Here is a 144179-nt window from a genome sequence, read left to right on the forward strand (position 1 = left end):
TTAGATCTTTGAATGGAAGGGGATAATGATCATTCCTGATTTTTGTGCTTTGCTTCCCTAAATCAACATGAACTCTCCCACCCCTTTGAATACACCTAGGTACCTGCACCAAACAAGGTAACAACTTATTATTCGAAATGGGAATTGAAAGTGGAGAAGATGGCTTACCCATGTACGACAAAGAAGTGGCAGCACAATGAACAGATGCACAAGGGGTGCTTTCGGCCATATTTGGTGATTTCAAGGTTGGGGCCGTGCACCCCTTGTTGTTCACTCCAATTCCTTCCTCGATGGTGGTTCGAGGTACATTTTTCTTGATTAGTGTTGAACATTCCTGCCCTATATTTTCAATTACATTAATGGCACAACAAGAACGAACAACATTAGGAGTCTCAATAAATTCAGAAACTTTAAAACTAATCATGTCACCACCAAATGCCATAGTGACTTCTCCTTTGGCCACATCAATCTTGGTTTGAGCCGTTTTCATGAAAGGTCGTCCAAGTAAGAGTGGTGATGGTAGATAGTGGCCTGAATCCTCCATATCGAGCACGTAGAAATCTACAGGGAAAATTAAGTGGTCTACCTGCACCAAAACATCTTCCAAAACTCCCTTTGGATAGGCATTAGATCGATCGGCTAATTGAATAATCACACCATCATTTTTCAACTCGCCCAAGTTTATAGATGCATAAATGGAATAAGGCATGACATTTATAGATGCACCTAAGTCTAACATGGCAGAATCAAAACGAGTATTACCAATTACACAAGGAATAGTGAAACTACCGGGATCCTTGCATTTAGGTGGCAGCTTTTTTTGCAACATGGCAGAGACATTCTCGCTTACATGTACCACTTCTTTCTCCCAAAAATGTTTCTTTGTTGTACAAAGCTTCTTAAAAAACTTGGCATACTTCGGGATTTGCTTTATAGCATCAAGGAGAGGGATATTGACATGCACCTTTCTAAACGTCTCCAGAACATCTTTTTCCTCCTCTTCGTTCTTGGCTTGCAAAAATCTGCTAGGAAACGGTACATTTGGAGGAATAACATTAGAACTAATTGGAATTGGACCTTTCTTACTTGATTTGGACGGATTGGGGTGTGGAGATGGTGTAGGGGGTTGCGGCAATCCTTGCCATGGCCTTGGCATGATCCTCCTCTTCAATTTGCAACTTCTTATCCTCGTTGGGGACAGATTTAGATGGTTGTGGGTCAGTTCCTACTTCTTTCCCACTCCTTAGCATGATGGCCTTGGCAGTTTCAAATCCTCCCCTTGGATTGAAAACGGTTGAACTTGGCAACTTGCCTTGCTCTTGGAATTGGCCCACAAACTCCGCAATCTGCCCTACTTGCTTCTCTAACTCGTTCACCCTCTTGTCCTTAATTTGCATACTCTGTGCCATAGAAGTTAGTAATTGAAAAATCTGATCATTATCAATAGAAGAACCTGATTTGTTTTGGGTAGGTTGTGCTTGGGGTTGAGTTGGTGCAAACGGCCTTTGATAGAAACCCGGGGGTTGTTGCCTAAATGTGCTTTGTTGTTGGCCTTGTTGGGGTTCTCGCCATTTGAAATTTGGATGATCACGCCAATCGGGATTGTAAGTATTAGAAAAGGGGTCATTCCTCAGTTGGTATTGGTTGCCAAATCCCACGGCATTGAGGGTCTCCCAACCTCTATTCTCTATCAATTGTGGGCACTTGTTCGTAAGGTGTCCTTGCATGGAGCATACGCCACAAGCTGCCACATTTTGCACTTTTGGACCTTCCACCACCTGAGAAAGCAAAGTAGTAAGGTTAGCCATTTGATTTTGAAGTTCGGTTATGACACTTACCTCATTCATTTGGTGTTGCCGTGGGTTGCTCCTTTGTCCAAGACCTTCGTATTGTTGGGCATTCAACGCTCGATTGGAGATTAATGTCTTAGCTGCCGTGGGGGTTTTGTCCACCAAGGCTCCTCCCGCCGAGGCATCTAGCATTTGACGTTCGATTGGTAGTAGCCCCTCGTAGAAGTATTGTAGAAGAAGTTCCTCCTTTATCTGATGCTGTGGACATGAAGCAACAAGATATTTAAAACGTTCATAGTAAGTAGGAAAAGATTCACCTTCATCTTGTTGAATTCCACTTATCCTTTTTCGTAGGAGGATGACTCGAGAAGTTAGGAAAAACTTCTCCAAGAAAGCCCGTTTCATGCTCTCCCAAGATGTGAGTGTTTCGGGAGCTAATTCATACAACCAATCTTTCGCCTTTTCCATGAGAGAAAAGGGAAAAGCCTTCATCTTCAATATGCTCCCGTCAATATTGATTGGAGTCATGCTTGAACACACCACCTCGAACTCTTTCAAGTGCTTGTTAGGATCCTCCATGGACAACCCATGGTACTTCGGAATGTGGTGTAGCAAACTTGACTTCAACTCGAATTCCTCGGTCTTTCCTTGGGCAGCCACGAGATATTGAATACATAGAGGTGCGGCATTGTCTAATCCCGAAGCTGAAAGCTCTTTGATTGTACGATTGTCTTGTGCCATGGCTTCCTCTACTTCACCCACTCTTGCCGTGGGTTCCTCTTCTTCAAACTCAACTTCGGCTTCTGAATTTGAATTTGGTTCACTAGGTTTTGGATTCTTCCTTTTTCGTCTCAATTCTCGCTCAAAATCGTTGTCAAAGTCCAAGATGTGTTCACGAATCGGATGAGAACTCCGAGTCATAAACTAGTACCTAAAAACAAGAAAACAAAACAAAGTCAGAATCTGGAATTCATTAAAACAAACTGAAATAAAACAATCCAAGGGATTAGCAATGTTGCTAATCCCCGGCAACGGCACCAAAAATTTGATGCGAAATATATAAGCACAAAAATTAAACCCTCTTTTTATCAATTGTAGCAAAGTATGTAAGTAGGGATCGTTCTAGGCCGGGGATTAGGAGGGATTGCCAAATCACTTGAAACTGACTCAAAACGTAAAAACAAAGTTTAAAACACTAAACTAGACTCAAAGAATGCAAAACTAAACTATAAAACACCAAAACAAACCAAAAGACTCAAAACAGCAAATAAACACTCAAAACTGCCTTAAAAACACTTTCTGAGCAGTTTTGAACACCTAACACTAAATTGGACGAAATTGGGTTATGACTTGACTCCAGACACTTAAAAACACAAACTAAATTGATTTCTAACTAATCTAACACTTCAAAATAAATGGGGATTGAGTTTTGACGAAAATTGAAAACAAAAACAAAACTTGTAAATTGAACAGATTCTAAAACGAATTTGAGAAAAGTGAATGGATGGAAAGCTAGCTAAGGGGTTCTTCTCCACACATGTCACACTTGCATACAAAATGATTTCCAATTGCTTTTCGATAAACCATGAATTCCCAACACCCCAGATTAACCGTGAATTGCACTAATTAACCCTTAGATTTTCCTTAAGTTATTGAATTGGATGAATTGCATACGACAACCCAAAGCATTCCCCACAAGTTCCCTACATGAATTGCATAATAGAGATACAAGCAAGAATCATTAAGTTCTATGAAAATCATAAGCATTGGCGAAGCACTCGTTACTATGAATTGCATGAAACTCATGCCAAGAATTCACTTAACACGATTGTGATCAACAACCTTTACTACTTGTGAATATAAGTTCATAACGATTAGGTGAAACTCCCTTATATCCTAGCATCAAACTTATGCATGAAAATTAAGCGTGCACTCTCAACCAACATACACAAATCAGTTTTAATTCATGTAGATAAGTAAATTGAATTCACAACTTATGAAACGCAATTAGAAGTAATCAAATCATATAGCAAGCATAAACATGGTTTCGAATTCCCCCCTAGCCAAGGGGGGTATAGTTCCTCATACTCACAAAGCAAAGATACATAAATTTAGACATTAAAATCCAAAGAAAGAAAACACCTAGATGATCTAACTTGGACAACAGGTGCATCCACAAGTCTTCTTTCCTCCTTACTGCGGCACTTGGTCTAAAGTCAGGTTCTAGGGTGGTATTTGTATGGGAGAATGGGTAGGGAATGGTATGGAAGGGTTTAAGATTGATGGGGGGTACGGCTAGGGTAAAAAGAATCAGAAAAATATGGAAGAATGGTGAAAGAAGGCTGCGGCAAAGAGAGGGAATGATTTCTGGCGAAAATTCTGAATATGGAGGGGTGGTTGATGTGTTTTTGATGTAGTGTAATCTGTAGTGTTCTTCCCTTCACTCCCTATTTATAGAAGCTCCAAAGCAAAGAATCACTCAAGTGGCTTCAATAAACAATACAAACAAAGACCAAAATGATGCAAAAACAGCTAGTTTACATGCTCTTTTATCATTGTGTCTTGCCTTTAACAAAAGGCAATCATTCCTCTTTTGCTAATTCAACTCCTTTGTAGCTGTCCATGTGCCTTCATTCTTCAATTTCTGCTGCATTTGCCTTGTATTCCATCCCTTTTCCACATGTACTAGCTGTTAGACAACTTTCACACACATGTTTTGCATCATTTCATCTTGCAAACATAAACTTTCGGCCACTTTACACCTCTACACACATGCTATGCATCATTTCAACTTGCAATTATGTTTGTAGTTGCTGAAAATGTTAATGCATCTTGTAAAGCAATCCAACAAATGACATCTTTCACTTCTTTTCCTTTCAAATTGTTCCTTAAGTGTATGTATCTGCACACTTCCACACTTCAACTTCATTTTTCAGATTTTTGCATGTGTTGAAACCCTTTTTAAAACACCAAAAATGTCCATCCCACTTGCTCCATATGCATGCAATCCATTTTGGCCCAAAATTGCTCCAAATTGCACCAAAATGCACTTTCTTTCCAACTTTGTTATTAGGACCTACAAACACACGAAAATAGCTTGAAACACTCTTATAAGCAATAACTAACTAAGTAAATGCAAGAAAACATGTTAACTAAGTCGCATAAATATGCTCCTGTCATACGATACCTTCATGGGACAACAAATATGGGTCTCTTCTACTCAAACAAGCTCACAAATGATCAGATCTTTGTTGGATATGCAGATGCTAGTTTTCTCTCCGATCCACATAAAGCCCGCTCACAAAATGGATATGTGTTCACTTATGGAGATATTGCAATTTCATGGCCATCAACGAAGCAAACGCTACTTGCTACATCTTCCAATCACTCGGAAATAATTGCTTTACATGAAGCAAGTCGTGAATGTTCTTGGTTAAGATCAATGATTTATCGCATCCGGAATTCATGTGGTCTACCTTCAAAGACAGACACTCCAACTGTCATCCATGAAGATAATCAAGCATGTGTCGCCTAGATGAAGGAAGGATTCATCAAAGGTGATAAGACTAAACACATATCTCCAATATTTTTTAGTGCACATGAGCTTCAGAAGGGTAAAGTTATTGAAGTCAGAAAAATTCGTTCCAATGAAAATTTAGCAGACTTGTTCATCAAATCTCTACCAAAGTGCACATTTCAGAAGTTGGTGCAGGGAATCAGATTACGTCAGCTTACAAATTTGAAGAATGCGGAATCAGAGGGAGATACAATTCAGGGGGAGCATCCATGATACATGTATGTTGTACTCTTTTTCCTTCGATTAGGATTTTTCCCACTGGGTTCTTCCTATCAAGGTTTTAATGAGGCAATATAAGCATGTTCAACACCATCCAGGTAAAGTTGTACTCTTTTTCCTTCGCTATGGTTTTTTTTTCCACTGGGTTTTTCCAAGCAAGGTTTTAATGAGGCAATTGATACTGATATGTGGGCATCCAAGAGGGAGTGTTGTAAATAGTGGGTATGTTTGCCAACATGTGTATAGTAAAGTATCACATGTGTATAGTGTTGATGCACAAAATCAGTAAGGACTTTGGTACAACAGAAAGTGTTAAGTTTGTGACCTTCGCTAGATTGCTCCGGTCACTAGTGTGGATAAATATGCAAATGGATAGAGACAGGGAAGCAAACACAAGATGTACGTGGTTCACCCAGATTAGCTACGTCCACGGAGTAGAGGAGTTCTCATTAATTGTGAAGGGTTTACACAAGTACATTGGTTCAAGCTATCTTTTAGTGAGTACTAGTGAATGATTTAGTACAAATGACATTTGGAAATATTATGAGAGAATGATCTCTATTTATAGAAGAGAGTTTCTAGTTTCATTCTGACATTGACACCTGTCGTGTTGTGATTGGCTTCTGATGTTGACACATGTCGCGCTATGATTGGCCTCCTGGTTGGAGGGAAACTCTTCTGGGTCTTTGACGATATAACGTTGACCGGTGCTCAGTAGTTTTGAGATTAGTCAAGTATGGTACAAACAGTGCTCCCCTAAGTTCCCGAGTAAGGGAAGCTCCTCGGTTAGGGACTTGCAAGATCCAAGCCATTGAGTAATCACGAAACTTCTAAGGGCTGGTTTGGTATTGCTGTGCTTTGAAAAAAAACTGTTGTGAGAATAAGCGGCTGTGCTGTGAGAATAAGCGGCTGTGAACTTATATTCCGTCTACACACAACACACACATCATTCAAAATGAGAGAATGAGAAATTTTTATACCAATCAAGGTTCTTTTCCTTACATTCCGTCTACACACAACACACACATCATTCAAAATGTTGTAAATATGAGCATTTGTTGTCTTCGAACACCAAATGCTCATATTTACAACATTTTGAATGATATGTGTGTTGTGTGTAGACGGAATGTAAGGAAAAGAACCTTGATTGGTATAAAAAGTGACTAGGCTTAACTTGTTCAAAGTCAGGACACCAATTGACTTCGAACACCAATTGAAAGAATAAACACATAGCTGAATAAAAATGTAACCCTAAGCCCTGTTCACTGAATTGAAGAAACAAACATACAGAAATAGAGAGAAGGAAACGTTAAAAATGAATAATTAGGAAACCCTAAATAAGGAATTGAAGAGTAGAGAGAGTACTTACAGAAATTAGAGAGAAACCCTAAAGGGCGATGGGAGACCTCCGCCGCCTGCAGGAGTTTGCCATATTTGAATCACTCCCTTTGTCAAAAGAAGTGTGTGAACTCTGGATTCTGGAAAGACTAGGAGAGTACAGCGGGGAAGAGGGAAGAGGAAGGGTAACCGGAGAGAATGAGAGATTTTTATACCAATCAAGGTTCTTTTCCTTACATTCCGTCTACACACAACACATACATCATTCAAAATTCAATTTTTACAATGGGCCGGCTTAAGGGAAGTTTTTTTCTTAGGCTACTGACGAACGAGTCTAATTTAAGAAGAAATTTTTTAGGGTAAATTACATTTCACCTCGTTAGATTTGAGGTGGATTTTAATTTCTTACAACATTTTTAAAACATTTAAATTTCATATATTGACTTATCATTTTATTTAAATTTCATATATCCATTAGAAAATCTGTTAACCGTTAAGTGATGACATGGCAAATATGGGATCCACATTTGTGCTGACATTGCTGCCAAATTTGTGCCACGTGGCAAAAATAATATTTTTTTTTCATTTCAAATATATTTATCTTATTAAAAAAAAAAATCAAACCCAGAAAACCCATCCCCGACCCATTCCATCTCTTCTAATCTCTTCAGCTCCTCTCCCATCCATCCCACCCCACCCCACCCAAAAAATACCCCTCATCCTCCTCACCATCGTCGTCCTCCTCATTGCCACCTTCACTGAGTTATCCGAATCCAACCCGGTCCCCGAACACCTCTCCCTCCAATCCCGATCCAATTCTAGGGTGATCTACCTCAACGATCGTTTCCTCAAATTCCTCACCACCGTCAAAACCCCGCGACCCTACTGGGTCCTTGTCTTCTTCGATGCTACGAAGCTCCACAACAAGTCGAAGCTTCACCTCAAGGACAACCAGGACCCGTCGTCCCCTTCCCACGCCAAGCTCTTCTTCTGCGACATCGAGTTCCAAGAGTCGCAGTACAACTTCGCCCAATTCAGAGTCAACTCGATGCCACACATCCGCTTGATCGGCCCCACCCACGGCTTGATCGGCTGCACATCCGCACATCCGTTTGCGAGGGAGGTGGGTATGGGATGGGGTGGGATGGATGGGAGGGGAGGTGAAGAGATTGGAGGAGATGGAGTGGGTCGGGGATGGGTTTTCTGGGTTTGATTGTGTTTTTATTTTTTTTATTTTAATAAGATAAATATTATTATATTTGAAATGAAAAAAAAAAATTACCACATGGCACAAATTTGATAGCCACGTCAGCACAAATGTGGATCCTATACTTGCCACATCATCACTTAACGGTTTACTTAACAGATTTTCTAATGGATGAATGAAATTGAAATAAAATGATAAGTCAATGTATAAAATTGAAATGTTTTAAAGATGTTGTAAGAAATTGAAATCGACCCCAAACCTGAGGGAGTGAAGTGTAATTTACCCAATTTTTTAGGATGCGTTAACAAAAAAGGCTTAGACTAACTTTAATTTAACCAAAAACTACGATAAATTTTTATGGTTTGTTATACTAACATTTCATATATTGTTAAATGCACCTCACATACTTAATACACCCCATATTTACTTTTTAATTAAAATGTATCTTAATACACCCCATTTGTTTTCCCACAATACCCTCACACCCCAACTCTCAACATACACCTTAAATTCCCTACATACACCCTACATTTTCTACATACACCCCACACTCTTCACATCTTAGGTGCAAAAAATAAGCATATATATTTGAGAATCCACCATTAACGGAAAAAAAAATATTTTACAATCCATCACTTTGTAACAAAAAGGGATCTAGAAATGCATAGCATCATGGTCCTGCATTAACTTCATGAATTCTGTTTTTGGATTGCTTCATACTTTTCCAGAAGCTAGCCTACTCTTTGATAATGAAAAAAATCATGAAAATTTACGGCAAAAAGCTACAAAAAAACTACTATAATATTCTGCATGAGATTGCCTTAACCTTTTAAAATTTGGTACTTCCCTCCATTGCTTTACAAAATTCTAACCACATCAGAAGAAATAAAACATTAATATTAGTTTCCTCCCTTACCATTAGAACTTAGTTACTATAAAACCATGTTTACCCAAATTCTTTTTTATTAAAACCACTAATAAAATAAAGCATATATAATAAATTGTTGTTGTATGAAACATTCCGAGGTATTTAAAAGGTCTAACAGAAAGTAAGCCCAAACTAATCTTAAAAATCTGCAAATTGACAATTGTATACTTTTTGTACAAGTCTAATAAGAACGATTTTTTTCCTTTTGATTCTTGTTACAAAGCTACAGGTTTCTAGCGAATGAGCTAGCATTTCTCTTTGCCATACTTGAGATAGCAATTTAACACGGTAAATTGTTACATCTAACGGAGGAAGGTAAGCGTGGTTTTGAGAGTTGAAGAAGATAATTAATCTTAGGATATATATGTTAAAAGTGATTTGGGGTGTATTTAGAGTTTTTTTTTAATTTTATTTTTAAAACTTTATAAGGTCGAAATTGTCATTCACATTAAGGTATATAACTCATTAAATATTAAATTTTAAAATGGGATGTATTCAACATAATGTGGAGTGCTAATAAAAAAACCCAATTATTATTTAATAAAAAGGGCTTAAGTTTTAATCATAAGGACATAAACCAAGCCTTTAAAAAACCAAAAATGCGGGCTCAAATAAATGTCCAACCCGCATAACAATTAGTATTTCAAAAATGACCCTAAGAAACTTTAACTCAGGCCCATTACAAACATACGGTTACCACATTCAATCCACCACTCCACTGACATTAATTGCACCAACCACCCCTACAAACCAGCAAAAAGAAACCAATTCGAATTCCTTTCGGCAAAACCCAAGTCCAACTTCAAATTCCAAATTACAAACCAAAATCTACACAACAATGGCAGAAGAACAACAAATTCCGACCGAACAACAAATTCACGATGAGCAACAAGTTGCCTTTAAACAAAAGATACTAAATTGAAATCCTTGTTTGCATGTTCGTGATTCCATATAATCTATCAATTTTTAATTAGAAACTGAAATTGAAATTCTGTGTGTTTACTATTATTCTTCAATTTCATGTTTAACTAATCAATTAGTTTTACTTTTACTGCATTTTGATAACTAATCAATTTTTTTCGAAACTGAAATTTTGTGTGTTTACTACTATTCTTCAATTTCATGTTTAACCTTAGGATAGTTCAAGCAATATTGTTTGTTATTTATACCTCAAATCCATAGTTAGTTTGGGTTATATTGTTTTAGATCAATAAACAGTGTATATTTTGTTGCATCTCATAAAATTTGGGGTTACTTTTCATCAATTTCACAAAATAGTTACGTTATTGATCCATTTCCGGTTTTGTTGCATCACACTTAAATTCTAGAAATAATTTTCGGTTTTGATCCATTTCCATATAAACAATGTGGTTATATTGTTTTATATCCATAAACATTTCTTAATTGTTATATCTCATAAATATTGGCGGCTATTTTGGACTAATATTCAATTTGCTCCCTTTCATAAATAATGTGGATTGATTTGGTTTTGTTTTGATCACTTTCATAAACAATGTGGGTTGTTTTGATTTGATTTTTTGTTGTTTTCTTTTTGTTTTTATCCCTTTCATAGAAAATGTCGGTTGGTTTGATTTGGTTTTGAACCCTTTCCATATAAATAGTGTAGGATATTTCATAAACAGTGTAGTTATATAGTTCTAGATCCATAAACAGTTTTTAATAGTTATATGTCATAAATATTGAGGATTGTTTTGGTTTTGTTTTATCCGTTTCATAAACAATGTAGGTTGATTTTGTTTTGTTTTGCTCCCTTTCCTTTTAAATAGTGTGGGATAGTTCATAAAAAGTTTGACATATTTCATAAATACTGTGAGTTATGTCATTTTTTTTTGGTTAGTTTTTGCCATTGGTGTGTAGTTTTTTTTTTTTTTTTTCCGAATGGGGTTTATTTTGGTACAATACATAAAATAGAGTGAGTCTATTTAGTGTAGTTTTATAAATAACATGCATTTTTTTTGTTATAGTTCAATAAATAGTATCATATCAATTTTCATTGTTGCAGATGAAAATAACAAAAAAACCTGCAAAGAAGGGTAAAACTAAGAAAAAAGAAGCTAAACAGAAGAAGGAATACCTCCAGTATAGATGCAACATGACCGAGTTTGCAGATGCAATGAAAATCTACAACCTTATGTTACAAGGATGTCAAGACGTCTGTGATGAACTAGCAAAACACTATTTTGGAGTCTACTGAAGATGTACTTGGATAGGACTTTGATTACGTCAAAAAGGATGAGGAAGTTCAACATGAACTTGATCAAAATCATTAACTGCTACAACCAAACAAACCAAAAGTTCAAATTTGGGCGTCATAAATCACAAGGGATTTCCAGCGATGATGTTGTCCAATTGAAAACTAAAGAATCGATTTGTCGAATACTGACAAATCAACCAAATTCGGCGACGATGACCGCCTCATAAAAAAGTACTTCGCAGATGTCAAGATTCTCAAGAAGAAGATGCGAGAAAGCACTCAAAGATGAAACACTGAGGGCGCACAAGATATTGCTTCACTCATATGTGCACACCTCGTTCAATTACTGCTGTTTACAAACTCCAGAACCTACATCACCTGGAATTTCTTGAAAATTTGTACAAACTTGTAGCAGATAAACAAGTACAATTGGGCCAAATGAGTAAGGGACTATTTGTTCAAGATGCTTGACAAAGAAAATAAAAAAAAGAGGGAGGAAAGAGAAGAACCGACCACAAGTGGAATCCACCGTCCTTGTTTTGGTAAGTAACCAAAATAGTTAATAAAAATAACATGAATTGTTTCTTACAAAATTTTGCACAAACTAACATCACTTCCTTAATTCATATAGTATTGGATATGTCTTCACACAAATCTAGTGGAGACAATAGGATGATCCATAAGATGGGACACAAGCATGATCCACAAGGCAATCAAGGATATCCCAGTGGAAAAAATCAAGGTAATCACCAATAATCAATATATTTCACTTTGAAAATGATGTTTTCCAACACAAAAATAATGATTTATCATATAAAATGATACCTATCTAATGTGACTATTTGTAGATGAAGGATGTCATTCCTTCTGAACTGAACAACCGCATGGAGAACCTACAAAGAAACAATGACAAAAAAAGAAGGCGAATAAAAGAAAGTAACTTGATACTCAAGAGGATGAATCAAACAAGGAAGACATACCACAAGAGGTACAAAATAATCTCCAAACAAAAAACTATCATATATGACCAAATAACATCTATAAACAATTAATTGATTCTACAAAAAAATAGTTCATTCAATGTGCCTTTTGTACTATTCCATAAAAACAATGGCTTATTATATCTTTGTTCATAAATAGTTTGAGTAATTATGTTGTAGTTCCATAAATAGAGTGTCTATTTCATAAATAGTGTGTATATTTCATAAACAGTGTGCTCAATTTTCATAAAAAAAAAGAAAAATGTTTGGATATTTTGTGAAAATTAACAAAATATGTGATGTTATTATGTGCAGGTTGGTTCTGAAATTCCTTCTGCTCAACCAGAAGAACAATCTTTTAAGGCAAAAAAACATAAAAAGAAAGCAAAGAAATGCAAGACAACTCATGCTGAAATTGCTGAGGTTCATAACAAAACATGGAAAACATAATTGGCCTTGATCAAAATGTCATCAATAACGACGAAGGAAATGATCAGAATGTGAACAAGAACATGGAGCAAACTGATGAATCAGAGAATATCAACATCAATGAAACCCAAACAGAATTCGACAAACTATTTGGTAAGGAAATGATCAAGCTCGATGCCACTGTCCAAAAACACATCATTGGCATGGATACAATTATAAGTGAAGCGTTATTCGATGAGTTCAAGAAAGCTAGAAGCATTGTTGAGAAAAGGTATATAACATTCAGGGAAATTATGGCACATGCAATGGATGCATCAAATAGAATATGCTTGATTCTCAGCCAAACGAACAAAAGTTGAACAGTGAAGTTGAAAAGCTTCTTCGAAAAGTAGAGGTTCATTAGAAGAATAACAATGCACATAACGCCAAAATGTTAAAGATGCAGACAAAGACCAGTGCAAATACTTTGAAGATCAATGATTATCTGAAACAAATCGGGAGCTTTAAAAAGAAGTTAGAAGAAGCTCAATCAAAGGCGGCTGAAATGGAACCCTAACAAATTCCATATTTGGGTGCTTCTCCACAAGGACTTCCAAACACCTTGAAAGATAAGAAAGAACTATCACCAGTACCACATGCGACTGAAATACAAGTTTAGATGAAGACACCAACAATGGAACCAATGTCAAATGTGGCTGAAATGGAAGTTGAAAAAACACCGATAGCGGAACCAATAATACCAATAGCAGAGGATGTTCAAAAGGATGTCAATGAAGGAAAACAATTTATCACTGAGGGAAAGGAACATACGAGAACATTGATCCATAATATACATTCTAGGGATGATCACAAATAGAATCTTGATCCAGGATTCGACTATGGTTTCAAACAAACAAAAAAAAAAAAAAACAAAGGAAGATTAAATACAGGTTTGTAGTCAGTGATAGTGACAGTCCATTAGTCATGCAATCACAAGAACAAACTTTGGACTCTGTTAATGAAAAAGAGAAGGAGGAGGAGAACCCTAGAGGTGAATCGCCTTTGAAGACAAAAGTTGAAGCAACACAAGTTGAAGATGAAAAAGTTAAAGAAACAAAAGGTTAATTACCTCCCAAGACTTGTGTGAAATCCGATTTGAAGACTATCATTGAAGAACTAGAGAAGAAACCTAAAAAGAAGGCAACTAAGAAGATAACAAAAAGGAAGACAAAAGTAAATGCCCTTCAAGTACAAGAGCATACAAGCTGCTGGACCAAGAGACAAAAGAAAAAAATCAAGGAGTACTACAGACAATGTCAACTGTAAGTTTACATTATTGACAATTTTTTTTGTATATAACATTTAAAATTATGTACTGCATAAATATGTATATATAATGTTTTTTTTTTGTTTTTTTTTCTTACACATAGACTATTTTTGGTTGATGTCGAACACAAGGAGCATGGCCACTGAGCTTATTGTGCTGAGAAGTGATTTGACGTCATTGTTTGTTGATGGACCAATTGACACGAAATTAATTAATGGTTTTTTCTACATCATGTCAGAAAATTAATTGAAAGAGGGCAAGGAACAAAATCTCTACTTTCTTCCTACATCTTTGTAAGTACCAAAAATACTTTTTCTACAAATATGTGGTTCTACAATTTCATAAATATAGTATAATAGTCGGTTCATTTTAATATACAATGTATTTTTCTTGTTTTAAGTTTTTAATTAGTGACTAGTTCTTAATGCATTTTAATAAATAGTGTCCAGTTGTTTGTCCAGTTTCATAAATAGTTCAACTTCTTAGTCAACGTTTATAAAAACTGCCCCTGTTTTTAGTCCAATTTCATAAACAGTGCCCCAATTACTTGACCACTATCATAAATAGTCCTAGTTTTTCCTGCAAATTCATAAATAGTGTACCTATTTTGGTTTCTGTTTTCATAAATAGTGCTTAGACAACTATTGTCCATTTGTTTAGCATAATATTTCTTCGTATTCAAACAAAATCACTTGGAGATAGAAAGACCAAAGAGTGATGATGAATACCTTGACCAACGTTTGAAGACAATATTGGAAGAAAATGAGGACAAGGTTGGCAAAATATTCATCCCGATGAAGCACTACTTCCACTTCACCTTGATAGTTTGGGAGATTAAAAAACAAACAATGACTCATTACAATTCCAAACTACCAAGGATTGAAGGAGGTAGAGACCAATATTTTGATCATGCTTTGTAAGTGGTAAGAACAAAACCTTAACTAATCCATTTTATGTACTAAATTTCAAATGAAAACAAATTGTTCCATACAAAACGTTCTATTTTTTTCTTTTTTGCAACGAGACAAGATCCAAACAATATACAAGGACTTCAAGAGTGACAACACCTTAACAATAAATATTGAAGGCTACAAGATTCGTGCACAACAACGAGAAGACTCGTAAGTACAAATCTTATAATATGTAGAGTTACTCTAACTTCGAATATAAATGACATCATTATCTTTCATCTAATGCTATTGAGTGATATATTCATCTATCATACTTTTTAAACTAAAAAATGCAGGTTAGATTGTGGGATCTTTGTCATTCACTATGCACAAGTACAAGAGGGCAAATTGATAGAACCCACGTTCAACAAGGAAGAAGTATTCCAAAAAACAGGATGAAATTATAATTGCATTGGTGAATCATGCAAACAACTATTTAAATGGACTGCAATGGGTGCTTAAAGAAAGAATGAAATCAAGGACAAAAGAAACAATACCAGATGGTTATAATGAAGAAGTTCTTGTCAGCCTGTGAATTAATTAATGAATTTAATTTCATATTGCATTATATGATTGGATATAAAACAATGGTGCAATTTATAATAGTTCTAACTTCATATTATGTTATGAATTTCAAATTATATAATATACACCATCTGCGGCGTTTCTATATGAAGTTCTTGTCAAATTTCAAGTTATTGTTGAATTTGATAGCAACCACTTCTCCTTAATAGGTTTGACTTGTGACATTTATAATAGTTTTGCCTTAATTTATTACATCTATTGCAAAAAAACAGACATATAAATGAAAAGTGGCAATGAACATTGTTTATGAATAAGTTTGTATTATTTCTAAAACTAATATAGGCATGTGAGATTATGAGGGTAGAGATCAAGCAAGGTGATTCAAGCTGCCATATTTTTACATTGTTATATCTTATTGATATAAAAATTGTACTAAATCTTTCGTGAACTAGTTTCTCATGCTCCCCTCCCCATAGTTTCTAAAGCCTCTACCCATCACCTCATTTGTTGCACCTTGAACACCTTGCTAGTCCTCCAATCAGGAACAACATGATTCCTTCCATCACTAGTCACACCCAATAAATTAATTATGCAAACAATTTATGATAATAAAATTGAAGGAACTTAATTAAGTTGATGGGGAATGACTAATTAGCATGTTCTTCGCATTCCTCTCAAGCTTAGAGTATCCATATCCTTTTTTCATAGATTTGATAATACCCTGCTCTCAATTTCCTTTTCCTAATTTATTGGCTTCTCTCTTTTAGTTAAATAAAGTGATGATTTAACCTTAAAATACAGAAGAATTTTTTGTTGCATAAATACAAGGAACGAAACATAGTAGATTTTGATGCATGTCACGTATACATGGTAAGTGTAGCATAATTTTGACTTGAATTTGAAGAAACATGGTCCGACGTTCAAGTCACAATTGGAAGAAGGAAATATATGAGGTTCAATCTTCTACTCAAGTTGACAAGCAAGTAATGACAAGAAACGAACTATTTGATGTGGTTGTGAACTCAAATGAAGAGTTGCAGATAACACATAGTTTGAATTGTGATGATGAGTTTGGGGATTTTGGGATTGGATAACAAGGGCATAAGGGTGAAGCTGCAACCTATAATAGTGGTGGGAATGAAAACTAAAGCAATGCAGATGGTGTGAATGAAGATGGTGATGATGAGAAGGAAGAAGAATATACTGACAATGAGCTTATTGACAGTGATTATGAGCAAGAGGAAGAAGATGATATACTAGTAGCGCAATTTGAAGAACAACTTTATGAAAAAAATGATAACATGTTTGTAGAAAATGTTGACAACCCCATTGAAAAAGAGCCTGAAGAGATGGGGTTGATAGGGGAGATTTCTGATGATGAAACTTTGTTAGATGACCTTGATAGCATTGTTGATAGTGAAGAAGATGAAGAAGGTGTTGAAGTTATCAATAAGAGGAGGAGACATAGGGCAATTCAGATGCCCAAGTTTAAGCAATGGAAAATGGCAACTGATTTACAAGATCCAAAATTTGAGATGGGAATGTTATTTCCCAATAAGGAGCAATTGAAGGAAGTAATAGTGCATTATAGTTGCAAGAATGGAAGGAGGATTTGGTTTAAGAAGAATGATGATGTAAGAATTAGGGTAAACTATGAGAATGGATGTCCTTTTCTGCTATATGGAGGTAGGCTACATAACTCTCATACATTTAAAAAAAAAAACCCTTGTGATGAAACATGAATGTTTAAGGTATGAAAAGGTTTATTGGTTGAATTCAAGGTTTCTAGCTTCTAAGTATTCTGAACAATTAATGATAGATCCAGACTGGGCAATTGAGGCATTCAAAGCTGCAGTAAAGAGGGACTACGGACAAGAAGTCTTAATTCAACAAATATACAGAGCAAGGCAAAGGGCTGAGAAGGCTAACAAAGGAAGTTGGGTAAAGCAATACAATAAGCTAGGCCAATATGTGGAAGTATTAAAGGAAACTAATCTGGGTAGTGCTGTTGTTCTCAAGATTCAAATGAGAGGGAATGTATGTAAGTTTCAGAGAATCTACATTTGTTTTGATGCATGCAAGAAAAGGTTTAAAGAGGGATGCAGACCAGTGATTGGATTAGATGGATGCTTTGTTAAAGGCCAACATCTTGGACAAATATTAGCAGCAGTTAGGATTGATGAAAATAATGAGATGTTTCCTGTAGCATATGCAATTGTAGAGATAGAAAACCAGAGCACTTAGGAGTGGTTTATTGAAATCTCGAAGAAAGATTTAGGAATGGAAAACTCACATGTATATGCCTTTATTACAGATAAGCAAAAGGGTATTGGCAATGCTATTCAATCTCTAATGCCAAATGCAAAGTATAGGCACTGTGTTAGACATTTGTACAATAATTTTAAGAAGAAACACAGTGGCTTAGCATTGAAACAGACCTTATAGGATGCAGCAAGATCAACATCAGTCCTTTGGTGGCAAGCAATAATGGAGAAGCTTAAAAATGAAGATTTCGAGGCATATAAATGGTTGAATACCAAACCTGCTAACAATTGGAGTAGGTCACACTTTAAAGAGGAAATTAAGTGTGACATTCTACTAAATAATTTGTGTGAGGCTTTCAATGGAGCTATTGCCAAGGCTAGGGACAAGCCTATATTGACTATGCTTAGAATGATAATGAAATATTTGATGGTTAGGATGGCAAACAGAAGAGTGGCAGCATTGAAGTGGAAAGGACAAGTTGGTCCAAGAATTCAGAAGATTATTGACAAGTTAAAACAGGATGGTAGGTATTGCATTGCAACTCTTGCTGGTAATATGAAGTACCAAGTTGGAACCATGAGCGGAAGGGAGTTTGATGTGGACTTAGTTACCATGAGACGGGATTTGTGTGGAATCCTATGTGCACATGCAATGACTTGTATTCTTAGAAACAACAAGACACACATATGTATGTGGATGATTGCTACAAGCAAGCAGCATATCTAAGGGCTTACTCCCCAATCATAACCCCAATGCCTACCCCAGATCAATGGCCCAATCATGTAATCCAACCCATTCTAATTAATCCTCCAGTGTACAAGAAGCAAACTGGAAGGCCCAAGAAAAAAAGGGTCAAGGAGCCTAGTGAAGTCTCTCCCCTAGTGGCAAGTAATGAAGGGACAAAGCTTAGTAGATGGGTCTACACCAAACCATTTACTTGTACCAAATGTGGAAAAGAGGGTCATACTAAGGATTTGTGGAAATGAGCCAAAAGAAGGATTAACTAGTCAACCAAAAACGAAGAAGGTATGATTGTATTGTCCTTTGTTTTATATCCTTAACATTTGTTCACATGTGAAAGTTTTTGTAAGCAATTAGGTTATATCAAGTTTTTGATATGTTGTTTAATGTGTAGCCCAAAAGGAAAGAGCAAGCAACAAGTACTTCACAATCCCAAGTTCAATCAATCACTACTTGTCCGCATAACTCACAAACAATTGAAAAGGTTTGTCAACATCCTTACTTATAATTTCTTTAAGGGTAAAATAAGTGTACTATTTGAATCTAAGATGGTGTGGTTGACTTAAAATAGGAAGTTAGATCAACAAGCAATCCACCAGGAGGCAAGAAGAGGTTTAAGTCACCTCCCAAGAGAGGAATGCCATGGAGGTTTTGAAAGTCTACAAGTATGTGAGGAGCATATTGGGAAACTTTATTGTCATATGGTTTAATTTTGAATTTCAAATGGATGTTTTGCAAATTTGAGTTATGTTTAGCATGTGTACTTTTTGCTGGTGGATTAGATGTATTTTATAAGTGCCCAATGTGTATCTTGGATTAGTATTTTGTTGTTAAACTGACTTTGTTTCACCAGTATTTTTTAGATTAAGTGTGTTGCTTTTTTGCACAGCTTTACATTATTACAGGTTCATTGTATCTGATAGCTTTGCTTAAAATGAAGGCATCGCTCCCAAGTTCTCCATTGTATTTGATAACTCTATGGACACAACAATTGTTACACTCTCATTTATTACTTTCAGTTTTTCACACAGAAAAAACAAGAAAATGAATAATTTGGCAGGTGATGGTACCCAATTTCTTTGACAAGATAAATGATCAAAGATGGACTTTAGCAGTAGCTTTTGGAGATAACCCAATTTCTTTGAAAAAAAAAAGGAATGGAGCTAACCCAGTTAGAATTCTTTTTACTTGATATTAAAAAAAATGAAATTTCTCAATTTTTTTTGTTTTTATTTTAGTTTTAGCACCAAATCCATGAAAAAATGGAGAGAAAAGTGAAGATGGAGAAAGGAAAAGAGAGGTAGTAAGTAAAATTATAAGTAACATGGTTATTTTGGTCATTTTACCATGAAAAATTGGTTGTTTAACCATTTTTAAAGTTAATTTGGACGGAACACTAACAGAAGGATGACATTGATTCGCGGGGTTAAAATTCAAGGACTACATTGATCAATTTTCAATTTCAGGGACCATTTGTGATAAAACCCCTTTTCAAAAATAGTATGATTCACTTTCATAAATAGTCTCCACAAAATATCTTCAGTTTATAAATAATCTCCTAAATATCTTCACATATATTACAAATTCTACAAATTTAGTTTTAATGTGGTTTCACATGAACTACTTATTGTTCAAGTCTAGAGTTAATGTGGTTTTACATACATTTCATAATCTAAAGTTTCATACAGTTTGCTTTGAATAAATGTATGCTGAACAACAAAATAACCAAAATTATATAGCAAACTAACATTAATAAGATGTTAAAGCCATAAACATTGGTTTTTCTAAAAATAAGTATCACTATTTCTGCATCCATAGGCAACTATTTCTGAAGTTATCAACATTATTTCGTAAAAAAAAATAACAATTGTTTATTAGTGATAAAGTTTGTTATCCAAAAGCCATAAACATGTCACGTAACTTACAAATTAACATGATGATAAGAAATATCAATAGATCAATATGGAAAATAATTATCAATTGTTCGATAAGATGCCAATATGCATATTGATCTCTTTTTTTTTTCTTTTTTTTTTTGTACTAAGCTATTCATTTTATCAATGATTAAGTTTGTAGTATAGTGCTATACATTCAAAAACGACATGCCAATTAAAAAATTTCATTAAAAAATGTTCCATAACAATATATCTCGACGTGTTCCATTCAAAAACGACATGCTAATTAAAACATTCCATGACTAAATCTTAAAATTGTTTTTCAACGGTTCCATCAAATACAAAAGTATTCTTTATAGATGTACCATTTCAAAAATAAACAAGTCATAATCATTAGTTAACATCATGCTTGGATCATCAGCTAGTTAATTAGTTTAAAAATATCAAGTTAAGGTGGACTTTTGAAAAAGGGAGAGGGGTTGTGACTAAGTCTTAATGTTATTGTTCAAGTTTAATGTTAATGTGGTTTCACATACATTTAATAATCTAAAGTTTCATCTAGTTTGCTTTGTATAAATGTATGCTGGACAACAAAATGGCCAAATTACACACCAAATTAATAAGATGTTGAAACATCAAAAGCCATAATTACAACAAAATGGCCAAATTACACACCAAATTATATAAAGTTAAAGCCATTGCACATAACTATTAACTAATTTTAAATCTAAACAAAATAGTAAACAGATATTGAAACCACAAAGCCATGAACTTGGCTATGTATTAACTGTTTATCAAACTCAACATACTATTTCGTAAAAACCGGAAATACTCAAAACATTGCATTCATATATAATACCCGAATAAAGTTCTAAAACCAGAATTACTTTCTCCAAAACATCAATTCAAAACAAAAATAAACAATTTCCAAAATTACATATCACTAATAAACTCTCATATCTCAAAAGATCAACCATCTTGTATAATAACTTTACATGAAACCTTGTTATGTCCCAAACATCCACACCTGCTACAAGTGAAGGTCTTCTTAGTCCCATTGATTTCACCAATAAATTTAATCCTACTTTTCTTTAGTCTTCTAGACGAAATCTTCATAGTTGGAGGCCTCACACCATTTATGATAGTATTAACATTCGGCTTATCCAAATCTGAAAATGGATGCATGACAAACTGATATGTTTCCTGATAAAAGCTTGTTTTCCAATAATCATCAACATACTCAAATACATCACGATTATCATGTTGCAACACCTGCAATGCATAAGAACATGGAAAACAATAATGTTGTCATTGCACACAAGAGCATGTCCTATCATCCAAACAAACAATAAACTAATTTCATTCAGGAAACTTCAAAAGCATCCACATCAGAACGACTAATCTTTTAATGCATGCCTTTCTTCAACAGCAACTTCATCTCATTTTCTTTCTTTGGATGCAAAATTGTATGAATAGACTAATGATGAGTCCATATTATACCATATATTTTACCCTAATCTTAGTTATAGTTTATTGGTTATTTTGGTAGAATTTTGATAATTTGATATATATTTTCAATGTAAGACATTTGACTTCCTCTGGAGCTAAAAGTTACCAAACGGATGAATTTTGGAGTAATTCTAATTGGAGAATGTTCGTGAGTCTTTCAAGATGATTGTATCAAATTTTCAGAATTTTCTACTTAGCCGCTTGACTGTGGCGATGAAATAAAGGCCCAGTGCGCAGCTTTCTCATATTGACGTTTCTGGACGTTTTGGGTATTTTGGAGGTCAAAAGGGCATATTTGAGGAAGATTCATTCTGAGTATTTGTAGTGGATGTCTTCAGCTTTAAAAAAAAGATCTTTTGGGACCAAATCGGAGTTGATTTGGTCGGTCAAAAGTTTGATTTTCTGAGAAGTCCGAATTTTAGTTCAAATAGGAAACCTTTTTATTTTCTGTTTTATTATTTAATTATGTTTCCTAATTTTACTCTAAGACTTATTAGGGTTTTATTTTGTATTAGTATAAATAAGATATTTAGCCATTAGGGGAAAAAGGGAGAAAACACACGCACACTTTAGAGAGCTTTTGGATCCAAGTTTATTTTCAAGGTGTTTTCTATCCTTGTTTTTAATAATATTTCGTTGTATGATTGCTAGTAACTAAATTCCATTTGGTAGGGCGAGGCCACGAGCCTTAGCAAGAATATGTAGTTTCTTTTCAATTTGCTTATGATATTATGCATGCAAGTTTGAATTATTAATCACCGGTTTATACTGTCTAATTGTCTTAATGCTTAGCTACCATTAGGATCTTTAGAAAAGTAATTTGATGTAATTTTGGTCGAAGGTTGGTCCCTGAAATTGACGAAGACTTCTTGTGGTTAATATGTGCAAGTTCACTTAGGATGAATACCACGTCTTAAGGGTTGTATGGTATTTCAAAAGGTTTCACAAAGCTTAATGAGTATGCATGTTTAGATTTGATTTGAATACCATAGACGAATTGTATGTTTGATATACGCTCTATGTTGGGGGCCCAAGTAGGCATATTTTAGGAAAACCTAACTTTCAAAATATGCATGTGTAATTCATAAGTAATTGGAAGAACTACATAGAATTGTTAAGGTGACGGCGGAACCCTAGGATTTTACATTTTAATTTTAAAAAATTATTTTCTTTTAGTTTATTTTATTTTATCACTTTATTTAATTATTTTCTATTAAATTCACTTTTATTATTTTAGGTCATTAAATCAACCTCTTCTAAACTTTGTTTTAAATAATTAATTAAGATTTGATTTAACATAAATTATTCATTCAATCTCTGTGGAGAACGACCTTGCTAGAGACATCTATACTACAATTATCTTGTACTCTTGCAAGTATTTAAAGTGTTTTTATCCATACTTTTGCAGGTGGTAAAAATACCTATCAACTGATCAAATATCCTCTTCCCAGCCATACTAACCATCAGCCGAACTCTAATGTCTTCAAGAAGATCCATAACTGGCATACAACAACTATTCGACACCATGGCATTAAAAGATTCTGAAAGTGCATTGCTCATCGATCCCCATCTTTTACTAGGAAAATGGACAATAGTATAGTTCTTTTTTGACAAATCAGACAAAATTCTTCACATGCCCATGACCGTTATCCTTGAATTCCGCCATGCAATCATCAAAATTAGATAGAGTTCATGCATACATACAATTTGCTAAAAGATTCATCATTTTCTTCTTTAGTCCCCCACCAGCCGCCTTTGGAAATAAAGTACTGACATTCCGTTTCAAATGAACAATACAAAATGAATGTGGAGTGTCACAGCCCGTCCCGATATTTCTTAATAAGGACATGAAATGACGAATGTGCCCTTGGCGGTCACTAAGGTACGTGTGTGTGATATGTTTGAACATTTCATGGTTCCTAAGTTTTTGGAAAATTAATTAAATTGGATTAAAGGTTGATTTAAAATTTGGTATGTAGGATTGTGTGGTTAGGGTTGAAGAATGACTTAGTGGGATTATTGGACCACACACACACACACGTGCAGAACCCTTTCCCTTTCTCTTCCCGTGTCTGCTCTCTCTCTCTCTCTCCGTCGCAGTTTCTCTCTCTCTCTCTCGAACGTACGACCAAGACCAAAACCCTTCAAAACGTTGCGGATTGACGCCAAAAAGGTAAGATTCTTTAGCCTTGAAACCCCTGAGTTGAATGGTACACTTTATGTAGCTTAGAACCTTCGATATCGTCGTGAAACCGTAACCCCCGAAAGTGTGCACTGTTCATACACACGTAAAATTGTGTGTTTCAGGGAATTTCAAGCCCATAGCGAGCTTAAGGAGGTCCTCACGAGGCTAGGGGTGCTTTGTTGGTAGGAATTGGACGTCAGAGGACCGAGAACGGAACTTCTCAATTTAGGCCGGAACTATCGAGGCTTTTTCCAGCGAATCCCCGGCGAGTTAGGGGTCGAGATAGGTATGGATGTGTTCGTCTCGTCAAGATCTTCATTTTGATATAAAATGTGTAGAAAATGGTTGAGAAACGAAGGAGAACGAAACGTTTGAAAAATGCCCAGAATCCGGCCGCTGGAAAAACCAGTCCGGCAAGCCAAGGTTGGGGGTGATGTGCGTGGGGGTGCGTGCCACATCAGAAATTTTTTATAAAAATTCCTCGACGTCCGTGACGTCAAGTAGGTCACTGTGGTATATTCATATACCCAAATTGAGCACCGTATGAGAAGTTATTGAGAATTGTTGATTATATGCTTTAAATAACGTTTATATGGTATTCACCGCGGCGGCCCGTGTGGCGGCGCGTGGCCAATGGCCTTCCATTGTCATTCTTAGCATGTGTTTAAGGTTCTAGGTTCAGTTTTGATAATTGATGGACGTAAATTGAGTAATTGAATCTAAATTGGTTACGATTCGTGGTTAGGTGAAAATGTGAATTTACGATCCAACCGCTGGATCGTCACCAAACTTTAGTACGTTGTAATACGTAATATTTGAGGATTATAGGAACTTACGGATTGGGAATCCGAGTTACGGATCTTCCGGAATTGGAGTTGTAAGTTCATAAAATAGAATGTTAACCGTCACTTAGTTTTGGAAATTGACGAAGATCCGACCGTTGGATGGTAATGAAATTTTAGGAAGTTGTCCTAGAGGTATTTTGTGGACCTCTGGAAGTTATGGATTTGAAATCTGATATGCAGATCTTCCGGATCGAACTGCGTAGTGACGTGTTTTATATAAGTTATATATTCTATCGATATGATTTCTGAGATTGGATTTGATTATTGTTTTAGGCGCCGATCGTCATGACGCCTTGACGTATTGTGCTAGGGAGTTGTAGGGCGAACTCCAGGTGAGTGGGTAGTTTTGTTTTCGTATTACCTATATACTATTGTTTTTCCCAGAAAAATGCAATTATATGAAAATATGTTTTAAAATGCCATGCATGCAATCGATGAGATATTTGAATTGATAATCGATGCATATATATGTGAATTGACGCTGTTGACGCACAGGTGAGTTTTTACATTATTCATACGATTTATTTTATGTGAATTGCATTGGAAGCTCATAACCTGCACCCTAGGTGTTAGTGCTTATATTATTCACCACACCGCACGCTCGCCTTGGATCCAAGTAGGTGGATGTCGTACAGACCACTAGAGGTGGTTCTGACATGCCAGTCGTACAGACCATTAGAGGGGTTCCGACTGGTAGGTGACCTTAGATTATGTGCACAGATGATTTATGAGAGAAGCAGTAGAGCGTATTATTTCACCATCTTAGTCGTACAGACTACTATAGGTAGTTCCGACTTATGTGCAGTGTAGTGTCGTACAGGTCACAGTTGGTGACTCCGGCAGGGCCGTACAGGTCACAGTTGGTGATTCCGGCTGGATGGGATATTGAGCTATAGAATCAGCCGTACAGGACCACTGTAGGGTCTCCGGTTGATTTATTATTTCACCTGATTTATATCGATGCATTCATATTATATTTTGGCATGGCATGGCATATTCTTTCTGAAATGTTATGTTGATAGATGGTGAGCGGAGTTTTGATGATTTATATATTTATGTTTTTATAATAAATTTCTGGGAAAGTATACAGGTTTTACTGCGAGGGGTTAGAAATGTTTTAAATGAAAGATTTTCGAAAAACTTTGTTTTACTGACCCACTCAATTTTGTTTTGCGCCCCTCCAGGTTCTAGATAGCAGAGCTTTGATGGCCATGAGGAATCCAACGATGTTCTGACAGAATTCACAAAAGTAGGACTGACCCTCGGGTGTTTCATCTTAGTAATTGTATTTTTAAAGCTTCCGAACTGTGTAAATGGTTACGTCACTCTCACGTGACGGCCAGCATGCCCTCATTCGGGACGGGGTGTGTCATGGAGACTCGGGAAAGAATTCTGCAATGCTCTTCAAAATATCATCATGTCTATCTGACATAAACGTGATCACCCTTGCTTGAGGCCTCAATATACCAGATAATATTGATAAGAACCATCTCCAATTTGCTATCATTTATGAATCAACATCATAAGCAACCTCAAAAATCTCTGCGCAATAAAAAGGAAAATGTACTATCAAAATATAAATTACTTCTGAAACTCTGATTAGATTATTTCTTAAATTGTGTTTGAAGCATATCTGCAACTTTTTTCCTTTATTTAATAATAAAATCAAATATATATGCACAACAAAAAGAAATAAATAAAGTCAATTGTCAACTACTTATCAAACTGTGATAGAACTACTAGTATAAATGTCATGGCACTATTTCGTAAAACTATGCTTCGACTATTTATGAAAAGTTTTTGCACAACAATATACAAAAAAAAAACACAAAAATAGATAATATTGAATGTAAAGTCAGAAAGTATTAACTCAACGTGGTTCCTATATTTTGCACATCACGATAGAAGTGTGCGCTTGTATTTGATCTTAATAAAAGTACCATCAATGAATAACATCGGGGCGACAAAACATGAAACCTTTAGTCCATGCATCATAAGCAATAAATAAACGAAGAAATCTATTGGTCTTCGGTACAACTTCAAGCTCAAACGAGGGTGATAAGCATCAACATCATCACCATTTAGTTCAAAAATTGTCATCTCTTTGCCAAAGTATGCAATAGCATAATCAATATCTAATCCATAAAACTGTTTTAAGTTTGAAATAATCTCCTTCGGTTTAATAAGAGGATTTGATTGAACCTTATCCTTGATGAGAGAAGCAACAAACTGCTATCCAACAACTTTGTTTTTCTTCTTTCTAATCATACATTTACATGTATGCACATTATGCAACTTCCGAATAATGAAAAAGTCATTAATATCACAGTTGGATGCATACATATGCCAAAGACAACCATCAGATTCCGTCCTAGAGCACTCATCACTAATGCGATTCTTATCATTCTTCAAATACTTCAAATCAAAACCACATTCAACAGAAAAATTCTTCAACCTATCTCGAAAATCAACATAACCTCCCCTAAAAACTTGCCCCTCAGATTCTATATAACTATCACATTCACATGACATATACTTATGGATACCATGAGAACCATATTTCCCTAAATGATCATTTTCATTAACAACAATCATAGAGTTTGATGTACGGCAAGATGAAGATATGTTTTCCGTAGGTAATTGACTATAGAACCATCACATTTATCCATAACCAATATTCCTACAATAGATTTTCCAACGACATTAAGAACCTTCAACATATTCATAACATTGGTATCACAATTTAGGAGACAAGTAGGATCTTCATTCAAAGCATATCGCAACTCAAAACAACCAAGTCTCAAACCCTTAAACCTAGAACAAATATCAATACAAATCTGATCGAATGTAGAAGTTGATGAAATATAACTAACAACAGATAAACTACCATATGTAAACTGAGCTAGTTTACCATTCTCCATAACTAATGAACAAAAAAGCAAACACTTACAAATCAGTACACAAATATTATATGCAGATAACAAAAAAAAAAAAAAACAATGACAAAATGTAACACACAACCCAAACTGTTTAGTAATTTGTTGCAAAACTAAATCCAATATTTGTAAAACAAAACAATAACTGTTTCAGAAATCATATTCATATAAAATGAACCAAAAACTAAATAGTTCTAAAACAAAACATCACAAACAAAATTAAAAAGCTAAAAAGTACTATAATAACAAATGTTTCATAAACTATTATAGTACTACATCCACTATTTATGAAAATTAAACACACAATGACAAAATGTAGCACACAACCAAAACTGTTTAGTAATCTGTTGCAAAACTAAACCCAATATTTGTAAAACAAAACAATAACTGTTTCATAAATCATATTACATAAAATGAACCAAAAACTAATAATATTTCTAAAACAAAACATCACAAACAAAATTAAAAAGCTAAAAAGTACTATAATAACAACTGTTTTAGAAACTATTATAATACTACATCCACTATTTATGAAAAATTAAACAAAGAAAGCATGATGAACAAATCAAGACTTACCTGCAAATTCTTCAAGACAAAAAGATCCAAATTGAAAATTTCAAAAAAAAGAAAAAAGGAATCAACTACCTGATATCTTGTAATTCAAACACAAATTAACATAAAATATATCAGTCAATGCAAAAACTTGAAAAATTATGAAACTAGAATCTTGGAACCTATAATGCAATGCCAATTACCTCCAAACAACAAAACTATGAAGAACATCGATCAATTACGGAACTCCAGTGAAACAATGAACAACGAAAATCACAAATTCAAAATAAAATCATAGAACCTTCAGTTTCGAAAAATAAAATAAAATCTCAGAACCTTCAATTGAAGACTAATACTTACTTCGAAAGACCTAAACGAACAACACGAAGATCAAGATTTCAAAAAAATCGACTCTCAAAACCTTTCCCTAGTTCACAAAACAAATTAAAATTTGCAGATTGAAGAACTCTGCAACGTTTTAGCAAAAAAGAGCTCTTCCAGTCGGTTGTGCTAATTTCAAAGTAACTAAACTAACAGATTAATTAACGTAGCTTAACCTAAAACTGTTAGGGGCAAATTTGACAAATCAGCTCGTTATTTAGGTTGGGCCATTTTAGTTGGGCTCATTTAAAAGTGGGCTTTATACTAACCATTAAATAAACTTACAGCATGGTTTTTGGTTAAAATTCAAAGTTTTGAAGCCCTTTAGATTAGTTTTTCTAATTTTTTAATGTGCCCAGAACATACTTTGATACATTAAGTATAATAATATAATTAGTTGTAAATTTGAAAAACAAAAAATTCCAACCAATTATTTTAGACACATGGTACGGGGCCATGTACGCGACCCACTAAAAGATTTCTTCTATCTATGGAGCCCAACAAAATAAAACGGCCCACATATTCAAAGATTGGATGAGGGGGTTGAAAAATTATAGGTCGTTTGGAAGTTCTTTTAAGATGATTGAAAAACGCTTTTGGATAAAGTTTTTTAGGTTCTAAAAGCACTTGAAAGTCATTTTGGAAGAGCATCAGTAATGTGTTTCTTGCAGGAAGCACTTCAAGTGTTTTTTTAAGATTCATTAGCATCTGACTAAGGATTTGTTCTAAAAACACTTTCAACAATAAACGATTTTAAGCATGTTAAAGTCACTTCCATACGCATTCATAATTACTATGCGGAAAGTTGGATGGTTTGTAAAAGGCATGAAAGAAAGAAGGAAAAAATCATATTCGATCTTGTCGTAGGATGAAGAGAGTCATTGTAAAGGTATAGGTCCCGTTTGAATATGATTTGTATATTTTAAGAACGTAAAACACTATTTTCAAAGAAAAAGTAGTGGATGAAAAATTATTTGACGATCCCATATGCCAAGAAAGATGGAGGAAGACGTTGAAGAAAAAGAAGTTGATCCTATCAGAGTTGAAGAAGATATCCTCGAGAAACTCCACAAGTGTTGGGGAATGAGAGACAAAAAGAAGATGAGCAACATACTACCAAAGTAGAGGCATCTCAAATACAAGAGAACTAGAGGTCGAGTTCTTCTCAAGTGGAGAAGAATATAAGAAAAGAGAACAAGATCGAAGAATTAAATATCATGCACGTTAAAATCCCACAAGAATATCTCTATGAAAATCAAAATATTGTCGTATCTGAAAATATTATGATTGACATGGTTGTAGATAATGTTGATTTGGTAGCTAATTTGGTAAAGGCTTAACAGGTGAATATGGAATTAAGTTGTAAGTCATAGGAAACAATTGAATTTGGATGCAAGAAGATTCAGCCAAGAAGAGGTTAGATTATCAAGTTGCACATTCTAATCTTTTGTATGGTATTAGTTCCTTTGTAATTATAACTAAACACCAAGAATATTCATGTCAACCCTAAATCTTTTCAAAATGAACTCGACAGTGAATTATTTACAAGTGGGAGAGACTAATGTAGGACAATAATCTCATTATTTCACGTGCAATTAAAGTAAAAGGAGGAAACAACATTTAATGAAAAAAATGATTGGAGAATTGACAATTCAAAGGTTAATAAATAATTTTCTGCAACCATACCCCGTAAATAGATATCTTGGACTTTTCAAGTTGTGCGGACTAATTGGCATGCCAAATTTGAGTCCATAATATATGTATTTAAAGAAAAACGAAAAGACCTACTAGAGTTCGGCTGAATTATGTTGTTTACTATCGCAAAATGGGAATTTAAGATTTTGCGACACTTTTGATATTTTGTTATTATTAATTGGAAAATTTTATTTGAACCCATGTAATCTCTTTCCACATCCAACTTACGCTTTTTACCCATATTGTTTTTTATTAAAGAATTAATCTCTCCTTAAACCCAAATTTTTACCTAAACTACAATTTCAAAACCAATTCAAAATGTTAAGTTATCTTTACACTCATTCCCTTTTTAAAATAACATATGTAATAGAATTTTTTTTTTTTAAAAGAGGTGTCCTTGCCCCACCCCCTTCTCCCAACTAGCATTTTCATGGCTACTTTTTTTTTTTCTTTCTGCTACCAAACCCAGATATTTGCCTTTTTTCTTTCTACTGATGTGCATAAGCAACAAATCAAACAATTCATCCTCTTATATTTATCAACAAGCAAGGAAATTTATAATCTAAGAACATTGGTAAGAAGTTTTTCCTTAGAATTTTCGAATTACAGAAAGTTTAACAAACCATTCGAGATTGATGAAAAAAAATTGAAACCCAAATACTCATCTTCTAAACTTAAAAAAAAAAATTAAAATCAAATGAACAAAATATTCATAAATTGAGTCATACCTTAGTTGGAGGATTCAAAATTTCAAAATCACCCTCCATCAATAAAAAAAACTTGTTTTTCTTTACAAGACCTATTAGGGTTTTAATCAGAATGAACGTAGGATAAACAAGAAGTGATGGTAGGGTTTAATGGGCTTGTTGATAAATTTGAGTTTTATTATTAATTTCATTTTGTACTTAATAATAATTATGCAATAGGGTAAAATAGACAATTAACAATTTAAATTTAAGTTAGGTGTAGAAAGAAATTACATGGGTTCAAATAAAATTTCCCTTATTAATTCCTTTCGTATTTGAATTCCTAGGATTTGTAGGGTTAGATACATAATAAATATGTCATATTGGCCTTAGATTTGTAATCAATTCATATTACTATCAATTAAACTTTAGAATTTTTTCTATTTTCTAGTGAATTTCAAATCGCTGATGGAATTCAAATTAAGCTATCAAATTTGACGCTTATCAATCCTTGAATCATATGTTCCCGCTACGTCACATATATTTTAATGCACCTTACAATTGGGAGATATCAACCTTATCTACCAAGTCATATATATTTTTAAGGATAAACTGCTATTTGATCCTTGAGCTATTACCCCAGTTGAAATTAACCATTTGAACTATTTGTTTTTGGTAAATTAAACCCCTGAATTATTTGAAATTAGCCAATTAACTCCTTGTCGGTAGATTTCATCCACTATTTTTTTAAATTCAAGGACAAATTAGTCTTTCCATAATCAATTTTTACTTGTCAACTATAACCGCCAATAAAATTATGACACATGGACACAAAATAAGGTGTAATGACAATGAGAAATGATCCGTTATGTAAACGTTTGATTTTTTTTATGTTTCTTATTATACTATATGTTTTACACATTATTTTATGTCCATATGTCATAATTTTATTGGTGATTATCATTAACAAGTAAGAATTGATGATAAAATAACTAATTTGCTCTTGAATTTGACGGAATGATGAACAAAATCTAACGACAAAAGATTAATTGGCTGATTTTAAATAGTTCACAAGTTAATTTACTAAAAACATAGTTTTGAAATTTTGAAATTTGTGTTATAGATCTCGAAATTTAAACTCATCTAATAGTAATAAATAGGATGACAAGCATCACCCTCACTTAAGGGTGGCAAGCAAGAATATTCCTGGACAAACAGGTGACATGCTTGAAAATTTGTTTGCCACATGCACATAACGATGACTTCAATGATCCATCAACTTCTTTTAATGACAAAATAAATAAAAATTGATGCGCATCAACTTCTCGACTCCATGTCGAAATGCATATCGAGTCCGACACAATTGTTCATTCCTAAGCAATTTGATGAAAGGGCAGCTTACAAATTTGTATATCACTGCATTATGATGCATGCCAACAATCAGAACAATCTGCGCCTATGATTCACAAGAAATCAGAGACTTCTTATCAGGAGAACCACGAGAAATCGAAGACTTTCCCTCGACGGAATCATAAGATATCGGCAACTTAGGAAACTACAGAAATAAAGTCTAAATACAGAAAATCAAATCTCAGAGCTCTTATCTTCTTTAGGAGGTGCAAACTGCTTGCAAAGCTTGGATCTTGCCCAAGGATCTAAAGGAACTCTCTCTGGTGGTTGAGGGGCTGGTAGTTTTGATTGTCTGAGCTCATTTTCTCTGTCGATGAACCTATACAAGTATGCCAACACATGGTCAAAATGTAGCCCGACATCAACCAGTATTGATCAAAACAGTCAATGAACCATTGTGAGCTACTAGAGATATCTACTTGATAGAATTACACTCGTTACTACTAAAAAAATTATAAAAAATACCGAAGAAAGTGCATTATTTAATCAATGAGGTAGGTGTACTAGACAAGTACACCGTGTTGCTTATGTTTTTCAATCCCCATTTTCTTCCATGAAAAGGGTGTTCTTCCTCTTGCTTTTCCATCCCAAGAACGGTGAGGTTAACATTTAAAAAGCATCGCATCACATCACATCACATCACATATTGGACATTCAATGTCTGGGTAACATTTAGAAAGCATCACATCACATCACATCACATCACATCACATATTGGACATTCAATGTCCGCATAAACTTTTAAGAAAAACAATCACTACTAGAAAAGAATTCAGAATGGCAGATGAGCATACAAAGATGCAAAAAAGGCAGTTACAGAGGAAATGAAGGCATGCACATTTACCGACATAAAATGAAGGCATGCACACACACCAAATGCGCTTAGATTATTTATTAATCATCATACTCCCAATAAATATCCTTCTTTTGGTACATATGAGGGCCAGAGGCCCAAAAAAATAGCTATATCAAACTGCCTTTGATTTTTTTCTCAAGAATTTTTTTCTTTGTGAATTTTCTTAATAATTCATTTTGGTGCTTGATTTCATTTGACATTTCTTTGGCTTCACTTGATTTTGTTTTGGATTTGAATTGATCAGTTCTGAATGGGTGGATTTGTCTATGCCTATATATTCAAATCTATATGGTCGTAAATGGGCCATTTATATCCAAAGGTTAGAATGGGCGGCCTTACACTCTTTTACTTAGGCTGGGCATTTGGACATGGGTAGAAACTACCACCTTGACAAGTCTTTAAATTGGCCAGATTGACAAACATACGTCAGTCAACGAATAAATAGCAGCCTTACTCAATATAGGCCATAGGTGCAGCATCACCAACTCGTATACGAGTCCGAAGTAGTCTTGTGTATCCGCCTACTCGATCCCTGTAAAATAATATCCAATCAATGTAACAAATGAAAATATGGAAGACTTAAAAAAAAAAAAGGGGTTTGAGGTTCACTTGTATCGATACGCCAGTTCTGTAAATAGCTTGTGAAGTACATCATCCCCACGCACAAAAGCAGCAGCACGCCTTGCGGCACACAAGGAGCCCTGTCTCAATATTGAAAGAGAAAAGAATCACGTGAGATAAAAACCCATAAAATGTGGATCTACAGTAAAGATATTTCCAGAACTTTGCACCGCACAACTAGAGTACAGAAGCACGTTTCAAACCCCAATTCGTCATGTTCATATAGCCAAACATTGAGTTAGAACTTTGGTAACTACCCTCATAAAGTGTTTATAGATAAAAAAAGAAAATTACATAAAAATGTTCACTCACGAATGTCAAAGAACCGTATCAAACTACCGAGTTCTGGTTAATATAGAAGACTTTCAAATAAGTGATATTTATCATGAAGCTCACAGCTGACTGACAGTATGGGTTCTATGGGGCATGACTTATTGGGCATTGGGTATCTTGGATTTCAATTAGAAACTATCTTGCTTGTAGATTCTGTTGGCAGATACTGGTTCACATCCCACAATTACACCCCCTTTTTCCAAACCCAAAAGAAAATAAAAAGGTATATGTAATCTCTTTAATCAAATATTAACATATCCATTTTGGAAGATATTTTGACCCAAACAATAGTCCGACTAGCCTTTTTCATTCAAATAACTAGTGAGGCTTTCATCAAAAAACTGATGCAAGGCCCAACAACAAACGCACAAGGGGTGATTGAATCATCAAACATTCACTATGTTTCACACCCAACAACTAAAGAACACTGGGCGATTGAATCATCAAAGATTCACCATCTTGAGATTATTTGGAAGTCCACAGAACATCTATAGACCACCAAATAAAAGCACCAAACATGTTTTTGAACTTCAAAAATCTCAATACTTGATCCCATGAGAAAGGATAACATGAGCATATTCATGCAACTCAACCTCACTCCAATACTTGAACCTCACATTTCAATCTCATGTTGGCCTATCTAAGATTACATAAAAGTCTCTATCTAATTGAAATAACGTCACAATTTAAAGAATTTACAAACTTGCAACTAGGAGTTACTCAAGCACATGCTCCTCATAAAAAAAAAAATCAGAAGGTGGGTTATTTCAAACCTATTAATTTGTGGAATTGAAAGAGAAGCAGGGCCTATAAGTTAACTGAAACAGTCACTCAAAGAATCTCTTCAATGGACTATAGCTCACATAAATCTCTGTCAACGAAAACTTCATTTTATAAAAATCATTATTAAATATAAAAATGTAGAGATTTGTAAGAAACTACCAGCAAATGTAATATTTAAACACAGTTATAGCAGAATCAATACATACATCTTTCCCAAGCTGCACCATTTTATCAGCCTCGCGTCGGATCTCTTTGGCCTGCAAATAGAACAAACAAAACATTTAAACGTAAAGTTAATGACTTTTTGCTTATTCTAACCATATTAAAATTTCCCGAAACTCCGAAGAAGCTTATGCTGAAATTTTTTTGTCCTTGTACATTTGTTGGACCATGGCACCAAAAATGTGTCAGGGTTCAGGCACCAAATAAAAAAAAAATATTAATAGAACTATCACAAAAAATACAAAATCATAAAACAGAGCAGAATATATAATCAGATTGCTTGTTTCAGTCAAAGAAACTAACTAAAACCCTAAACCCAGAAAACCCCTAAAATTGTAAAATAAGGGAAAATCCCAACAAGTAAATAGAAAAATGAGAAGCGAGATAAAAAGAGAAAGAGGTACCTTGGAAACAGTGGTCTCAATGCGCTCATGTTTCACCAACTGCGACACCATCGTCCTGCGCATCAAACCACCATAATTCTTTCAATTTTAGAAAAAAAAAAAAATTAAATATTTTGGCTTTCGAAAGCTCAAGCTGTGAGATTAGGTACCTGAGCATGGACATGCGGTGACCCGTGGGTCGGTTTAGCTTCCTGAACTTCGTCATCCTCCTCCCTCGCGAGCCTCGCGTTCGAACACTGACTGTGAAAAGAACAGAGGATACCTTGGAAATGAAAAACGCTAGGTTATGGATTTGGGCTTAAATTCGGTGAACGACCGAGGACTATACCTTCTTTTTATCAAGTTGGACCTCATATTATCATTCTTATAAAATATTAGCTAAATTAAAAATATTTGGAATATCTAATTGAATTCAAAAAAATTGACGAACACTTTGTTCTATAAGAAATAATAAATTTCATCGTAACATTTAAACAGACAAATGGTTTCAGATTAAATTGAATTTTTGAAAGCATGATTTATGAATCGGCACTTACAAATGTAGATGGGTCGGATCGTGGAAATTCAAAGTGAGCAAAACAACTAGTCCCCATTTTTACCCAAAAATGGGAATCCCTTTGAATAAAGGGCTTGATTATCCTACTGTCAATTTGCACTCAGAATTTGTTTTTAAGTAAAGAGAGCTGATTTCACACATCACTTCTAGCTTCTCACCACCCTTTGTTAAGTTTGATTATCGAATTAAATAAATCAAATAAAAGAAATTTTATTTGAACCCATCTAGCATTTTTCTACACCAAACTTACTTTCTTCACCCATATTTTTTTAATTAAAGAATTAATATCTCTTTAAACCCAAATTTATTACCTAAACTACCCTCTTAAACCCAATTCAAAATGTAAAGTTATCTTTACACCCATTCCCTTTATAAAATAACATCTCTAACTGAATGTTTTTTATTTCTTCAAAGAGGCGTCCGTTGCCCTTGTATAATTGTATATGATTAGCATTTCCATGGCTGTTTTTTTTTTCTTGCTACCAAACCCATCCATAGACTTGGGATCCAAGAGATCCTTCTATAGATTTGAATTTGCCAGAGAATGCAATGCAAACTCTAGTTCAGTCTATCACTTTGCCAGAAAAACATTTGACCTTGATGCTTTGGATTTGGATGGAGACATGCTGATAGGAGCATATTTATGCGACTTAGTTGGCTTGTTCTTGTGCATTTACGTCGTGTTTCCTTAGTTATTTTAATGTTTAAAGTCATTTTCGTGTGTTTTCAGACTCTAAGTACAAAGTATGCAAGAAGATGCATTTTGGAGGCCTTTGGAGCATGTTTCGGGCTTGGAATGGATAGCAAATGCATGGGCCAAGTGGATGGACGAATTTGAGAACTAAAGAGGCCAAGAATATGAAGAATTATGGTCCAAAAGATGAAGAAAACAGCCCAAAAATCTGTCACCCCAACTTGCATTCCTTGCCATGCAAACCACATAGAATTCCCTTTGGATTCCATGCCATGCTTAATCACTCTTGTCCCCTACATAATTTCTAATTTCATGCTTCAATTCATTTAATTATTACACTCAATTGCTTGATACCTCTTGTTCCCTTCACTCATTAGATTTTAGACAACATTTACATCCATTACATGCACCAATTGATGCTCCATCATTCACATTTGGAATCCCATGCCTTGTGTACCACATGTTGCTGCACCTTTGACCCATTTATTGACACATTTTCACCTCCCTTTCCATCTCTATGCAATGTACACAATCATTCATGCCCCCTAGCTACAAGACCACTCCATTTTACCCTTCACACTTTGCATCATCACTTCATTTTCACCCTTGGACCATTGCACACCACACACACAAATTGCCATGCATTTCATCCTTAACCTAACCTGATTTTCTAAGGTTTTTGGGGCCTATAAATACATGTTTACACCCCTTGGCAAAAGAACAATCCCCCATATTCATCATTTTATCACAGAAATTCGTCCATACACACCCTAGGAAGCAAAACACCCAAAAAACACCATTCTAGTGCCTAGAAAACATAACAGCCACTCCACCTTCTTCCACCCTCTTTGCCTAGTTCTCCACCACCTTCCAACCATCAAACACTCTTCCACACTCACCCTAAACCCCTCCATATCATTCCCCATCCATTCTACACCATAAATCCACCCAAAAATCTGTCCACAAGCTTCATGCCGCAACAAGGAGGAAGGGAGATCCATTGATGCACTTGCTTTCCAAGTTGGAGCATTTTAGGTGTTTTCTTTCCTTTGATTTTAATGTCTAATTTTATGTATCTTTGTATTGCAAGAATGAGGAACTAAACCCTCTTAGTTGGGGGGTGATTCGAAACCATGTACATGCTTGCAATATGATTTGATTACATTCATTTGTTATTTCATAAGTTGCGGATTCAATTCGTTCATCTACTTGATTGATAACTTATTTGTGTATGTTGATTGAGAGTGCACGCTTAGTTTTCATGCATGAATATGATGCTAGATTATGAGGGAGTTTCACCTAATAGTTACAATCTTATAATCACAAGTAGTGAAGGTCGCTTGAAAACGATCGCGTTGAATGAATTCTTGGCACTAGTTTCATGCTCATCATAGTAACGAATGCCTCGTCAACACTTATAGTTCTCATTGTGCTTCATGATTCTTGATTGTATCTTTATTGTGCTCATCACGTAAGGAACCTTTGAGGAATGCTTTGAATTGTTGTATGCGCTTTTCCATCCAATTCATTAACTTAAGGAGAACTTGAAGGTTAATTTAAGCGTATCTAATTAACTTGGGGTGTTGAGTTTCATAATTTATTGAAAGAACAACTGAAAATCATTTTGTTTGCAAGTGTGTCATGTGTGGAGAAGAACCTCCTAACTAGCCTTTTATCCATCCTTTTCATCCAAAAACGTTTTACAATCTGTTTTGTTTTAAAGTTTCTGTTTTGTTTTCAATTTTCGTCCAAAACAAATCCCCCTTTATTTTGAAGTCTTAGATTAGTTAGAAAGTGTTTTGATTTGTGTTTCTAAGTGTTTTGATTCAAGTTTTCATCCAACTTCGTCCAAGTTCTTGTTAGGTTCTCAAAACTGCCCAGAAAGTGGTTTTTAGGCAGTTTTGAGTCATTAGGTTGCTGTTTTGAGTTTTATGTTTGTTTAAGTATTTTAAAGTATAGTTTTGCATTCTTTGAGTCTAGTTTAGTGTTTTAAATTTTGTTTTTATGTTTTTAAGTCAGTTTTCAAGTGTTTAGCAATCCCTCCTAATCCCCGGCCTAGAACGATCCCTACTTACATACTTTACTACATTTGATAAAAAGAGGGTTTAATTTTGTGTGTTAACTTATTTTACGCATCACATGCCACCCGCTAGTGAGTGGTCAAGGTTTATAAGGTTGGGCAATCGTTATTTGCACCAAGAATCAAGTTATATGTTTTTGCACTACTAATCAAAAGTCCTTGCAATGGTGTTTTGGGGGCAGACAGACGACAAAGAAAAATAAATACAATATAATATAATAAGTATGAAATTTAATCCAAAGAAGAAGCAAACAAACAAAATATCCATAAATCAAGTCATACCTTAGTTGGAGGATTCAAAACTTCAAAATCACTATCCATCAATAAAAAAACTTGTTTTTCTCTATCAGAACTATTAGGGTTTTAGCCGGAATGGACATAGGATAAACAAAGGGTGATGCTAGGGTTTAATTATAATGTCTGGGTTTATTGAGAAATTTGAGTTTTATTATTAATTTCATTTTGTATATAAAAGTAATTATGCAATAGGGTAAAATAGACAATTAACATTTAAAATTTAAATTAGGTGTAAAAAAAGGTTACATGGGTTTAAATAAAATTTCTCATCAAATAACTCAACTAACATGATTATATATAGGTATTTGAGAAGCTAAACAAGTGTGTTTAATATTTTCCTTAAATAAAAAGGGTTGTGATATCCACACACCCCATTTTACTTCTCACACACATTTTTAATTTTTTGCCGTTGGATCGGATGAATTGAAGAAGATTAATTGACAGAAATTATTAAGGGGTGTGTGAAAAGTAAAATATGGTGTATGGATAGCACACCCCAATAAAAATAAGCGCTCGTCAGCAAATTTTGTCTTAAAAACTAACGCATTGGGACCATATAAACAGAGAGTAAAGACACTTTTTTGACCTCAAACATTTTTTAGGTCATGTCTTTGGATTAACCCTAGCATATAATCCCCTAAACTTGACCGTTACGCTCGTAATGTTTATTTCTAACAAGATTCTAGTTGGTACTAAAGAAAAAAAGAATAAAAAATAAAAAAGCAGGAGAAGCCTGCGACCTTGCCACTTAGTACTACGATCTGGTTATTCTTTTCCACTTGTAAGTGAGAAGTCTTAGGTTCGATTCTCGTCAAAGACAAATTTGAACCACTATATTGATAACCCATTGTGAGGCTAAGCCTACCATCTTATTTCTTAGTGTAAATAATATCGTTTGTTAAAAAAAGAAAAAAATTAGTGGCACTCTTCCCATCTAAAATTATATTATCCCTTCAACTTAAACAAATAGGAGAAGTCTTCAACCCTCCCACTTGAGTGTTTTTTTTTTTTATATTTTTTTAACCTCTTATTCGCCCCCACAGACTTTGCAAGACATTTATGGAAAAAAATGTACAAACTAAAGTCTTGCTCATTTACCCCCAAAATTTATGTAATACCATATCATCTATGTAAGACCATTTTCAAGGGTTCTGTTTCCTCGAATTCAGTGACCAAGTTCATGACACACATCATCCGCCTACATGAAGACGGCAGCCAACGAAATTCTTACTCTAAGTCGTCTAGGATCCATAGGGTGGTCAAAATACGCATGAAAAAGTGACCAGGTCTGCAAGACATGCTGAGTCTAACAATTTCTAACAAAAATTGACAGAGGTGGTACACCTTCACTAAACGTATAGGGTTTGAGTGGTAAATTGACAATATTTTTAGTTTGGATGGTATTTATACAAGGAAATGGGTCCTTTTCGGATCCCTTCTTGCTAATCCATCAAATTAGGGAATCCGTGCAGTTGAAATTTGATCAAACGACTGAGGTTATTATAACTTTTAAAGTAGGCAATTGTTTGTAGCTGTTAGATCAATTTTCAACAGCACAGATTTCCTGATTTGGTGGATTATGAGGAATGAATTTGGAGAGGATCCCTTTCCTTTATACACAACCATGTCCATAAATGTATTGTAGTGGGGGTGCCGCCGACGAGAGCGGTTGCAGCGCCAGTGGAAATGTTAGTTGGTGTTACTACACGTCCATGATTTTATTGCATTTTATTCCACAAAGTTGTGAAAATACAAAAATGCCCTGAAATTGCTAACTTGAAATTGCTAACTAGAAATCATATGTGTACATTTGAGCTCATTTCTTATTTGGTCTCCTTTCTTACCATATTCTTGTATTACTCATGGATAGGAACGCGTAAGTGCAAGCGAAACGGATTTTGGTTTAAAACGAAGGTTTTACAAAACTGACATCAATGGCATTTTAGTAACTTTATCACTTTCTGGATCCTTCTTTTACTGTTTTATTTTGTTGGTTTGCATGCCACTAAATATCGAACCTTAACGAAGTTTCAACTCAAACCTTAACTGTGCGTTTTGCTGACGAGTTTTGTAGAAAATTCGACAAGCTTTTCCAGTTGAATCTCATCAAGTTGGATGAGATTATCACCGCCAGAAGACTCACCATCACTTTTAGATTCATATTCAAAACTTTCGAGCTGGGATCCACTTGAAGTGAGAAGATCCGAAAGTCTCGGGCCGAGACTCTCAGGCAAATTTCAAACCATTTTCGACCATCTTTTGAACTCTTATTAGGTAAAACTTTGTTCCTCATCTCCCAAGCTTCATTTTGACATAAATTACGTGAAAAATGAATGAGAAACGAGGCTAACTGGTTTTGTGAATTTTTTCAGGAAAAAAAATCCTTATTCCTATGAGATTCAGACGGAGTATTCCGTTAACTGAAGATATATTCCTAATTGAATATTGTTTGATGCCGACGGAATATTTCGTCTAGTGACCATAATCTGGAATATTTCAGCCAACCACGATGAAATATTGCACCACCAGTGACTGCCACCGATACCAACGCGTGCAGACGCGTGGTGGCGCCTACAGGTGCATATACCCGTTTTTAAGTACATCCTTGTTTTGAGCAAACAAGGGAATTTCGAGTCTTTTCCCTATTAGTTACGAGTTTTGAGTAGCTTAATGATTAGTATAGTGGTTTCTCTTATAGAAGACATTTATCCTGAGGATTTTTGAGGCTAAGTAAGGGCTAAAGCAAGACGGCATATCAATGAGTGGGCTTTATTTTCGGACGAATATCATATACATAGTTTCCATAACTATTGCGATGCAATTTTTTTTTTACCTCATGCCATGCTTTTACTCATAGATACTAGTATATCTGTTGATGTCGAGATTTATGAAATTATGATGGCATGATCTTACATATTTTATATGCTTATCATGCATGCTTACACAGGTTTCTGTAGTACTCATTCGTGTCAGGACCAGCTTCACGTGTATGTTCACATTGCACTGATATTAGATCCATTGTAGGTGTAGTATGTACTACTTGCTTTTGCATCCAGAACTCGTATGTGATGCGCTTAGCGCCAGCTTCATGTGTATGTAGTAATCGAGTGTAGATTATTACACCTAGCCTATTCATGTAGCTACTTTTTGCGTGGACTTGTGTCTGCATTTTTATGAGCATATTATGTTACATTGTTTAGATATATGTGATTCAAGCGTATCTTTAGCATAACTGCTTTTATACTGACTTGGTTTTCTTTCTTATCCGTAATATGATTTTGAAAACTACACGGATTTTATAGCTAAGGGATACTATGTTACGAAAAGCCAAGATTTTAAGAAATCCTTATTTTGACCGCTTATTTTTTTGAGTTTCGGCCCGAGACCCCTTCTAGGGTAATTCGACATGCGGATTTTAAATTCACACTCCATTTTTCCAAATTCAATCGTTTTAAATTCATTTTACTAATAGGTCATTTATATACTTAAATGCAAGCAGTTCCAGAGGCTCTAGAGGGACAAACCCAGCTTGAGGAAGACTTCCTTGATGATCAGTGAGTGGACTTTTATTTATCCAAATTTTAAGCATGCCTAGATAAAAATGAATTTCAATTATATTTTACGATTTCATGATATATCTTTAGAGTCGGGATTTACGATTTACGAGTTAGATAGATTTCAAGATTTTACTACCAGATTTATTATATATGACAATGATGATTTTATAAACGGTGGATTCTTTATTACTTATCTTGTGGCACGCATACCCCATACAGATTTAGAGTATTGTACCACGTCCATGGTCGTAGGACATAGCTTGCACGTGTGTGAGTATTTTCAACTTGTTACATTGTGAACATGTCCTTCCAACTTGTCATTGCCTAGAGATTACTCGGCAATGACATGATTTTATTTCCAGCTTCCACTAGCTACGACTAGTGGATGGTTAAATTTTCAGCTTCCACTAGCTACAACTAGGGGATGATTATATATATATATATATATATATATATATATCAACTTACACTTATATCGGGGTACCACAGTTATAGTCTCAGCTTGTAATGGATTACTCGGTAATGACATGATTAATATTCTCGTCTTGTCATTACCTAGAGATTACTCAACAATGATATAATTATATTATCCAACTTGCACTAGCTATGGTTAATGGAGATATTGTATACCGTGTCACCGGTAAGTATCAACTTAGTATATATGTAACTATCAGCTCTTAGTGCATACACGTATATATCAAATATAAGTTTTTATGACAGTCTTAGCTTTTTAGAAATTATGTACAGTATTATATGTGTTTTCAAAATGATGGGAGCATATTTATACGACTTTGTTATCTTATTTATTTGCATTTACTTAGTTAATTTCTACTTATTGTTGTAATTTAAGTTATTTTCGTATTATTGTAGGTCCAGTTGGTAAAGATGACAATAAATGGCAAAATGGAGCAATTTGGAGCAATTTTGGACTTGGATTGGATAGCAGGCGTGGATAGCATATGGGCTGGACGTTTTTGGTGTTTAAATGGTGCTAGATATGTGCTAAAATCTGGAGAAACTAAAGTTGAGGCTTGGAAGGCAAGGAATTACACAAGAAAGAGGAATCCTAGTTGGAGAGGAACATTATCTTATCTTATCTTATCTTATCCTATCTTATCCTATCTTATCCAACCTTATCTCCAGCTGCAAGGAGGAATCCTAATCACATTCCAACACTCTCTACCTGATTCTTAGAGTCCTAAAATAATTCAAAATGCCAAAACATTTTCCTCCTTGGATTCAGCTGTTTCCCCTATATTTATATGAAATTCCTGTAGCGATTTAGAGTGTGCCGCACTTGCCATTCATCCATTGAAGTTGCTGGAGTTTTCAGAGTTCTTTCTATCCTTATTTTAAGTTTCAATGTTTATTTTAGAGTGTTTTTCAGTTATGATGAACATGTGTAACTAAGTTTCTTTTTAGTTAGAGGTGAATTCGAAGCAATGATCATAAGTTCTATATAAATTGATTACATCTAGTTATTGTTTCATAAAACATGAATGCGATTTACTTATCTGCTTTATAGAAAATTTATTCTTGTATGTTTATTAAGGATGCATACTTAGTTTGCATTCAGGGATTTGATGCTAGAATATAAGGGAATTTCACCTAATCGTTATGAACTTATATTTGTAAGTAGTAAAAGTCATTAGTCATGATTAAGTTAAGTAAATTCTTGGCAGGAGTATCATGCTTTTCATAGTTACGAATGCTTTGTCAATGCTTATGATTTTTAGAGAACTTAATGATCCTCAAGATGTATCTCTATCATGCTTTTCATAGTTAGGGAACTTGAGAAGAATAATTTGGTTGCGTTGCTAAGTCCAATTCAATGAATTGTGGAAAATCTGGGGCATTGTCATTCATGGTTTATAGGAAGAATAACTGGAAATCGATTTGTATGCATATGTTTCATGTGTGGAGAAGAATCCTTTAGCTATCCTTCCATCCATATTTCATTCACAACTTAATTTACTTGTTGCCATTTACTTTTGTTTTAATTAAATTCGTCCAAAATCCCCCCCAAGCATTGTTTTGATGTTAGTTTAACTTAGTTTTTAGTTTTATAAGTTTAATTTGTGTTGATTAGCATCCCTTCTAATCCCCAGGATAGAACGATCCCTACTTACTCATACTACGATTACATAATTTACAGGGTTTAATTTGTGTGTTAGCGTCTACCACATCAAATTTTGGCGCCGTTGCTTTAGATTAGTTAAATTGCTAATCGCTCTATGGTTTTCATTTGTTTTTTCCTTTTGATATTTGATTTAGTTTTATTTCTTTGATTTCAGGTACTAGAGAAGCAAGACATGGCAATTGCTAATCTTCAAGCTCAAATGGTGAATCTTACTTCTCTTATGTCGCAGTATATCGAAAGGACCATAATGAAAAGTGTGGCTACACTTGGTGTGTCCTATATAGGTAAAGATATCAAACTAATCAACATCCTCAATTAATTGAGAATGGAGGTTGGGATAGTGTCAATGCTTGGGGTTATCCAGGCCATAATCAATCAAGGAACGACTTGTTTTCCAACACTTACAACCCAGGTGGAAGAGATCATTCAAATTTTATGTGGAGGGAACCTCAACAAGTTCAACAAGAAGGATATTGGCAGCCATCTGAGGAATTCTATTCAAAACCTATGCAGCCACCACAACCTCCCCCACAACAATTCCAACCGAATTCAAGTATGTTAATGGATCATGTTAAAATTCTTCAAACACTAAATATTTTTTGTGCTTCTTTGACTTATGGTTTAGAAAACCAAGCTAAAGAGATGGTCGAATTGAAAAATCAACTTGGACAAATCGTGGAATTCATAGGACAAATTCAAGAACAAAGTGAACTCTCTAGCTCAACTATTGTCAATTCGATGAGAGATTTTGAAATCGCTGAAGCTATCACTTTGGGAAGTCATATGGACGTTGAAGCTCAACCAAAGATGTCCAAACATAGTCTAGAAATGGACAAAGAGATGTTGTCCAAATAGGATGAGGAAGACTCAGCCACGACAAGCTTATAAGAAACCTTACCGCAACACCCAATCATCTCTAATCCTATTACCGCAGCTACCCTAGCTCCACCACCATCCAATTCTAGTAAGGTTGTTTTTTAAAGAGAATTGTACAACAAGAAGAAGGATTCAAGAGAAAGAAGTGGCTAGGGAATATTTAGAATTCATCAAAGATGATGTACTTGAAACAACTATCCCCAAAGAAGTTGGATTTTATAACATAGGACAAGTCACTGCCCTCACACCAAATCTATCCTTGAGTTCTTATCGTAGCACATAGGTAAGCCACCTCCTCAAATTTCAATTTCGTTTTCTACTAACATGTTGATTTCAATGATTCAGGCACCCACTCTAGAATTTAAACCATTACCATCATTTCAAGTATCACCTTCCATTCAAAGATCAACTCCATGTCGCTAGTCCTAGTGAGGATTAATTGGATGTATCATCCTGCTGAAAGACGTTAAAGCAAGCACTTCTTGGGAGGCAACCCATGTGTTTAAATAAAGAGACATTGGAATTTTCAGCTCCTACAACCAGATTTGCTCTCTTTTACTCTTCTCTTTATTGTTTTTACTTTGCCATGATTGTCTTGTTTGCTAGTTATATTTTATTGCTTTCTTGTTTAAGTTTATTTTTGAAACATTGAGGACAATGTTTGGTTTAAGTGTGTTGGGGGAGGGGGTAAACAAATTGCTTGTCATGAGTTATCTTCGAATTTCACCACCTATCACTACTAATGTTCTTATTCACTATTTTAAAGTGTTTTATTGTGTGTCATATAACAAAATTTTGAAAGAAAAAAATCGATAAAGTTTGAGAACATACCAAAAAGAGTCATTTTTGTTGTTTGTTTGTGTCTTAGGGTACCTTCCAACTCAATGATGAGGATTTGGTTTTTAATTGCATGATTGTTAAAGAAAGTTACAAACATGAGCGGAAGTTTGATATGCTCTTTGGTTAATACTTAGTTGTAGTTGTCATTTACGAATTCATATGTAATCACAAAGTGAAAAAAAATCAGTTTTTGTAACATGCTTGAAGGAAGAAACTCAAACTAATGCTACAACCCTGTGAGACTTGAACCTGTTCTTTGTTTGGAGAGTTAATAATCTGTGATATTCTTGTTTTCTAAAGTCATTGCATGATCTCATTAATTCTTTGCTTGGTTACTACTTAGAATGCTTTTTCATCATTTAGTTCCAAATACTAGAACTCATGCCTGTTTTGTTCAAAGCATATAATTGATTGCATAACAAATAACAAGATGAAGTTCTTTAGTTACCACCAGAGCCAAAAAGTCTCATCCCTTGCATATGTATTGTAGGTTTAACCCCATTGAGCCTTATTTAGCCTATTTTCTTTGTTAGCTTGCATTATCCCTACCTAGCCTAGTATAGGAATATCCATACCCTTGTTCTTAAAGAATAGTGGAGCATGTTGGAAATTCCTTTCGATCTACGAATTTCAGAAAAAAAACAAGTGTGGGGGAAGAATTTGTTCGTTTGAATCCGGTGAAGTAGTGCTTATGTTTTATGTTTCAAAGGAAAAAAAATAAAGAAGAAAAACGTTGAAAAAAAAAAAGTTGAGAAAAGAAAAAAAAAGAGGTTGAAAAGAAGTAAGAATGAGTTCATAAGTGTTGGTTGTTGAAGAAGGGTCCAAAAATGTGAATATGACCCTAAAGTTGTACGAATATCCCCTTTGTATGTATGGTTGGGTGCTGCTATCAAAAGTTGAATTAGTGTTGATTTCATTACTTTGCTTACTATCACTTTAAGAACATTCGTTTATCCTTAACCTTTTCTTTGTTGGCCAATACCTTAGCCCCATTATAACCCTTAGACTTTTATCCTAATTGTTATGTGTTTCAATATGTGGAGTTTGAAATTGGTTCAAGCATATGGAATCCTTGGTTCTTGCTTCTAAGTAGTGTCATTCTGTTCATGAGATCATATACATGTTTGTATTAATAATATTAGAAAGTGCCTTCTTTGTTATAACATATGTGAGTGCTAGTCTACATGTTTACATCAATCTTCTCACATATACTTAGTTTAGGCAGTGTAGTTAGAAAATCTGTGTGAAAATAGAGAGTATATCTGGTGAGGAATTGAGTGAATTCTCTAAGGCATGTTACTACTTTCAAATGTTGTTTTAATTGATTAAATGTGAGCTAGTGAGCGGTTATTGTAGTTAAGTATAAACTTAAGAGTAAGGATTGCTAAAATCTATGTAAGTAATGATTTTTAACATGTCATGTTTCATTGGAAATCCCTGAGGCGATTGTTGGAAGGTTTAGGTTTTGTTTTGTTTTCCTTGTTTTGCTCAGGGACTAGCAAAAGTTAAGTGTGGCGGAATTTGATGGGAGCATATTTAAGCGACTTTGTTATCTTATTTCTTTGCATTTACATAGTTAATTTCTATTTATTGTAGTAATTTAAGTTATTTTCGTATTATTGTAGGTCCAGTTGGTAAAGATGACAATAAATGGCAAAATGGAGCAATTTGGAGCAGTTTTGGACTTGGATTGGATAGCAGGCGTGGATAGCATTTGGGTTGAACGTTTTTGGTGTTTAAACGGTGCTAGATATGTGCTAAAATCCGGAGAAATTAAAGTTGAGGCTTGGAAGGCAAGGAATTACACAAGAAAGAGGAATCCTAGTTGGAGAGGAACGCTATCTTATCCTGTCTTATCCAACCTTATCTTATCTCTAGCTACAAAGAAGAATCCTAATCACATTCCTACACTCTCTACCTGATTCTTAAAGTCTTAACATAATTCAAAATGCCAAAACCTTTTCCTCATTGGATTTAGCTGTTTCCCCTATATATATGAAATTTCTGTAAAGATTTAGAGTGTGCCACGCCTCCCATTCATCTATTGAAGTTGCTGGAGTTTTCAGAGTTCTTTCTATCTTTGTTTTAAGTTTCAATGTTTATTTTAGATTGCTTTTTAGTTATGATGAGCATGCGTAACTAAGTTTCTTTTTAGCTAGAGGTGAATTTGAAGCCATGATCATATGTTCTATATAAATTGATTACATCCAGTTATTGTTTCATAAAACATGAATGCGATTTACTTACCTGCTTTATGGAAAACTTATTCTTGTATGTTTATTAAGGATGCATACTTAGTTTGCATGCAGGGATTTGATGCTAGAATATAAGAGAATTTTACCGAATCGTTATGAACTTATATTTGTAAGTAGTAAAAGTCATTAGTCATGATTGAGTTAAGTAAATTCTTGGTAGGAGTATCATGTTTTTCATAGTTACGAATGCTTTGTTAATGCTTATGATTTTCACAGAACTTAATGATCTTCAAGATGTATCTCTATCATGCTTTTCATAATTAAGGAACTTGAGAAGAAGAATTTGGTTGCGTCGCTAAGTCCAATTCAATGAACTTAGGAAAATCTGAGAGTTAATTAGTGATGTTCACAGTTAATTTGGGGCATTGTCATTCATGGTTTATAGGAAGAATAATTAGAAATCGATTTGTATGCATTGTTTCATGTGTGGAGAAAAATCTTTTAGCTATCCTTCCATCCATATTTCATTCACAACTTAATTTACTTGCTGCCATTTACTTTTGTTTTAATTAAATAAGTCCAAAATCCCCCCAGTCACTGTTTTGATGTTAGTTTAACTTAGTTTTCAATTTTATAAGTTTAATTTGTGTTGATTAGCATCCCTTCTAATCCTCGGAATAGGACGATCGGAATAGAACGATCCTTACTTACTCATACTACAATTACATAATTTATAGGGTTTAATTTGTGTTTTAGTTTCTACCACATCACAAAATAGGGGGTTAGTATGTTCAAAAAATAAATTTTTTTTAGAAACCTTTATTTTTCTTCCACCTACATTTTTATGTTTTGCTCCCCCTTAGGATTCAATAGTCTCAATAGTGATCATATCCAATGTTGAGGTACTTTGTAGCAGCTTTGACATATTCCACTGAGTATAATACTTACTTAACATATTCATAGAAGTTGTATTTGGGTAAATGCTCTGAACCGATTTTCATGCATGTGATCAAAGTTTAGAGACCCATTAACTATGGCCCTTTGGGGATGTTTTAAAATAAATTTGAATACTTGCAGGTGGTTTGATTTGGGCTTATCCTTATTTTAGGGAAGTTCTGCCGAAGTTTTGGTAGACTTCCGTATTTAATAATTTCAGTTATGATTTCATGCATATCATGGCTTCATCACCCATCCGTTGATGGCCAGCACGCCTTGGTTTTGGTGTCCATTGGACACCGGGGTCGGGGTGTGTTAGTTTAATATCAGAGCATAAGGTTTTGGGAATTCCCGTTTATCGCAGTGCTATATGTTTTGCCGAATCCTTTCATGTATCCATGTCAAAGCAATGTTTAATCAAATTCCTTGACATCGGTGAACTAGATTTGGTATGCAATCATAGGTATCCAACATCTTGTAATGCTCCCAATTAAAGGAGTATTAGTTGAACTTCGATTGTGCAACATATGGTGCTGCTTATCGGATGACTTTCAGTATTGAATAGTCTATGAAATAATAGAATTGGCCAAGTCAGAGTGGTCTTAGTAACTTGAGATCCAGAAATATCAGAGAATCATTTCTAGTTACAGGGCCAAGACACCAACGGTTATTTATGAGAAGTAGGTATAATTCTGGTTCTTCTAGTGGTAATTCCAATAGTAGTACTCCTTACGCAAGGGGATGTTGGGGGACTTTTAGGTCGAGGTGGACTTGGGCTTTGAGAATGTCCTCTTGTCTCTTTTGGTACAAATTCGTAACAAGTCTCGGGATATCTCAAAAGAGTTAGCTTGTCTTAGGAAATATCCAGGTAACATCAACGGCTCGAAGATAGCATGATTGATTAGGATAATGACTTGCTCAAGGAAAGTGTGGTGTGTAAGCTAGAAGATTATCAGTTTAGACGAGAAAGAAATGGTTTGCATGGTTGCATGGCATTCTTAGCTGCATGATTTGGGCTTTCCTGGGGTAATAGTGATAGGAGCATATTTATGCGACTTAGTTAGCTTGTTTCTTGGCATTTATGTTGTTAGTTCGTAGTTATTTTAGTATTTTAAGCTATTTTCGTGTGTTTGTAGGTCCAAAGGGTTAATGTGGCAAAGAAGTGCATTTTGGAGCATTTTTGGGCATGGAATGGATAGCATATGCTTGGAGCAAAAGGAATGGATGAAATTTGAAGTTTGTGCATCATCCTCTCCCTATAAATAACCATTTTAGCACACTCATTTCACCCAACACATTCACCTACCACTACATCCACTCATTTCACCCAACACATCCACTCATTACAACCACCCAACACATTCACCTAACACTACATCCACTCATTTCACCCAACACATCCATTCACCTACCACTACATTCACTCATTTCACCCAACACATCAATTCATCTACCACTACATCCACTCATTACCATCACCCACTACACCCTCTTCCTAGCCTATAAATACATTCATCCACCCTTCATCAGGGGGGGACATTAATCAAAACACACACACACATCATCTACACAATTCTCCACTCTTTGCCGCATTCAACACAACCTTCATCCAAACACATCCATTCATCTTCACATTCATTCCTCCATACAAACAAACCTTCAAACACTCACCAACACCTTGTGCCGTAGCAAAAGAAGGGAAGGAAAGTGCTTGGACGTGCTTGCTGTCCAACTTGGATCGTTGGAGCGTTTAGGTGTTTTCTTTCTTTTGTTTCTAATGTTTAAATTCATTTCCTTTCGTTTTGTTGTAAATATGAGTGGCTAAACCCCTCTTGGCTATGGGTGATTTCAAAGCCATGATTATGTGTGGAATATAATTTAATAAATTCCAGTTATGAACTCTTGAATCGTGAATGCAATTGGCTTAACTATTTGATTGATAACTTATTTGTATTTGTTAATTAAGGGTCGACACTTAATTGGCATGCATAAATCCGTTGCTAGAATATAAGGAAGTTTCACATAATCGTTACAAACTTATATTCACATGTAGTGAAGGTCGTTTATAAACGATCGCATTAAGTTCAATTCCTAGCATGAGTGACATGATGTCATAGTTGCAAGTGCTTTGTCAATGCTTATGATTTTCATTAAACGTAATGATCTTTGATTGTATCTCTATTATGATGTCATGTAGGGAACTTTAGAAGAATGTTTTGGGTTGTCGAATGATGTCATCCAATCTAATAAAACAAGGAAAATCTGAGAGTTAACTAGTGATGCCACGGTTAATTTGGAGCATTGTCGTTCATAATTCGATGAAGTAGTAATTGAAAATCGAGTTATTTGCATACATGTCATGTGTGGAGAAAAAGCCTCTAGCTATCCCATCCATCATCTTATTTCTCAAATTTATTTTACAATCTGTCTAATTTTTCATACTTGTTTGTTTGTTTCAACTTCATCCAAATCAAAACCCCCATTTTAGTTTCTTGTTTCAAAGTTTTTCAAATCTGTTTTAGTTTGTGTTTTTAAGTGTTTTGACTCAAGTAAAAGTCAATTTTCGTCCAAAGTCATTCCTAGTGTCTAGTTTAAGTTTATTTAGTTGTTTTAAGCTGTTTTGATTATTTTAAGTTTGCTTTGAGTCTTGTGAGTCATGTTAAGTGTTTTTAAGTTTAGTTTTATGTTTTTGAGTCAGTTTAGAGGTTATTAGCAAGCCCTCCTAATCCCTGGTCTAGAACGATCCATACTTATACTTATACTACAAATGTCAAAAGAGGGTTAAATTTGTGTGTTAAGTCAATTTTTGCATCAAATAGTAAGGCTTATAATGGCTGAGATGTTTGATGGAAGGCTGTGGAAATTACTAAGTTGCATGAATGGCAATTCTTGTGGCTTGGAGTGTGTTTCTGGGCTAAATGGAACTCTTTGGGCTTCTTCTTGGGTGTTTTCTCTTCCTGCCTTTCTCTTATCTCTCTCTGTGTTACTTTGCGTGTTCTTCCAATCCTCCCTATAATGGTTTCCCTCCTTGCTTTTGTAGATGAAGGGTTATTCTCTAGGCTTCAAAGGAATCTCCCTTTGTGGCTTGGTATTCCCATTCTTTCTCCCTAGCCCTCATATTATACCAATTTTGATGTAAGATAGCTGCACTGTTGAGACCTACAATTAACTTTTTCCTGAGATGTGACTTTCCCAGGGCGGCCTTCCGTAGGCGCTATTTTTAGTAGCATGCCTCATAGCTTTAGCGTGTTGGTTGTCTGTGCAGGCTGGGAATTGAAAGTTAGCACTAAATACCTGACTTGCTGAGCTTAATATGTATTTAATGCAAGAATCTAGTTTAGTCCTAACTAAGGGAGTTGGCTTGCTCGAGAAAGAGGTAAACTAGGCTAATTCTGCATGCGTGAGATACAAAGGGTATGGGCTTAGATCTTTAGACCCCCAAGTAGCCCAAATTCTTCCATGACACTGATTCCACGTACGCCCGATAACCTTCTGTAACCATCCACAACACAATCTACTTGATAAGCCCTGAATAAGAGACTTGGGCCTAGCATAAATAATGACTAAGGAAGCATGGCGTGATGAATAGGCATGAGCATGGCATGAATATACAACTTAATCACTGTGGCATGGCATGTTGGTAAATATATTCCTTGTCGATCCGGCGCCTTAGCATGTGTTTAGGCTTGAATATGGGCTTTGCATGACAATTGGGCCTTGAGACTTGGTTGGATTGGTGTGTGACATTGTTGGGCCTCAACATTAGCCCCTTGATTATTTGGGCTATGAGAAACCTTGAGTGGGCTGAATAATCAACCCCTGGCCCAAGGGATTCCTTTTTTAATGTGGGCTTTCTAATGGGACTTTTCCTCTTCCCGCGTGGCAGCAGATAAATCCCTGCTGTTGTGTTCTCTTGCTTCTTGTGCACGTTCAATCATATAGAGAAACTCTACGTATTTCCCCGCCTCCATTTGGTAACCGTTACAAGCTGCTATTCTCCCTAGGACAAGTATTTAATTTGTCCTTGCTCTTCCTCTCTTCCTCTCATCCTTTAATTCTCATTCATTCTTTAAAGTTTTCACAACTGTTTTTCTCTCCAAATTCTTCTTTGCTTCCTGCACTGGGTTGTGTCCTCTCATTCATGCTTCTCCGTGCTCTGCGACAAGGCTTTGCTTAGGTAAGGAAATTCTACCTTTGACACATTTTTTGAACTTTTCTTCTCATTTTATCTTCTCTGTTTGCCGTGGTGATGAAATTAGGAATCCATCTCTCCTCCTTGATTATGTGTTTCAAAGATTTTGGGGTTTCAGTATGGACACACAAGAGGTGCTCGTCATTCCTTCGAGAAATCGAACTCCACTCCTTAGGTAGTCTTGCTATTTCAAAACCATATGTGTTTGCCCTCTATGATTTCTTTCTTGCTTTACATGTATACTGTGCAACTATCATTTACCCTAACTTTTTTGCATGTTGGTGCGTGCTTGAGCTGGATCGATTGATCAATTGCATTGATCCGCTTGGCATGATTTTTTTTCCATATAACTTGTTTTTGCTTGGGTACACGTATAGCACACTTTCGCTAGCTAGATATTTTAAGGCTTTGATAGCATGGCATGTGTAGGGAAAGTTGCATGTGTTTTGCGTGATAGCATTTGGGGAAAATAGTCTTATGTTAAAGTCTTAGACTTTTGCATGAAATACTTTGAATTTTATGCACGTACCCTTTTACTTTCCTAGGTAGATTCATTATCGTGTTTTTCTTTATATGCTTGTATGTTTCTTCCTGCATGCTGCACTGGCTAGTAATATCTATGGTTTAACGCTTGCTTTCCATAGGTGCATTATGGCTGTGGAATCACCAAAGTGTCTAACTGTCGTTGATGGGTTCTTCATTACTGAGGACTTTCTTTAACGAGGCAGGCCACCACTTTCTATTGGTTCTCAGAACAATGCTTTTAAGGAGAAGAAACCCTTCTTACTCGGTCTCTCTTATCGATCCCAGGCACATTTCCCTGTGTTGCATTGAGTGTGGGTTGTTTCCTGCCATGCCGATCCACTTTGAGTTCTCATGTGGCAAGGCCACTGGCTGGGCAGATTGGGTAGATTTTGAGCTTAGCTTTGCGAACCAGTGTACGACCTCGACAAGGGCCAAAGTTTTGGATGCCGTCTTCATGATTAAGAAGCATGTTGTTTAGCTTGAGCCTGAACTTCTTTGCCACATGATTAGAAGGTGGAGTACAGAGACCCATACCTTCATTTGTGCTTAGGGAGAGTTTACCCCCACTCTGGAAGATGTCGCCAATATTATGCATCTTCCAATTAGGGGTAATGTGGATCTCTTCTGCTATGTTATTCCTCATGCAGACATTGTTATTTCTGATGTTTTGAAAAATGGTACTCTTACTTCTCCGCGTAAAGCCTTCCACTTCAACAAGTGGATCAAGCATTTTTGGCAGAAGAAACAAGAACCAAATTGCCGATTCGAGGCCATGTTGAGTTTGTGGCTAAGCCGTTTTATCTTCTGTGACAGTAAAGATACCTTTAGTCGTCAAGTGATTCCTTGAGCCATGGCAATTGCACATGGCCATGTGGTTCCAATGGCTTCATTCTTCCTCGAGCTTCTCTACCATGACTTAGATCAACTTCATACTCTGATGGAGTAGGTTGTAGGTAGTGCCCCGTTGAAAAGTTTCATCTGTGCTAGTTTTCTGCAAATCTTCTCGTGGGAGCGTGTCAAGGGTCTGAAGATAACCCATTACCCTTCCGGTGCAGCGAAGAGCCGTTATGTTATCGACTCTTCCTCTTACTTGCCTGAAAAGCTCCCGCTGGCTTGCTGTTGGTTCAGAAAGATTCTGGTGAAGAAGCAGGATTTCTTGGAGCTTCTAGATGACGTGAACAACTTTATTTTCGTCCATATGTGTCAGTCCTTGAAGGTTTTGCCTCCGTGATGTTTTTTACTAATGTTGTTTGTGGTGAAGATTCAAATGTGACGTCAATTTCTCTCTCTAAAAATCTAGACTTCCCTTTGCTAAAAAAAAAATAGTTGGCTTTGCTGGCTCCTTCAACCCCTTCCTGGGGGAAGATAACGAGGAAAGGAATATAGTCTACTCTCATTTCTTGGTGCGACGCCAACTAGGTTTTGACCAAAAGATGCTGATATCTTTTCTTGCTGAAGTCGATGCCTCATTCAATAATCTATTTTGGAGTTCTGTGTATGCGCCTCCAGGATGTTTTCGCCCTTTCCAGTATATTACCAACCAGACTCAAGTAAGTGGCATCTACAAAGGATATACTGCTTATTGGTTGAAGTGTTTCTTTGCCATCGCGAAATTCCACAATGACAAGTAGCCATAATTGTCTCCCAGCATTGTTAACCATCCCAGATTGGTGCTAGAGCCTATACCAGCCGCTTCTAGTTCGAAATGCCGATACCCTACTGCCGCCAAGGAAAGCAACGCTTCATCTGATTCTTCCTAGAGCACAAAGAAGAGTAGGGCATCAGGTGAAGGAAAGCCTACAAATCATGGAACGAAAGCGGCTTTGGGTATATTTCTCGGCTTAACTTCTTTTGCTAATTTTCCCTTTGCATGTTTTTCCTCAGTGCTTTATATGTTGTACCTCAGATGATGCAGTGAAGCACTTCAGGCCTCGAGTGGTGAAGGATGGTCCACCTAGCAGCAATCTTGATGCTTCCCCCACTCCAAAGATATCGAAAAGTGAAGGTTCTTTAGCGAAGCCAAAGATGGCTCTTTTTTTGCTCTTTGCTTCTGTTGCTCTACGATTATATGCTAACCATGACTTTTGTTTCAATCAAGGTTCCTACTAGCCTTGCTTGTAGGACTAGAAGTGCTCTAGCATCCTTTTTTCCGGTACTCCTAAGCCTCTTAAGTTCCTCAATATTATTACTGCAAGTAAGGAAGAACGAAGCGCCAGGGAAATTGACAATAATGAGGTAGCTAGCGAAGGCTTGGCCACTGAGGAAAGTAGCAATACAAGTGCTGAGTCTGACCCTCGGAGCGAAGAACATCCTCAAGTTTCCCTAGGGAAGGACACAGAAGGTGAAGACAGTGGCAAAGAACCAAGCGGCAAGGATGGCAGCAAGGCAGCAGAGGATGTTGATCTCAATGAAGTTGACGGATTTTTAACTGATGACGTTCAGGTGGAAGTGGAAGATATAAAGCTATGTTTTCCTGTTCCTCATTATTGCTTACCCTTGTGTGAATTTGCTACCGTCAGCTTTCCTCTTAAGCCTTTGAATTTTTTGCTTAAGCTTGTATGTGCTTGTAGGAAGTAACTAAACTTTGCCTAGCATGTTTTCTTTGCATTTTTGCATGCGCATGTATATGCATGTTGATTTTTTAGAATTCCGTATTGGATAGCTTTCGTGGGCTGTGCTACTTTGTGCCTCTGCTTGTTGACCTGTTTCCTTACTTGTGCATATTTTCATGCTTTCCTCGTAGATGAATATTGGTGTTGTAGGGGCCATAGTAGGTGTTGAAACCCCTAGTGACGTTATTCTTGAGCCTACAACTTTTCCTAAGGAGGTTCTTTCCCTTGAGGTGTAGACATCGATTAAAGAGTGGGCATTGTGGCATGAGGCTCTTGGGAAGCTCAAGCATAGTATCGCCAATGAAGCCAGTGTATTAAATTCGATTAGGAATTGATCCCTTCAGGCGAAGCTTTCTCTTCTTGGGTTGACTTTAGGGGTGTAGAGGTCCGCTCTAGGCTAGCTGAGACACTAGGCAGGTTCTTCAAATGTACTGACGATGCAAATGTGAGCTTTATGAAGCTATCTCCTTTCATGCGCAGAATGATTTTTGAAGCATGCTCCATTGGAAATCACAGAGCACATGCTGTTATGTTGGCGAGATATGATTAGCGATTTGGTAGCTTTAGGTGTGCTAGTGGGTTCCATAGTCGAGAAGTTGGGAAGTTATGTGATACTCTGAAACTGTAGATCAATTCATCAAAGTCAACAAATTGATGCATGCTCTGAAACTGTAGCGTAATGAGCTAGAGGTTGAAAAACTCAAGTTGAAGAAGCTGGTCCATGGGAGCTCCAAGGAAATAACAGCTTGCCTTCAACTTGTAGCGGATCAATTGCATGCTGGCACCTCTAGTAGTTCTTTTGAAAGGTGGTGCTCTGAGCTTAACTCTTCACTCTTACGACTGCGAGTTTTGCATTACTGTTTGCATTTTTCTAACTCTCGGATTTTTTTTTCTTGGTTGAGCATGAACCTTGATATTTTGCAGTAGTGAGCTATGAAGACATTTGATTTCCTCACTCTGCCTTTACTTTCTGTTGCAATTTGTTTTTGGATAGCTAGCTTATCGTTTTTTGAACAATGGTCATATGGCCGCCTTACTTTGCGTTTTGCTTATTTATCTTTGGCTTCGGCTGCTGACATTGAACTTAGCATGATGCTTGCAATGTATTTAATCTTGCAATGACATTGACTTTCTCTTACTTCGAATGCATCAAAATTTGTTGGATGAAATTCTGTTTAGGCTTTGAGACATAGGCTTAAGCTTTTGCTTGCTTTCCTGGGGGAAATAGCTGAGTTTGCCACTTGGCACTTTGTTAGTGAGTTTCCTTAAGGAAGCATGGAAAAGATGTCGTAGCTTCCGTAAGGAAGCAAAGCATGTCAGGAAAGCTTGACTTGCTTAGCATTGATTGGCTTGCTGATTTTAAAAGCTTTTCCTTACTTGGCTTGATTTTGCATTGATAGGCTTTTGCATGTTGCATGAGTATAGCTTTTGAAAAAGCTTTATTTGCTTGACTCAATGATTTTGCATGGCGTGTTAGCTTAGCATGTTGCATGAGCATTAAACATTGAGCATCTTGCATGGCATTGATAGGCTTGACATGTTGTATAAGTATAGCTTTGAAAAAGGTTTATTTGCTTGACTCAATGGTTTTGCATGGCATGTTGGCTTAGCATGTTGCATGAGCATTAAACCATTGAGGAGCTTGCATGGCATTGATAGGCTTAACATGCTGCATAAGTATAGCTTTGGAAAAGCTTTATTTGCTAGACTCAATGGTTATGCATGGCGTGTTGGCTTGGCATGTTGCATGAGCATTGAACCATTAAGCAGCTTGCATGGCATTGATAGGCTTGGCATGTTGCATAAGTATAGCTGTAGCATGATTTTCCCCTTAAGGCAGCTTGCTTGGCGTGGGCTTTCCTTGTAGGTTTGGCATAATTACTGCTATAGCTTGTTTAGAAGAAATCCTTCTAGTCACTCTTGCCAATGTAAAGAAATGAATGTACCAAAGATTTTGACAAAATGCTTATTCATTTCATTAAAATTTGGGGTACATCAATCATTGCATGGCTTTACAAGGCCTCGTAGAGTAAGCAAAATGATCATTGCATAGAAGGAGCTTGTTCCTCTAAATAAGCATAAGTGTTTTAGTAGTAATACAACTTTAGCCATTTGGCATTAACAGGTTCCGTTAGCATACCTTCATTGACCGAAGTCAAGTAGTAATAACCACTTCGGTAGGCTTCTTTGACCATAAAAGGTCCTTCCCAGTGCGGGGCGAACTTCAAAGGTCAGGATATTTGCCTCCTTATATGCTTGGCTGTCCTAATGACGAGATCTCATTCCTTGAAGTTATATGGCTTGACTGTGCTGTTGTAGGCTTTGGTAACTTGTTAGTGGTATAGGGCTGCTTTCCTAGCTGCTTCTACCATTTTTTCCTCGAGTAACTCAAGGTTTTTCCACCTCCAGCTTGCGCATGCTACAACATCCCACTTCACATCATTGAATGTTGAAACTCTTGCCATGGGCATCATCATTCCTACATGGGAAATAGCTTCAGACCCATACACCAATGAGTAAGTGGAAAAACCTGTAATATTCCTTGGAGATATGCGATAGACCCATAAGACATCTAGGAGATGTGTGCTCCAGCCTCCAGTGTAGTTGTGTACCATTTTGCTTAGTCCTAGCAGCGTTTTGTTTGTGGCTTCGGCTTGATCGTTTCCCTCGGGATAGTACAGCGTGGAGTGACGGTGCTTGATCCTGCAAGCATCAAGTGTGGCACTTACTTATTTGTTCACAAAAGGTGTGCCGTTGTTGCTCACTACTTTGTAAGGTATCCCAAATCGGCAAACGATGCATTCCCTAATGAAATTGGATACTATTGCTCATGTCGTTTTCCTAAGAAGGATTGCTTCCACCTACTTTGTAAAGTACTCAGTGGCTACTAGGATTTATATATGACCCTCAGAAGTTGGGTTGATGGTTCCTATCAAATCAAGCCCCCTAGTGTGGAATGGCCATGGGGTGCTCATGTCTCGTAGTAGTGTTAGAGGCTTGTGGATTAAGTTTCCATGAACTTGGCATGCATGTCATCTCTTGACCATGTTGTGTGTGCCTTCCCTCATAGTTGGCCAGTAGTATCCTAGGCTCAGTAGCTGTTTGTGTAGCTTATTCCTTCCTTGGTGTTTGCTGCATTCTCCAACATGTATTCTTGCATAAATTGTGATGATTTGGATAGCCCAAGGCATCTTAATGGTTCCACATTGAATTCTTTTTGGTATAGAGTTGCCCCATCCACGAAGTACCTATTGGTTGCCTTTTTAATTTGTGTGCATCCCTAACATTGCTTGGTAGTGTCCCATAGATGAAGAAGGTCAGGTATAGAGACCTCCAGTAATCAGTGATGGAAACTGCAAGTGCATTTCCTGGGGAAAGCATTATGCTGCGTTTTGGACATTCGACTTGGATGCATGTAGCTTGTTGCTTCATCTCCGGCCAGTAATACCATTTTCCTTGTAGTCAGCAGTAGAGACTCATAACTTGGTCGACTCCGCATGTGGTCTCATAGATCTCTTGCAGCCGTCTTTGTGCTTCTTTTGGTCTGAGGCATTGGGTTAGCACTCTTCTAAAGAGACGCTTGTAGAGTGTCCCAGTAACATTGATGTATTCCTTAAGGCATTTGATGCTGAGCTCTCTGCTTGGCTTGGAAGGTTCACTTTTGACAGTTTTCCTTCAGTCGTCATCATCTGACGCTTCATCAGGGAAGGTTGCATCAATGGCTGGTGCCTTCCTTCTGATCACAGCAATGTTGGGTTGTTCTTCGATGAAGGTAAGCTTACAGCCAAATGTGGCTAGGCATCCATATATCTGTTGGTTGTGCCAAGAATATGTTCCAACACCACATGCTTAAAGCTTGCCATGAGTTTCTCCGCCATAGTACAGTATGGTGCCAAAGTTATTTCCTTCACTACGAAGCTTCCTTGGACCTGGCTTAAGACTAAATTTGAGTCCCTTGCGACTTATATCTTCCTTGCACCCATTTCCCTGGCTGTGGAAAGGCTCATAACGAAAGCTTCACACTCAGCTACATTGTTTGTGCGTGGAAAGATGAGCTTGAAGGATAGGGCAGTAGCTTGGCCCTCTAGATTAACAAGTGCAATGCCAGCTCTTCCTCTTATGGCTATGGAAGAACCGTCGAAATGCATGACCCATGGCTCATCTTCCACAACAATGGCAACTATCTCTGGCAACGCATCAAGGACTTCTTTGGAAATAGTGGCCTCTTCTTCTTCGGGAAACAATGCTAGCATGTCTATCACAGCTTGGCCTCTAATAGCCTTAGGTGTTGCACATATAATATCAATTTCAGAAAGTTGGAGCAACTAACGAGCCAAACGGCCAGATAGTATAGGTCTAATGAGCAAGTGCCTTACCGAGTCAGACTTTACCATAAAGTACAGCTTGTGGGCTAAGAAATAGTGGTGCAGCTACTGTGATACGTAGACAAGAGCTAAGAAAAGGCGTTCCGTCTTCTCATAGCAGGTTTGGGCTCTTCTTAGCTGTCAATTGACATAGTAGATTGGTGCTTCTTCCCCGGCTGGACTGTCCTGGGCAGGTAGAGCTTTTATAATAGTACTTGTTGTTGCTAAGTAGATCTTGAGTGGAATGTTTAGCACTGGTGCCTTTATCGTAGGAAGGTTAGTGACTAGCTGCTAGATCCATTAATAGGCTCTGATGCATTCCTTGGTCGACACAAATTCCTTCCTTTTCTTGAGCAACGAGGCCAACACTCCTGTTGCTGCTGCTAATTCTAGGTGAAACACATCACAAGGATCTTCAATGCCTGCGAGGCAGGTTCTACCCAACGACATGATTTGTGAATGGGTCTTTGCTTTTAGATATTATATATTTATTTAGTTTCCACATATATATTTTATAAAGAATTTTCTACGTATGCCTAGATTAGACTAACATTTTAAGAATTAGCAAAATGATGGAATTTACGAAATTATGCTAAATCCTACGGGATACACATGTATGTGTACTATTATGGGATTTTATTTACAGCCATGATCAATATTTATTGAATAATATTATGTCGATAGAATTATAGATTTACCATAGTATGATCATATATACATTATCTGCTCATTATGTGCTACACTAGTATTTTTACTCGCCCAGGCCAGGGCTAGTCTTCACATGTATATTCATATTGCACCGTATGCTCACTTTGGATCCATTGTAGGTGTCAATTGTTGGAAATATGCCCTAAAAGTCAATCTTCGGAAGAAACCTTTCAGGACAAATGAATCGATGTATGGATGACTCTTATACATCAAATGGCAAAGACACGAATTAAGACTATCTCAATAAATGATATATGTCCTAAATAATGTATCCATGGACAATGGATTGATTGAAGAAGTAATCTAATGATGTTAGACTACAGAGACCTTCTTCACATAACCATTATGTCCAAAAGGTTCCTAGTCATTGGATTGTCGGAGGGAAACTGACAATGCTTAGACCGGTACATACTGTGTCTGCTTCAAATGGAAGGATGGAAAGTCTCATCTCATTCGTGTTGTGACACTAAGACAAGTATGTAGGTGCTCATTAAGAGAATGAGTTCACTAAACACAATCGAACGAGAGTACTTGCATGGAGGTCTACTCACATGTCAAGCAAGTAACTCTAATGGTTGGAATAATGTAAGTAGTCATTTGACCTGAGGCATCATCGTTGTCTTGTGGCTAAGTACTTAATCTTTGATTATGTCAAAGTCACCCCATTCGCGGATGTCCACGGCATAATTGGGGTTAAGCCACTTAGTCATGAAGGCAAGTGAATGCGTAACAAGGAATCTCTAATCCTCGATAAGAGAGGAAGAATACTCTAAGATATGATTCGGGAATCTTCGGCCGAAGTATCGAGCGTAATAAAGGAAAGCGTTCCTATACGACTCAATTGAATCATATAAGAAGGAATAATCACATTAGGGGTTTGACATAATATATCCATACCCTAGTAATGTGATTGAGAGTATTGTTTTAGAGAATGATCGAATTACATTGTAATTCCAACTGAATAGGTTCTCCGAACAAACTTCTACATTAGCTTGGGTAGCCATGATATATGGTTAGATGTCACTCATGGCTTGTGAGTTCTTCTAAATGATTAAATGTAGTCGTCAAAGAAGAAGGTGAATTAAAAGTATGTTTTAATTGACTAAGTGATTGGATTAAATATAATCAATTGGATTGGTGCCAATCACCTCACTGCCTTGCTAATTAGAACCTAAAAGGTTGTTCACCAATACACTATTGTAGTGAGTAACTAATGGATGATGGAAATAATTAATTGGATTAATTAAGTGTTGTGATTAATTTAGAAAGTCTAAAGAAATCATAAAAGCGATAAAGATCGTTTTGGGCTTAAAGAAACGTTCGGGTTTAATTGGGCCCATTGGGCCTAAACCCATTGGGCTTTTATTCAAGCATTGGATGACTTGAAATATATAAAAGCCCAAAGCCCAAATCCAACACAAGAGGCCGGCCACTTTAAGTGGAAAGGGAGAGATATTTAGTCAAGTGGTTGACTAGGTTTCTTTTTGTCTATAAAAGGAACTTTATAGAGATATTGTTCATTAGGGTTTTTGAAGTGTTAAAACAACAAAGAGGCAAAAGAAAAATAGCTCTCTAACACTACAAAGGCCGGCCACCTTAGGGGTGTTTTTACTAACACATCTTTCACCCTTTTGGTTATTCCTTCATCCTTCTCACTACACTAGTGGGTGAGGATCTTTAGAGGTTTCCTACTTTGGAAACTTAAAGAGAACCTAGGAGCACTCATTCTAACAAAGTGGAGGAGGCAAGGAGGGAAGCTAGGCTCAAGGAGTTCAAGGAACAAAGGGCTTGGAGGTGATCCATCCTTGGTCTCAAGTCTAGATCAAGAGGTATTAGACTAAACCTTCACTTTGTTCTTCTCTAAAATTGTTTTGATGCATTATATATAAACCTATGAACCTTGAAGGGGATTTGCATGACTATAGCTTTGATAATTTGTTATAAATGCTTCCGCTACTTTCGTATATTAAATTTGATTTGTATATGCATGATAGTCATTTTGAAATCCCTATATGTGAAAACTCATAATTTTCCCTTCATCAATCTTGTCCTAGATTGCTATAGGCAATTAGGACTCGTATGAGATGCGCATAGCACCAGTCTTCACGTGATTGTAGTACTAGAGCATAAATCATTATTACACCTAGTCATGTTCATGTCAGAACACCTCTACATCAACTCATGTGTTCACATATGTAGATGAGCATTCGATGTGATATGTTCGTTTATGCGAGATATTGTGACTACCAGATGTTATATGTTTTATATGCAGAAATATTGTGAATGATTGCATTTGAGATATTACCGTTTACGGTAAGTATTTTCATAATATACGTAGTATGTTATATTTGGAAACTATTCTTGTTTTACGGTGAGGGGTTATTACATCTTCGAAAAGGTTTTACAAAGATTTATTTTCAGGCCCACTCACCCTTGTTTTTCGCCCCTCCAGGTTTAATAGCATAACTTTTGTGCCGACGAGGATTCTTAGCAAATGTTTGTATAAGAGAGTACCTTTGACGGTATAATTCTTATCCTACTTTTAATGTACTTTACTTATGCTCTGACATCACGTGTGAATTGAGTTCAATTCCACTCACATGCGCACTCTTGCCTTTAGTTACTTTTAGGTTTAAATTTATTTTATTTTTCCACATCACTACACTATATGGCTTTGTCATCTTTATAGTGTTGGCCAACACAACTCGATCCGGAGTCAAGGTGGATATTTCGGGTCGAGGTGTGTCAAGACAATTGGTTGATTCTACTAAGCTTATTAATTTACGTTGCCCTCATTGTAATAAACGCCATAAAAGAGAGTTTAATCTAGATATTGGTGGATGTTTCAAGTGCGGTCTTTATGACCATCATTAAAGAGGGTTCCTACCCTTATGTAGACAGTAGCATGGCATCGGTCAGTTCAGGCGCTTGATTTTGCAATTGGGTATCCAAATTATCAGTATGGTGGACCATGGTATCACGACTATTAAGAGGCAAAACCCCAATATTCAGGCAATATTACGAGGCATCTTCTAGCAGTCAAGGTCAGCTCACTCGTAGTCAATCCACTGAAGATTAGTCAAGCCAAGTAGGTCAGAGTAATCAAGGACCTAGAACTAGAGGTGGCCATACTATGTCAAGTAGGACATGTTCAGGCATGAATTTTTGCAGTGACTTAGAAAGATGCTAGGAGAATCGGTTATTATAATGTGTATGTTGAATGCATTTGGTCATCTTGCTAAAGTTTTAATTGATCCTAGTGCCACACTCTTTAATATCACCACAGTGTGCTCAAACTATTAATCTTTACCCTACACCACTCGGGAATGAGTTATATGTCTATGCCAAATGGAACTGAGGTTGTTGCCCAATGGTAGTTTGAAGGTTGTCCTATCTTCATAGGAAATGAACTCATGGAAGCCAATCTTGTTTCGACAAAAAAAAAATGGAAGCCAATCTTGTCTTAATAACTATTGTTGACTTTGATATTATTTTAGGAATGGATTAGGTATAAAAAAATCATGCTCATATGGATTGCTTCAATTGCTTTCCGGAGACCTGGGAGACCAGAGGTGACTTTTTGTAGTGAAAGAAAAATTTGAAATAGTTTGGTTTTTACTATAAAAGCGAAGAAATTGATGGGGAAGGGTTGTCAAGGGTATTTAGCTCATGTAGTGATAAAGAGTGAACCTTTTGTCCATATAGAGGATTGTATCGGTAGTGAATGAATATCCTGATAGTCTTTCTAGAGGATCTATCTGGGTTACCTCAGAGAGAAGTCGAGTTTACTATTGACTTAATTCCAGATACCGATCCTATATTTTTAACACCATATATAATGGCTCCAGCTGAATTGAGAAAATTGAAGACTCAACTTCAAGAATTGGTTAAAAAAGGTTTTATCTGACCTAGCACTTCACCTTGGGGAGCTCTTGTTCTATTTATGAAGAAAAAGGTTGGTAGCATGAGATTATGCATTGATTATAGGCAACTTAATTGGGAGACAGTGAAAATTTGTTAACCTTTGCCTCGTATTGATGATCTCTTTGATCAACTTAAGGGTTGGATGTAACTGTTAAGATTTTTTCTTGGATAAATCTTTCTTTTAATGGATATCTTATTGTTCTTCAATCTTTGGAGAATGCGGCCGCGCAAGTGTTCTAAAATATACAATACGGATATCATAAGTTTCTAATCCAAAGGGAAGATGTACCGAATACGGCATCCAGGACTCAATATTGGCTTTACGAGTATCTGGTCATGCCTTTTGGGTTAACAAATGCTCACCAGCCTTAATAGAATTAATGAACATAGCCTTTTGACGGTACCTGGATCAGTTCGTGATTGTCTTTATTGATGATATTCTGATATATTCCAAGAGTGAACCAAAGCATGTCAAACACTTGAGGAGAGTCTTAGACAAGTTGATAAGAAATAAGTTGTATGCCAAGTTTAGCAAATGTTAGTTTTGGTTGAATCAAATTAATTTCTTGGGTCATGTACTTTCAGTTGAAGGAATTCTTGTTGATCTTTGTTGGGGGACTTTTTGGTCGAGGTGGACTTGGGCTTTGAGAACGTTCTCTTGTCTCCCTAGGTGCAGATTCGTACCAAATCCCAGAATATCTCGAAAAAGTTAGCTTATCTTAGGAAATACCCCGGTAACATCAACGGTTCAAAGATAACTTGATTGATCAAGATAATGACTTGATCAAGTGAAGCATGGTGTGAAAGCTAGAAGATTACTAGTTTAACATGAGAGAGAAGGGATTTGCATGGTTGCATGGCATTCTTGGTTGGATGATTGGGGCTTGCTTAAGGTGATAGTAAGGCTTCCAATGGCTAGGATTTTTAATGGAAGTCTGTGGAAATTACTAAGATTGCATGGATGATGATGCTTGAGGCTTGGACTATGTTTCTGGGCTAGATAGAACTCTCTGGACTTCTTTCCTAGGTGGTTCTCTCCTTTGCGTTCCCTTCTATCTCTCTCTCTCTCTCTGTTACCTCTAATCTCCCTTGTTCAAATGGTTTCTCCCTTCTTATGTAAGTGAATGGTTCTTTTCTAGGCTTTAAATGAATCTCCCTTTGTGGTTTTGTCTTCCCCTTCTTTTCTCCCTAGCCTTCATATTATTCCCTTTTTGGTGTAAGGTAGTTGCATTGTTGAAACCTAAAATTTGCTTCTTCTCGAGGTGCGGCTTTCCCAGGTTGGCCTTCCGCAAACGCTACTTTTGGTAGCGCACCTCATGGCTTTCGTACGTTGATTGTCTATGCAAGCTGGTAAAGGAAAGTCAGCATTAAATGCCTGACTTGCTGGGTTAACATACATTTATTGCTGGAATCTAGTTTAGTCTTAACTAAGAGGGTTGGCTTGCTAGGGAAAAGGGTAAATTAGGCTAGTTCTCTCTCAATGTTACCTGCGTGAAATGCAAATGGTATGGGCATAGATCTTTGGGCCCCCAAGTAGCCCAAAGTCTTTCATAACCCTGATCCCAGATAGGCCTAATAATCTTCCACAACCATCTACACCATAATCCACTTAACAAGCCCCAAATATGTGACTTGGGCTTAGCATGGGCAGTGATTAGCATGAGGAATCTTGGCATGATGAATAGGCATATGTATGGCGTGATTTGTGTAAATATCTGGCTTAATAACCGTGGCATGGCATGTTTGTAAATATATCCCTCATCGATCCCGCACTTTGGCATATGTTTAGGCTTGAATGTAAGCTTTGCATGGCAATTGGGCCTTAAGACTTGGTTGGATTGGTGTGTGACATTTTTGGGCCTCAATAATCTTCAAAATGTAGTTGTAGTGAAGCCTTGGGAGTAGCTCAAAAATGTGTCTGAAGTGAGTAGTTTTATGGGTCTAGTTGGTTATTATTGACAGTTTGTGAAAGACTTCTCTATTAGTACATTATCACTCACGAAGTTGACTAGAAAATGGGTAAAGTTTGTTTGGGATGAAAATTTTGAAAGGAGTTTTCAGGAGTTAAACTATTATCTCACTCACGCGCTTGTACTTGTACTTCTTGGTGATACAAGGTAAGTTGAGATTTATAGTGATACTTCCCTACAAGGTTTAGGTTGTGTTTTGATGCAGCATGGGAAAGTCATTGCCTATGCTTCGAGACAACATAAACCTCATGAGTGGAAGTACTCCACGCATGATCTAGAGATAGCGGCTGATGGTCTTTTCATTGAAAATATGGCAACATTACCTCTACGTGGAAAGGCGTTGAATCTTTACTGTGATTGAAGTATGTTTTCACCTAGAAAAAGTTGAACCTGAGACAAAAGAGGTGGATGGAACTCTTTAGTAATTATGTACAATTGAACATTATTTAGGCTGAACAAATTTAGTAGAAAATCATATGGACGGTTTTTAGCTATTTAGGCAAATTATGTTCCTATATTGTATAATTTAAGGGGAACTGGAGCATTTCTCACTATAGATTCTCAATAAGCTTTTACTTGCTCACTTCCAAGTTAGACTTGTATTGGTTGATCAAGTACGTGAAGCTCAAAATAATGATCATTTGTGTACTAGACTCAGAGTAAATGCTCGGAGTGAAGTGAGCAATTTATGCGACTTAGTTAGCTTGTTTTCTTGCATTTACATAGCTAATTTCTACTTATTATAGTGTTTTATACTATTTTCATGTGTTTTCAGGTTCAAATGACAAAGTTGGCAAGAAAGTGCAATTTGGAGCATTTTGGACCAGTTTTGGGCCAAGAATGGATAACACATGCACGGAGCAAGGTGGATGGACGTTTTTGAAGTTCAAGAGGCTAGGAATATGCTGAAGAGATAAAGAAAATAAAGTCAAGACAAAGAAGATAAGGAATTAGCAAGAAACAAGGAAGCATTATCCAAAACATTATCCAAACCTTATCTTATCCTAACCTTATCCTAATCTACCTAATTTCCAGCTGCAAAGATGACATCTAAATAACATTAGGATACCTACAAATCAGGTTTCTAGAAGCCAAGCCCTATCCCTAAAAGGGTGCCACATCCACCCCTTCTAAAAGCTATGTTTCCTGCCGCAAGGACCATTCCTTTTCCTCCCTAGAATCTGAATGAGAAGTGTCATTTTTCCTTGTGGATTTGGAGTCCTAATTCCCCTCTTTCTCAGCCCTTTGCTGTGGCTTCCCTTTTCTCTATAAATACATTATGCCGCAGCAATCATACATTATCCATCTCTCACCACAATCGCACCACTCGTCCATCATACATAGGAATCCCTCTAGTGTCGCAGCCTTGCAAGGAGAAAAGAGAGAAGACCCTTGGAGCCGTGCCCTGCCATTCAAGCTTGGAATGCTGGAATGTTCCTAGGTGCATTCTATCTTTTGTTTTCAATGTTTAATTTAAGTTATCTTTGTTTAAGTGCGAACATGAGGAGCTAAACTCATTTTAGCTAGAAGCGAATTCAAAGCCATGAACATATATTGCATATGAATTGATTACGTTCAGTTATTATTTCATAAATCGTGAATGCAATTTGCTTAACTGTTTGATTCAGAACTTATTCTTGTATGTTGATTAAGGAGGCCTACTTAGTTTGCATGTTTGAATTTGATGCTAAAATATAAGGGAGTTTCACCTAATAGTTATGAACTTATATTTATAAGTAGTGGAGGTCACTAGTCATGATCGCGTTAAGTAAAATTCCTGGCAAGAGTATCATGTTGTTCATAGTTACGTATGTCTTGTCAATGCTTATGATTTTCACAAGAACTTAATGATCTTTGATATGTATCTCTATCATGTTGTTCATGTAGGGAACTTGATAAGAATAATTTGGTTGCGATGCTGAGTCCAATTCAATGAACTTAGGAAAATCTGAGAGTTAATTAGTGCTATCCACGGTTAATCTGGGGTGTTTTCATTCATGGTCGATAGGAATAATAACTGGAAATCGATTCGTATGCATATGTGTCATGTATGGAGATGAACACTCTAGCTAGCCATTCACCCATTAAAACACCCCAATTTTGTCCAAAGTTGTTTAGAGTCTTTAAATCTGTTTGCTTTTACTTTAAATTTGTCAAAACCACTCCCCCCTTTATATTTTGTGTCTTTTAGTTAGAATATGTCCAAACTGGTTTCTTTTTATTGTTTTGAGTCTTTTTAGTTCAAACTTCGTCCAAAGTCACCCTTAGTGTTAGTTTTGAGTCAATTTGTTTGTTTTGTGTAGTTTTGAGTAGTTTGAGTCAGTCTTGAGTCTTAAGAGTCTAGTTACGTGTAATTGAGTCTAATTTGAGTCGATTAGCAGTCCCTCCTAATCCCTGGCCTAGAACGATCCCTACTTATCTATACTACAATTGTCAAAAAGAGGGTTTAAGTTTGAGTGCTAGTTTATATCATATCATGAAGCAAGAAATGATTTAAGAGTTAGGAAAAATGTAATCTTGATGATGGGCAATAAACTGTTTTATTAGAATGCCTACTTTTTACCAATTAGACAGAATTATAAATTGAAGAAGTTAGTAGAGATATTTATAAATAACATTGTCAAACTTGATGGTGTACCTACTACCATTGTTTCAAACAGAGATTCGACATTCAATTCTAGATTTTGGAAAGCATTCCATGATGTTATGGGTACTCAGTTATTGTATAGAACTGCTTATCATCCAGGATAGATGGTCAGTCAAAGAGGACGATCCATATTTTTTAGGACATGTGAGAGCTTATGTTCTCCAGTTCAAGCGTAGTTAGGACGATTATTCATCTTTAATGGAGTTTGCCTACAATTATAGTTATCACTAAAGCATTGGTATGACACCATATGCAACATTGTATGGAAAAACATACAGGATGCTCACTATGTTAGACAGAGGTTGGTCAACGAGTATTGGAGGAGCTAGCAATTGTTGATACCACTGATGAGAACATCCAAGTGATAAACAGAAATTTGAAAACCGCACAGAATCAATAGAAAATCATCACAGACAGACATTCTAGAGATTGTAAATATGAAGTTGCTGACTTTGTATTTTTTAGGTTGTCGTCCTCGAAAGGTTTAGTCCGTTTTGGGAAGTGGGGAAAGTGGAGTCACCAATATAACAGTCCCCACAGAATCTAAGAGAATTGGCACAGTTGCTTATAGGCTGGAATTGTCACCAGAGTTCTCACAGATACATGATATGTTCCATATTTCCATGCTTTGAAAGTATGTAATAGACATGTCTCATGTTCTACAACCGCAACCATTAGAGTTGAGACAATACTTGAGCTATGAAGAAGAACCAGTGGCTATCCTTGATAGGAAGGATAAAGTTTTGAGAAATAAAGTCCTACATTTAGTGAAGATTCTTTGGAGGAATCATCATGTTGATGAAGCAATTTGGGAGACTGAAGCACCTATGCAAGCTCAGTATTGTATATGTTTCAGTAACTTCTTGTAGAAATTTTGTGGACGAAATTTTCTTAAGTTAGGTAGATTGTTACAACCCGTCCCTAATTTTTCAGTAATTTAGTCCTACATATAATGAAAGATGGATTATAAGTACAGTGAAACTAGTATCCTAATTGTTAAGTCAACCATAAGGAAATCGGCACAGGTGAATGACTTTAATTTCATACTTCCTCGGTAAACTCTACAATGATGGGTTTAATCGATCGATATGTGCCCTCTGTCCACAAAATCCAACCAGCGCTCTTAAGCTTTCTCATGTCTTTCTCCACCAGCAGGCACCAAGAGTGGGAACAGACATTTGTATTAGGCGGAGCATTCTCACTAATGTAAAATTACCAAATGCCCCTACAAGGAACTTGCATTGACTTTATTTGTTGCGACACTTATGACATATTAGTTAGTATATTTGAACAATACTCATCTCTACGAACGCATGGATACAAGAGGAACGAGATTTGGACTTAAAACAAAGATTTTACGATCGTTAAATGCAAGGGCATTTTTGTACATTTCTCTCCATTTATGGAGAGTTCTAATTGACTGTATGGGTGCAGTGGGACCCATCGAGAAGGAGATATTTTCCTTTCCTTCTATCTCCTTCTCAACTTCTGGAAAGCTCTGTCTCTTTCTTGGTTTCTCCTCCCCGATGACACACAAAACCACAACCGCAAAGTCCTCACTGGATTGTGTTTCTAAAATCACCATCATCTTCCTCTCGTCGCCACGAGTTCAATCATGGTCTTCGTTTTCTGAAATTCGAAGTTTAGGCACAGTTTTTGGAGCTTCTTTGTAAGGAGTTTTTTTTTCGGCGAGTTTCCCATTGTTTCTAGTGGAGGTAAGGCCTAAAACCACTTTATTTGTATTCGTCTCATCGAGCAGATGAATTTTGATATATGGATCACATAATTCAGTTGAGAATCAAGTGAGATCGAAGCCGAAAAAATTCTCTGAATTTCCCAGTGTATTTTTCCAGAAACCGATGAGGTTTCTGGCGGGCCAGGTCAGGGTTGACCACTGACCTTAACCGGTCAACGTTGACTGTTGACTTTTTTTTTAGTTTTGGCCCAAGACCCATCCTAGGGTAATTCAACGCGCTGATTCCAAATTCGCACTCCCTTTTTTTTTTTCAAATTCAATCATTTTAGATGCGTTTTACGAATATGTCATTTATATGCTTAGATGCCATCAATTATAAAGGCCCTAGAGGACAGACCCAACTTGAGGAAGGCTTCCTTGATGATCAGTGAATGGACTTTTATTTCAAAAATATCTTATTTATCTCAATTATAAGCATGCCTAGGTAAAAATGAATTTCAGTTATATTTTACGGTTTCACCGATTTCATGATATATTTTCAGAGTCATGACTTATGATTTACGAGTTTGACAAATTTCGAGACTTTACTACCAGGTGTATGATTCATGATATATAGTTTAAGATTTAATGAACGTTGGATTCTTTATTACTTATCTTGTGGCATGCATACACCCATACAGATTTAGAGTATTGTACCACGTCCACGGCTGTAAGACATAGCTTGCATGTGTATGACTATTTTGCTTGTCCACATTATGGACATGTCTTTCCAACTTGTCATTGCCTAGAGATTACTCAGCAATGACATGATTACAGCTTCCACTGGCTACGACTAGTGGATGATTACATATATCAGCTTACATGTGTATTGGGGTACCACAATTATACTCTCAACTTATCATTACCTCGAGATTACTCGGTAATGACATGATTATAGTTATATTCTCAGCTTATCATTGCCTAGAGATTACTTGGCAATGACATGATTAGCTACAGCTAGTGGATGATATTGTATGTTGTGTCATATATATATATAATTATCAGCTCTCAATGCATACAGGTATATAAATCAGATTTAAGTTTTTATGGCATTCTTGGCTTTTTAGAAATTATATATAGTATTAGATGTGCTTTCAAAACAGGGGGTTACTATTTCAAAAAATAAAATTGTTTTAGAAACCTTTATTTTTCATCCACTCAAATTTTTATGTTTTGCGCCACTTCAGGATTCAGTAGTCGTAGCAGTGATCACATCTGATGTCGAGGTACTTTCTACTTTGACATATTCCACTAAGTATTGTACTTACTCAACATATTCATAGAACTTGTATTTTGGTAATTATGCTCTGAACCCATTCTCATGCATGTGATCGAGGCTCGGAGATCCATTAAGTAGGGATGTGTGAAATAAATGTGATTATTTGTAGGTGATTTGATTTGGGCTCATCCCTATTTTTGGGAAAGTTCTACCAAATTTTTAGTAGATTTTAATATTTAGTAATTTCAGTTATGATTTCATGCATATCATGGTTTCGTCATCCATCTTGGTGATGGCCAACACGCCTCAATTTTATGATCACTGGACTTCGAGATCAGGGTATGTCAACTATTCACCTTCTTCTCTCTTAAAACTTTGCCACCATGGTGAGTGGTTTCTAGCACTCATCTTCTCCCAAGTCAAGCTTGGTGAAGAGACTTAAAGGCCACCTACTTTGGTGGCTCATGGAGATTCATATTCCAACACAAATCCAATGAGTAAAGGAGCAAAGGAATGAAGGCCCTCTCTTGGGGATTAGCCTTTGCCTATGCCAAGAGGAATCTACAAAGATATAACAAATCTCATCTCTTTTCTTTTGATTTGAGTTGAGTAGTTCACTACCTACTAGGCTTTGAATTTCATGGTTAAAGATAGGTTTTTTTTTTTTTTTTGAACAAACGTTATTATTTACACTAGGGGAAAAGGGTGTGGACTTAGCCTCACAATGGGTTAGCAATGATGTGATTCAAATTCGCCTTTGGCGTGAATTGAACCTAATACCTCTCACTTACAAGTGAAGAAGAATACCACTAAACCGTAGTACGAAGTGGCTAAAGATAGGTTTTTGAGTGCCTATGAACAAGCTTCCGTCCTTCAGTGTGTTAGTGGTGCAATGATGGTGGCAGTAATGGGGATGGTGGTGTTAGGTTGTGGCAGTCATGAAATTCATGAGATTCTCAAACTCCGATTTTTATGAAATCAGCTTTTAAAAGCAATCTACAACTGCTTTCAAAAGTTAATGTCTGGAGGTCATTACTTTTAAAATAAACATGATATTTTAGTTTTACCAAACACTTTTTATTGTTTCACTTTAAAGTGAAGCAGCTTTTGGCGACAAAAAGCAATACCAAACGGGGCCTTAGAACCAAGGTAAAAAATAAAAATTATAAAAATGGTGCCATGAAATAACAAGGATTAACTCAAAACTAAAATCTTCCATTAAAACCTGTATTACAAAGAAAGATGTTTAATAAGTTAGGGAGCTGTTACTTGCAATCCTTAAAAATTCGATCACGCACTTCTCCGTAGCGGAAAAAATTGAGAGAAGTGCAGTTTTTGTAGTGCTAATAATAATTCCCTTAAGTTATAATCCGAAAAGATAAAACTCTTTTCGTTTGCTTAACTAGCAAGAAAAGTTTTCCTTGGCCTACTCTATAATTCTATACCCAAGGGCCCAATAATAGGCCAGCTCTATAGGGAAATACAATGAATGGCTCAATGGAATAGCTAGAAGAAAATTATTGACCTTGCAACAAGAAGTAAAGCTTGAAAGTGGGAAAGAAGAAGAACATTAGGAGCAAATAAAATCCCAATTAGGATTGCTAGACGGTAAGCCGTTAACGTCTATAGACGATAGCTCAGAGAAAATGTTGAGTAGGGTATTCTTGCTCGTATCCGTTATAGTCATAATATAGCCTCTCGCCTTTAGCAATATCACGAGTAGCAACCAAAAAGACCCGACATTCACCGTTAACACTGTATCTTACACATTTACAATTCTGCTTCTTTTTACCTTCCCTGCACAAAATTTGTTACATTTTAACCACAACGGATGCAGATAATCCCAATCCAATAGATCCGAATTCCCAACACAGAAATATACAGTTTTATCATATGAAGTTCATTGGAGGCCACAAACAAGTAGTGTTGAACTAGAAAGAAAAAAAAGATATTAGGCTTACAGGGTATGATTGTTGATGCCGTTGATAAATCGAGCGATGTTTCCACGTTTATCAGGGCAGATGACTAGACTTTTAGATGGTTCAGTTGCTAACAGAAGGGTCATCATACTGTCACAATCGTCATTTTCCCGATGCTTTATGTAATCAACATCACCCGTGTATTCAGCAATAAAAGTCATATCCTTGATCTGCTCATCAGCCTCTACCGTAAAACTACATAAAAATAAATGAATGAATTCAACACAAGCCTAACTCAATATGCAGGTACCATATAAATCAGGGGTTAGTAACAGTAAAGGTCTCTGAACTTTTCCGTGTTTGATATTCATTTCTGAATCTTGTGTGGCATTTTGATCGTTTCCCTTAGATCCGTCCATTTTTCTGTAATATTTAGGAGGAAATAGGACTTTTTGCATCCAAAAAATTTAATAAAACAGAAAAGAACAAAAATTTCAAGTCCTTCCTAAGCTCCTATATGGGAAAGATCAAGATATACTCCCTCTCAATAAATGGGAAATTGGTTGAAATTATCATTTTACAAATCCCAATTGCTGAATCGATCAAATTCAAATATTGACATGCGGATAAGATTTACAACGTATCGATCAAACATTGGCAATATATTGATCAAATACTAAAAAGTGATCATTTCAAAAATTCAGATTTGTACATTGATCATTTCAACCAATTTCACCAATAAATTTGCCCTGAAGTAAAAAGAAAATAGATGGAGTTAATAAAAAGAACGAAAATGCTACTAGAGAGTGAGTTTGACTGTTTGAGGACCATACACAACAAAATAAAAGGTTCAAGGACGAAAATGTAACACAATGACAAGTTCAGGGACCACTGCAGTAATTGACCCTATAGTTCAGTGCACAACAAAACTAATAGACCTTCAGAGGAATAAAAAGATTATATAAGAGGGCACTGAAATATCATTCAAGATATTGTCTCCCTTCACATGAATTAAAGATTAGTGCTGTAAGAAGAGGGCGCCACAAAGTACTATGAGATACGTTACCCTTCACGTGAATCAAAAGCTACTGTAAGAGGAGGGCATTCGCCTCTTTTACACATGGCTCTGCAAAGCTCCAATGTCTCGGTATCTTCCTTGGAAAGAATCTAATAGTAAGAATGCCAGTACTTAAATCACATGATGGAGTTGATATATCAGTTGGCCTTACAAATGGTGACTAATAAGCCTTGAGGAAACTAGAATAAGAGATAAAAAACCTGCATGCCACCGTCCTCAAACTTGGACTGATTTGCAGATCTATGAGCCATTCTGGGCATGTAAGTGAGATTGTCACTGAATTCCATGTGCAATGCTGTTAAAGCAGAAGCCAGGGAACTCATTTGTTTCAGCCTTTGAGCAGGATCTTCTGATGAAACAAATGGAAGTATTCTTCTTCTTCTCTTTTGCAACACCAATGATCCTGAACGCCTCCGGCGTTTTCTGGTATCTATTCAAACAATAACAACCAAGTAAGCAAACAAAATAAGCACAGGAATCAATTTAAAAATAATTACATAATGCAAGAGAGAAACAACCTAACATCTTTGATCTATGTGACAGCATATCACAAAAAAACAATTCACTATTACATAATGCAAGAGAGAAACAACCTAACATCTTTGATCTATGTGACAGCATATCACAAAAAAACAATTCACTGAAGAAATCAAATATTGTATACACATGACCTCTAAGAATATAAGGGTAGAAAAGTTACAAAGCTTCCTATTAGGGTGTGAATAAATAAATCAATAAAACCCGGCAAGAAAAGAAATGCATGTTTGAGAGCCCTAAATAGCTCGTAGAAGAAAACTATACAATTAAGAGGTAGAGAATTTACAAAGTTCCGAATAATGGAGATGGTGAGCAAACTTAACTGTCCTAGGTTTTCAGGATGCATTGTGCTTTAAATATGTATGTTAGTGTGTTGTTAGAGTAATAAGTTATCTAGAATACTATTCATTTCAATCATAGCCCATTTTCACAAGTCAATTTCATACCTAATTTGGCCTTTTCGTTACGTATGGTACAGAAACCTTAATGATGCACGAATGGAAAAACCCACCAACTTCCCGCTTCCTTTCTCACCAATTGAATGAAAGCATTTCATACCCTGAACTCCACTAAACTAGTGAACTGCAATTTGTCAAATATATTTTATGCCGTTATTATTATTCAACGCTCATAGGCACATAATGCTATTTTTTTTTTTCCACTCCTATATATTGCTTCACAGTTAAAAGGGATACGCTGTAATGATCTAAAGTATTCTACTTTTCACTACCTAATTTGCAAGAACATGGGAATAGATTCTACTGGATCAAAACAAAGAAAAGAGGGCTTTAAGAGAAATAATAAACCACTAGATTTCTAATGTGCTGGATGCACTGCGGGAACTTAATCTTCATATAATATTAAAATGTTTAAATATGTTCGGTAAAACCATCTTACATACTTAATAGGGCTTTGCCATTCTTTCCTTCTGTAAGTGCTTTACTTTTTCAATAGGTAATTGTTAAATGTAAGTGAGTAAGCAACCAGGAACAAGGCTATTGGAGAAACATAATTATACGGTTTTCTTTTGGATAAAGTGGGGATATGTGATATCCCCTCAATACAACATGGAGACTTCCAGGATAGTTTAGTAATACTTTTTAACATAAAATGGACTAAAATCTGATACTTAACATATTATTCTGGTCCATTTTGACAGAAAATGGACCAATGATATGGAATCTGCACTGTAACTATGTTCACTGCAGAGTGGCAGTTTTGAAAAAGTAGCAGCACCAAGTTACATGAAATTTAAGTCAGAGGCAAGACAAAATATTATATACGATGGAAAACTACAAGAATGTTTTATGTCCTTGCTAAATTGTTTTGGATGGAGATAGAACACAAAGGAAAGCATTCCTCACTGTATTGCGTAGAGCAGTTCATACATTGGTTAATGGTTATGCACGAGTAAAAGAAGGTTAGATAGTGAATATGGCAGACAGTGTTGCTAATTGGAATTTTTCCTTTTCCAATCCAAGATCACGCAGCTCACCTCTAACCTTACTCAGATGAAAAATATCTGATAATTCTTTAAGCAGCACACGTCTTCGCACTACATCAGTATGTATGTATATAAACAAGTACTCTAATTTTTATAGTTATGATTTTGAGCAAAGTCAGCCAATATTTTGCATCCTAAAAGTCTTAACTCCAAACTAATACTATTAAGTTCATGCATTGTTAGTAGTTTTATATGAACCTGACAGTCGAGATACCACCGGAACATGGATTTATTGCTTAGTTAATAATGAAATAACATTAAAGAATCTACATTTGGACAATAATGACTTTTATCGGACTTGTTAAGAAGTGATAATGAATGGATATTATGTGTTACCAAAACACTGATGGCATGTTTACTTATTTGAAATGGGAGAAGTCGTGAATGGGGAAGAGAAAGAAGGAATTGGCATGGGATCAACTAACGCCTTAATTGATACGATTCCTACTTTGCCAGGCATTCGATTAAGGAATTCAATGTGGAATCCACACTTTCTTTTTAGTTCCATATGTGTTAGTAAGGCAAACGTAGTGAAAGTCAGTAATTAGAATAATTTAAATACCCATGCTCTAGTAAACGTATGTATGCCAAGATTTAGGATAATTTCAATACCCATTCCATCAAAGTACACATACCATAAATATATCATTGAGAAATGTTATGACGTTTTTGTTAGAATCAATGTAACAGAATAGTTAACTGCCGTTGTCATGAGTATCACTGGTATAACAAGCTTTTCTAGTTTGTCAACTCTATAACTCAATCTTGTTTACGATCTTCATCGTGTCCTCACATTCTAATTTTGAACTCCCTAGCATAACAACATTATAAACCCAATGTCTTCCTTTGTTAGAATCAATATAATGATCATGAAATGTATACCAACCACGAGAAGAAATGATACGAAAACCCATGGGAATTGCAATGACGAAAACTATAAGCACAGTTGAAGACCATATGAACCGGAATTTACCTTGAGGAGACGCACATTTGTCTTTGGGATCATGATCACTAGGTTTCTGAATCCGGAAAAAATCAATAATTTTTTTCTGCGAGAAACCTGAACCAAAAACCAAACAAAACAAAATAAAATGAAAATTTATAAATAAAAACATGAATGTAATTGTAACTCCAAAGGATAAATAAATAAAAATAAAAAATCCCCTACTTCTTACTCGTCTGTGTCCGGAGCAGGAAGGGCAGAGCCATGATCCAATGGGGACAATGGCGACGATAGGCCGGAGGCATTTCATGTGGAAGCCTCTATCGCATTTGTCGCAGAGAAGCAGCTCGTCGGATCGGTCACCCGACCTACAATGCTCGCAGGTAACGTCGCTGTAATCGCCTCTCTCCACCACCGTGAATTTAGCCTTCGCCATTATCTCCGCCATAGGCTTCATCTTCTGCGGCGGCGGCGACCCGGGCGGCGAAGGCTGGCGAGGAGCCGATGTCCTCCGGTTGAAGCGGATAAGCCGCTGAGCTGGAGCCGCAGCCGCAGGCGAGGAGGAGGTGGCCGGAGCCATTAGAAATTCAGGTAAATGCTAGTTTTTGTTGATTGAAGGCAAGGAATTAATTAAGAAATACGAATGGCGGAGGAGGAGGAAGAGGAAGAGTTTGGTTGTTCGTTTTCGGAAGGCTGGTCTCACCTCTCGCGGGGTTTAGGGAGAAGGCGTAGGAAGGTACTGTTGGTGATGACGTATGCAGGCTACGACAATGCGAGCCCGGTGCGTGAACGGAAATCAATTCGGAAGTTGGGGTGGAATAAAATTACGAAAAAACCGAACCGAAATCGAAAACTTCAGTACGGGTATCAGTATGATAAATATGTTTGTTTGGTAAAAACAAACCGAACCGAATTTTATTATATATTAATTAGACCAAATTAGATAAATAATCTCTATGGTCATACGATACTTGGAAGATAGCCCTGTGCTAAAAAAAACTCGGATTTAAACCTATGTGGTGTACTCCGTTGACAAATGTAGTTCAAAAGTAATTTTTTCGTTAACTATCTGTTAATACATGTGTAAAATTGTACTTTGACATATGCACTCTTCCTCGTCTCTCTGCTCTTTCTGTAACACATCCCCCACCAATACCGCTTGAAGCAGGTTACTGAGACGCAGCTCCTTCACCTCAACCAGCAATAAATCATCAATCTCTTTCTCAATATCAAATACTGTCTCATCAACTGGTGCATCCATATAATTTCCCATACTTGCTGCCTGGATGGTTGATTCTTTTAATTCATTCAGTCCCTGCAATACAAAAGTGTTTCAATTAAAGCACGATGATCACCTGGTAATTAATATCATCAAATGTTCTAAACTACGGTCCTTCTTGCCATTGCAAATCAAAGCCACAGGTTAAATATATCAAAAAACTTGAAAGTCAAAATATATATTCTTGTCATACTCGAAATGAGGCCTCCTGGTAAACCAAAGGCAGAGCATTTGTCGATAGGCATCTTTCATATTTCCATACAATTGTCCCAAGCTAGAATTATTTCTCATACTTGTGCGTGTTGTTGCTACAAGTCGATTACGAAGCAACTGCACAAGTAAACATCATTATGATCAAAAGGGTACAATCGAAGAAAAAAAAAGTTAGATAAAGAAAAGGTTTTGTGTGATTACCCGGTGTTTAAGAGTAGCTAAACTCTTTGTATGCACTGGAGACTCTGGGATGACTCCATTTGATGGAGGAATTCCAAGCAGACCACACATTAAAGGCTACCATGAAAAAGCTCCAATGATATAGAGGATTGGAACATTAAGCATGTCCTGCAAGAGGCCAGTCTTTCAAGCCTTTCCAGTCTTGCTGTTTGTAGAAAGCAACTAGAGGCCAGTCGTGAAGCTTCCTACTAATCTCAATGACGACTTTCTCATAACTAATTTTGTGAAAATTCAAATTACAGAGAGAGCAGAGAGATGAGGAAGAGTGCACATGTCAAATACAATTTTACCCATGTATTAACAGATAGTTAACGGAAAAATCACTTTGGGACTAAATTTGCTAACGGAATACACCACAGGGGCTTAAATCCGAGTTTTTTTAGCACATAGACTATCTTCCGAATACCTTATGACCACAGAGATGATTCATCCAATTTGGCCTATTAATTATAGTCGTAGAATTATGTTCAACAATTGGCTCATTCAGCCATTCTCCTCTTTTGTATTCTTCGACTTCAACTTCTTCTCTGATTTTCTCTCTCTCTCTCTCTCTCTCTCTCTTGACTCTGTCCACCTATATCTCGATCTCGACTCCTTTCTTACTCTCCAGTCTCGACTCCGCCACCCCCACACACACCACACCACACCACACACCGACTCTTTTTCGCTTGAGTCTCTCTCTCAACTTCTCCCTGTCTTTCACAAACCTCACCTCCGACAGATACATACCACAAGGTAAGAAATTTAACCTTGTTTGTACTATACTTGACCAATCCCGAAACTACTGAGCACCGGTCAACGTTATACCGTCAAGGACCCAGAAGAGTTTCCCTCCAACCAGAAAGCCAATCACAGCGCGACACATGTCGACATCAGAAGCCAATCATAGCGCGACACATGTCAACATCAGAAGCCAATCACAACACGACACATGTCAATGTCAGAATGAAACTAAAAACTCTCTTCTATAAATAGAGATCATTCTCTCACAATATTTCCTAATGTCATTTGTACTAAATCATTCACTAGTACTCACTAAATGAGAGCTTGAACCTATGTACTTGTGTAAACCTTTCACAATTAATGAGAACTCTTCTACTCCGTGGACGTAGCCAATCTGGGTGAACCACGTACATCTTGTGTTTGCTTTCCTGTCCCTATCCATTTACATACATGTCCACATTAGTGACCGGAGCAATTTAACGAAGGTCATAAACTTAACACTTTTTGTTGTACCAAAGTCCTCACCGATTTTGTGCATCAACATTTGGCGTCGTCTGTGGGAATGACACTTATTCCCACTCTCTTTAGCTTTGCCAAGCTGGTTTCCACCATTTGTACACTCTTTTTTGACCAGGCATCCCTCTCCAACATGGGGAGCGAAGGAAGCCACAACACACAGAATGACAGCCCTTCTTGCACCTAGTGCGAAGCAACGAAAGAATGAAGGAAAAAGGGTTGCTCTTCAAGCTTAAGTCGATGAGCTAGAAGCTCAGAACAACAAGATAGCAATGAAGAATGAGGTCCTCCAGAAGCAGTATGAGAAGCTCTTCGAGACACTCCACGAAACTAGGTGTACTCAAACATGCGAGCTCGTTGCCCCTGTGGACATCAACTATCATCTGGGTACCCCTCAACACGGAGGGTCACCTCTCTTTGACATGGGTATCCCTGATGAGGAGCGAGCTAATCATCAAAACATTGATCAACATGAGACTTCTCTCAACCCAGATGCTTTGACCCGAAACAGGAGAAGTGGAGGAAGACATCTCTTTGCAGAATGGTTAGAAGGATAGAAAGCCATTTATCGTGACTGCCGAGACTTCCTAAAGCAACGTCCAGAGAATCCCCTCCACATATGTCGAAGATCAATGACCCAGGCCCGCTGCCAATCTAGGGAAGGAATAACAGGTCCCAGAGGAACATGAAGGTACATAGGACTCTGAGGTATTCCGACAGACTCGCCCTAGAAGTTAATACGGCGAGTGCAAGAAAAAACCACACGCCCTTGCTCAACTTTCCTACATCCAAGAGGCGATGGAGACTTACGAAAGAAAATTCCAGTGGTACATGGCTCTATTCAGAACCCCCTTGTCCTACAGCTCCTTGAAAAAGTAAACAAGTTGAAGGCCGAACGTCAAGTCGAGATACCTGACTGGAACCAACCCAGGCCTGGCCCTCTCATAAAGATGATCATTGACACCCTCCTTCAAGCGAAGACAAAACAAAAGCTTAGTTTACAACTATATACTGGAAGGGAGGACCTAATTGAACACCTTAACCTCTTTAAGTCCACCATGGCATATCAGATGCACACCAACGAAGAGCGATGTCTTCTCTTCCCCTCCACCCTCTCTGGCGGAGCTCTAAACTAGTATTGCCGTCTTCCACCTGAGATAGTAGACTCATTTGAGGAACTGAGGAAAATGTTTATTTCTCTACACATCTTCCAGACCGATCGCTTGCATTCTATAGATGACTTGTACACTATTCGCCAGAAGCCGGACGAGTCACTACGAGAGTATGCCGGTCGCTTCAGCCATGAGTATTCTCGCTGTGCTGAGGTAGATGACAAGACCGCCCTCAAGGCCTTCACGGTACGCCTACGTGATTGTTTCTTCAAGTACATGATTAATGCTAACACTTGGAAGACTTACTCTGAGGTGATGACACAGGCTTACAACCACGCCTCCGTCGAAGGACATACCAAGGGAACCCCCATATGGTTAACCCCTATCAACAAGTGGGAAGTGGAAGTCAAGTTCTACCAAGTGAGCAGATCTTGGCTATTTAGACACCCATTGCATCATCTCCTGCCTCATTTAGCTACTCGCTAAGTCACCAAACGTATTTGTTTCTTGGTAAGAGGAAGAATTTTTACTCTCAGCAAGCCCATTACAACAAGAGGGATAAAAGTTTGTATCAAGACAACCAAGGGTGAACGTACCGGTCGACTATTATGACTATGGGGCCAAGCCTCACTTTTTCAAAGTGGAGGACTAGGTACTGAAGGAAATGCTATTATAAGAAGGCATACATATTACAAATGTTTTAACTCTCAACCGTTTGAGATCTTTTGTCACACAAGCCATTCGGAAAATATTTAAAGAAAAGGGAATTCAGACAACTTCTTATGAGGCTTTTGCGTTCCTAACACTGGAACATTTGGTCTACGCTGACCTACCCTTATACTCCAACTCAGAGCTTCAACATGCATACTTTGACACAAAGTATGTGATACTAAGTGTTACAACCAACATGGTTCACATATCAAAAGCAGGGATCCCCTCATGCATAGCAAAACATTCATAAGCATCACTCATATCAATCAACATAAACATCATACATTCAAACACATTCATACATAAACATTATACATTCCAACACATTCATACATAAACATCATACATTCCAACACACTTTGTGTCTTCGAAAGGGTTCAACATACTTTGTGTCTTCGACACTTGCTACAATGTGCCTCGACACCTTGCCCTTATTCTCACCAACCAAGTGATGAAATGTGAAGAAGGAACTCATCTTCATGTCACCAACCAGGTGATGAAATGTACAACCCGTACTCTCCTTCATGCCACCAACCAGGTGATGAAATGTACAACCCGTATCATTTGGCAACTTACCACCCATGCCACCAACCAGGTGATGAAATGTATAACCCATACTCTCCTTCATGCCACCAACCAGGTGATGAAATGTACAACCCATACTCTAATATCATTTGGCAACTTGTCACTCATGCCACCAACCAGGTGAAGAAAGAACTCATCTTCGTGCCACCAACCAAGTGATAAAATATACAACCCGTACTCTCATTCATGCTACCAACAACAACTTCAATGCATGGCATATGAAGATCAAGTTATTCAGCCCTCTTGCATCTGCTTCAGACATTTCCCCTTTGTAACAATGCAAACACTACAACTCGTAGAAAGCTTCACACACTCTTGATCAAGATAGTGTGAAGCAAAACCAATTCATGGTGCCAACAAGAGCTTCATCAAAGGAGTTCAACCACAATTCTCAAAAGCTTCACACACTCTTGATCAAGACAGTGTGAAGCAAAACCAATTTATGGTGCCAACAAGAGTTTCATCAATGGAGGGCAACCACAATTCTCAAAAGCTTCACACACTCTTGATCAAGACAGTGTGAAGCAAAACCAATTCATGGTGCCAACAAGAGCTTCATCAATGGAGGACAACCACAATTCTCAAAAGCTTCACACACTCTTGATCAAGATAGTGTTAAGCAAAACCAATTTATGGTGCCAACAAGAGCTTCATCAAAGGAGGACAACCACAATTCTCAAAAGCTTCACACACTCTTGATCAAGATAGTGTGAAGCAAAACCGATTCATGGTGCCAACAAAAGCTTCATCAAAGGAGTTCAACCATAATTCTCAAAAGCTTCACACACTCTTGATCAAGACAATATGAAGCAAAACCAATTTATGGTGCCAACAAGAGCTTCATCAAAGGAGTTCAACCACAATTCTTAAAAGCTTCACACACTCTTGAACAAGATAGTGTGAAGCAAAACCAATTTATGGTGCCAACAAGAGCTTCATCAATGGAGGGCAACCACAATTCTCAAAAGCTTCACACACTCTTGATCAAGGCAGTGTATAGCAAAACCAATTTATGGTGCCAACAAAAGCTTCATCAAAGGAGTTCAACCACAATTCTCAAAAGCTTCACACACTCTTGATCAAGACAGTGTGAAGCAAAACCAATTTATGGTGCCAATAAAAGCTTCATCAATGGAGGGCAACTACAATTCTCAAACCTTCAAAGCAAATTCAAGACTGATCGAAGCAAATTCAATTTATATGGTTCATTCAAACCTTTGACTACTACAAGGTGTGGCTTGCATCACAATCTCTTACTCAACAGTGTGGAAGCAAAATTTGTATATGTTGTATCTCCCACATTTTCAAATTTCTAGTTTTCCAAAAAAAAAAAAAAAAAGGGGAAATTCAACAAAGCTTCATCAATGGAGGATAACTACAAATTCTCAAAAGCTTCACACTATCTTGATCAAGATAGTGTGAAGCAAAATCAATTCATGGTACCCAACAAAAGTTTCACCCATAAAAGCTTCACCAATAAAAGCTTCACCAACAAAAGCTTCACCAACAAAAGCTTCATCAAGGGAGGACAACTACAAATTCTCAAAAGCTTCACACTATCTTGATCAAGATAGTGTGAATCAAAATCAATTCATGGTACCCAACAAAAGCTTCAACTCCAAAGCTTCACCTACAAAGCTTCAACTCCAAAGCTTCACCTACAAAAGCTTCACCCACAATAGCTTCACATACAAAATAAAAGTTTCACCAACAAAAGCTTTACCCACCACAAAAGCTTCACCTACCACAAAAGCTTCACCCATAAAAGCTTCACCCACAAAAACTTCCCCCACCACAAAAGCTTCACCAACAAAAGTTTCACCCACAAAAGCTTCCCCCACCACAAAAGCTTCACCCATAAAAGCTTCACCAACAAAAGCTTCACCCACCACAAAAGCTTCACCTACAAAGCTTCACCTACAAAAGCTTCACATTATCTTGTTCAAGATAGTGTGAAGCAAAATCAATTCATGGTACCCAACAAAGCTTCAACCTCAAAACTTCACCTACAAAGCTTCAACACCAAAGCTTTAAAATATATATATATTTTTTTTTCGGAAATTCGGAAATTCAAAAATTCGGAAATTCAAAAATTCGGAAATTCGGAAATTCCAAAATTCGAAAAAAAAAAATTTCGAAAAAAAAAATTGCATAGGCCTCCTCTTCTTTGGGCTTAACAACTTTCATAACAAATATATATGAAGAAGGAGTTTTGGGCTACCACTTAGAAAGGAAATGCCTCATTCGTCAACTCTCTCGACCGGAAACTTGAGGGACTCCTACCATATGCTGCTGCACCTTGATACTCGGAAGTCTCACGACCACTCAGTGACTTGGATTTTTCAAGTCTCCAACGAGAAGTTTTCCTCACTCGGGAAATTAAGGGAGCACTACCTCAACCTACATGCTTCACTCACAAAGCTTCAACATACAAGCTTCAACAAAAGGAAAAATTCAAAGAACTTAGTGAAGAAGGCCTTGGTGTATTTAACACAATACATTGAAATGAAGCAAAACTTGTTTATTTATATCTCCGACAAGTTACAAATATGTACATATACATGAACCAAAATAAACAAACAATAGGGAGCCTTCACAAAGGTTGCTTAGGAGAAGTCTCAGCAGTCGGCAGAGCCCCAGAAAGAGGAGGCACCAGAGGGTGATTATTTGGAGCCTCAGTACTAGGCAGAACCCCAGAAGGATGAGGCATCGAAGGTTGATCATTTGGAGCTTCATTACGCGGTACAACCCTAGAAGACGAAGGCAATAAATGTCTTTGGCACAAACCCATAAAGCTCTGATGATCAAGTAAAATCTGACCATCAGATTCCTGCAGCTGGTCGAGCTTCCTTTTCATGTTTGTAGCATAGTCATATGCGAGTCTGTACAACTGTTTATTCTCATGCTTGAGCCCTCTGATCTCCTGTTTGAGACTTATCACTTCAGCCGCCAATGATTCGACTTGGCGAGTTCGAGCAAATAGGCGTTGGGCCATATTAGACACTGAACCTGCACACTGAACACTGAGAGCCAGATAATCCTTAACAGCCAACTAATCAGACCATTTGGAAAGTAGTCTGTTATCTTTGGGAGTGAGAAGGTTCCTAGCCATCACTGCAGCGGTCATATCATTCTTCATCACAGAGTCCCCAACGGTAAGAGGACCAGTAGGGGATAAGAAGGATGGGTGCCATATGTTGTCTTGAGAAGGCATGGCTGCCTCTTCACCAAAGTTCAAGTCAAAACGACGGTCGGATGGGCCAGACATTCTCAGAAATGATAAAGGAGAAATGAGGTGCAATAAATCTTTGAAGTAAGGGGAAAATTCCTACAAGCAATAACTCTCTGAATGTACTTCTTGCACACAATTGGTGCCCTTATAAAAGAAAGGGCAACATGGTCGTTGGTTCAAAAATCAAAGAGGCACCACTCTCCGGATTCCGAAGAGGCACCACTTTCCACATGCAACATCAACTCCTCAGGTACCACAGATAACTTTGCCAAAGATCTCTAACAAAGTTTAGACACATAAATTTTGAAGGTCCAGCTACCCTACTATTACCCACAAGGGTAAAGGAACAGCACCACTGCTTGATAACTAGAAAGTCCTAATGTGTGTCAACCTCCGTGCCCCGTGGCAAGGCAGACTGGCAAAAATGCCCAACCTTTACTCACATTCGAGAAAACACTCACAATAAGATTGATTGCTCAAAAATCGAAGAGGCACCGCTCTCCGAATCTTGAGAGCCAGACTCCCAACAGGATTACGTGCTCAAAAATTGAAGAGGCACCGCCATCCAAATCTCGAGAGCCAGACTCCCAACAAGATTACTTTCTCAAAAATTAAAGAGACACTGCTCTCCGAATCTCAAGAGTCGGACTCCCAACATGATTGCTTTCTCAAAAATCCAAGAGGAACCGCTCTCCGAATCTCGAGAGCCAGACTCCGAACAGGATTATGTGCTAAAAAATCGAAGAGGCACCGCCCTCCGAATCTCTAGAGCCAGATTCCCAACAGGATTACTTTCTCAAAAATCGAAGAGACACTGCTATCCGAATCCCAAGAGTCAGACTCCCAACAGGATTGCTTTCTCAAAAATCGAAGAGGCACCGTTCTCTGAATCTCGAGAGCTAGATCCCCGACAGGATTACTTGTTCAAAAACTAAAGAGGCACCGCTCTCTGAACTTCAAGAACCAGATTTCCTTGGATAAAGCTTGCTTGCAATCTTCACCCGTAACATCAGCTTTCCAGATACCACAGACCACTTTTTCAAAGTGCTCTGACAAAGTTAAAACACGTGAAGCTTGCAGCTCCCACTACATTACTATGACCAAGAAGGGTAAAGGAATAGCACTACTACTTATTGTTAGGGAGACTCCTATATATGTCGACCTCCATCCTCCACAGCCAGGCATACCCGCAAATAAAAAAAAATGCTCAACTTTTCTTCACATCTGAGAGGGTACTCTCAGCAGAGTCTTTCGAAATAGTTAGCTTTTTTTCCTCCCAATAATACCTTTGCAAACAAGCCACACGTGCCGATACATCCACTACTTTGTCAACAGCAAAAGTATCTCATATCATCAGGGTCGAACGTACTCTAGATTTGATGGACTTGTTTTGATCCTCAAATTCTTGAGTCGGCCTTATACTTTGGAGGAAACTAGAAAACCCTCCAGCCCAGTTCAAGAATAAGCCTGTGGAAAGTTACTTCTTCAAAAGCAAAAGTATCTCATATCATCTCTTCTCCATTTGCTTCTCCTTATCCTTGTTGTTGTTTACGACACAAGGAGAAAGAGAACAATCAACCGGAAGCCGAAGTAGAACCTCTGATCCAGGTTACTTACTTGAAAGTTTGATTACTTACCTTGTCTGTTACCTCATTTGGCAAATCTCCTAACTCAGCGACTTGGGGGACTCCTACTATAGGGTTTGTATCGCACTTGACCAAGCTCGAAACTACAAGTAAGCTTCAAGTGAAATTGATACATTACCTTGTGCATCTTCAGCGGTTAAAGATACTACCCCTGGATGGAGGAAAAGTACTCCCAGAGAAGATGCCACATCTATATATGAGACAGATAAGGCAAGTGAAAATGATACCACACTTCGGTACTTAGAAGTTTCGTGATTACTCAATGGCTTGGATCTTACAAGTCCCCAACCGAGAAGCTTCCCTCACTCGGGAACTTAGGGGAGCACTGTTTGTACCATACTTGACCAATCCCGAAACTACTGAGCACCGGTCAACGTTATACCGTCAAGGACCCAGAAGAGTTTCCCTCCAACCAGAAAGCCAATCACAGCACGACACGTGTCGACATCAGAAGCCAATCATAGCGCGACACGTGTCAACATCAGAAGCCAATCACAACATGACACGTGTCAATGTCATAATGAAACTAGAAACTCTCTTCTATAAATAGAGATCATTCTCTCACAATATTTCCTAATGCCATTTGTATTAAATCATTCACTAGTACTCACTAAATGAGAGATTGAACCTATGTACTTGTGTAAACCCTTCACAATTAATGAGAACTCCTCTACTCCGTGGACGTAGCCAATCTGGGTGAACCATGTACATCTTGTGTTTGCTTCCCTGTCCCTATCCATTTACATACTTGTCCACACTAATGACCGGAGCAATCTAGCGAATGTCATAAACTTAACACTTTCTGTTGTACCAAAGTCCTCACCGATTTTGTGCATCAACAAACCTTAATTCGTCAAATTTAACTATGGTTTCGATTTGGGATTCTGAAATTGAGATTTTTCGAAATTTCACAAAATTTGGGTAAGGTTTCGATTTGGGGATTCAGAAATAGAACTAGGGTTTCAATTTGAGATTTTGAATTGTAATAAGGGTGTCTATTTGAAGATTCTAGAATAGAATAAGCGTTTGAATTTGGGGATTTTAAATTGTAACTAGGGTTTGGATTTGGGGATTTTGAATAAAATAAGGGTTTCGATTCGAATGGTATTCTCTGTCCCTCTCTTAGGGTTTTCAATTTGGGTCTGATCACAGATGTGGAAATTAATTTCGAATTGGGTAGTTTAAATGCTTCTCAAACAGTAAGACAAAATTTAATTTGATAGCTATCGATGCAAATTTCTGGCGTCTTTGGTTTTGACGAAAATGCACCTGTAAAACAATCAACACCTTTGATTAAATACCAAAAAACTCACGTGCCCACGATGAGTTGGGTTGGGGGTGGTGTTTGGCCAATAGATCTCTGATGCCTAAGCTAGTCTCTCTAAAAACAGTGAATATTTAGGGTTTTCCTGGGTGTAGAAAAGTCCTCCCATTTTCGGTGGAGATATGGGGTATTTATAGAGGAGGTGGCCGACCATTTGGGTTGGTTTTGGTGAGAATATTCTCAAGATATTGTGTAAATGATATCTTGGAATTTAAGGTAATTATCCCTAAATAAATGTAATTGGGATTATTTACTTGATAGGTTTGTGTTTAATTGGGAATGTATTAATGATAGAATTTAGGGATAATCCTTATCATTAAATACCTTTGACTTTTTCACATGCAGTCGAACTCTGAGCAATCGTAGTCTACTGCATGCATGTCCTAGGATGCTAAGCTACGCGTGGTATGTCCTGCTCACTTAATAAGGGTAATCTTGTCTTTCTTGGATGAGAATTCACGTGTCACCCTCAGAATATTTGGGATTATTTTTTGCTCCACAAATGCATCCACACCTACTGGTCTGTTCGTAGGAAATGGCAGTGGGTGTAGAAATCCTAAGCTGTCTTGGTAAGCTTGAAGTTGTTTCTCAATTTGATGTAGATTCTCACTTTAATTTGGAATTAAATTCTTCTAGGAAAGGGATTTTAGCCACCACCAAAATCTATTTAAACCCGCCTTAAGCAGGGGATTAAATGAACTTGGAGATCAATTAAAATACCTACAACGGAAAAAAAAAATTAAAATACCTACAAAATCATTAATACAAAATATTATTTTGTACATGTGTTCTTATCTTGTTTGTTTAAGAAATTTGCGTGTTTACAGAAGTTTCTAGATATGAGTGGGGTTAGGACTGAGAGAGGTCCTATGACGTATCTGAGAGGTTGAGTCGAGAAGGGTTGTCGGGAGGAGGAGGTGTGGGAGTGGCTGGTAACTAAGTTGGGCGAAGAGGAACGAGGGAGGGAGAGAGTTGCAAGACAGATGGAGTTGGGGAAGAAGGTTGAGGATGGATGGGTTAGTAGAGAGTGGGCCCAATTTTTTATATATAAATTGATTTTAATTTTAGGTGGACAAAGTTGACTGCCACACATCAGTAAAAATGTAAATTTTTGTATTTACCATGTCATCATATAACAGTTACACTGACAGTTTGATTAACGGTTGTATCAGATTGAAATGAAACAATAAGTAATGTATATGAATGAAATGTTTTAAAAATGTTAGATAAGATTGCAATTGCATCTAAACTTGAAGTGGTAAAATATAATTTACGCATTTTAAAATTAAACTGATTTAATAGGACTAAGTAAATGGATAAGCATTCCCACCACTAAAGAAAAAAACACCCTAATCAACAGCGCACAAGCATTAAGTCATGAAAAAACATAAAACAAAAGAATTGTCTTCCTTCCTGGTAATTAGTTTTCGTTGATTATTCAGCCCCACCCAAATCCACCACCGCTGCCACTTGCTCTCTCTCTCTCTCTCTGCAAAATTGGAACTTCAACAGAATTTGAGAGAGAGAGAGAATATGAACCCAGCAAGGCCTCCTCCAGCACCCAAAAAGGATATACAACTCCAAGGTCCCCGCCCTTCCCCTCTCAAAGTCAACAAAGACTCCGTCAAGATCAAGAAGCCACTGCCGCACCCACCCCCGCATCCAGCATCCACCCAGCATCCACCTCCACCTCCACCTCCACATCCACAGCCGGTGGTGATCTACTCAGTGTCTCCCAAAGTCATCCACACCACTGAAAACGAGTTCATGTCCTTAGTCCAACGCCTAACCGGCCCTTCCACCCCTTCGCCCTCCTCCTCCTCCCCCGACGGCCTCTCGCCGGCTGCAAGACTCGCCTCCGTACACAAAACAAGCCCTAATTCAACCTCGGGCCACAACAAGCCCGTGACCACTGATGACGACTTCATGACAAGTATTTTCAATAATCCTGAAGATCAAGGAGGCGGCGGCGGAGGGTCAGTGCAACTTGATGAAATGGGTCAGTTTCCGGGAATATTGTCTCCGCCGCCAGCGTCTCTGCCGGCGGTAACAAGTGGGTTCTTCTCACAGCATCATCAGCATGACGTCATAAGCAGCCCAATGTCGAATAATTGGATGGGGATGGCTTTTAGCCCTGGTCCGTCTTCAGCTTTGATATCTCCCAGTCCTTGCTCATGGGACCTCTTTAACAATTTCTTGCACTACTTTTAACAATTCAACATTTGCTGCCCAGTCCCCGGTTAGATTTTTCTTTCTTTTTGGTGTATTGGCTTCTATGTTTCGTAGCATTTACCTTTTACCTTTTACATTTTAGCAATGGTTATTAATTTGTTACCCTGAGCCCGAGTCTTTGTAATCATTTTGTAATTTAGATGGAGTTTTACTAATTAACTGTTATGATAATTATTCATTTCCGACATGGGATTAGCTACATTGACTAGAACGGATGTGTTGCTGAATAGAATTCAGTTTCTACTTTGCCTAGTGTCTGCAAAACTATCACTATAAATAGTGGATTTCCCTCGTGATTCCCCCCTCCCCTTATTCAAGAGTTTGTGGTTTTTTCAATGCATACGATATTATTTATGCTAAAGGGTGAAAAAAAAATATAGGTTAAACTGACAATATGTTAGCTATATTAATTTGATTTGAGTTCGATCGAAGTTAAGACTTCTTATTTACAAGCGAAGAAGAATACCACTCAACCGTAATATTAACTAGAAGTGTAGAATTAGTACTTGACCATTGTATTAAGTAGCAATGTAGAATTAAATGTTGAATATCGCCGGTAAAAGTATGAAATCTAAAATATCACTAATGGACTTAAAATACTAGTATACCATTAATGGGAAATTGGGAAGGCTAGGTTGTGTTTTTGTCCCCATTCAATTTAGTTCTTACAAGAAAAACCAGTTAGGCTTGCCCACTCTCCTACTTTTTTAGTATAGATCTTATCGTTTGTTAAAAAATAAAAAATAAATAAATAAAAACCAGTTATTTCTTCGTATCATCCATTGCTATGTACGTATGTATACATGTACGTGCTTACGTATGTACGGCCATTTGTTGCGAGTTTCATGCAATGTCGTCCCCTTTTGTCAGCAGAAACTTGTGAATTGGTACATCAAGATGAGAGGACATCAGAAAGCTTAATGATATAATAACGGCCAGATATATGCCTACATTGACATATGATTAGATCATTACAGACTAAACTCATTTGGAAATACTTTTAAAATAACTGAAAGACACTCACCAAAACCACTTTCAGTCATTTTAAAAACTCTTTCAAACGAGCCCTAACTGTTCGAAATCTGAATCTATTAACAATTCTTGAAACCTCAAAACAATTGAGACCAAATGGAAGTTTAAAAAGGTCGTACCCAGTGCACAAAGCTCCCGCTTTACGCAAGGTCTGGGAGAGGTGAATGTCTGCTAGTCTTACTCCTATTTATGGAGAGGCTGCTCCCAAGTCTCGAACCCGAGACCTACTGCTCATGGGCGAAGGCACTTGCCATCGCACCAAGTAAGGAAAAAGATGCCGAATGCTGGCAATACATTGTATCCTCTGAAGTCATACTGTACTTCCCATGCTGCTCACTCTCGAATCATTTTGAACTTGTATTGTGACGCTTTTCGTACTTACAGCTTCAGCGGTAAACTATCCTCCTTACAAATTAACGTGCCAACCTTCTCCCCCTTTATCGCTTTTGAGATGTTACCAGGCTTGTTTAGATTGAACACAACAACTGCACATGGGAAAGAAACAACAACAGCATGTTCAACTTGGTTGTGTGGCTGCAATATATACATGCCAATATCAATCTCAATGGCACTAAGTGTTTTAGGTTTTAGGTACTTGTCTAAACATACCAGGAATTTTGTTTGTCTGGCATAAGGTAATGGCAGTCATGTCCATTACTGAAAGATCTTTTGCCATCACCTCTTGATATGTTAGATTCTCAAGAAGACGGGCATTCGGGTCACACCTTGGATCGTTGTCGTAAACCCCATCAACATTTGTAGCTTTCAGCACAACCTCTGCATTGACTACATCCACAATTGAAAGTAAAATGATAAGTTTGAAGCAAAAGAAAGAATTCACAACCCCCACAAACATTCGACGCTTTTAGCATAACCTCTGCACTGACTCGACCAATCATTGACATTTTCCACCATCGACAAGTTGCAATTCAGTAAATTTAGGACTATAAGGGTGCCACGGCGAAGATTAATACGAGAAGACTTGATATTTAATCAGCGCCTTTGGGAGAATTCTGAAAATTTTGGAATATCCTAAATTACCGATTTTGAACCATACCAAGACCTCTCATAAAGATACCATGTAGTCTCTATAAGCACAGGTAGATACTACTTACTTTCTGCACCACGAAGCGCTGCAGCAGTATCTGTGGTGAAGAACGGATTTCCAGTTCCAGCTGCAAAGATCACTACCCTCCCCTTTTCCAAATGCCTTACAGCTCTTCGACGTATATAAGGCTCTGCAACCTCAGACATGCGAAAAGCAGTCTGCACTCGAGTAGGGATGCCGATACTTTCCATTGTTGCTTGAAGAAATATTGAGTTCATGACAGTTGCCAGCATCCTGAAAAATTGAATAAAAAGTATAACATAGCAAAAAGCTACATACTTGTAAAGTAAAAAGTGTTGAGTCGTAAAGTATAATACTTCCTCCAAAACCTCAATTTTCATTTCCCTAAAGTATATGCATGCGACAGTTACTTAAGGGCAGATTCCTCAGCTTTCCCATTTGAACCTCATGCCACAACACTTTTCCTTTAATCCAACATTTTACAGTTGGAAATGGTTAATATTGGAAAACTAAAGGTAAAAGAGCGAGGATCCACATGATGTGCTAAACGCAATATAGCCCACCCTTTTGTACAGGCCTACAGGTATTGGTAAATGATGGAGAACAAGAATTCCTATTTCGGTATCTTCTTCAGTATTACAAAACAAAAGTACTGGTTACCATCAAGTATATTGCATTTGGACAGAAAAGCACCAAGGTCCATAACTTCGCCGACATTATGTTGGATCTAGAACTTCATCTTAATTTTATGGTTCTCATATCACATATCAAGTTACATTGAAAAACCAACTACTCGGAACACAAAATATCCTAAGTCCAAGGTCCACCTCATGTGATAATATACAAGAGGAAAACGAATTTATGAGACGTGTAATGAACCAGATCCAGAATAAAGTAATCACCCAATGAGAGGAATTATGTAAAAATACAACTAGAAAAAAGTCTACACAGGTGACATCAAACAACATTCAGTCAATCCCAATAAAAGGATTTTACCCGATGTAATCAGCAGATGATTGGTCAAGACCGCTGCTTCCCACCCAAGAAGATCCACGGAAGATATTTCCCCCACCAACCACAATTGCAACCTGAAATACTTAACTAAGATTACTAACACAATAAACTATGTTGAGCACTTTGGATTTCAGAAGTAAAAATATCTCACTAGTAAAATCTGAAGCACTTTATGGAGATTATTAAACATTCAAACTATTCCTATTTATGCTATCCTTACATCATGCTGGATATTTACAACACGACAACAAAGCCGTATCCCGCTAAGTGGGATTGGCTGTAGGAATCCTAGAATACCATTGTGCACGGTTTTGCGCCAAAAGTCTTCCGTTAGCTCCAAGTAATCCATGTCTTTTCTTAAAGTCTCTTTCCATTTCTTCCTAGGTCTTCCTCTACCCCTTTTGCCCCGAGCCTTCATCTCATAATCACATCTTCTAACTGGAGCATTTGTAAGTTTTTGGTTCACATGTCCAACTCACCTTATCCGATTTTCTCTCATCTTATCTTCAATTGCGGCTATTCCTACTTTACCTTGGATATCCTTGTTCTTAATCTTGTCCTCTATCGTGTACCCTCCCATCCAACGAAGCATTCTCATCTCCATTACACTCATTTTTTTTTTGCACATGTTTGATGCTTGACCACCCAACATTCCTGTGCCATAAAGCATTACTGGATAATTAAATAATAAAAAAAACCTACAGTCCCATTCTTATCATGGAGCATTACCCAGGCTGCATGCATGTTAACCCCTACATAAATAATTCTTGAATACACAATTTCACTATTTTTAACTTTATAAACGGGTTACAGTAATGATCAGAGGTATACAATATCACGAGAAGAATACAATGTTTTGTGTGTGCGCGCGTGTGCCCTTGCCTTCATGTACAAAAAAGGAAAGGGTAATATAAAGTACAGTTCTTTAATGTCAAGTGTTAAGCATTACCTCAATGCCAAGGCGAGTAACAGATGCAACCTCCCTTGCAATTTCCATTGTTACCTAATGTTATTGAGGGGCAAACGTTCAAGTTTCAGAAACCAACAAGAGAAGGATAACTATCACAGGATGATTTAAGAATTTATGAGACCTTTGGGTCAATATTCTGTGTATGATCCCCGGCAAGTGCTTCTCCGCTTACTTTAAGCAAAACCCTTCGCCACTTATAAGATGGTCCAGACGAGCCATTCCCACTCATTGTCACCCCAAAGGGGGCCATAGATGACATTTGAGTATGACTGTTGAAAAGATATGAAGTTAAAAAGTTAGATACTAGAGCAATGGTGTCCAAACCAACAGTACAACACTAACACAAGGGAAAAAAAGAAGCATTTCCATTTTCTCACACAATTTGACAATCAAGGAAGACAACTTTCTCACACCCCTTAATTTTTATCCCCGAGTACAAGCAGCTATGAAAAAGCGAAAAAGGGGTGAAAGATCGAGGGTTGAATAACAGACTGCTTATTATATATCATACAAGAATGGATATTTCACAACAAAATCAAGTGTAACTGAGGAGCCATACTAATCAATTAAGGAACCGAACCACCTGCTGTAACTGAAATCGCTGCATCTTGTCTACCGCAATCCGGATGTAGTCTGTAAATTGACATTCCCAAAATGTACACTTTATTTTCTACATGCCGCCGACTGACTTAAGTATTGAAATACAACACCGGCAAATCCTCCTCAATGCAAGTGTGTTCTATGGTCAATTTTCATCCACACTTGCTCTTTGATTAATAAACCCTACCAGTTACCAGTTTACTACCAGGAATAACAAGTAACTTTTAACTACAGTCAGTTGATAATATATATTCAAGGGCTTCAGAAAACACTTAATTCAATTTCAATAAACACGTAATTACCCGTGATTCTGACAACAAAACTGAATTAAGCGGCTACCCATTACAATTTAGAGTACAAATACAAGGAAAGTCATGTTCTTGTAGTGGCTATACCTGCGGCGGTTCACGGAGTCAGAGTCGGAACCGGAGCCCAATTCAGAAGATGAGCAGCTAACCGCCGCCAACCGCCCATGTGAGCGGTGATTACTCACCGACACGCCATCGTAAGCGCGCTTCAAGCAACTCACAAACGGACATGAAAACGAACAGGAGGAGGTGGAGGAGGATACAGAGACAAAGGATGAGGGCGAAATTGCCGCCATCAGTAAGTCCTAGAGCCAAGCTCTTGCTGCTCAACCAAGATAATATGCCTCTCTACTGTTTTTCTCTCTTCATTTTATACTAACGGCACACGGCTGGAATGAAGAGTGTTTCCTAAACGACCCACTTAGGAAAAGTTAAAAACATTATTATCTCTTCAAAATTAGATTTATGACACCTATTACTGTTTTGAAACAAATAATGTGGTAACCAAGTGACTCGCCAAGTTTGTAACTGTTGTATTTCAATTTATCTTATCGAAACTTCCCGACTATTCCTCTATTGCATCTGGTTATAGTGCTAAATTTGCTTCATGAAATAAAAGAACCACACACTTAGTTGTAGAACAAAGAATTTACGCCATCGACGAAAATTAATTACCAATTCAATAGAAGGCATTCATAATTAATATAAGAAAAATAGGTGTAGAAGTCCCACGTTAGCTAAACAAAGAGTAAAAGTGGTAGGAACATCATACCACTCCTCCCTCCCTCACCCCCACCCATCCTGAGTGGGGGTGCAAGAAATGTACTCCTGCGCGCGGAGAGTTTTTCCTTGCAAGAAAATGAAATTTGTTAAAAAAATAAAATTTTAAAAAGGTGAGCACGGCTACATTCTTCATGGTGGAAAGTTCCAAGATTTGGTGGAAACCTGAGCGTAGGACTATTCCGGCTCTAACAACTTTTATCTGGGAACTATTCAAGGAGAGATTCAAGAGTAATTTTCTAAGTCCATAATTTCAGATATCAAGAGGCAAAAGTTTCTACCACTCGAGCAAGAGGAAATGTTAGTGGTCGACTATGAGCGAGGGTTCTGGAGGCTAGTGGAGTATTGTCCTAGTATTCATGATATTGAAGAAGAAATGAGGAACTTTTTGTACAATAGTGAATGATGGCGTCACCCATGAGACAGCTTTTTATACAGCTCAGCGGGTTGGCAGGTCAATAACAGGAGAAAAGAGAAACAGGTAACCAAAGGCAAGCAAGCGAGCTCTAGTGGAGAACATCTCAGTGGCTTTAAGAACAAGTTTAAAGCCAAGAATATCAAATAAGCATTGTTTATTGGTGGAATGAAAAACGAAACGACTTTTAAGAATACCATTACACCTCGGGCCAGTAAGGGTTCTACTAGTGGTGAATCTAATACCATTACACCTCAGGCCAGTAAGGGTTCTACTGGCAGTGGGCGATTCTCTGGGAGTGGATCTTTGGGTGGTTATTTTCGGAAGGATCCTATACCTCTCTACACTACTGTTTATAGGTAATGGTGAGTGTCTGTCTGGTACAGAATTATGAAGGGAAATTTATGAGATTCTAGAATGGGATTTCAAATAGACTATCATGCATATACAAATCATATTGAATATACGAAAGCAGCGGAAGCATTTATAACATATTATCAAAGCTATAGTCATGCAAATCCCCTTCAAGGTTCATAGGTTTATATATAATGCATCAAAACATTTTAAAGAATCAAGAACAAAGAGAAGGTTAGTCTTATACCTCTTGATCTAGACTTGAGACCAAGGATGGACCACCTCCAAGCCCTTTGCTCCTTGAAATCCTTGAGCCTAGCTTCCCTCCTTGCCTCCTCCACTATATTACAATGAGTGCTCCTAGGTTCTCTTCAAGTTCCCAAAGTAGGAAACCTCTAAAGATCCTCACCCACTAGTGTAGTGAGAAGGATGAAGGAATAACCAAAAGGGTGTAAGAGATGTTAGTAAAAACCCCCTTTGGTGGCCGGCCTTTGTGTAGTTTAGAGAGCTATTTTTCTTTTGCCTCTTTGTTGTTTTAACACACAAAAACCCTAATGAACTTTATCTCTATAAAGTTGCTTATATAGACAAAAGAAACCTAGTCAACACTTGACTAAATATCTCACTCTTTTCACACCTAAAGTGGCCGGCCTCTTTGTTGTTTGTTTGGGCTTTGGGCTTTTATTATTTCAAGTCATCCAATGCTTGAATAAAAGCCCAATGGGTTTAGGCCCAATGGGCCCAATTAAACCCGAACGTTTCTTAAGCCCAAAACGATCTTTATCGCTTTTATGATTTCTTTAGACTTTCTAAATTAATCACAACAATTAATTAATCCAATTAATTATTTCCATCATCCATTAGTTACTCACTACAATAGTGTTGTGGTGAACAATCTTTTAGGTTCTAATTAGCAAGGCAGTGAGGTGATTGGCATCAATCCAATTGCTTATATTTAATTCAATCACTTAGTGAATTAAAACCTCATTTTAATTCACCTTTCTTCTTTGATGACTACAATTAATCATCTAGAAGAACTCACAAGCTATGAGTGACATCTAACCATATGTCATAGCTACCCAAGCTAATGTAGAAGTTTATTCGAAGAACCTAGTCAGTTGGAATTACAATGTAATTCAATCCTTCTCTAATACAATACTCTCAATCACATCATTAGGGTATGGATATATCATGTCAAACCCCTAATGTGATTATTCCTTCTTATATGATCCAATTGAGTCGTATAGGAACGCTTTCCTTTATTACGCTCGATACTTCGGCCGAAGATTCCCGAATCATATCTTAGAGTATTCTTCCTCTCTTATCGAGGATTAGAGATTCCTTGTTGCGCATACACTTGCCTTCATGACTAAGTGGCTTAACCCCAACTATGCCGTTGACATTCTAATAGAGTGACGTTGACATAATCAAAGATTAAGTACTTAACCACAAGACAACGACAATGCCTCAGGTCAAAGGATTACTTACATTATTCCAACCATTTGAGTTACTTGCTTGACATGTGAGTAGACCTCCATGCAAGTACTCTGATTCGATTGTGTTCAGTGAACTCATTCCCTTAATGAGCACCTACATACTTGTCTTAGTGTCACAACACGAATGGGTTGAGACTTTCCATCCTTCCAATTGAAGCGGACAAGGTATGTACCGGTCTAAGCATTGTCAGTATCCCTCCGACAATCCAACGACCAGGAACCTTTTGGACATAATGGTTATGTGAAGAAGGTCTCTGTAGTCTAACTCATTAGATTACTTCTTCAATCGATCCATTGTCCATGGATTCACTATTCAGGACTTATATCGTTTATTGAGATAGTCCTAATTAGTATCTTTGCCTTTTGATGTATAAGAATCATCCATACATCGATTCTTCTGTCCTGAAAGATTTCTTCCAAAGATTGACTTTCAGGGCATATTTCCAACAATCTCCCACTTGCACTAAAGTCAATCACTAGTGTATCTTATACATCTTGTCGAGAGAGTTTATGCTCGTAGGTTAACTTGGTTATGTATTAATCTCTTTTATATTTAAAAGGGATTTACTTATCAAATGTTTCCAAGACATTTGATGATGTCTCTTTGTTGTGTTCGAATACTTCGATGAGACCTTGATTCCATGGCTTGAGCTATCGCCCCATTACGTCGTAGTACTCTACTAACGACCTTATGGTTTGGATTCAATCATGGGTTCTAAAAGAACCCCTTTCATTCAAAACACCTTTTGAAGCAGTTTCTAAAACTATATATCTACATATATTTCGTTTGTATACTTTATACAAACTTTGCTCCAAGCTTGAGACCATTGTAGTACAATACTAACAATTCATTCATATGATTAGTACTTCATCCATTATGAAGTTCCATTTGTTAAAATGGCTTATTTTCACTTTGGTTAACAACCTAAGTGAATGCACGCTTCCAGAGTCCCACTCTGATGTTTCTTTCTTAAAGGCAATAATACTCTATCAGTTGCTTTGGTTCTGATCCTGGGATATAGTAATATCTTAAAGTGATAAACTTAGCGGTTTCTTCACCTTTGGATATCTACTTCACAAGTCAACACATGTGTCCCTTTTGTGATTTTATGACACATTCATTATAAGGGTTATGAAAGTGATTTCTTATCACATAGGAAAATGCTTTCTTAAATCTTCAACATTTGAGATTTAATTCCCATATAACATTATTGAGATAGCCTTGCTATATCAGTAAGTCTAATTTCAAGTCTATACTTCAAAATTGACCGTGCCATGTTTTGTCATTTTCGAGTAACATCTATGTTTCATCAAGTCTATCAAATAGACTTTATTCACATCTTGTTGCTCAAATTATGACATCACTCCCACTGGCCTTGTTGTAACTTAGCATTCATTCAAAAATAACAATTAAATTTTCTTGATTTGAATGCATATTGCTCCCACTAACTTGTCTTGGATCCATTGAGAATCATTGAGATCCATTAGCTTATTGATGATGTCTCAACAATTTTGAGACCATCAACAACCCTAGCTAACACAAGTTATTTAAACGAATCACATACAAAAGAATTCCTTCTAAAGTAATTCCTTTTGAATATGTGACTTGTTTTATCAAGTCTATTCATTTAATTATACGATGTCATACACCATACTTCAAGTTTTAGTCATACTAAGACCTTTAATGTAGTCATATAAGAATTATCCAATTCCTTAGTGGAAGCATGGCTCCTACTAAGAATATAGATACTCAACCATTCCTTCTAGGTGGTTAATATAATTCTCTATCAAAACTACATAGAGCAATATCGTTACATGAGATGTTGAATTTGGATTGTCTTGTTGTTAAACCATATGTTGTGACTCATTTTGAAACTTATTCCCTTTTTGTTTCATCAACTTGTCCATATGCTTTGTTATTAGCATGTTCTCATAAAAGAGAATGATGGACAACTCCCAACATATAACCATTTTATGCTAGGTTGACGAAACCAACATTCAAAGACTATTCTTTAAATGTTACACAACATAGAATTTTAACGTTTGAAGAGCTTGAGTCCTTTTAACAATTAAAATTACAAACTCTTAATAATAGTCAAGTACTATTATTCTTTAGACAACTATAAACCAATCACATTCAAGTTTATATCCATTTTCACACCTCCCACTATTTCTCATGACTTTAATGAGAAATCATTTCATACATTCAAAAATGTATAAAAGTGGATTATATTGGTAGAAGACATTGTGTAGTAGCTTTGAAACATTTCAAGCTTATTTGTTTCAATCTTCACTAAGTTTAATGTCTTGTTATTTAAGTGACTAAAGTCTTTAAACAATTTTATAGATTTAGACACTTCTATCTTGGTTTAATTACTAACACAATTGACATTTTAAAACAATTTTAAGAATGCCCAATTAATTGTTCAAAACTACTAATTGAATCAAGAGTGATCTTGGTCATTGTGTTTCAAGTGATAACCATATAAGAAACGTTTTTCTTATTACTTATATCATTGTAATGTGATCTTCCTTTTCTTCAAGAAAGGATTCTCTAGACTTTTGTCAATTCATATAGAACTCATAAGTAGACAAATGGAACCAAATCTAAAGATTCATTGTATCCTTTTATGTCCTACATGTGAGATCTATCCATAATTGATAAATCTAAAGTTTGGTTTATCACATTACAATTAAGTGATATAACTCTTGTATCTCATCTAGGATACAACAAGAAAATTTTCAATTCATAACACTACTTTAAGGAAATAGTATATTAAAAAGGCATACTTCACATTACATTAATATGATAGTTCAAACATTCATAATGTTTAATACAAAAGGTATTAGCTCTATACATTTAGAGACTAATATAAATGCCTTTATACATTTAGGAACTAATAGTGGCCTTCCATCAAATGAAGCCATATAATTAGTTCTTAACAAAATAAGAAAGTTTAAAGACAATCTTTAAATGCCTAACAAAACTTCCTAAGTAGTAAGCAAAAATCATAGTGGCCGAACTCTTCTCCATATTTTCTTTGCTTGTTCTTCTTCTACTTGGCTTCTCCACCTATATACAATTATACAAGTGATTAGCACTTTATATCAAATATAAATATTTAGAAGATCTAACATTTAGAATTGAAGATAAGAACATAAACCATACCTTGTGGCTTGTCCTTAAGACTTGCAAGGTATAACCTGCAATTCCTCCTCCAATGCCCCTCCTTTCCATAGTGGTGGCAAGTCCCTTTGGGCTCCTTTGCCTTCTTTTTCCTCACTCCTCCTTTCGGCTTAGGAGTGGGGGACTTCTTCTTCTTCCTTTTGCCTTTGCCTTGCGGCTTGGCCTTGGAAGATGATGGCTTGTTGTAGGCTACTGCAGCAGTCCCTACAACGTTCTCTTTCTTCATAGTCTTCTCGGCGGTTACTAACATGTTTAGTAACTCGGAGAGAGTGCTATCCATCTTATTCATGTTGTAGTTCATTACGAACTGCGAGAATGAATCAGAAAGAGAAGCCAATATGAAGTCCTGGGCCAATTCCCCGTCAAGTGGAGTACCAAGGTTCTCCAATTGTTCAATGAATCCTATCATCTTCAGTACATGTTGATGCACTGGAGCCCCCTTGACCATCTTGGTCTTCACAAGTTCACAGACAGTGCTAAAGCGACGGTTGCGCGTCCCTTCACCATATAACTCCGTAAGATGGAGTATTATGGAAGATGCACTGTCCATGCCCTCGTGCTGTCTCTGTAGCTCCTCATTCATGGAAGCCAACAGATAGCACTTGGCTTGTGTATCATCCTCAACGTGCTTGTCATACTTAGCACGTTCATCCTCAGTGGCGTCAGGGCCAAGAGGTATGTGAGGTGGAGCCTTGTCTAGTACGTAAACAATCTTCTCCAAGGTTAGGAGAATCTTGACATTACGATACCATGATGGGAAATTGTGCCCCTCTAGGCAATGTTTGTCGAGTATTTTCGCGAGTGTGCTTCCAACCATATCTATATACATAAACAAATAAAATAATTAGATTGATTGTTGATTAAGTCAAACGATTTGGGTCTTTAAACCGAATGACACCACCCACTATTTTTGGAAAATTCCATATCCCCCATAATGGAATCCGGGAGATTTCAAAGAAAGCTCCTAGCGGGTTATGGGAGGCTCACTATTACCAAGCCCACCTCACGATGATACGATGTCGGCTAGCAACAATAATAATGAGAGGGTACAAGTAGGCCTGGCAATTCCTGACACGACCCGATAACCCGACACGACACGACACGAAATTAACAGGTGTTCGAGTCGACACGATAACGAAACGGGTCGTTATCGGGTAACCCGATAAGCACCTGTTAAGATAACGGGTTTGTTCGGGTATACACGTGGGTAACACGATACACGATAAGCAGAATATTAATTTAATAATTTATAACCCTAAAAAAATACTATAATAATTATAGATATATTAATTTAACAATTTTATACCCCTAAAAACTATAATAATTATATATATATATATATATTAAATTAACTATAATAATTATAATAATTATATATACTATAATAATTATACCCAAAATATTAACTATAATAATTATATATATATATATATTAAATTTTATACCCCTAAAAACTTTAATAATTATACATACAAAATAAATAGATTTAAATATACTTAATAAATATATATATATATACACACACACCATTGAACTTCATGGGATACTCATTCTACGAAACTAATTTCAACGATCCAACCGTCAAACATGTTTGTATATACTTCGAGATCGCATACGCCAAAAATTGCAAAAAACAAACATTCAGAGATCAATTAACGGGACAAAACTTTTCGACGGTTATAAAAAGAAAAATCACGATTTAACGGTCATTTTAACTCTGATTTTGATGATTTTTTGCAGCTACACTCCTTGACCCTAAATGAATACAATGATTGAATTCGATCTTCAATTTAAAATATTTACACTAGTGGATACCACAAAATCTTATGTTATACTTAATAAAAGTATGAATAAACTCTTAAGTATTAGTGAATCTATTGTTTTGATGGGATACTCATTCTACAAAACTAGTTTCAATGATCCAACCGTCAAACATGTTTGTATATACTTCGAGATCGCATACGCCAAAAATTGCAAAAAACAAACATTCTGAGATCAAGTAATGGGACAAAAGTTTTCGACGGTTATAAACGAAAAATCACGATTTAACGGTTAATTTAACTCCGATTTTGATGATTTTTTACAAGTACACTCCTTGACCCTATATGAATACAAGTAATGAATTCGATCTTCAATTTAAAATATTTACACTAGTGGATACCACAAAATCTTATATTATACTTAATAAAAGTATGAATAAACTATTAAGTATTAATGAATCTATTGTTTTGATGGGATACTCATTCTACGAAACTAGTTTCAAAGATCCAACCGTCAAACATGTTTTTATATACTTCGAGATCGCATACGTCAAAAATTACAAAAAACAAACATTCAGAGATCAATTAACGGGACAAAACTTTTTTACGGTTATAAAAAGAAAAATCACGATTTAACGGTCATTTTAACTCTGATTTTGAGGATTTTTTGCAGCTACACTCCTTGACCTTATATGAATACAATGATTGAATTCGATCTTCAATTTAAAATATTTACACTAGTGGATACCACAAAATCTTATATTATACTTAATAAAAGTATGAATAAACTATTTAGTATTAGTGAATCTATTGTTTTGATGGGATACTCATTCTACGAAACTAGTTTCAATGATCCAACCGTCAAACATGTTTATATATACTTCGAGATCGCATACGTCAAAAATTACAAAAAACAAACATTCAGAGATCAAGTAACGAGACAAAACTTTTCGACGGTTATAAACGAAAAATCACGATTTAACGGTCATTTTAACTCCGATTTTGATGATTTTTTACAACTACACTCCTTGACCCTATATGAATACAATGATTGAATTCGATCTTCAATTTAAAATATTTACACTAGTGGATACCACAAAATCTTATGTTATACTTAATAAAAGTATGAATAAACTCTTAAGTATTAGTGAATCTATTGTTTTGATGGGATACTCATTCTACGAAACTAGTTTCAATGATCCAACCGTCAAACATGTTTTTATATATTTCGAGATCGCATACGCCAAAAATTACAAAAAACAAACTTTCAGAGAGCAAGTAACGAGACAAAACTTTTCGACGGTTATAAACGAAAAATCACAATTTAACGGTTAATTTAACTCCGATTTTGATGATTTTTTACAAATACACTCCTTGACCTTATATGAATACAATGATTGAATTCGATCTTCAATTTAAAATATTTACACTAGTGGATACCACAAAATCTTATGTTATACTTAATAAAAGTATGAATAAATTCTTAAGTATTAGTGAATCTATTGTTTTAATGGGATACTCATTCTACAAAACTAGTTTCAATGATCCAACCGTCAAACATGTTTGTATATATTTTGAGATCGCATACGCCAAAAATTGCAAAAAAAAAACATTCAGAGAGCAAGTAACGGGACAAACTTTTCAACGGTTATAAACGAAAAATCATGATTTAACGGTTAATTTAACTCCGATTTTGATGATTTTTTACAACTACACTCCTTGACCTTATATGAATACAATGATTGAATTCGATCTTCAATTTAAAATATTTACACTAGTGGATACCACAAAATCTTATGTTATACTTAATAAAAGTATGAATAAACTATTAAATATTAGTGAATCTATTGTTTTGATGGGATACTCATTCTATGAAACTAGTTTCAAAGATCCAACCGTCAAACATGTTTGTATATACTTCGAGATCCCATACGTCAAAAATTACAAAAAACAAACATTCAGAGATCAATTAACGGGACAAAACTTTTCGACGGTTATAAAAAGAAAAATCACGATTTAACGGTCATTTTAACTCTGATTTTGATGATTTTTTGCAGCTACACTCCTTGACCTTATATGAATACAATGATTGAATTCGATCTTCAATTTAAAATATTTACACTAGTGGAAACCACAAAATCTTATATTATACTTAATAAAAATATGAATAAACTATTACGTATTAGTGAATCTATTGTTTTGATGGGATACTCATTCTACGAAAATATTTTCAAAGATCCAACAATCTAACATGTTTGTATATACTTCAAGATCGCATATGTCAAAAATTACAAAAAACAAACATTCAGATATCAAGTAACGGGACAAAACTTTTCGACGGTTATAAACGAAAAATCACGATTTAACAGTCATTTTAACTCCGATTTTGATGTTTTTTTACAACCACACTCCTTGACCCTATATGAATACAGTGATTGAATTCGATCTTCAATTTAAAATATTTACACTAGTGGATACCACAAAATCTTATACTATACTTAATAAAAGTATGAATAAACTATTAAGTATTAGTGAATCTATTGTTTTGATGGGATACTCATTCTATGAAATTAGTTTCAATGATCCAACCGTCAAACATGTTTATATATACTTCGAGATTGCATACGCCAAAAATTACAAAAAACAAACATTCAGAGATCAAGTAACGGGACAAAACTTTTCGACGGTTATAATCGAAAAATCACGATTTAACGGTCATTTTAACTCCGATTTTGATGATTTTTTACAACTACACTCCTTGACCCTATATGAATACAATGATTGAATTCGATCTTCAATTTAAAATATTTACACTAGTGGAAACCACAAAATCTTATGTTATACTTAATAAAAGTATGAATAAACTCTTAAGTATTAGCGAATCTATTGTTTTGATGGGATACTCATTCTACGAAACTAGTTTCAATGATCCAACCGTCAAACATGTTTGTATATATTTCAAGATCGCATACGCCAAAAATTGCAACAAAAAAACATTCAGAGAGCACGTAACGGGACAAAACTTTTCGACGGTTATAAACGAAAAATCACGATTTAACGGTTAATTTAACTCCGATTTTGATGATTTTTTACAACTACACTCCTTGACCTTATATGAATACAATGATTGAATTCGATCTTCAATTTAAAATATTTACACTAGTGGATACCACAAAATCTTATGTTTATACTTAATAAAAGTATGGTATAGTACTATTGTTTTATTTTTTTTCATAATTATTTTGGTAAACTTCTCATAATTTGAATGATTTTTAATGTTTGGTTTTTCTATGCTTAGTTTATGCAGAAGATAGTTATGACGTGGAAAACCTTACTGAAAACATCATCAACATAACTCTTGAAGGCAATAGATCAAGCCAAAGTTCCAATGCAATTTCATGATGATCGATGTAAATCGAGGATTTTGTAAATTGAGGTTTACACTTTTGAGAAAAATTTCACAACCTTGAAAACAAAAACTGTTTCATTTTGCATATCCTTGCACATTTAAAATTTGTAATAGATTAGTAGTGTATGTATTATTTTTTTATTAGGCTCTTATTTTCGAGTGTAGATGTAGTACTTAAACGACAAATGTGTTTTAATGTTTTGAAGTAATATTTATGTGGCAATGTGTGGTATGTGCAAATTTAAGAAAAAAAATATATTTTTCTTAACGGGTCATAACGGGTCATAACGGGTCGGGTCACTTTACCCGTTGGGTAAAGTGACACGACCTGTTAAGGACCCGTTAAGATAACGGGTGTGACACGACACGACCCGTTAAGATAACAGGTGTTACACGAAAACGACACGAACACGACTGACACGACCCGTTTGCCAGGCCTAGGTACAAGTACCCATTCACAACAACCTCTTGTGATTACCCATCTTTTTGGCCTCTAGAAAATAATACCTCACGATGATACGATGTTGGCATTATGTTTCTTAGTTAAGTTCTTTCCCACCATGCCGGTTTTGCTAGGGGTTCAAGCATGACCTCACGATGATACGATGTTGGCCACACTCGTTGCCTACCTTAACCTCATCAAATGTTTTAAATAAACTCCTCCTGAATATAAGCATTCACTTTGTCACTTCCCCATGATAGGGTGAAGGCGGTGTACAAGTCATAAACGCTTGGAGCCTACCACGGTGGAAGGCCACGAAAAAGTGTTCTAAGCACTCTTACGCTTACAACTTAATATTGTTTGGTTGAGGGATTTTAAGGTCTCATCAATTTTATTTATTTAATCACAATCAAATAAATTGTCCTTTTATAACTACTAGTCCAAAGTTAATGAATTTAGTGGCATATAATATCCCCATTATTCGTTTTCATAAAACAAATCAATATCAAAACATTTTTCAAAATATTGGAGATACATATAACCACTAATTGTATTCATTATAGTCTAGTAGCGTATGATACTCCCACTATTTGTTTTGAGAAAAAACAAATCAATATCAAAAACGAATTTTTCAAATATTGGAAGTAACTACTACTACTATGGTTTTTGCATTCCTTTGAATTTGAACTTTATAGTTATCTTAGGCTCTTGGATGATTATGGACTTATTAGGTTATTGCAACAACGAGCCATCATTGTTGAATATAAACTCGGGGAGGTTGTGTCAATTTAATTACGTGCTTATCAATCCAATTAAAACCATTTTCATTGAGCCATTAGAAATGAAAGACAATCATTCATTGCTAATTAGGGCATTGGACCCTTTTAATCTTTAATCTCATGTCAAAACCCTCTTTTAGTTATGTCTCCTTACCAATAGTTAAAGAAACTCTAGTCTAGCACTAGAGGGAATCCACTAACGAATAGAGATTAAGAAGTAATAAGAATTACAAACCGATTTGTACAAATTCCTATAAATTACATATACTAAAAGGGGAGAGATAGATTAACGTCAAACGTGACAAGGTCCAATTAAACAGTAATTAAAACACATTCCCAAGGTTCAAACAATTTGATTTTAGCGCCTTATCATATAGCTCAATTATCGTTTAAGGCATAAGTCCAAAGTCATCCATTTCATAACTACTTAAACACATTTAAATAATCATTAGGGAATGCAACATAAACATTTAGATTTAGTGCATATGGGCATAATAGTATTATGAGTTTAAACAACTAACAAAATTAAAATCAAATATTTTAACTTTCTAGTTAGTAGGGGCCTAAATGTAAATATGAAAAGTTAGGGGTAAAACCGTAAATATTTCAAAGTAAATATCAACTTTTCAAAGATTACAAAATAGCCCCACAAGTGGATAAATCCACTAGGGAGGCCGGCCATTCAATGGGAGGGTGGGAAGTCTCACCCACATGCTACAATTTAATGCAAAGTAGAAAAAATCCAAATTTGCATGTCACTTGGTTTTGGCATTAAAAGGCTTTAATGAGAAAGTTTGATGGAAATCTCCTAGACAAGTCTAGGGTTTTAAAAAGTTTTAATATAGTTATGGATGGTAAGAACATCATCCAAAACCATAAAACCATGCATGAAAACCAAATAAAACCATTTTCACCCAAAACCCAATTATGAACACCAAGAACAAAACCATGAACACTTTTTCAAGATTTGTGTATTCTTGGTGAATTTTCAAACCCAAAAACAAAAGTGACAAGAACACTTCTTTTAAGCTTTAATAGGATGTGTGAGTGGTTTACAATAAAACACAAACACAACCCAAAACCACCCCCAAAACCGTGCCTACCCTTTTGAACAAAACCCAAATTTTGTTCATGACTTATTCTTCATTTATGCATACAAAACAACTTTTACATGCATATCTTTTTCAACTCTTGATTTACATTTTTCAACCATTGAAAAACAAAAGACAAACATACTTTTAAATGAAGAAGTAATATGTCAAACTAGTCTTAAACTCATTTTTCATTCATGCATACAAAACACTTTTGCAAACATATCTTTCTCAACTTTTGACTAACATTTTTCAACTATTGAAAAACAAAAGACAAACATACTTTGAATGAAACAATAAATATGTCATGCATAATATTAATACCCATATGCATAAAATCCAAAAGGACACATTAAATATAAACCATTGGCTCTGATACCACTTGAAGGGAAATTTATGAGATTCTAGAATGGGATTTCAAATAGACTATCATGCATATACAAATCATATTGAATATACGAAAGCAGCGGAAGCATTTATAACATATTATCAAAGCTATAGTCATGCAAATCCCCTTCAAGGTTCATAGGTTTATATATAATGCATCAAAACATTTTAAAGAATCAAGAACAAAGAGAAGGTTAGTCTTATACCTCTTGATCTAGACTTGAGACCAAGGATGGACCACCTCCAAGCCCTTTGCTCCTTGAAATCCTTGAGCCTAGCTTCCCTCCTTGCCTCCTCCACTATGTTACAATGAGTGCTCCTAGGTTCTCTTCAAGTTCCCAAAGTAGGAAACCTCTAAAGATCCTCACCCACTAGTGTAGTGAGAAGGATGAAGGAATAACCAAAAGGGTGTAAGAGATATTAGTAAAAACCCCCTTTGGTGGCCGGCCTTTGTGTAGTTTAGAGAGCTATTTTTCTTTTGCCTCTTTGTTGTTTTAACACACAAAAACCCTAATGAACTTTATCTCTATAAAGTTGCTTATATAGACAAAAGAAACCTAGTCAACACTTGACTAAATATCTCACTCTTTTCACACCTAAAGTGGCCGGCCTCTTTGTTGTTTGTTTGGGCTTTGGGCTTTTATTATTTCAAGTTACCCAATGCTTGAATAAAAGCCCAATGGGCCCAATTAAACCCGAACGTTTCTTAAGCCCAAAACGATCTTTATCGCTTTTATGATTTCTTTAGACTTTCTAAATTAATCACAACAATTAATTAATCCAATTCGGTCTACAAATAAGGTCGACAAAGTGCGGTCCACACCTTAGAAAATGCGATGAAACTTTACTGCAGTAGCAAAAAACAATCATACATATGCATCATGATGTGGATTCAATTCCTATCGCTACCTTGCTCTAACAATTAACCATCTAACTCACCAAACATAATGACTACTAAACAAAACATAATTGAATACAACGCCGACAAGATGGAAACACGATAGTGTTTGAAGACGTCTTGTTCGCAAGGCCCTCTAGCTCTGCAACCCAGACTGAAGCAGATGGTAGTGAAATATAGGTGAAATTATGGAGAATTTGAACTATCTTTTGACTGACAAATTGCCAATTTTGACGATATTATGTGTATATTTGGGAGAATCGGCAATAGAGGATGAAGAAATAGAAATTGTACCTCCACAATCCTCTTCCCCTTCTCCTTAGTAGTCAATACTCAACCTTTGTGTTGTCTAAGAGCATTTACAAAGGAGATGTTAAAACCCTAAGTGGAATGCCACTGTATATATTTAACATTAAAAGTCTCTTCAATCGAAATGTTATTTGTTAGTAGGATTTGAAGGCTTTGTAATTTAGAGTCAAATTTATCATCAATGTCAAATTTATTTTTAACTCATTTTAATGGTGACTCCCTTATTCCACTAACATTTCAACCAATAAAAATTTTGTTTCAACATTTTTTTAATAAGTACCACCATTTAAAGCTCTATTTAAATTTAAAAAAAAACATTTGACAATAAGGTTGTAGAAGTACAAAATTTGGCACAAGACTTTAGATTGCCACATCATCCATCAATTATAATTTGACTCTTATGATTTGACATTTCTTTTAGAGATTGTCTAATTAGTCAATTAACACTCTGAATTTCTAGTTTTGTTCTTTTTATTGTATTTAGGGGTTATGGGATATAGGAAATTAGAATCGAGGAATTTTGGATATTTATTTTTTGAATACATTGATATTTTTGAACTAAAGGAAGGGGGAGTTCGGTTAAGCTACACAATGAGTAACCTAATTTGGTATAGAATTCGCCATCCACCAGATTCGAACCTAAGGCTTCTTACTTCCAAGTAAAGAGGAATACCACCAGATTGTAGTATTGAGTGACATGAATTTTGGATATTAGGGATTCATATTTCATTTCAGCTTATGTTACTCCAATTCAATTCAATTTTCAAGTTACAGGAACAAATAAAAGTAGGCAACAAATTTGTGTAAAATTTGGGGAATGTCATAATACCAACGATACTCTGCCGAAATTTTGATAGAATATTTCCTCTAAAGAGATTGGGTTTTTGGGCACTTACAAACACAACGGATGATTTCCACGAAACAAATGAAGCCTGGAAAAAGCCTTGAGCTTGAAAATAGTCCTGTTTTAACAGAGTGCTGTCAAATGTTTGGTCAAGGTAAGGTGGGAAAAGGCAACCATTTCGGTGAATAATCGGTCGTTAAGTCTCGCCAGCGAGAGCATAAATCTAACAGCGAGTCTTGTGCGTGATTGGGAAGATGTCAACTACACTACTGAACATAGGTCTGCACCCCTGAAGAGCATTTTGTGTTTAACTTTAATGTCATTACAGTCACAATGTGATATACGATAACTGGTTGATGCTTCATTTTGTCTTTCTTACTGGATCGACTTTGATTCTTACATGTAGCTATTCCCTTTCTACTGGTCTTAGTGACTCTATTTTTCTTAATTGTTTTAATTAATCCTAGATGGCATTGTTAGTGATGTTTTGAGAGTTTAATTAAGCATATACAGGCTGGAAGGAATCGGTTCCTGAGATGTGAGATGCAAAACTTGTTTGATCTGACGAGTGTTGGCTATCAAGGATGAGAATGGTGTTTTGAAACACTAAATATTTCGTTTTGCATTGCAAATTCCTTGAAGCTGCTACAAGGCATAATGTCCAACCTTCCAGTTGCCTTGTTATACTTCCACGGATAGATGATCAGATCTCTACTTGATTTGCGACCTGAAATGTGAGGCCTACCTCCTTTCCAAGAATCTAAACACCAGTGTCTGTGTCATTGTTTCAACCATGCGTGTATCTTTTGTTGGAAAATATTAGGTTTAGGATTTGGGCTTAGCCGGTTAGAATTAGGTTTTGTTAGAGATTAGGGTTAGATTATTATAAATAGAATGCTTTGTTATTCATTAGAGAACATTGTAGCCGTTTCGGCAATCTTGTTTAATAAAATATTCGTAGTTATATTTTGTTTGTTCGTCCGTTTATTTCAACTTGGTATCAGAGCAGAGCAGGTTTGATATTCGGGGTTTAATAAAATATGTGTGTATCTTGTATTTTGATGTTGCACGACCCGCTCTCCTACCTCACCTACCTCCGCCTAGACCCATTTGAAATTCTCAGTTTATTACTCATGTTCTGTTTATTCTCTTCTCTCCCTGTTATGCTCGGTTAAATTGTTCCCTTTCCTCGTTTTGGTATCCTTATGGGTGTACTGCATCTTTCCTCCAGCAAATTTATCCACACAAGGATATGCATCTCTTCTTTCCAAACATCGATCGGGAGTATATTTTGGTTGGGCTGGATTGTCAACGCGAGGCATCTTCAAAATGGTCATGAGTATCGGTTGGAATCCTTGTTTCAACAACACTGAAACGACTATAGTGAGTCTTTCAAGGCACTGTAAAGTTTCCTTTGCAAGTATTTTTCTTGTTTTTTCAGATGTAGTTTGTAATGCAGGAGCTTGGATGCTTCATGACTTTGACTAGGATTTTTATGGGGAGGAACTGCATCTTATTTACATACGCCCTGAGGCATCAATTTCTTGCAGAAAATATCAATTTGTCATCCCTGTCCTGTCATCGGTCGCTTTCTAATATTTGGTTCTCATATCTTGAGAGCTTGATTGAAAAGATACATAAGGACGAACGAATTGCTGAGAGCGCTCTTGTTCTCGCATTGTTCTCAAAATACAAGGACGACCCATATCTCAAAAGTTACACGTAAGGATGTTTCTCGAAGCAACCTTTCTATAAGTCATTGGCTAACACTCATATTATTAAGAAGAGTCTGTGTCAGTTTCATGAATGTAATAATATATGGTGCACGTGAGTAAGGCCTTCAAGCACCTAAGAAACTGCTCACTAGCTACAATAAATGCAATGCAGCACAAGTTTTCGGGAAGACGACTGTACTCCTATTCTGGCAGGGACAACTATGTAATTGTATGTATTTCCTATGTTGTTGGCACTAAATAGGCAGCGCCACGAATGCTTGGCTGACATGAGCAATATGAAAATGTAAGAGACTCAAATTTTCTTGCGTTGCGTGTTGGTTCAATGAGGTCGGAGCCAGTGCAAGGCGATCAAAACCAACTCTTACAACCTGACTGGCAATCTATAGTTGTGGAATGTCCTGATTATTCCATCGCATCCGGTAGTTACAATGACAACCCCCCATGGTTCTGATGCAGCAGTGTGATTGGAGCTTTATTCCGCCGTTGCTGATGATCCTGATGTCGCCGGTGACGGTGACCATTTTCATCTCTTATAGCTAGTAAATCCCATAAAGGAAGAGGAAGTTTCTCTTCAGGCCAAGTTACAAAGTCGCCTCTGCACGGACCATTTAAGAAAAACCAATTTCCAAGTGAAAAACGTTCCGAATCTCTGCTCCGTGGAACAGCCTCCAGATGGCGTTGTTATTGCGAGCGATATCGGGGTAAACTAGCAACAACTTTTGTTTGGATTAATATTTAACTTTGGGTTTAGAGGAGAGAAAGCCCAAAAGAGTTCAATAAGAAGAGTTTCGCTCGAAGCCCAGCACCAAGCCTAGACCGTCCATCTCAAGACCAATTGGTGCTCCCCCTGACACGTCCCGACCCTGATATTCTCTGAATACCCGGATAGGCACGTGCTGGCCGACACTTGAGGGTGACGAAAGCCATTTATTGATTACAAGAGTAATGATTAGGAGGAAATATTCATGAATACACATTAGAATCTAGAAGTAATAAACAAAGTTTAAGGAAGTATCTAGAGTGCACATAATACTTTCTAAAACAAAATTCACAAAGGAAAGATCATTACAGAATATCACACAAGTGAGTGATAGATTGCTATTGGTAGGGGAATGCCTCGTACGTTGTGTCGTAGTCCTCGTTTCTAAGACTTGAATGGGGTGCAAAACAAAGGTGAGTGGACCAAGTTCATATATACAATAATAATAAAACAGTTATCAATATACTAACCCCCACAGTTTATATAAAGAAAATTACTAGCATAATTAGTAATGGATTTAATAAAATCCTAGCATGCCAAAAATATCTCGAAAGTCATATCGTGAAACACAAAATATCAAACGTCTCATAAATCGTGTCTAGCGTAATGTACTACTAGTAAGATCACTGAATAAATAGATATCTCCCGGCCTTATGCCAGCATCGTGGTTTCTGCGCCCCTAGCTTGAGATTACCAACTCCCGGCCCAATGCCTGCTCCGTGTCCCTCAACCCGTAGCTAGGTATTATTTCTCTCGGCTTATCTGCCAACACCAGATTCTTGCCCCAGGCGGCATAGTGTCCACTAGGTACGCATAAATAGTTACACCTCTCATAAATAACCACTTCATAGTATAAAGTCATCCATTGTCTATACTATAAAGAGGAGTTTCTAAAACATGTTCTAGCATCCTATCGTCATCCATCAGATAGTCTACTAGTTCATGGTTTTTTTTATTTTTATTTTTTATTTTTTTTTATAGAAAATACGATATATCAAAATATAGCTCAATATAGGCTAACAATTAATTCCTCACAAAAACGAGACGTAATCAATATTTCAATAAACTTGCTTAGCATAAAATCAATTCATAAACTCGTAAGGCATGCTATTCATTTATGCAATTAAACCATAAAATCATGTAATTTTAGAAGGGGTTCACTCACAGATACTCCTTAGTAGTAGAGTTGTGCGGATAAGGATTACGAATTCCCTCACTAGCAACTTCACCTAAGCACAAAAATGTAATAAATAAATAAATAAATAAAATTTCTAAAGGATTTGGGTTGAATGAGTTAGTGTCTAATGGGTTTAGGTAAAGGGTTTTGATTTTAGTTAGAAATAAATAGGTGGTTTGGGCTTAAACCCAAACGCACACTCACACTCACACACACTTACACACATACACAGCCCACAGCTAAAAGCTTTAAAAACAGGGCCGGGCTTTAAGCCCAACCCGTGTACACACACACTCACGCACATGCATAGCATGCACATGCATAGCATGCACATGCACACACATACACATATGCACTGCACCACACATGCAAATATGTACTGTACCATACACACATACACACACGGTACACAACAACACACACACACACAACACACACACACACACCACACACGGCACTAACAACAAATAGCAAGGTAAAATAATTACCTGGGTTCGAAATTAAAGGGGTTCGTGCACCCACCGCAACAAACTCGTCGGAGTTCGTCCTTTCACACTTGCTGTGAACTGAGATAGAGTTTGAGATGTATGCAGGGGTTAGGACTTGAATAAGGGGTTCAAAACCTTATCCCAGTTATCATAGAGACAAATAGGAAGAGATTAGATGTACTAAGACACACACCAACTTAGAACTCGACGACATTTCGCCGGAGTTCGTCGGCGGAGTGACATGCATGCCCAAATTCCAAACAAGAGATTAACTCCAGAGATTTTCGACATAATTCTCATTATAGGACACAAAACAACATGCATAACCCAGAAATTTGAAGAAGGAAAACAAATCTCACCTGGGTTCGAGTTCTGGAGCTTTGAAGCTCTCGGCTTCAATGGCAGAACACACAGAGGTGTTCTAATGATGCATGCAAGTACAATGCAGGGTTCCTCTAGTCGCTGGGATTCCAAAAATATAATTTTTGGGTTCGATTTTATGAGGGAGTTAAGGTGAGGGCTAGGTAAAGCTCTCGGTGCTGAGAGAGAGAGAGAATGAAAGAGGTATACGGGAAAGGGAAGAAGAAGAAGAAGAAAGAGAGAAGAAGGCTGAGAGAGATGAGGGCTCGAGGGGACAAAATTAGGGGGTGGGCCCCTTGGGCTCACCAAATAAAAACCAAAACTATTTTTTAAATAAAAAGGAAGGGTGGGGTGTTACACCCCCATTAATGCAAATGTTAGGTGCTTACAAAAGAAGTGATAACTGATGAAAATCAACATACTCTCAGCCCAAAAGTACTTTTCAGTGGCAGTACAAGTAAAATATTGATGAGTCACTACCCTTCAATTGCTTTCGGGCAAGAACAAAGTTAGAAGCAGTCGGGCTAATTCGTCTATAAAAGGAGGAAGACGGCCTAGAGACAGAGACACTCAACCAATCAAACAAACAAACATACATACAACTTATCTCTTAGCCAAGCAAATACCCAGAAAGCCGTGCTTTGTCTAGACTCTACATCATTTTTAGCCTTAGATTTCCTTAGAAAGACATCTTTTGTCTATGTAAAAACTCTGCTACCTTTTCCTAAATGTTGTAGTATCGATCCCTTGTGTATAAACTCGTTGCCCGACAAGGTGAAATCTTACCCGACTCTCTTTGTTTTTGTCTTTCAATTAATAGATCTGTTGTTATAATGCATTCCCCAGTTTATATTCAAGTTATTTCCAATCCTTTGATGACCCAAAGCCCCATCAATTCTCAGATCTGGTTCACTTAGTCATTTTATTAAGATTGGAATGAATTAAACTGATGACTTGATCAGATTTGGACCTTCACCCCTCGAGCATACAAGATAACTAAAGGTCCTTCATCTCAAGGCATATAAATGAACTTAATGTAGACTTAACTCACCTACAACAATCATTTGATAAACAAGAAGTCAGAAATAACTTGGGGCGCAAGTAATCGGCTTAAAACACACTTGTTCTACATCTGCCATACAGAGATGGCAGTGGCACGCTAAGCACCTAGTTGGTTTTGATTGCGAGCCTCAAGGCCTTCACCTAAGGCCCCACAAAGGCACATTTCAGAACTAACTTTGTTCTCCTCTTGCAGTATTGTGACAAGCAGGAGCCCGACAATCAACCAAAGTGCCAACTCCTCGGTGAGCTGTATGCTCGAGCAGGAACACGCACCAACCAGATTTCCTGTCGAAACAACTTCCAAGCTCATTTGTTCTGTTCTCATGTCTGGCCAAGGAACCACAACAGACACACCTTCACTTAAGAAATGCTCACATGATTGAACAAATTTGGTTTGTTTGGATGACGAGACACATGAACCATTATAGTCTCAAAAATAAACTTGTGAATCCTCTTCGCCTGAAATTATATGTTTCCCGCTCGACGTAAAATAAGCTTGTTGGAGAACAATTCAGAAATAAACAGAATAACAGAAATAAACAGAACTTGAAATTCACAATTTTTATTTCACAAAAGGTACTTGCTATACAGAATGAAAAGTATACAATAAATACAGAAATTAATATAAGAATGTCAACGGTACTAACTTGATTACAGAAGGTAGAGGCTAGCGTAAAAGTTATGTCTTTCAAACAGTAATTCCGTCCCACTCTTATGCTTGTGGTTCTATAACGTCTGCTCGACCAGGATACAACTACCTAATCCTATAACCCGCACTGGATTATAGAATTCTAGCGAATTGCTTTGTGTGTTTACTCTCTCTGGAAAGTTTGTACGGAAGAAAAGGAAGAAGAAAAGATGATTCATTTGGATACCATGGATTGCAGATATATAGGCTGTTTCACACCCTTTCAAATACCAGTTCAGTGTATTTGAAGGTTCACAACTCTTTTCTAAGAACTGTGTCTTTTAATCAAAACGTTTTTAATTAATAATAAATTAATTAAAAATTTAATCCGAAAATTAAAATTAATGAATCAGATTAATTTTAAATTCCAAAAGGCGCAAGGCCCTTGTCTTGATTAATTAATATTAATTGTATTTAGGCTATATTATACAAGCATAATCCACACAACAAATTAATTAAAAATTTAATCCGAAAATTAAAATTAATGAATCAGATTAATTTTAAATTCCAAAAGGCCCAAGGCCCTTGTCTTGATTAATTAATATTAATTGTATTTAGGCTATATTATACAAGCATAATCCACACAACCATAAGGCCCAAGCCTTCAATCCATTTCCAAATGGCCCATATTTTAATTACTAGACTAAAGCACTAAATCTATATAAAGGGCCTTGAGAATCATGTTTTCCCAATGTGGGACAAGAGTCTCAAAACTTCTAACAAAGCTGACGTCTGACTTCCCGACTTTGCAAGACCTGTTACATTCAGAAAGTAACCGCGAACGAATACGACGTGCTGAGTGAGTAGGATGCAAATGTCAGCATATGCTACAGAGAATGGGGAAACCATCCACACCTTTGAATTTCCTTACAAGTTGTACTCCGTCTGCGGCTTTTCCTTGCAAAACTGAAAAAATTAAACATAAGTGTTAACGAATGAATTAGATCTTATAGAAGCTCGGTGGAAAAGAAAAGGTCGAAAGAGCATTGAGTGTAAAACCTTGACTCCGGTGATTTGGTTGCTGGAGGTTTTCTTCCTACCATGAATATGCATTCGCACAACCAGCTGAAGATAATCCCCTGTCGAACCCAACCACAAAATCAGTTTAGACACTCCCCAAGTGAAAAAATGCAACATTTGATATTCATCACGAAGATAACAACCAACATTTACGTACTTGATACTTCATAGAAGTGGCAAGTGCCTGTAACGGAACCAACCACGAAACCCTGCTTGCAAAATAGAAATCCATATGGTTAGCATTCATCGAGGAGAGAACTCATGGGTTTATAATCGTAGTAGCAGAGTAATAACATCATGCCTAATCAGGTACTAAGAATCATACTTTTCCGTCTGGTTGATAACATATAGCAGTTATGACATCTCAAACATCAGCCCAGTCAGCAACTCGCTTCTCAGAAGGTCCCCAAACTCGAACTTTCCCATCTATCGATCCACTTATGAAATAATTGTCATCTCGAGGATTGAACTGAAGGCATGTCACCGGTACCATTTAAAATTTGTAGAGTTACGTTTCAGAATATAACACCACATACAAATTTGTGGGAAATGCATTTAAGATTATGAAAGGGGTAAAATAAAAACATCGCATACAAATAATATATACATATATATTTATATACACACTTACCATAGTCATTGTGATGGAAAATATATAGGCAGTGACTGCGACCAACTTCCCACAGACGAACAGTTTTATCCATGGACGAAGAAACAAGACACTGTAATAAGCATAAATTTTGACTTACATCAGTCACAAACTACAAAGTTGTAAATATGATTATACATTTGTCAACCAAATAGGTAAAGTTACGAAATACTCACATTTGAATTCGACCAAGCCAGGTCTAACACATCACTGGAATGGCCATGAAACTCTTGCAGAGGTGACTCTTGAATTCGAAAACCCTTTTCAGGAAAGATCACTTGAAATCCGTACTTTATTTTCTTAAGTTTGCTATCAAATATCCCTTGAGGTGTTAAGTAGTTACTAGAGGCATCTACTAATGTAACATGCCAGATGCGTACAACCCCATCTTCACCACCAGTTGCAAGATACTGGTCATCAGGACAAATTTAATCACCCCAACTATTGAAACTGACCGGGTATGAGCATGCTAGAGTCTACTTGGGTCTATGTTGGAAGGTTGCTCAAGGCACATCACAACTCATCAAAGTTCAAGTTGCAACTGCAACTCTAGCCCTCATTCTCGGGTAGAGTTGCAGCTGCTACTAAACCGTCATTTTTTGTTACCAACTATCCCTTAATTCTAGGGTTTATGTCTTCTAGTATCTCAGCTCTAGATTTCTTGTAACTTGCAACTAGGGCTAGTGTTTTTATCTTTTGGTCTCTTTCTTGTAGCTGTTTTGTAATTGTTCAATGGGTTCTTTACCTTGCTCGGTCTCTCTATAAGAGTCCTCACTTGTAGTACCAATACATGATGAAATACACAAACAGTTTTGTTGAACTGAATCTCAATACCAGTGCGCATGAATTTCTTGCCCGCTGCATAATGAAGTGAACTCCATGCACTTCTTACTGTACTGCTTGACCTTCATCCTAATTTGTTTCAGTATTTCAGTATCTGGTTTTGATACCTCAGACACAACTTTACCTCCTTTTCTCTTCCTCTTGTTTATAAACTGTTTCCACCAGACTTTCATCTTCTTTTCACCCTCCTGTGAATTCTCACATTATTTTACTGGAGCCTCAGCGATCTCTCCGAGAAGGATCCGTAGCAGAAGGTGAAACAATATGAACAGCATTGTGAGTCAAGACCAAATTTGAGCTGCCTTGTATGTAACTGTTGGAAGCTAACCAGCTCCTGGAGTCGAGGAGTCGAAGGCAGCAAGGGGCTCCCGAGCAAAGGGTGTTGTCTGCATCGAAGAAGAAGAAAGAAGATGAAGGGTTTTAGTCTCCAATGGCTAGTTTTGTTTAAATGTGGGTGTAGGTGTGTGAGTGACAAGTGTACACTCCAGATTAAATCACTTAATCCCCAAATGAAGGGTTAGGATGTAATCTGGAGTAGTAAGGCTTAAATGGTTGTTAAAGTCTCTTGTCAATCATATTTTTTTAACAAGTATGGGTGATGGCAATGCACCATACCCTTGTAAAATCTCACCTTACTTAATCAATCAGGGCTACTGCATTTTTGCTAAGCTAGTATCCAACCTCCTAGTTTTCTCCATTTTTTCTCTGCCATCCTAATAAAAAAGAAACCGGTTCAAACACTCAATCAAAAACAAAAAATCAACAAACTTTATCAGTAACTATCTAATGTATTGTACATAAAATTTGCTTGATTGTCCCCTTCCCTTGTATAAACACCCAAATCTTCCTCGAGGTGATGACTGGAAGACGAAATGCAAGAGCTTGGGGAAGCTCCACTGCATTCTGAAAGTCTTTCCAATCACATCTCCACAGAAGCAAACTCTGCTAAATCCATTTTTCGCAGAAAAATCTTGCGTCTTTCCTTAACACTTGGTGGCTCATTCATCCAAATTTCGTACTCCTCTTTTACTACATGTGATCGTGCAGGTGACAAGTCCTCCGAGTCGAAGAACACATCATTTTCTTCATCATCAGAGCTCAACATGTCTGTTACTTGAGGCTAAAGTTTCACATCCTAATTTCTCCAAACCCTCCTTCCACTCGCAGTTGCAGGCAACCTTTGGTAAATTATATTCTCAGCAAAGTCCCCAATTCACTGACCGAGTTTTTATCGTTAATTATGCAGACAGGATGAGGCATCCACATTCCATAGCAAAGCAATTCAACTGAATAATATTTAACACACAAGCATAAAGCATGGGTAAGTACGAGGAACCGAACTTACCAACTCCAACAAAGCAAACAAACAAGCAACACTAAATTAATTATTTTGACTAATTCTTTATAGTAATAATATTTTGGGCAGTTGAATACCCCCAACACTAAATTACTAAAATAAAATAGAAAGAAAGAATTATAAAAAACACGGAAGTGGTAGAGTTAGAATAGGGATCATTTGATAACCATTTTGTTTCCATGAAACTGTTCTATAAAATTGAAAACTGAAAGACAAGTTTTAAAAACTCATGAAAGTAGTTTTCACTTTTTGATTTTCATTGTTTTTGAATAAATGAGATTATTTACATTAATGGGTGGGGGAGTAGGCTAAGATTCACAATGGGCTAGCAATAATGTGGTTCAAATTCACCTTTGACGAATATATAACTCGCAACACTCCCTCTCAAGTTGGTGCAAAGATGTCACGTATGCCCAACTTGTCAAGCGAGTTGGAAAACACACTATTAGACACAACCTTAGTAAGAGCATCAGCAAGTTGATCTTCAAATCTCACAAACGGAAACATAATAATTTCAACATCCAATTTTTCCTTAATGAAATGTCGATCAATCTCCACATGTTTTGTTCAATCATGTTGCACTGGATTATGAGCAATCTCAATAGCAGCCTTGTTATCACAATGAAGTTTCATAGCACCTTTGGGGTTAAACCCAAGATCTCTCAACAGTTTTTTCAACCACAACAACTCACATATACCATGCGACATACCACGAAACTCAGCTTCTGCACTTGACCTAGCCACCACTTTTTGTTTCTTGCTTCTCCAAGTAACTAAATTACCACCCACAAACGTAAAGTATCCAGATGTAGATCGCCGATCAGTGATAGAACCTGTCCAATCTGCATATGTATACCCTTCGACATTCAAATGACCATTCTTGGAGAAAAACAGGCATCTGCCAGGAGCCATCTTTAAGTACCTCAAAATACGGGTTACTGCATCCATATGAGCTTCACTAGGTGAGTGCATAAACTGACTTACCACACTAACTGCATAAGCAATGTCAGGGCGAGTGTGAGACAAATAAATTAATCTCCCCACAAGCCTCTGATACCGTTCCTTATGAGTAGGAACTTGATCTAGAAATAAGCCCAGACAATGATTCTGCTCAATCGGAGTATCAACAGGTTTGCAATCTAACATATCTGTTTCAGCTAACAAATCAAGAACATATTTCTGTTGAGACAGAAAAATACCATGCTTGGATCGTGCAACCTCAATTCCAAGAAAATACTTCAATTCACCCAATTCTTTCATCTCAAACTCAGTAGCTAGGTATTTTTGAAGACGTTGTATCTCCTTCTGATCATCACCAGTCACTATCATGTCATCAACATAAATAATCAATGCAGTTAGCTTACCATTTTGTCGCTTTAGAAACAAAGTATGATCTGAATAACTCTGGATATACCCAAACTTCTTCATTGAACTTGTAAACCTCCCAAACCACGCTCTAGGAGATTGTTTCAAACCATACAAGGCCTTTCGTAACTTGCATACAACACCTTTTCCAGGAGATGTTCCAATACCAGGTGGGAGATCCATATACACTTCCTCCTTAAGATCACCATGAAGGAAAACATTCTTAACATCAAACTGCAATAGAGACCAATCCTGGTTTGCTGCTAAGGACAGAAGAACACGCACAGTATTAAGTTTGGCAACAGGAGCAAATGTCTCCTGATAGTCCACCCCATAGGTTTGAGTATAACCCTTAGCAACTAATCTAGCTTTATACTGGTCAATAGAACCATCTGCTTTGTGCTTAATAGTAAACACCCATCTACATCCAACGACTTTTTTTCCGTTTGGTAAAGGAACCAAATCCCAGGTAGAATTCTTTTCCAAAGCTTCCATCTCAACTTGCATGACATTAACCCACTTAGGGTCAGACAAAGAATCTTGCAATTTTGTTGGAATTGATACACTAGATAGCTGACATATGTAAGATGCATATGATTTGGATAAACGATGAGTAGACACATAATTGTTGATAGGATATTTGGTTTTGGCATGCATATCAGGCTCATATTGTACTTTAGGTTTTCCACGATTAGCTCGTGGAGGCAACTGATAAGTAGAAGAATTGTCAGAATTTACCTCATGCATGCCACCATCTTGTACCAAACTGTTAGAAGAATCATCACTGGACGAACCATCATTAGGCAACTCGTTAGACATATCAGCAGCAGGCAACCGATCATTAGAAGGTAATTCGTCAGACATACTAATAGGCAACTCGCTGGGCACATCTGATCTATCGTCAGTAGAAATAGTTCCGGGAATAACAGTTGACCGATCACTATCTGTAGTCGACTGATCAGTATCACGCAACATAATAGGTTCTGTTCCTAATTCTGCATGTAACACATCATCCATACCATCTTTTCGAATTTGCACTTCACTCCCCCTCTTCCCCCGAAGTGGAGAGTCGGAAGAGGGCTTCACAAAATACGAAACTTCCTCATGGAAGGTGACATCCATGGTAATATAAGTTTTTTGAGTCGGAGGATGATAAAACTTATAGCCTTTCTGATTGTTAGCATACCTAATAAAGACACACCGGAGAGCACATGCATCAAGTTTACTTCGCTGATGAGAGTAGACATGCACATACGCAATACATCCAAACACTTTCGGAGGAAGCTTTGATACATAAACAAGAGAAACATGTTTTTGTAGCACATTGAACGGTGTCTGAAAATCAAGAACCCTACTTGGAACACCATTGATCAAATACACAGCAGCCAAAACAGCATGACCCTACAAATGATTAGGAACACATTTATCCAACATCAAGGAGCGAGCAACTTCCATTATTTGATGATTCTTTCGTTCGGACACACCATTTTGTTGGGGTGTAAACAGAGTAGTCGTCTGGTGAATAATACCATGATCATGAAAAAAATATGCCAAAGTGTGATTCACATATTCTCCCCCGTTATCAGACCTGAAGACCTTAACTTTGGTCTGAAACTGAGTAGACACCATTGTACAAAATTCTTGAAGAAGTAACAGAACATCACTCTTATTCTTCATCAAGAACACCCAAGTTAATGTTGGAAATATGCCCTGAAAGTCAATCTTTGGAAGAAATCTTTCAGGACAAATGAATGGATGTATGGATGAATCTTATACATCAAAGGCAAAAACACGAATTAGGACTATCTCAAAGAACGATATATGTCCTAAATAGTGTATCCATGGACAATAGTTTGACTAAAAGAAGTAATCTAATGATGTTAGATTACAGAGACCTTCTTCATATAACCAAATGTCCAAAAGGTTCCTAGTCATTGGATTGTCGGAGGGATACTGACAATACGTAGACTGGTACATACTGTGTCTGCTTCAAATGGAAGGATGGAAAGTCTTATCCCATTCGTGTTGTGACACTAAGACAAGTATGTAGGTGCTCATTAGGGGAATGAGTTCACTGAACACAATCGAACGAGAGTACTTGCATGGAGGTCTACTCACATGTCAAGCAAGTAACTCTAATGGTTGGAATAATGTAAGTAGTCCTTAGACCTGAGGCATCGTCGTTGTCTTGTGGCTAAGTACTTAATCTTTGATTATGTCAAAGTCTCCCCATTCGAGGGTGTCCACGGCATGATTGGGGTTAAGCCACTTAGTCATGAAGGCAAGTGTATGCGCAACAAGGAATCTCTAATCCTCGATAAGAGAGGAAGAATGCTCTAAGATATGATTCGGGAATCTTCGGCCGAAGTATCGAGCGTATTAAAAGGAATGCGTTCCTATACGACTCAAATGAATCATATAAGAAGGAATAATCACATTAGGGGTTTGACATAATATATCCATACCCTAATGATGTGATTGAGAGTATTGTATTAGAGAAGGATCGAATTACATTGTAATTCTAACTGAATAGGTTCTCTGAATAAACTTCTACATTAGCTTGGGTAGCTATGACATATGGTTAGATGTCAATCATAGCTTGTGAGTTCTTCTAGATGATTAAATGTAGTCATCAAAGAAGAATGGTGAATTGAAATGAAGTTTCAATTCACTAAGTGATTGAATTAATTGGATTAGTGCCAATCACCTCACTGCCTTGCTAATTAGAACCTAAAAGATTGTTCACCAATACACTATTGTAGTGAGTAATTAATGGATGATGGAAACAATTAATTGGATTAATTATGTGTTGTGATTAATTTAGAAAAGTCTAAAGAAATCATAAAAGCGATAAAGATCGTTTTGGGCTTAAAGAAACGTTCGGGTTTAATTGGGCCCATTGGGCCTAAACCCATTGGGCTTTTATTCAAGCATTGGGTGACTTGAAATAAATGAAAGCCCAAAGCCCAAACAACACAAAGAGGGCCGGCCACATTAGGTATAGAGAGAGAGAGAGAGGTCAAATGTTGACTTGTTTTCTTTTGGCTATAAAAGGAACTTTATAGCAAATGTTTCATTAGGGTTTTTTGTGTGTTTAGAACAACAAATAGGCAAAAGAATATCTCTCAAAACCACAACAAAGGGCCGGCCACCTAGGGGATGAAATAGCTAACAATCTTTCACCCTTTTGGTTATTCCTTCATCCTTCTCACTACACTAGTGGGTGAGGATCTTTAGAGGTTTCCTACTTTGGAAACTTGAAGAGAACCTAGGAGCACTCATTCTTTCAAAGTGGAGGAGGCAAGGAGGGAAGCTAGGCTCAAGGATTTCAAGGAGCAAAGAGCTTGGAGGTGGTCCATCCTTGGTCTAAAATCAAGATCAAGAGGTATAGATCTATTCCTTGACTTTGTTCTTGATTCATTAAAATGTTTTGATGCATTATATATAAACCTATGAACCTTGAAGGGGATTTACATGACTATAGCTTTGATTTTATTTGATAACATGCTTCCGTTGCTCATGTATATATGTTTTTGAATTGTATATGCATGATAGTCATCTAGAAATCCCACAAGAAACTCATAGATTTCCCTTCAATTGGTATCAAGAGCCAACGGTTTATGTATAATGTGTCCTTTTGGATTTTATGCATATGGGTATTAATGTTATGTATGACATATTACTTTTCCATTCAAAGTATGTTTATCTTTTGTTTTTTCAATAGTTGAAAAATGTTAGTCAAAAGTTGAGAAAGATATGTATGCAAAATGTTTTGTATGCATGAATGAAAAATGAGTTTAGAACTAGTATGACATATTATTTCTTCATTTAAAAGTATGTTTATATTTTGTTTTTCAATGGTTGAAAAAATATAAATCAAGAGTTGAAAAAGATATGCATGTAAAAGTTGTTTTGTATGCATGAATGAAGAATAAGTCATGAACAAAATTTGGGGTTTTGTTACTTGGGGTTGGCATGGTTTTGGCTTAGTGTTTGTGTTTTTATTTTGAATCACACACACACTTTAAAGCTAGAAAGTAGAAATCTTGTCACTTTTGTTTTTGGGTTTGAAAAATCACCAAGAACATATAAATCTTGAAAATGTGTTCATGGTTTTGTTCTTGGTGTTCATGGTTTGGATTTGATGAAAATGGTTTTCATGCATTGTTTTGTGGTTTTGGATGATGTACATACCATCCATAGCCATCTCAAAAATTTAATAAAACCTAATCTTTATTAGGTGAATTTCCATCATTTTGTTTCATTAAAGTCCTTAAAGCATAGACAAGTGACAAATAAAATTTGTTTTTCCTACTTTGAAATGATTTAAAGCAAGATAAGTGAGACCTTCCATCCCCACTATATATGGCCGGCCTACCCTATTGGAATACCCACTTGTGGGGTATTTTGTAATTTAGAAAAAGACATTTTATACTTTTGAGTATTTATGGTTTGACCCCTAACTTTTTCTTATTTGCAATTAGGCCCCTACTAACTAGAAAGTTAAAATATTTGATTTTAATTTTGTTAGTTGTTTAAACTCATATTTATATTATGCCCATATGCACTAAATCTAAATGATTATGTTGCATTCCATTTAATTATTTAAATGTGTTTAAATAGTTGTGAAATGGATGACTTTGGACTTATGCCTTAAACGATAATTGAGCTATGAGATAAGGCGCTAAAATCAAATTGTTTGAACCTTGGGAATGTGTTTTAATTACTGTTTAATTGGACCTTGTCACGTTTGACGTTAATCTATCTCTCTCCTTTTAGTATATGTAATTTATAGGAATTTGTACAAATCGGTTTGTAATTCTTATTACTTCTTAATCTCTATTCATTAGTTGATTCCCTCTAGTACTAGACTAGAGTTTCTTTAACTATTGGTAAGGAGACATAACTAAAAGAAGGGTTTTGACATGAGATTAAAGATTAAATGGGTCCAACGCCCTAATTAGCAATGAATGATTGTCTTTCATTTCTAATGGCTCAATGAAAACGGTTTTAATTGGATTGATAAGCACGTAATTAAATTGACACAACCTCCCCGAGTTTTTTTATTCAACAATGTTGGCTCGTTGTTGCAATAACCTAATAAGTCCATAGTCATCCAAGAGCCTAAGATAACTATAAAGTCCAATTTCAAAGGAATGCAAAAACCGTAGTAGTAGTAGTTACTTCCAATATTTGAAAAATTCGTTTTTGATATTGATTTGTTTTTCTCAAAACAAATAGTGGGAGTATCATACGCTACTAAAATATAATGAATACAATTAGTAGTTATATATATCTCCAATATTTTGAAAAATGTTTTGATATTGATTTGTTTTATGAAAACGAATAGTGGGGATATTATATGCTACTAATTTCATTAACTTTGGACTAGTAGTTGTAATAGGACATTATTTATTTGATTGTGATTAAATAAATGAAATTGATGAGACCTTAAAATCCCTCAACCAACCAATATTAAGTTGATAAGCGTGAGAGTGCTTTGAATACTCTTTCGTGGCCTTCCACCGTGGTAGGCTTCAATCGTTTGTAACTCATACAATGTATTCGTCCAGTTCTGGGGTTGCAAAGTATGTGCTTACGTTCAGGAGAAGCCTATAAACATATGATGAAGTGAAAGTAGGCAACGAGTATGGCCAATATGGAGTTCTTCTGAGGCCATTCTTGAACCCCTACTTGAACTAGCATGGTGGGAATGACTTAACTAAGTGCAATGGTGCCAATATGGAGTTCTTCTGAGGCATCATTCTCTAGAGGCCAAATAAGATGGGTACTTGCAAGTTATTGTTGCAAATGAGTAAGCGTACTCTCTCATTATTATTGTTGCTAGCCAATATGGAGTTCTTCTGAGGTGGGCTTGGTAATAGTGAGTCTCCCATAACCCGCTAGGAGCTTTCTTTGAAATCTCCCGGATTCCATCATGAGGGATATGGAATTTGCCAAAAATGGTGGGTGGTGTCATTCGGTTTAAAGACCCGAATCGTTTGACTTAATCAACAATCAATCTAATTATTTTAATTGTTTATGTATATAGATATGGTTGGAAGCGCACTTGCGAAAATACTCGACAAACATTGCCTTGAGGGGCACAATTTCCCATCATGGTATCGTAATGTCAAGATTCTCCTAACATTGGAGAAGATTGTTTACGTACTAGACAAGCCTCCACCTCACGTACCTCTCGGCCCTGAGGCTACAGAGGATGAACGTGCTAAGTTTGACAAGCACGTTGAGGATGACACACAAGCCAAGTGCTATCTGTTGGCTTCCATGAATGAGGAGCTACAGAGACAGCACGAGGACATGGACAGTGCATTTTCCATAATACTCCATCTTACGAAGTTATATGGCGAAGGGACGCGCAACCGTCGCTTTAGCACTGTCTGTGAGCTTGTGAAGACCAAGATGGTCAAAGGGGCTCCAGTACACCAACATGTACTGAAGATGATAGGATTCATTGAACAATTGGAGAACCTTGGTACTCCACTTGACGGGGAATTGGCCCAGGACTTTATATTGGCTTCTCTTTCTGATTCATTTGCGCAGTTCGTAATGAACTACAATATGAATAAGATGGATAGTACTCTCTCTGAGTTACTAAATATGTTAGTAACTGCCGAAAAGACTATGAAGAAAGAGAACGTTGTAGGGACTGCTGCAGTAGCCTACAACAAGCCATCATCTTCCAAGGCCATGCCGCAAGGCAAAGGCAAAGGGAAGGAGAAGAAGTCACCCACTCCTAAGCCGAAAGGAGGAGTGAAGAAAAAGAAGGCAATGGAGCCCAAGGGGACTTGCCACCACTGTGGAAAGGAGGGGCATTGGAGGAGGAATTGCAGGTTATATCTTGCAAGTCTTAAGGACAAACCACAAGGTATGGTTTATGATCCTATCTTCAATTCTAAATGTTAGATCTTCTAAATATTTATATTTGATATAAAGAGCTAATCACTTGTATAATTGTATATAGGTGGAGAAGCCAAGTAGAAGAAGAACAAGCAAAGAAAATGTGGTGAAGGGTTCGGCCACTGTGTTTTTTTTTTTTTTGCTCACTACTTAGGAAGTTTGTTAGGCATTAAAGATTGTCTTTAAACTTTCTTATTTTGATAAGAACTTATTATGTGGCTTCATATGATGGAAGACCACTATTAATGCCTAAATGTATAAAGGTATTTATATTAGTCTCTAAATGTTTAGAGCTAATAATTATTGTATTAAACATTATGAATGTTTGAATTATCATGTAATGTGAAGAATGCCTTTTTAATATACTATTTCCTTAAAAGTAGTGTTATGAATTGAAAATTGTCTTGTTGTATCCTAGATGAGATACAAGAGTTATATCACAATGATATAAGTAATAAGGAAAAGGTTTCTTATATGGTTATCACTTAAATCACAATGATCAAGATTACTCTTGATTCAATTAGTAGTTTTGAACAACATATTGGGCATTCTTTAAAAATTGTTTTAAAATGTCAATTGTGTTAGTGATGAAACCAAGAAAGAAGTGTCTAAATCTATAAAATGTTTAAAGACTTTAGTCACTTAAATAACAAGACATTAACTTAGTGAAGATTGAAACAAATAAGCTTGAAATGTATTAAGCAACTACACAATGTCTTCTTCCAATATATTCCAATTTTATACATTTTGAATGTATGAAGTAATTTCTCATTAAAGTCATGAGAAATAGTGGGAGGTGTGAAAATGGATATAAACTTAAATGTGATTGGTTTATAGTTGTCTAAAGAATAATAGTACATGACTATTATTAAGAGTTTGTAATTTTAATTATTAAAAGGACTCAAGCTCTTCAAACGTTAAATTCTATGTTGTGTGACATTTAAAGAATAGTCTTTGAATGTTGGTTTCGTCAACCTAACGTAAAATGGTTATATGTTGGGTGTTGTCCATCATTCTCTTTTATGAGAACAAGCTAATAACAAAGCATATGGACAAGTTGATGAAACAAAAAGGGAATAAGTTTCAAAATGAGTCACAACATATGGTTTAACAACAAGACAATCCAAATTCAACATCTCATGTAACGATATTGCTCAATGTAGTTTTGATAAAGAATTATATCAACCACCTAGAAGGAATGGTTGAGTTTCTATATCCTTGGTAGAAGCTATGTTTCCACTAAAGACTTGGATAATTCTTATATGACTACATTAAAGGTCTTAGTATGACTAAAATTTAAGGTATGGTGTATGACACCATATAATTTAAATGAATTGACTTGAGAAAGCAAGTCACACATATTTCATGGAATTACTTGAGAAGTAATTCTTTTGTATGATTCATTTTAAATTAGTGGGAGCAATATGCATTCATATCAATAAATTATAATTGTTATTTTGAATGAATGCTAAGTTACAACAAGGCCAGTGGGAGTGATGTCATAATTTGAGCAACAAGATGTGAATAAAGTCCATTTGATAGACTTAATAAACATAGTTGTTACTCGTAAAAATGACAATACATGATACGATCAATTTTGAAGTATAGACTTGAAATTGGACTTATTGATATAGCATGGCTATCTCAATAATGTTATATGGGAATTAAATCTCAAATGTTGTAGATTTAAGAAAGCATTTTCCTATGTGATAGGAAATCACTTTCATAACCCTTATAATGAATGTGTCATAAAATCACAAATGGGACACATGTATCGACTTGTGAAGTAGATATCCAAAGGTGAAGATCCACATGAGTTGTCACTTTAAGATATTACTATGTCCCAGGATCAGAACCAAAGCAACTGATAGAGTATTATTTTTAAGAAAGAAACATCAGAGTGGGACTCTGGAAGCGTGCATTCACTTAGGTTGTTATCCAAAGGGAAAAATAAGCCATTTTAACAAATGGAACTTCATAATGGATGAAGTACTAATCATATGAATGAATTGTTAGTATTGTACTACAATGGTCTCAAGCTTGGAGCAAAATTTGTATAAAGTATACAAACGAAATATATGTTGATATATAGTTTTAGAAACTGCTTCAAAAGGTGTTTTGAATAGAAGGGGTTCTTTTAGAACCAATGATTGAATCCGAACCATAAGGTCGTTAGTAGGGTACAACGACGTAATGGGGCGATAGCTCAAGCCATGGAATCAAGGTCTCATCAAAGTATTCGAAAACAACAAAGAGACATCATCAAATGTTTTGGAAACATTTGATAAGTAAATCCCTTTTAAATAATAAAAGGGATTAATACATAACCAAGTTAACCTACGACCATAAGCTCTCTCAGCTAAGATGTATAAGATACACTAGTGATTGACTTTAGTGCAAGTGGGAGATTGTTGGAAATATGCCCTGAAAGTCAATCTTTGGAAGAAATCTTTCAGGACAAATGAATGGATGTATGGATGAATCTTATACATCAAAGGCAAAAACACGAATTAGGACTATCTCAAAGAACGATATATGTCCTAAATAGTGTATCCATGGACAATAGTTTGACTAAAAGAAGTAATCTAATGATGTTAGATTACAGAGACCTTCTTCATAAAACCAAATGTCCAAAAGGTTCCTAGTCATTGGATTGTCGGAGGGATACTGACAATACGTAGACTGGTACATACTGTGTCTGCTTCAAATGGAAGGATGGAAAGTCTTATCCCATTCGTGTTGTGACACTAAGACAAGTATGTAGGTGCTCATTAGGGGAATGAGTTCACTGAACACAATCGAACGAGAGTACTTGCATGGAGGTCTACTCACATGTCAAGCAAGTAACTCTAATGGTTGGAATAATGTAAGTAGTCCTTAGACCTGAGGCATCGTCGTTGTCTTGTGGCTAAGTACTTAATCTTTGATTATGTCAAAGTCTCCCCATTCGAGGGTGTCCACGGCATGATTGGGGTTAAGCCACTTAGTCATGAAGGCAAGTGTATGCGCAACAAGGAATCTCTAATCCTCGATAAGAGAGGAAGAATGCTCTAAGATATGATTCGGGAATCTTCGGCCGAAGTATCGAGCGTATTAAAAGGAATGCGTTCCTATACGACTCAAATGAATCATATAAGAAGGAATAATCACATTAGGGGTTTGACATAATATATCCATACCCTAATGATGTGATTGAGAGTATTGTATTAGAGAAGGATCGAATTACATTGTAATTCTAACTGAATAGGTTCTCTGAATAAACTTCTACATTAGCTTGGGTAGCTATGACATATGGTTAGATGTCAATCATAGCTTGTGAGTTCTTCTAGATGATTAAATGTAGTCATCAAAGAAGAATGGTGAATTGAAATGAAGTTTCAATTCACTAAGTGATTGAATTAATTGGATTAGTGCCAATCACCTCACTGCCTTGCTAATTAGAACCTAAAAGATTGTTCACCAATACACTATTGTAGTGAGTAATTAATGGATGATGGAAACAATTAATTGGATTAATTATGTGTTGTGATTAATTTAGAAAAGTCTAAAGAAATCATAAAAGCGATAAAGATCGTTTTGGGCTTAAAGAAACGTTTGGGTTTAATTGGGCCCATTGGGCCTAAACCCATTGGGCTTTTATTCAAGCATTGGGTGACTTGAAATAAATGAAAGCCCAAAGCCCAAACAACACAAAGAGGGCCGGCCACATTAGGTATAGAGAGAGAGAGAGAGGTCAAATGTTGACTTGTTTTCTTTTGGCTATAAAAGGAACTTTATAGCAAATGTTTCATTAGGGTTTTTTGTGTGTTTAGAACAACAAATAGGCAAAAGAATATCTCTCAAAACCACAACAAAGGGCCGGCCACCTAGGGGATGAAATAGCTAACAATCTTTCACCCTTTTGGTTATTCCTTCATCCTTCTCACTACACTAATGGGTGAGGATCTTTAGAGGTTTCCTACTTTGGAAACTTGAAGAGAACCTAGGAGCACTCATTCTTTCAAAGTGGAGGAGGCAAGGAGGGAAGCTAGGCTCAAGGATTTCAAGGAGCAAAGAGCTTGGAGGTGGTCCATCCTTGGTCTAAAATCAAGATCAAGAGGTATAGATCTATTCCTTGACTTTGTTCTTGATTCATTAAAATGTTTTGATGCATTATATATAAACCTATGAACCTTGAAGGGGATTTACATGACTATAGCTTTGATTTTATTTGATAACATGCTTCCGTTGCTCATGTATATATGTTTTTGAATTGTATATGCATGATAGTCATCTAGAAATCCCACAAGAAACTCATAGATTTCCCTTCAGTTAACCGAGTACAATCATCAATAAAAGTAACAAACCAACGGAATCCATTAGAAGTAACTTTTGCTGGACCCCACACATCAGAATGTATCAAATCAAATGGCAAAGTAGCTTTAGAATCACTTACAGGAAATGAAGCACGATGACTCTTAGCCATGACACATGTTTCACACTTGAACTCTGAATCGCTACAAGTGCGAAACAAAGAAGGAAATAGATGTTTCATATAACTGAATGATGGATATCCCAATCGTCGATGCCACAACCAAATTTGATGTCTGTCATCCACTTTAGCACTTAAAACTTGATGATTATTTGAACCAGAAACAACAGTATCCTCCATAGTCAAGATGTACAAACCCCCTATTCTTTTACCATAACCAATTATCTTCTGAGTTTGAATATCTTGAAAATAACAATACGTAGGGTAGAAGTGAGCAGAACAATATAAGGTATCAAGAAGTTGTCCTACCGACAAAAGATTGCACTTAAGATCAGGAACAAGTAAAGCACAAACCAATGATAATGTTGGAGTTAGAGAGATAGTGTCTTCACCCTTCAAAGGGGAATGTGCTCCATTTGCACTAGTAACATACGGATCACGAACATAGTCACATAACTCATCAAACACTCTAGGATCACTAGTCACATAATCAGTGGCCCCAGTATCTATTATCCATTTATTTGTTCCACCAAGATGCATAGCAACACTATGATTATATTGAGCCATTGAACAAAAATCACGAACAATAAAGGCACAAAAGATACGCAGCGGAATGAAAACAATTTACCAGATACACTGTTCACGGCACTGTAGCAGAGCACTATTTACGGCACTATAGCAATCACTGTTTACGGTTCTGTAGAGGACCACTGTTCACGCACTGTACTGTAGAGCGCCACTATTCACTTTTTTTTTTTTTTTAAGAAGGAAATCACGAAAAATGTGGGCACACACACAGGTTACCAAAAGCGAACTGCTCTGATGCCATATTGAACTAAACATGGTAAATACCAATATTAAACTAAACATGGTAAATACCAAAAATATATATGACAATATTTGGGAATTTCTTATATATTCATTAATCTCCAAAGTGGAGTATATATAGGAGTTACAATTGGTATTACATATGTACTTCACCAATGTGGGACAATAAACTAGCATTTACACTCTAACTAATATATAACTCGCAACAATAATGTGGTTCAAATTCACATTTGACGAGAATGAAACCTAAAATCTCTCACTTAGAAGTGAAAAAGAATACTACTAAACTGTAGTACTAAATGACTGATTTTTATTGTTAAAAAAGAAATCTGATTAAGATACCTTCTTAATTTCTTACCTTTAACTGAAATAAATCAAACGAAATCAGATGACAACGTTAACTGAACTATGTGAGAAGTTAAAAAAAGTTATTTATCATTTTCGTTCATAAAAAATGAAAAAAAACTGTGTATTGAAAACGAAATATTTATCATCCCCTAAATACTAATTATGTAGTGAGATACAGAAAAAGGGACAGAAACAACGCGTTGAGGTTGGTATTTGACTAATAGTATAATTAGTACTACCTCCAATCGTGGGTTTGAATGCAAGGCAAGCAAAGCAAGATGGATTGAGATCAATGACTAAAATATCGATAATATCGGCGAAATATCGCCGATATTATCGTTTATTAGAGAAACCGATATTTTCCCACGTATCCTCTAATTGTTGTCAAAATATTACGATATTATCGATAATATCGCGATATATTCGATATTATCGAAACAATCTCGTGGCTCTGTCGTCGGAAAGGCAGCCAAGGCTGCGTCGTTTGGATCGTCTCCCAGACTTGCTCTGTCGCTCATCCTCCAGATCTTTGACATCGTCGGAGCTTACCGGATTCTGCAGAGAAGATGTAGAAATTGTCCAGGGTTAGAATCAGTTTTATTCCTTCACCAAACTAAATCAAAACCCTCCAGAATTGATGGAAATATTCAGAGGTTAAGAATAGAAATAGAAATAAATCTCAAACGAAAGCACATGCATGTGTTAGATCTTGCTCTATTTCAGTCCAACACATAAATCTGAAACGAAAGAACAAAAAAAATTAACACACATGGAGGAGGGATTTACCTTCATGCATCTCAGTTTTCATGATTATAGAGACACGGAGGTGTGTATGTTGCTGGGCTTCAGGTTGCAGACAATAATGAAGAGCTATGAGAGAGAGTGGAGCTGCTGTGAGAGAGAAGGCTGTAAGAATGGGCGCTGGGCTTGAGGTTGGAGAAATGAGAGCATCTCTCATATTCTAGAGAGAGAGTGGTTGGGAATCTGAAAAGCATCTCATTTTTCTTTCTACACGGGTTGGTTTGAAAATGAGAGTGGCTCATGGCTCAAGGCAATTGAAAGGGGATCCAATGTTTCAACACATGCTAGAACAAAAACATTAATGTTCTTTTCTTTTGTTGAACAAAATTAAAATTTTTGGTTCTCTTAAATCTTTTGTTGAACAAAATTAAAATTTTTTTGGATTGTGTTTAGTTTGTGGATCTATTTTCTGTAAAAAAAAAATGGTGATAATTAATCTCGGATCCATATGGGTGGCATGTTAACAGTTACATGCAAAACTATTTTGGAAATTTATCATTTGATGACTACTCTTCACAATACACTTACTCGACACATAAAGATGATGAAGATAGTCAAAATTTTGAACCTCATAGGAACTTTATGTGGTACTAAGTCACTCATATATCTTACCATACAATGTATAAAGTGTAAAATACTGTACTAATTCATTATATATAAATGATTATGGTGTGTTTAAACTTCTTTAATTAATTACTACATATTTTCTACACTCACAATGTTTGCCAGCTCGCTATATAATCAACTTGATAATGTTAAATCCATCATGCAATGCATTTCCTTCCAATTTTTTGTGATAAACTAATAGATAATTGACTAAATAAACATCCAGCAAAGTTTCAATAAAAATTTCCAAGTTTTTCTTACAATTTCCGTGGTTTCCATATTATTTTTATCGATATCGATAATATCCTGATATTTCCATCGATATTTTCGTGTTTTCGGACTACCAATATTTCCGATATCATTGATATTTAATACCTTGATTGAGATATTGTTGAATAACACCGACCCTCCTTTAATTGTGGAGTTCCTCCTAACATTTCAACATCTCAGCTTACAGTGCTTTGTATTCAACCCAATACTCAGAAGTCAGACACTCAATCTGCAAATAGAAAATAGCGGAGGAAGCAAATTCTTAATTTCTTACCGGATTTTTGAACTTTGAGTCCTCGAGATCCCAACTCTTTTAATGTTTTTGTCAAATCGGAAACAATATCCAATTTTGTGTCTTGTGCTTCTGCAGGCTGCAGCCACTCTACTGCTGTATTACTATTATCCTTACTATTTACTAGTAGTAGCGCTACTGCTCATCTCTCCTTTTTCTTCTGCTTTTTAACAGCAATTGATTGCAAAATGTTTTTTTTTTTTGTTGTTTAAAATTCAAAACCCCAAATCAATTTCAAAATTTAAACAGTAATTTTTCACATTTATTTAGATAGAGACACAACTTAAAACCCAATTAAGTATGATATATTAAATTTGAAACCCAATAGTAAATTAAATTCAAATCCCAATCAAGGAAAAAAATAGAATAGAAATAGTTAAATTGGGTAAGGGGATATTGCACAAATACCACATGAACTTGCAAGTATGTGTCAATACCACATGAACTTTCAATTTTCAAATTTAATCACCTGAACTCTCCTAACTATTGAAATTTGCCACTTACGTTACTTTTTATCCCTTTTGCCGTTAAAATATGTCACATGCCCCTCATGTAGTGGGATATTCTTGTCAATTTACTTCTTAGGGCTTGCTGGATTTATTAAGAAAGGATAATGTAATATTATGTATAATATGTTTACCTAAAGTAGTTGATGTGAAATCCCATTAAAAGAGGGATGCGATTTCCTAGGTTTTATTGTAGATTAGTTGACTTAGTTGTATATATCTATTGTACTCTTACTTGGGCAATGAAATATATGAAAACTATTCAGCCAATCACTTTCCATAGCCCTGCAATATACTATTCATTCATTTAATATGATATCAGAGCCTAAGATCCTATTGCATGCGTTCACATCATGTCAGACACATCGCCAAACAGTGAAATCAAAACAAAAATTCAAACAATTTAGGTATGGATTCATCAAACCCATATTATGTTCATCATTCAAACAGTCCTGGTCACATGCTAGTTTCAGAAAAATTGAATGGATCCAACTATCCATCTTGGAGTAAATAGAGGAAATCAAAGAAGAGGCAACAGAGCCACTTGTTCAAAGATCAAAGAGGCACAGCTCTCTGAATTTCAATAGCCAGATTTTCTTGAATAAAGTTCTTTGACATTTTTCAGACGCAATCTCAGCTTTTTTGGATATCGCGTGCAACTTTGTCAAAGCTCTCTGACAAAGTTGAAAACGGGTAAATCTTACTATTCTAATTACACCACTACTTTCTATTGGGAAATCTCTATATATGTCGACCTCTGTTCTTCATAACAAGGTAGACCTGCAAGAATATCTAACTCTTCCTCATCTCCGAGAATGCATCTTCAGCAAAGCATCTCGAAATACTCAGTTTTCTTCCTCTCCGAGAATACCTCTTCAAAACAAGTCACACCAGAGCAAGGGTATCTCATATCATCAGGGTCGAAAGCAAGAATATCTCATATCATGCTTTCTCAATGTCTTTTCCTTTGTCCTTGTTCTTACTTGCAAAGACAAGGATAAAGAAAGCAATATGTCAGAACCTCCACTCAAACTTCCTATAAGGAACCGACTGCCTGGAACCTTTCCTGATTGCTTACCTAGCATTGCTCTTGAGTAGCCATCTTTAACTGTTGTTGGAGCTGGGTCTCCAGTCACCAAGAAGTGATGAACCATCCAAATACAAGGGTTGCATTCCACTCTTGCATCATGGGACAAATACTACAAGAGAAGATGCCACACATGCATGGGGGAAAACTAGGGAAAATACCACTTATGCAAGGGGAACATATAAGGCAAGTGAAAATGATACATTGAAGCATGTGGAGACAAGCGCAACAAACATGTGCTGATTCATCCTCGACAAAGCCGAAGATCACTTGCCACGTGAAGCTCCTCATGGTCCAATTTCATTCAAGATTAAGCCTTGAATGCCCTTAAAGAAATCACAAGTCTGATTCAAGATCAAGTGTCCATCACACTTGAATCAAATTCAACTCTAGATAAAAGGAGTAAATTCATACATTTGGAGGAAGTCTAGCAGAAGTCCTTCCAACCTAGTTCAAGAACAAGTCTGTGGAACGTTAACAACAAGTAAAGCACCTCTTTCGACAACTCTTTTTGCTAAGAGACTGAAGCAGAATGATCAACAATCAGCCTAAATGATTTGAAATCATGGGGAGATACTCATCAGAGGGAGCATCCAAAACAGATCAAGATTTTAACGAGTCAATCAAAGACTTGTGGCCATCCAAAGGGGAGTGTTGTGAATAATTTGTGGATGGCTCACATGAATAGTTTGTTACTATTTATGCACAGTATTTTCACTATTCATTTGTGGAAATTTTATAAAGTGAATAGTGTTGCTACAGTAACCTTTTCCTATAAAATGAAAGCATGTGAAGAAGAAAGGAAGTAGTGAGAGACTCATGGTAGAGAGAGAGAGAGAGAGGAAAGAAGAGGAAGAGAAAAAAGAGGAAGAAGAGGGGGAGAGTAAAGAGAGTTATCTTTGTACTCTTATTATTTCAGATTATAATGAAAGCATCACTGCTGCCCTGATGATGTACTCCAGTCACATTGACTGTAGAGGAACCTCGTAAATTTTGTGTCTTGTTTATTCCACTGCACATACCTTCAATTTTACAACAATCTTTGACTTTTTTTTGTTTTCCTTCTTTCTTTGTACAAGGCTACTACTCTTAAACTTAAACTTGGGTATAAAGGGGTTGAAACTGTCTTGACCAACTGACTTAATCAACTTCTGCTATTGAACACGTTCAATTAACGCTTTCTGCTCTATGTATGTCTATATGTTGTAAATAATACATGAAAAAGTAGTACGTATAATTTGAGGAAGATGCTTGAAAATGATTGTTACGATAGTGAGTATCAAAAATGTTTTAATTTGCTTTTGAAGCATGTCTGCAAATCTGGACTCTCATGTTCTAATAAACTCAAATTCTCAACTTGTAAGTTTAGATCCAGTCCAATAATTTGTCAAGAATGAATTTTATCTGCATCCATTTACACCCAAACTCTAGAAATATCTCGTTTTGGTGTCTCAGGCAAATGGTGACCAAAGATAACGATGCTCGCAAGAGATTCAGAGCAGAACATCCCGTATCGAGATTAGCTTTCCAGGTTGTATAATGAGCCATAGAAAGGAGGTTTGTTTTTGGTAGTATAATGGTGGTGATGGTGGCGGTGACAGCGAACTGGAAAGACAAGGGGAGGAGATTGCTCGCTGAGATCAAGATGAGTAGCGGCGGACTGAAGAGATCAGAGGATAATAACTTGGTGTAATTAATGGGTTTAGACTTTTATTGGCAAAAGGACTTTATGAAATTAATCTTCGTTTTAATTTTT

The 144179-nt window shown here is 36.5% G+C and overlaps 5 protein-coding genes across 6 annotated transcripts; 2 read left to right on the top strand and 3 right to left on the bottom strand.

The window, feature by feature from the left end:
• The first annotated feature begins 16372 nt into the window (after positions 1-16372).
• On the top strand, positions 16373-17708 carry LOC139191905 (uncharacterized). Its single transcript, XM_070812936.1, has 3 exons — positions 16373-16514; positions 16623-17150; positions 17284-17708. The coding sequence occupies exons 1-3, from the start codon at positions 16373-16375 to the stop codon at positions 17706-17708; spliced, it is 1095 nt and encodes a 364-aa protein (XP_070669037.1).
• Positions 17709-32413: 14705 nt separating this feature from the next.
• Positions 32414-36132, bottom strand: LOC103454200 (uncharacterized). Its single transcript, XM_008393793.4, has 6 exons — positions 35933-36132; positions 35784-35838; positions 35364-35414; positions 34030-34121; positions 33875-33952; positions 32414-32883 (listed from the first exon to the last, which is right to left on the bottom strand). Exons 1-6 carry the CDS (start codon positions 35986-35988, stop codon positions 32739-32741), a joined length of 477 nt encoding a protein of 158 aa, XP_008392015.1. The 5' UTR covers positions 35989-36132; the 3' UTR covers positions 32414-32738.
• Positions 36133-75044: 38912 nt separating this feature from the next.
• On the bottom strand, positions 75045-80700 carry LOC103454199 (probable Histone-lysine N-methyltransferase ATXR5). Its single transcript, XM_070814472.1, has 6 exons — positions 80057-80700; positions 79862-79948; positions 77048-77277; positions 76836-76936; positions 75812-76024; positions 75045-75647 (listed from the first exon to the last, which is right to left on the bottom strand). The coding sequence occupies exons 1-6, from the start codon at positions 80409-80411 to the stop codon at positions 75488-75490; spliced, it is 1146 nt and encodes a 381-aa protein (XP_070670573.1). The 5' UTR covers positions 80412-80700; the 3' UTR covers positions 75045-75487.
• Positions 80701-92602: 11902 nt separating this feature from the next.
• Positions 92603-93831, top strand: LOC103414937 (protein MKS1-like). Its single transcript, XM_008353295.4, has one exon. It carries the CDS (start codon positions 92946-92948, stop codon positions 93621-93623), a length of 678 nt encoding a protein of 225 aa, XP_008351517.3. The 5' UTR covers positions 92603-92945; the 3' UTR covers positions 93624-93831.
• Positions 93832-94542: 711 nt separating this feature from the next.
• LOC103414936 (uridylate kinase PUMPKIN, chloroplastic) lies at positions 94543-99155 on the bottom strand. Of its 2 annotated transcripts, XR_011575820.1 has the most exons (8): positions 98725-99035; positions 97851-97998; positions 97709-97762; positions 96742-96833; positions 95792-96018; positions 95286-95462; positions 94924-95161; positions 94543-94808 (listed from the first exon to the last, which is right to left on the bottom strand). XR_011575820.1 is itself a non-coding variant. In XM_008353294.4 (7 exons), the coding sequence occupies exons 1-7, from the start codon at positions 98931-98933 to the stop codon at positions 95055-95057; spliced, it is 1014 nt and encodes a 337-aa protein (XP_008351516.2). In that variant the 5' UTR covers positions 98934-99155; the 3' UTR covers positions 94543-95054. The 2 variants fall into 2 exon arrangements, 1 of the variants encoding a protein (XP_008351516.2); XM_008353294.4 differs by having other exon boundaries at positions 94543-95161; positions 98725-99155.
• Between the last annotated feature and the right edge of the window lie 45024 nt (positions 99156-144179).

The sequence above is a fragment of the Malus domestica genome, chromosome 15, assembly GCF_042453785.1.
Source record: "Malus domestica chromosome 15, GDT2T_hap1".
Lineage (NCBI taxonomy): Eukaryota > Viridiplantae > Streptophyta > Magnoliopsida > Rosales > Rosaceae > Malus > Malus domestica.

Coding starts and splice junctions, on each gene's coding strand:
- LOC139191905 (XM_070812936.1), top strand. CDS start 16,373: ATGGTCCGACGTTCAAGTCACAATTGGAAGAAGGAAATATATGAGGTT. Junction 16,515..16,622: donor AGAGTTGCAGATAACACATA/GTTTGAATTGTG, acceptor AAAGCAATGCAG/ATGGTGTGAATGAAGATGGT. Junction 17,151..17,283: donor TCCTTTTCTGCTATATGGAG/GTAGGCTACATA, acceptor AATTAATGATAG/ATCCAGACTGGGCAATTGAG.
- LOC103454200 (XM_008393793.4), bottom strand. CDS start 35,988: ATGACGAAGTTCAGGAAGCTAAACCGACCCACGGGTCACCGCATGTCC. Junction 35,415..35,783: donor TTGAGACCACTGTTTCCAAG/GTACCTCTTTCT, acceptor TTCTATTTGCAG/GCCAAAGAGATCCGACGCGA. Junction 34,122..35,363: donor TGGTGCAGCTTGGGAAAGAT/GTATGTATTGAT, acceptor ATATTGAGACAG/GGCTCCTTGTGTGCCGCAAG.
- LOC103454199 (XM_070814472.1), bottom strand. CDS start 80,411: ATGGCTCCGGCCACCTCCTCCTCGCCTGCGGCTGCGGCTCCAGCTCAG. Junction 79,949..80,056: donor CGGACACAGACGAGTAAGAA/GTAGGGGATTTT, acceptor TTTTTGGTTCAG/GTTTCTCGCAGAAAAAAATT. Junction 77,278..79,861: donor CAAATGTGCGTCTCCTCAAG/GTAAATTCCGGT, acceptor TTGTTTGAATAG/ATACCAGAAAACGCCGGAGG.
- LOC103414937 (XM_008353295.4), top strand. CDS start 92,946: ATGAACCCAGCAAGGCCTCCTCCAGCACCCAAAAAGGATATACAACTC.
- LOC103414936 (XM_008353294.4), bottom strand. CDS start 98,933: ATGGCGGCAATTTCGCCCTCATCCTTTGTCTCTGTATCCTCCTCCACC. Junction 96,019..96,741: donor TCATCTGCTGATTACATCGG/GTAAAATCCTTT, acceptor TCAATTTTTCAG/GATGCTGGCAACTGTCATGA. Junction 95,162..95,285: donor CCAGACAAACAAAATTCCTG/GTATGTTTAGAC, acceptor TCCCATGTGCAG/TTGTTGTGTTCAATCTAAAC.